This window comes from Nymphaea colorata, chromosome 4, assembly GCF_008831285.2.
Source record: "Nymphaea colorata isolate Beijing-Zhang1983 chromosome 4, ASM883128v2, whole genome shotgun sequence".
Taxonomy (NCBI): Eukaryota; Viridiplantae; Streptophyta; class Magnoliopsida; order Nymphaeales; family Nymphaeaceae; genus Nymphaea; species Nymphaea colorata.
In genome coordinates this window covers 14596644-14739896 of record NC_045141.1, presented here as the reverse complement: position 1 = coordinate 14739896, position 143253 = coordinate 14596644, and the positions used below count along the sequence as shown (strand labels likewise).

Genomic DNA, 143253 nt, shown 5'->3' with positions numbered 1-143253 from the left:
TTCTATTCTCAAAATGTTGATGATATGGGAGCCTTTCATGTTTGCTTATTATAAAAACACTGCTAAAGTCCAAAAAATGGTGAACTTAATATATGTTTTGCATCAACCTATTCTTAAGATCATTTCAGTAAGATTAGATTGCCAAAAAAAAAAAAAACACTTTGAACATCACATTTAAACAATCCAGTTTTTGTTTCTGACCTAATACCCAAATTTCTACCAAATAAAGCAAAAGATGAAAGTTTCGATCGATCGAGATCTTAATCGTTTGTTGCAAGACTTGAAGTTTTAATGTTGCTTACATGTCTCAATACCACTCTCTCTAACTGAACCAGTGAGATGTAGTAGATCAAAATGAGCCTGCATCTATATTTATTCATGGGTAACCCATGGATTGAATGAGAGAGACAGCGGCTCAACATGGTGTGGGCAATTGTCCGCATCAACCTGCAAAATTTTCTTTATTTATTAATTTTCATTTTTTATATACATATGGCGCCTCTTAAATTTCGAATTTTAAAATTGAAGTGCCCCTTAACCAAAAATTTCGGACTCCGGCACTGGAGAGAGGTTCTTCATAAATTGTTATTCCTAGTTTCTCTTTCCTAAACCTGTAATCATGTTAATTCTAGTTCCGAATTGTTAGATTTTTCCTTTACTTTAGATAACCGTCTTATTCTTCTTGTTAGGGTGTCAATGGCATGGAGTTAAGAGTGTTTCTCCTAATCACTGCAGCCTGTTACTAGTTATGAATCTCTTGTTGATGCCTTGCTAGTTCTCTTCATAGCATGAAATTCACTTTGTGACTTATTGGACCTAATGCTTCATCATGAAGATGGCACATTATACAGTTTTTCAATACACTATATTTAACAAACTTATGTACTACTGAACCGGCCAACATTGACAATTTATTGGCTTGATTTCTTAATCCAACATAGAAAATCTTAATCCATGGCCAATGAATCATGCACAAGTGATGTGAGAAAATGATGGTCAATGTTGTGATGCCGTTGGTTTAAGATGGGATATGAATCAGATGACCCACATTGTCTTCCAAGTGGCCTACTATTCAAATTTCTAGATTTTGAAAACCTCTTAGCCACAATCACGCCCATGAAAACTAATAGTATTCCTTTTCGGGTGACCAGGAGATTAACGGCCCACTGCCTGGAAAAGAGGTCTAAAGGCAGTTCATTTCCATTGTCTTCGGGGTCCTATGCACACCAGGGCATCGGGGCCAGCCCGATGCCCACAACCCAGGCCCCGGCCCAGTTTGGTTATAATAAACAAATTAAAAATATAAAATAATTTTTTAATATAAAATATATTTTAATAATATTATTATTATTTAAAAGTTATAAACCCGGATCGGGCCCGGGCCAAATGTTTCGGGCCTGGACTCCAACTCGTACCTTGCCAAGTACCAGGTACCCACCGGTTGTACGGCACGATGCCCAGGTCTAATCCTATGCTATGTTAGAACCTGAGTGAGGTACAACACACCTGTCAATTATAGCGTCCCAATCCCATCGTTTATAGTCCAGCAGAGTAGTACCCATGAAAATCAAACTAATGATGTGTCTTTTAGGTCGACCTACTATGCTATGTCCTTTAGGGCAATAAATAACATATATTTAATATATATGTTGATATAAATCATGCTTTGTTTTTCTATACATCCAATAATTTGAATAGAACTCAAAATCACTATTATCACTGAGCAAACATTTAGCCATTTCAAGAATGAGCAAAATATTCTTCATCAAACACTTTGAAGATAAGGAATCAAAGAATAGTCCCCAATTTAGGAGATTCACAAACCTTTGGCTACCAAAACAACCCGTCCACAAGAGTGTGGCCTGGGGTTGATCCTAATGTTGTGTTTAGATGAATAAATGAATTTGAGGTGTTCTAAGTGACAATACACAATAAGATTGCATTTGATAGCTTCGGATCTTAAATCTAATCATACATAAAAAGGTGTGTTTTTGGAGATCAAAGTCATGCTACATGTTAAAAGCCAAAGACTTAAGGTTGGAGGGGTGTGGTTCGGATCTTAATTCCATGAATCTGAGATCTTAAAAATCTCAGATTCGTGGTGATCTAGATCAGTAATAAAACAAACGCAATCTAAGAAAAGTACTCTACCCAAAAAGGAAAAAAAAAAAGCAGATTTTCTTTTCTACGGGTAAAAATACAACACATATCAAGATTACCCACTTTTAGTACCCATTATTTTTTATGCACTATAATGCTTGGTCATTTCCTATATCTGGCACGATGTGAAGTAATACAAAATAAAAAAAGAATACGTCCACATGAGCAAAGAAAACAAATTTCAATAGTATAAAACAAGGCCAAGTAAATTAAGTTATTTGAATGTCAAGCTGATTATTTCAATTGTTTGGATCCCTATTTATATTCGGATCAAGATCCAGTTCAGGACTTGGTATCTATACATAATTTTGATGCAACTATGTAATTGAATTGGATTTTGTTATGTTGGATTCAACCGATGCTATATTACACTCACGTTAATATTTAAAAACCAAAAAAATCAAAACTAAGTTATTGTCATCCAAATAGGTGAATTGAAAACTGAGGGTTGTCATTCAAACATTCAAAATGAAGCCTCCCATTCGCTTAAAACTAAGGTGGGCATCGGGCCTGCCCGGCCCGATCCGGTTAGGGCCGGCCCGGCCCGGCCCATTTGAAATTAAAAATTAATTTTTTAATTATAAAATATTTTTTAAAATATAAAATGTATTTAATAATACTAAATATATATTTTTAAAGCAAAAAAATTAAAAAAATAAATTTTTAATGTAAACGGGCCGGGCCCGGGCCGGGCCGCCGCGTTGCCCAGGCCTATTTAAAACAGGTTATAGAACCAGTTTTCCACAAAGGCTAGTTTTCTTGTCAATTAGCTCCATTAAACCTTCTATAGCCCTTGCGGAGCTGCTCAAGCCTGATATAATTATTAATTGAGCATGACTTATCGTCACAACGGGCGGAGCCAGAAAATTCAAATTAAGGGACACTAGTTATGAAATTGTAAATTTTTCAGGAATGAGGAAAATTTCCTCAAAATATCCATACAAAAATAAGTATTTGTTTATGGGGTTTGTGTGGGCAATTGCCTACACAGTGCACACACCTATCTCCATCCCTGTCCAACTCTAAACTTTTGATTCCTCTCTTTTCTTTCTTACATGTCACAGTTTTATTCACTACTTGGGGCAAAATTTGCCCATAAAACTTATAATCTTCAATTAATTTTCTCTTGGCATTGAATTTGAAGCTGATCCGTGATCACCTTGTGGTTTGTTCACTTAAGAAAGCAAGTATATATTTTTTGAGTTAATGGATGCTATAACATACGGCATCCTCTTCGAAATGGGAGCGGTGTGGGTGTTTGGGCGCAAACACCAACCCCCCGTGTTCCACCCATGAGGGCGGGACATTTTTCAACTTGGTTTTAAGGAAAAGTGTGTGTTCTGTCCTTTTTATTTTTGTCCTCCACGACCGGTTGTTTTTCTATTTGACATGGAGGGCTTTTATGTCATTTTAGACCCGAACACCCATTTTCATGAGAGGAGCTTGACTTTCTTTTGTTTTCATGCCCTTTATTTTTTGGATTGTTTGGCAACAGTGACAATATGTTATTGTTTCATGTATCTACGTCAATTATTTAGCATATTGTTTCGTGAATCTGCCCCAATGTTTAAGATATTTATTTTTTTTTATTGTTTGGCAACAATGACAATATATTATTGTTTCATGTATCTACCTCAATTATTTAGCATAATGTTCCGTGAATCTGCCTCAATGTTTAAGATAGTTATTTTTTGGATCGTTTGACAACAATGACAATATGTTATTGTTTCATGTATCTACCTCAATTATTTAGCATAATGTTTCGGGAATCTGCCCCAATGTTTAAGATAGATACGTCAGGAGCGGAGCCATTTTACTGTAACTCCAATCTTACTTTGTGTCGTCGTGAATGAAGTTGATGTCGGACTATAAGGATGCTTTTAATACTTTAAAGTTATATAACTAGTGCCCTTTAACCAAAAATTTGTATCTCTGCCCCTAGATTGTATCTTGCAGCTCAGTTGCACTATTATTCCATAGTCAAAGCAAACACATTGAATTGGATGTTCACTTTATCTGTGATAAATTCTCCTAGTGATGATCATCGGTTGCTTCTTATTCCAACGTCTGATGGGCACATCATGCACGTCTCGGTCTGTTTCAACCAACTCGGCTAAGTTCGATCCTAGCATCTGGGTCCAAACTAAAGCTTATAGAGTGCACCCAGTTCAACCATGGAATTCTACTAGCTCGATCCAACTAGTCTGTGGACGGTAGGTGTTGGGAGAAAGAGATATAGATCGAGAGAATCGGTTTTTCTTAGTTACATGATCTTTGTGCCTGCTCTCTTGAAACATTAGATGTTGTGGTAACTTCTTAAAATTAACATAGAATGTTAAACGTAATTTTCCCAAAAAATTGACGATAACAATATTCCAAAAAAATCTTTAGCTTATTGTTAATGGTAATTGATTTCCCAAAAGAAATTCCTTGATAACTTTCCAAAACAATAAATAAGTCTTTTTTTTTGTACAATGTATTTGTTGTAAAACAGTGTAGTTTGATAATTAAAGTAAGATCACAAAAAAAAAAAACAAGATAAGGGCTAACTAATTGAGCTTTTACTCGTCAAGCTTGGAGACTAATCGAGCAGGTCAGGTCTGATGGGCCGAACTCTATACTGGTCTCTAGGTTGGGTTCGGTCAGAGGTTACGAACATCAAGAATTGAAGAACTTAATTAAGATGAGTAATAAGGTAGTGTTTGATAGCCTCAGTCTCAAATTCAAGACTGTTGCAATATCCTTAGTTTAAAGTTAAATTGTCGCAAAAAACGTGTACAGATATTGTATTATATGGCGAGAAATTTTTTGAGTATGATACGGTAAACTTATATGTCTCGGGAATATCTCGGGAAAATCTTGGCGAATTTTTAAAAAAATTAAAACATTTAATAAGTCTTGAAATTTATAAAAAAATAAAATTAATGAAAAATACAAAAAATGAAAAAACGCGTATAATACCAGTATTGTACTCATATTATACCTGTATCTCGTATAATACACATATTATACTCGTTTTTTTCGTGTTTTTTATTTTTTGACTGTTTTTTATAAAAACACCTTTTTTTCACGTTTTATATGGCTGACTTGTTTTTCACGTTTTATACGCATTTTTTTCGAATAAAACGCGTTTTTTGTGACAATAGTTTGAACATAATGTGGATCTCAATAGTGTAGATCATAAATCCACATCACCGTGGGGCCGTCGCCAGTGGACCTCAAACCAACGGGTTTGAGTTATTAGTAATCTTAGATCATCATGAATCTCAAATCCACGGTGAAACAAACACACCCTAAACGATGTTGATATGCACTGTATAGATAGTTCCTCAATCGTTTAAACCTGCCCATGTTGCTGCTGCAATATATGTATGGAATATATGCCAACAGAAAAGGCTGCAGAGTATCAAGTGAGCAGCAGAGAAAGGTAAGAGAATATTGCCAAGGGGACCAATACTTTAATAAAATATTGATCTACTTGAACCTTTCCCTTTGGTGAATCTGAAGAAGAAAGTCACATTGGAAGATGTACTCGATCTCTCAGACTGCACAAGAGTTCTCGCAGCTGGCCTTCTCTACCAGTCATGTACTATGGCTGCTTAATCCACAATGGCCTTATTTCTTTTAGAACATCTGCAAATAGACATATAAATTGACCCTTTCTGTTCTTAAATCTTGGAGGAGCTAATTCCTTTCCCTTGAATTAATGGTGACCAGTGTTTGTTTCTCACTCTTAGAGAGAGTTTGGTTTCAGTTACACACTGTTCCAAGAACGTTGTGTTCTACAAGAAGTGTAACACCACCAAATGCTGGACAGAAAAATACGAAGGACGTAGCGTTCTCGTGTCCTTCGGAAACACAACAAAACTGCATTCGAGTCATTTGACAACAGTAACAAATTCATAAATATGACTCAAAATTAGGATACATTTATAAAACACTATTAGAACATAGTGTTTTTGAATCTGCCCAATATTTGAAGCTGGTTTATAGAATAATAACAATTTCTTACTGTTGCGAAACGCAAAACAATCAATTAGACTATGTTTGTTTACCTCAAATTCATGATTTTTACTGCTTAACATGAATTTGAATTCCACAACTGTGAAATCCACTGTTTGTTTAAACGTTCATTTGATAGAATATCTCGGATCTAGGAGTGAAAGACATCAAACCTTTCTTGGGGCAGATTAGTGTTTCATCCTACCACCAATCTTTTGTTCCTATAAGGTTAGGTACAGGACCGAGGGTGCCCCTTCTGTCATGTTTTAACTTGCACATCGGTAGCCTCCCTAGTTTTTTATCTTAAATCACATGGGATTGAAATAAAAATGGCTAAAATTGTTGAGAGTTTAAGCTGTGGGTGCATGTTGAAGAATTTATACAGTTTTATTTGAACTGCAAGCACTTGCTTCCATGAAAATGTGACGCAGGAGGACCTGAGATGCTAATAATACCACTGGTGAAGAATCTCCAGTGATGTGATTTCCTGATATGATATTTCTTTGAATGATATACACATATTCTGCTATACCAAAGTGTAAAATAAGAGTTACTCTTTCTTCCTCCGGTTATTTCTGCATTGAACAGTGGACCTCGTGATATTTACCTCAGCTCTCAATAATGATGCTGAAAATGCAGTTTTTTTTTTTTTTTACTCTCCCTCGCTGCTGCAGACAGTACCCAGCATCCACGAAGGCAATAATTGTTCTCCTTGCTTTTCCAGGTACTGCAACAGGGAGGTGGAAGGAAGAGCGCAGAGTGGGGATCCATTTTTCACATATATGGAAGGTTTTGGAGCTGCACGAACGTCACAGAGAGGCTTCCTTTGTTGCTGCAGCTTCTTTCGTTCCCCCCTCTCTTTCCATCTCTGCATTTCTTGCTCTTGGCACTTCTCTAATTTGCAGGAGGAACGGTTCATGCTTTTCCACAGCTTTCTTGAACTTGAGAGTGATGAAGGCTTCCGTTTTCTAACGGGCCTCCATGTCGTGCAAGCTCAAGAATGCTGTGGGAAAATGTGGAGCGGCTCTGGTTTTGTCGTGTGCTGTACAGAAGTAGCATGTTGAAGGTGAAGATATTGGTAGGCCTGAGATTGCCTGGGAGGCGACCCTCTCCCTTCATCTTTTCTCTTAATTTCCTTCTGTCATAGACAGTTGAACAAAGAACTGGTTTTGTTGCCACTGGAGAGAATTGAAAAGGTACAAGACCATCGAATGCTGTAAGTTGTGTTCTTCTTAAGATCTTCATCATAAAACATTTTAGTGAAGATGGAAATGAAAAGAGTTGATAACTGGTTGTCATCGTTTTCTTGCATTATATACATGTGATGTGTGTGTGAATTCTGCTACCCAACTTTATTGGCCATGGAATAAGATGATCTTTTAGACTCCAGCCATACAAATGGGTTAAAAATGTTTGAATTTGTCTGAAGAAAAGAAAATGTACATACATGCTTTATAAGAAAACAAAACCAACATTTTATTATCTTTGAAAATAAAGGGTCATGATCTCACACTCACTCATCTATTTAGATGGCTTTCTTTTTCACATATACATTTACATATTTCAGCCTCCTCTATGATGTAGATTTTCGTGTGTGTGCCTCTCTCTCTCTCTCTCTCTCTCTCTTCTAGCCTTTTTAAGTTTTCAACAACTTTTAGAGGGAGATGTTATAACTTATAATTTTTGATTTGTTGGGCAAACTGTGCAAAGTTCAAGATATGTGCTGACAGACCTATATGAGACGTATGGAAGATCAAGGAATGACATTTTAGCATAGTCACATATAACTTTTCAGAGTTTTTCTTGAGTATAATACAACAAACTTGAAAAAAAACGGAAAAAACCCGAGAAAAATAGGTTAAATTTTTTAAAAAAAATAAAAACTATAAATGAGAAAAAAATAAAATAAGTGAGAAACTAATAACACAAACATCAAAAGAACAAATAAAAAAATTAAAAAAAAACTGTTTGGCATTAAAAAACTAAAAAAAATGAAAAAGTGAAAAAAACGAGAAAAAATTGCGTTAAAAACGGGTTTAACATTTTTTTGAAAAAATGCTTTTTTTTAGTTTTAAACAGCCATTTAATTTATTGCATTTTCTGTGATATTAAATAGTAATTTATTAAAAAAATGTCGTCTATAGACTTTTTTTCTTTTTTTTTTATATTCATTTTTTTCTTTTTCAGTATGAACTAAGGGTGTTTTAATTACTATGTTGCAAATGGAGACCCAACAATGTACTAATTGGCATGCATTGCCGTTCCACAGAACTCAGAAAGAGCTCTAGACCATAAAGGCAAGGAAAAAGAGAGCTCTAGATTTTACGCGGGCTCTGGGTTCTCCTCCTGCTCACCGGAACCACTGGATGCGTCTTGCATGGTTGAAGAAATATTTCCTGGTCTTTGGAATGGTTGATGAATATTTCATTCATGGAAGACTTCTACGTATTTGTATGACGGCCCTAATTATAAGCTTTGTTTTTCTTTTAGTTGGTAGTTAATGACCATGGCTGAAGGGCCCTTCAATCCGTGGTTGGTACTTAGTGACCTCTCTCTCACGCGTTCTCGATGTCTTCTGCTCTCTCTGTGTGTCTCTCTCTCTCTTTCACGCTCTCTCAATGGCTACTTCCCAGCAGCCACTATGATTCTCTCATCCGCGCTGCGAGACAGTCCATCGGAACCGCCGTCGACAACCTGCTCACCGTTAGCTGCCGGAAGAAGCCGCCGAGGACCACCCGATTTTGCCCTAATTCTAGTGTGGCTCTGTCTCCCACTCTCTGAGTCGCTTTCATGACCCGATTTTGCCCTAATTTTCTGCTTTCTTTGTTGTCCGTTTCCATCATTTAGCTATTTGGTGGCCGATGATTTCCCATTCCGAGCTTCACTTTCAATTGTTGTTGGAAATTCACTTCTTTCAGTTTTCTCAGTTAGTAAGATGAAGTTGTTCCCTTTCTTTGTTTGCCTTGGTGGATAGTGGTAATTCGTTTGCGGTTTCATGGATTTGATGGTTTCAAGAGATCATCTCATTGGAAACTCCTAGTTCTGGGGCTATTTGGGACTCGGGGCTTGTCTTTTTTGTGATGGGGATGCCTCAAATGTGAAGATTAAAGAGCTCTGGTTTGAATTTACCACCTATCGCGGAACTGTTATTTTATTCAATAACAGCCCCAGTTGGCCCATGTCAATTGGAGACTCTCTCCTTTCTTCTTCGTTAAGAGGAGTCTCTCTTGGGGGGTGTTTTGTAGTGACGGACAGCCTGATGCATATATTGATAGCATGAGAGGTCAGGTCTCATAAACTAGTCGTCGGATCCCAATAAGGGATCCCAATAAGGATACCAAATCGGGGAAGTCACACTCGGTTTTTTACTTGGCAAGAGGAGACACCGGGCGAGGCCCCGGCAGCTGAGCACGTAAACCCTCTATAGCAATGGGGATTTTTTTGCCTCTTCTGAACAGCTGCTGAGCAACACTGTTCTGACGGCTGCTGAGCAACATTTGTTCCCCATCTCCCTCACTTTCTCTCGGTTGCTCTTCTGGATTGCCACCCCGACGATAGTTCTCTCTGTCTCTTTCTCTCCTTGTTATGCTATAACAGGTAGTTTATACTTTTTTTGTCTCATTTTGATAGGAAAACATTAGCTAAGCATGATGTCCTCTTATTGACGTTGCTTTTTGTTTGATTTTTAATTGTTTTACCCTTTCATTGACGTTGTTTTCTTCCTAGTTCTCTTTGTTCTGCTTATTAAGGCTGTTTCTTGCTTGATTTATAATTCTTTTTACCATTTATCGACATTGTTTGTCGTCTGGGCTTTTAATAAAGATTATAAACTTATAATGTTATATATGTTTGGCGACTTTTCTATAGTTCATAAATCATAACTTACTATGGTTATTTATTTTTATTATGTTTTATTGTTAATTATTATGTATATTGCTCTTTATTTTATCTATCCCTAATTTTTAGGAATTTTTTAAAATGTATGGTATTTTCTTATACTTTTTTTCTTTTTTTCAAGCTTGCCATTTAAGCTCCAAAACGATCTTTGTGTCTCTTCTTTCTACAGTAAAAATTGTTAGCTGTAAACTAATACACGTTTAACAAAATTATGTATTTCATCAAATCCTGAAATACTTCAAATTTCTCATTTGATCCTTCCAAAGTCACACGGACTCTTCAGTTTTTGTTAACGCACCAGCGTCGATGCAAGTTCAGTGCAATTCGGATTCGCATCCAGGCGCAGTGAACAGAAGCCAGGGTGCGAACCGCACCCGACCATTTTTGTCAACGCGTCATGAACTTTGTCCGTTGATTTTTTTTATTTTTTTTATTTTTTTTAAAAAGTATTTAGGGCACGATCATGCCCCTTCCCGCTTCCCGCTCCTTCCTCCGTCCACGCTCTCTCTCGCATTGAAGCACCCTTACAGTGACCGACGCCTGTGTTTTCGACGGTCGGCGGAAGGTTGTTCCTCCGGCGCGATTGCAACCAGACGGTTGGCAGGTGTGTTGTTCTTCCGGTGGGCGGCAGGTGTGTTGTTCCTCCGGCGGTAGAATTTTTTTTCCTGCAGCTTTCTCTGGTTCTTCAAATCCTATCTTACAGTCCCTTTCTTTGTTTTATTAGTCTATTATGCGCGTAGTTTTTACGTCTTTTCGTTTTCTTTTTGTTCGTTTTTTTCATTACATGTTAGTTTATAACGATGCATCTTAGTTTGGTCTCTGCCGTCTGAATAAGTGAATGTTCCATTGACTGTTTTTATTTGTTTTCTGTTTCTATTTTTTTGGTTTCTGGCGTCATGACTGAGCCAGACAGCCACTCAAGGCTTATGAGTGCTGCTAAGCCTGGAATAATGCTATTTTTCTGTTCTAAGTGTTATGTTTTAATTTTTTAACATTAAAATGATTAAATCAGTGACTTTTTTTGCTGCAGCCTGCACTGATTTTTACTGTTCTACAGTTTGACTTGTTTAGCATGTTCTGTTTAGCATTTCCTCTTTAACCACGTTGTGACTGTGTGTAATGGGAAATGGGTGGGCAGTGAGTAGAAGGGCTGAAGGGCTGGGGAGGAAGAAGGTTGGCGTTCACGGCATCCATTGTATCTAAGAAGTCTAACGTTCTTTGGCGTAGAATGTTGACATTTTTTTCTGAAGGGTTGACTATAATTTATATAGAATTTTTTAGGCCCATCAAACAACCAAAAAATGTATTTGGATAAATTTTCTATGCCCGTCAAACACTAGCTCATTTTGGAATGAAGGAAAAAGTCTCTTCCACCCTATTTCAGGAATTTTTTCCTGGATAAAATTCGTAAGAATTTTTTTCTATGACCATCAAATGCCCCGTTTAAAGAAATTGGTCTGATCAGGACAAACCTTTTTTTTTTAATTAGAGAATGCAGGGCAAAAAGGTTAAAATTTGACCTTAATTGGTACATTCAGTGCTGTACTTTTAAAGTAGAGTTCCACTATCTCTTTACTGTTACACGCTTATTAAGATAGCTTGATTGAATCAATATTGTTGTTCATTCTCTATCTCCAAGAGACTCAATTTGTGATTCCACTTTATATGTTATGTGTTCGAGTTATTGTTGGTTTCTCATTTCAATTTGTGTTCCATCATCATGCAATATTACACCCACATGAGATCATCTTTGATATTTCTTGTCTTCAGTGAGAATGTACACTAGAACCTAAAGGGTGTTTAGTTTTTCTAGTTGTGTGATCAACAGTTTGATCTCCGTGTAATGTGTACATTCTCGAATGGCATTAACCAATTTAGTGAATCATCGGTGCATTGTTTTTGCTTAAAATGAAATAGGTGGTTGCTCCATTGTGAATTGTGAATGGGTTCTTTTAGCTTGCTATTTTTTATAAGTAGTTGTGTGAATTTATTGGAAAAGGAGCTCATGCTTTTGATGGCTTATGTGTTTATTTGCAAACACAAGGTGATTGATCGAAGCCTGGAGCCCTTCGATTTTCTTCTTTGGATGTAGTTTGGCATGACAATAATATTTGTTACATGAAAATTTACTTATTATGGTGTAGTTACTTGATCTAGGTGAAGTTGAAAGCTTGCAATGGACCTTTCTCCTTTCAAGAAAGATGTCGATGAGCTTTTGGAAGAGTTCTCTGGGGTATGTTTTTTTTTTTACTTTGGTTTCCAATCACCCTTTTTCTTTTTGAAACAAAAATTATCTTCAACATTCATTAATTGCAGCAAAATGCTACTACTTTGGACGAACTGAAGAAGATCTGGCGGTCACACAAGTTTTCTTTTATTTATGAGGCCAAGCCTTTTGCTACTGATTCAGCGTTTCTTATGCAAGCTTTATATGCCCATGCAACTTGTATGCTGCTCTAACGTGAGATTCGACTAATGATTTTACTTATTGTCTTAGATCAAAATGATAAAAGTCTGTATGGCTTGACAACTTTTTCTATATTTTGACTTTGACAGCTCATATGGTATTTGGAGATTCTCTATCTCAAAGATTGGGGGCAATATATTGTCTCTACTGTCTTTATGAGACGCAGCCATTCAAACCGGCTTTCAAGATATATCTTTCACTAGGTATGACTTGTCTTCATTTATGGGATTGGGCTATATTACTGCATTACATTGATTACAATTTTTTTTTTTTATATATGCCTCTGAATTTCTTTCGTTCTGCAACAATGAGATGAAGCTAAAGCAAAAACGTAGTTTGTGCATTCCTTTGAGTTCCAAGAGCCTATTGGAGGGGGCAAGATAGATTAGTCTTGAGACTCCAACCATCTCCTACCTGATTCCAAACATTTCTCGCCGCTTCTGCAAGTCTTTCCTTTTTGTAGATCTGACTCAATCTACCTAACATTTCTGGGTTATCTTTCTATCAAATGCCTTATCTTGGTGCAATATCATAGGAAACATGAATCTGCCTGTCAATATGTGTCTCCAACTTAAAATTAACTGGAATATGAGGACTGCAAGTATGTGGACTTTGGATTTCAGAAAGTATTTTAAATAGGACTGTTTTATAAATTTCTAACTATGAGAACATGATCTACATGATTGATTTCAGAGGCTTATCTTTGGAATAACCCTATTATTGTTCATGGATAGGTTCTTTAAAGCTGAGAATTGATAATCAGTTATTTTAAGCTCAGAGTTGATGTTTGCACTTTGCATTAAAACTCAATCTAACACCTAGGTTATAGCAAGTGGACATTGACATATCTACATGTTGATATTGATGAAAGAAAGAAAAGAACAGAAATGCCTCATCCACATGCTGTCAGCATACTTGCAAGTAGGCATTTATATTACAGCAAGGACTATGAGGTAAGTATTACTTTTACCAGAGGAAACTTCTTCACCTTTATATCCTATTACACATATAATGGATGAGAAAAATGGGTTCTTGGAATGCTTAGGTCTTTTGCGTAACCAACTCATTTAGATATCAAGTTCTAAATGCTGTACTTATTAAACTTGGATCCTCTTATGAATCCTTTTTTTTTTTCTAATATTTATTGCCAACTATACATCTTGTGTAACTGTCATTATGCTCCATAATTAGTTTCTGGAGTTGATTTTGCTGGTTGTTTATCGTATTTCTCACTTCCATTTGACTTATTAGAAATTTAGAACTGTTTCTCATAATATTATCCGTAAGTATTTACTTAATGTGACACGAGCATTTTGATGGTTCTAATCACTAACCATCTCTTTTGATTTAATTTTGCAGGTGAGCTAAAGAAGCTTAGGGTGCTTGTCCAGGATGCAGAAAGAAATGGTGTTGCAGACGTGCCTGCTCTTGTCAGGAGGATGCTCTCAAAGAACATGTTCCTGTTTGGGTTTGTGGATAACAATGAAGATTCTATGTCAGAGAGGATTGCTGAACTTACGGAACTGCAAAATGTGCAAATGCGAGTCGCATATGACAAGTATCCTAGAACTCTATACATAGAATTCTTAATGAGATTGACTGTTGTATTTGTGCTTCAAAAGGCTAAAAGTTATGCTTCGTCTGATCAAGCAGATTGTTTTCAAAAACCCAGTTTAAGGAGTACGTGCACATGGATATGGTAAGTTCTTTCTTTCTTTCTTCTTTTGTTTTGTGTTATTTAATTCTCCATCTTAGAGTTTTTTTGTTTTTTCTGGCAAAGGCTGCAGCACTGGACCTAGAGGAACTGAAGAAAATCTCAAAACAATATGCTAGGGAAAAGGAGATAGCTATTGATGGTATCTCTCTCTCCCCCTCCACACACACACACACACACACATATATATATATATATATTTTTATATTATTCCTTTATGCTATATGAAGCTGCTGGGAAGACCCTGCCCGTTGAAGACATAAAGCATATAGGAGACGCCAATCTGGTAGGAGATGAAGTGGAGAAGATTGCAGGCTTCTGGGAGATGCAAAAACAGCAACTTTATCAAAAAACTGGCATAGAAGTGCCAACAAAAGATGCAGAAAACAATGAATTCGGCATGGAGTTGGAAAACCTTTTGGCAGACTGAACCTATCATGTAATTTGTTACATGTCTCTCTATTAAAGCAATGGTTACGTCTCTATTCACCTAATGCCATGCATGCGCACTTTATCTAAGCTTATAAAGACCTAGTTTGTGTGGGCCAATAAGCAATCCATCGATGTTTGAGGTCAAGCATGTGAATGGGGTTTCAGGTACTTCTCTTTCTAGAATGAGCAAATCAATCTTATACATTTTTATATTAACATGCTCATTGAGTTCGTGGCTGCGAACATACTTGATATTTACTTTCATACAAAACGAGAGAGCTGTTTCTCGTGCAGTTAAAAATTGAACTATTCTTCATTTGAAGAGGGTTGGGAAATTTCGAGTCGTGATCCTGAGATGTGCAGAAGCGACGACAGCTCATTATGTCGTGCACTATCTTTGCTAATGTTCGCAGAAGCCAAAGGACAGATAAATACCCGTATCAGTTAACTCTTGTGCATCCCGCTTTGCTTCTAAGGCAAATCCTTCTATGGTATGCCGTCTACTGCGAAGTAAAGTGGTCAGATCTTCCATGAGTGTCACGTAAGTTATCTGACCTTCACATGCTTAGCGTCCACAACATACCATGAAAGAAAAGGATCTTTGCTTCAACAGAATGACACTCTGTTTTACGAGGTTCGGCAGAGTGCCTACGTCCTCAATAAAGTTTGCTTCACTCAGTTTTCATTAGAAATCTCTCTCTCTCTTTTTCTCTCTGTACAATAATGATGGGTGGTCGTATTTAACAATTCATCACGGCCATTCCAAGAATTTTGGATACGACTTTCACATCTTTCTTGTTTTTCTTTATCTTGGTGATTTCCATAATATTTCCTTTCCTTAGTTCTTTCACCCGTTGAAGCTTGTGCAGTTTGCAATTCTTCCTTGCTGTTAATAGCTTCTTGCCTTTCAAGTGTCTTCCTCACCTTGGTCATTCCATCCGTTAAGGATTTGACAGCTTGCAAATCTTCCCTGTTGTTGATGGCTTCTTGCCTTACAAGAGTTTGATCCTTTCCTCCAAGTGTCGAGTTCTTTCCTTCAACATCTCCCCTCAAGTGCATGGGACTAATAGTCACATGCAACTTGCTTTTAAGATATGCGAACCGATGCTTGGGTAAAGGTTTTGTGAATATATCTGCAACCTGATCTTTGGATGATATATATTGAATTTTGAGTTGCTTCATTGCAAGTTTCTCTCGTACAAACAAAAGATCTATTTCCACGTGTTTGGTTCTGGTATGAAACACTGGATGAGAAGCTAAGCATGTTGCGCCCACATTATCACACCATATTGTTGGAATTGTTGTCGAGTGTATATTGAGTTCTTGTAGCAAATATTTCATCCATAGAAGCTCAGCTGTTGCATTTGCTAGGGCTCGGTACTCTGCTTCTGTGCTGGATCTGGATACTACATTTTGTTTTCTAGAGCTTCAGGAGACCAATGTTTGTCCAAGGAAGACAGCATATCCTCCGGTGGACCTTCGATCAATAGGGCAGCCGGCCCAGTCTGCATCAGTAAAAACAGTAAGAGATAATTGTGGTGAAGTGTTTATACATAGTCCCTCATGGATGGTGGCTTTCAAGTATCTTAAAATCCTTTTTACTGCAGCCCAATGGTTTCCCGTTGGAGAATGCATAAATTGACACACCCGATTAACAGCAAAGCTAATGTCAGGACGTGTCAAAGTTACATATTGTAATGCTCCAACTGTACTACGATAAAGAGTATCATCATAAAATTTTTCTCTAGAATTTTCGATGGTTGTTGTGGCCATTGGTGTAGAGACAGGTCGAACTCCTTCCATTTTGACCCTCATTAGGAGGTCCAAGATATATTTTTGTTGTGTAAGAGCGAGACCATTAGGTGTTTCTATAGCCTCTATCCCAAGAAAGTAATGCAACTTACCCAAATCCTTTACTACAAATTCCTGCCCGAGATGAGATATGAGCTTTGATACTTCTTCTTTGTTGTTTCTTGTCACAATGATATCATCTACATAAACTAGTACAAAGAGTTCAACTGTACCGTTAATGAGTATAAAAAGAGAAGTATCAGTCTTGGCAATTCTGAACCCAAGCTTCTGTAAATGTGAACTTAATCTGGAGTACCATGCCCTAGGGGCTTGTTTAAGTCCATATAAAGCTTTGTGCAATTTGCAAACATGGTCTGGTTTGTTAGGATCTTCAAATTCTGGAGGTTGATACATATAGACATCTTCTTCCAGATCTTCGTGAAGGAAGGCATTTTGTACATCAAGTTGCCGTATGGGCCACCTCCTGCTAACAGCAATAGTTAATACTGTCCTAATGGTTGTAGGTTTTACCACAGGACTAAAGGTTTCAAAATAGTCTAGACCTTCCTTTTGAGAGTATCCTTTAGCAACAAGACGTGCCTTATATCTTTCAATAGACCCATCTGCATTTCTTTTTATCTTGAAAATCCACTTGCATCCTATAATGCTTTTAGCTTGACTTGCTGGAACCAAAGACCAAGTTTTGTTTTTCTCGAGGGCATTAAATTCTGTTTGCATAGCTGTTCTCCATCTGTCATCTTGAACGGCTGCTCTTACATCACTTGGCTCTACTTCTGTTTGAACTAGCGAGAGTAAAGCAAGAGGTGGTGGATGCTTGCTTGATGAATATACTTTCGGTTTTAGACTGCCTGTTTGAGATCTGGTCATCATATGATGTGTGCGACCTAACGATTGTTCCTCGCATGAATATGAACCCTCTAGAGACTGAGTTTCTTGCGAAGGTTGAGCCTGTTCATTAATTTCAGCTTCACTTTCTATATCACCTGCAGTTGGTGTAGTATGGGTAATATTTTCAGAGTTGTCCACATTGATGTTTTGCATTTCTCCATATGAGCTCCTTTCTTTTGTTATGATAAATGATGGCACGTCAAGGATCTGCATGTTGGGGTGACTTTTGTCACCATTCCCAAGTCTATGCTGGATAATCTCCCCTTGAAGTTCAAGAAATGGGAACCTGTTTTCATCAAACTTCACGTCTAGAAATGAATATTTTTTGATCTCTCATTCTTAAGCACAAATACCCATGGTGATTGGGAGCATATCCAATAAATGTACATAACTCACTTTTGTAATCTAGTTTGTTTTGTCTATAAGAATCGAGGCAAGGGTAACAAGCACTGCCATAAACCTTGAGAAAATTGTAATCTGGCTTTTGCTTAAACAAAACTTCCATAGGCGACTTGTATCTTAAAACTTTGGATGGGAGCCGGTTTATGAGAAAAACAGCTGAGTGAAAAACTTGTGCCCAATATTTTTTCGGTATTCCAGCATGAGCCATCATGCTCAAGCTAGTTTCAACTATGTGGCGATGGCGGCGTTCAGACATACCGTTTTGTTGTGGGGTGTGTGGGCATGAAACTCTTTGCCCAATTCCATGTTTTTCCAGAAACCCTGAGAGGGCTTGAAATTCTCCACCCCAATCTGAGTGGAAAAATTTTATTTTTCGTTCAATAACATTTTCAATATGTGCCTTGAAAGTAGTAAAAATTTTTAACACATCTGATTTCTGCTTCATGCAGTATAACCAAATATATTTGGAGTACCCATCAATGAAAATGACATAATATCTAAAACCACTAGAGCTCAATACCGGGGCTGGTCCCCAAACATCGGAAAAGATAACTTCTAAGGGTTCAGTGTGAGAGCCGATTTTATTTTTGAACGGAAGCCTATGTGACTTGCCATTCTGACATGCTTCACACACAAAATGATCAAAATAAGAGTCATAAGGTATATTCATAGAATTTAAAACTGACTCAACAATTTTAAACGCAGGATGTCCTAGGCGTTGATGCCAGGTATGAGTCGCCTTCTTCTCAGCATTATTTGCTTGCTTATCCTGATGTTGCAAACTGATCTGGTACAGCCCTTTTTTACTTTGCCCGTGCTGGATGATCTCCCCTGTGCCCTGTTCCTTAATGTAACAAGCAGAAGGTGTGAATTCAAATATAACGTTATTGTCTTTAACAAATTTATGTACAGACAATAAGTTCTTTGTAATTCCAGGCACATGTAATATATCCTTCAAATAAAGATTATTGGAAACACAAGAGGAGCCAATATGTTGAATAGACAAACCTGATCCGTCGCCTATCTTTACTTCATCCTTCCCATGATATGGTGAATATAAAGAGAGATTGTTAATGTCATTTGTAATATGATGACTTGCTCCTGAGTCTGGATACCAAGTATCATCATCTGATGCAGTAGAGTTGCTTGAAGGTGCAGCAACATAGGCTTGGGGTCTCGTTCCCCTTTGATCCTTGGAGAGCAGATTAGTGTAGCGATAGCAGCTCTTGGCGGAGTGTCCAATCTTTTCACAAATTTGACACACAGGTTTACTTCTAGAGTGATTGTGTCCCTTTCTCCAATTCTTTTTGTATTTGCTTCTGTTATAAATCTGCTCATTGCAATGAACATTCTGTCCCTGAACTTTGTCACTGTTGTTCTTCATAACGACATTTGCATTGATATCCATAATATCATCATTTTCTTTGAATCGAGCTTCTTGAATCAAAAGTAAGCTATGTAATTCATTCAATGAGACAAGATTTGAACGTGTCTCTATAGATGTTCTAAATGCCATATACTCACATGGGAGACCCTTAAGAATCTGCATAACCATATCTTCATCAGAGATTGGTTTGGATGCAACAGCCAACTGATAAGCCAAGTTTTTGGCCCTTTGAAAGTATTCATCCACAGACTTTTCCCCTTTTCTAAGATCTTGAAATTGTGATCTTAGTTGCATAACCCGAGATCGGGAATGAGCAGCGTAAGATTCTCTTAACGCTTTCCATATTTCATGGGAGGACTTTAAACCAACAATCTGACTATGAATATTCTCTGTCAGAGATGATATTAGCCAACTGACCAATAACTGATCACGCCGTAGCCACTCTCGGTATTCAGGGTTAATCTCAGTTGACCCATTTTTGTGTTTCTCAGGGGCAGGTGTGTTACCGTCAACCATGCCCATTAAATCATAAGTGATTAAGATGGGAGTAAACTGTGACTCCCATAGGAGATAATTTTCTCCGGTTAACTTGATCGACAGAAAATGTTGGAGACTATTGGGTGATTGGAAAAGCGATTGAGAGGGATGCATACTAGTTTCTGATGGCTGAGATGTTGAAGACGTTCCTTGAAAGACCATAGTTTAGCACTGATCAGGATCTTCAAATTCTGGATTTTGGGAGAGGAGCCTGGAGCTCTGATACCATGAAAGAAAAGGATCTTTGCTTCAACAGAATGACACTCTGTTTTACGAGGTTCGGCAGAGTGCCTACGTCCTCGATAAAGTTTGCTTCACTCAGTTTTCATTAGAAATCTCTCTCTCTCTTTTTCTCTCTGTACAATAATGATGGGTGGTCGTATTTAACAATTCATCACGACCATTCCAAGAATTTTGGATACGACTTTCACATCTTTCTTGTTTTTCTTTATCTTGGTGATTTCCATAATATTTTCTTTCCTTAGTTCTTTCACCCGTTGAAGCTTGTGCAGTTTGCAATTCTTCCTTGCTGTTAATAGCTTCTTGCCTTTCAAGTGTCTTCCTCACCTTGGTCATTCCATCCGTTAAGGATTTGACAGCTTGCAAATCTTCCCTGCTGTTGATGGCTTCTTGCCTTACAAGAGTTTGATCCTTTCCTCCAAGTGTCGAGTTCTTTCCTTCAACAGCTATCCAGAAATGAGAAATTTCATCTAAATGAACCATCAGTCTTCACTTTTCCGAGAGGACGTGGTATCTGCACCTGAGAATAGCCCACTCCTTGCAAAGGATAATTTTTGTTTCATTATTTTAAATGAAACATTTATTTTGTAATCTGCATAGAGATGTAAATGATGTTAAAGCTGCAACCGCTTGTGCCTACCAAACTTCTTCCAACTTTGCAAGGATCCCAAAGCTTCTCCCTCCACCCTTATGTTAATTGCCTGAACGATTCCTCCTTTCATGATCATGGAAGGCTGTTAATTACATACCTTGGGTGAATTCAGGTTATTCTTTTACATCAATGTTTGAATATGACATAATGACGCAAACTAAACTAAAAAAAATACAGTCATTTATCACCCGAAACATAAACTTTCCGTACGTAAAAATTCTATACCTTCGTTACTTCTATGGAAGCAGAGAATGAATTTTTGTGCCAACTGAGTCTTCTCATCTTCTCTCTCATTCTTTTATGATCGTGTCTTCATGTGCACAAAAGCAAATAAGACGTTTTCATTGAAAATTTGTGCACAAAATATTCTTGGCGCAAGTCTTTTTCCCACTTTCAGTGTGAAGCTATAAAGCTGTGCAACTCAACAGTACATGCATTTGACATGTCAAATGAAGCAGTCTATATCCAGATGTCATCTTAGTCATAACAGCAGACGGCATCTGCTGCAACTTTTTCCGATTCCTAATCAATAATATTCCAAGCGATTTTTGGTTAGGAAAAGATGGGAAATATTGCAGGTGGAAAAAATTACCATTACTCCCATGGTTCTGTTATTTGCTTCTGGTGATTTGTCTAAAAGGATTAGATCCATTAAAATGAAGGTAGCTTCTCTCTTCCTTCTCTTTTGCTCTGTCCCTCTTCTTCAAATGAATGAAAATGTTTCTTATGAAAGTCCCTTCTCTTTCCATTGCTTCATTAGTTCCTATCTGTCACAACATCGTACATGAGTAATGCACAACCGAATGAACTAAATCCTTGTTTTATCTTACAGTTGCTATCATATAAAAACTAAGTAGTTCGTTGATACAGACAGGACCAATGCTAGATGACATGAGTTATTTTATCCAAGGATCTGACCACTCACAAGTTGGAAATTCAATCTATATTGAATCCTTTTAGTTGAATTTGGTACCCAAAATTCTTATCTTCTCAAAATTGGCAACAAGATAAATACTTTTAGGGGCGTACATGGGGCTAGATCTCAGTATACTCAACTCATATATTGTTCGGCTCAAGCTCGAATCCAGCTATACAAGGTCAGCTCGAGCTCAACTAGATAGACCAAGTCCGGCTCGAACTCAATTCGTTTAAGCTCATTTACCAACTTTCCATTTGACTTGATCTTTTTCCTTGGTTTTAAGTTTGGAAATTACAAAAAGAAAAAAGCTAACCTATATTAAACGATTTCACTTGAGTTTAATCCAGTCAAGTTCATGTAACTCAAACTCAACTCATTTATAAGCTCGAGCTCCACTCGATTTCAATTCAAGCTTAACCAAGTGAAGCTTAAGTTGACTAGACCCGTTGTACAGTCCTAATACTTATCTTTGAGATCCTCTCAAATCATGACCCAAATTTTGAATTTGAACGCATGTAGACATCAGATTTTAAACAAACTGGTCCTAGACTTGTTTTTAGCTGTGCCATCTTCGTATCCTGTTACAAAGAAGAGGGCTCAAATATGTCATTTTCTTATTCTTGTTTTGATATTAATTTTTTCCAGAACCACTAAAATTATATTTTGCCGTTAGAATTGGTTTTGGAAGCGAAATTGATGGTCAGCACTATGGGTTCAACTCGTTGTTCTTAATTTGAATATGACTGCTTGCGTAAGTACATCAAGAGGTAAGTTCCTTTCTGGTCTCCATACTAGTCTTAGATTTCAAATATTCATTTGGTAAGCCTTTAAGAATTTGAAAAACCAAATCTTATCAATCGATTGGTTTGGAGGCTCATGCTAACTAGTGAGCAATAGCCTTTGCTTTATTTATATAAGAGTTCATCTAGCCTGATTTTGAATTTGGGACTTCAATTTGAGACACCTTGCTGGAAGATTTGGCCTCCTGCCATTTTATTAAGGATGTCAATATATCTGATTTGGATCAGATATTCAATTGAACCATTGTAAAAATATCAGATATGGGAAAAATTAATATCCTATTAAGAAATCAGATAGGATTCAGATTAAAATAACAACATCCCATCAGATTTATTTTGAGCAAATATCATATATCTAATGCTCTTATATTTCGAAAATCAGCCAAATGTGGTCTAAAATTTGGATTCAGATATGAACATAAAAATTGGATTCAGAGCGGATTTGGATTGTGAAATGGGATTTTGGATTCATATTCGGATTCAGATTCGAATATGACTTTTGTTTGTTCGTATTTGAACCTAATAATAGCTGAAAAAAAGCGGACATGGTTAAGCACTTGACATCCTTACATTGAAATCTTACAAATCAACGAACTCATATATATATATATATATATATATATATGTATGTACGTACGTATGTATGTATGTATATGTATAGGTGGGGGAGAGAGAGAGAGCGAAGGATGTTAATGCTAACTAAGGAGTAGGAGTGGTGCTATATAGCAGAAACAATGAACAACGAGGACCTCCCAATGGCTTCAATGCCATAAAAGCAAATTTGAGAAAAGAACAAGGGTTGACAGGATTTAACGTGGTTCTGTCTACAAAGACCTATGTTCACGATAATAAAACTCCTTTTTTTTTTTTTTTGGTATGACATGAAGTGGTTGCTGCAGCACTGCTTATACATGGCTACAGGCCCTTCTCATTTCGAGAAACGGTTGATATTTCCTTTTGACAAGGATATGAACTTCTCTTTTGATACAAATGCGCATCTTCTCCTGACACCTTTCCTTGCTTGTTGATCTTCGTTTTGATCTGCTTCCGGCATCAATTTCACTTGCCTTGGCTGCCTGCTATCACGTTAGATTTATCACTTGTTGGATAAGCTTTTTCTTTGGTTAATAGGAAAATCTATCCTGTTTTTTTTTTTTTTCTTTTAGAGACGAGCATAAATTTTGCCCTGCTAGGCAAGGGTCCAAGAGTAAGAATTGGCCTTGCATGCTATAAGATAAGTCGTTGAGGCCTACTAGAGATAGTACGATTCTCTCCTACTAGAGATAGTACGATTCTCTCTCTCTCAATTATCTGATTTGCATATATTTTCATGTCTCTGCAAATGAACAGGGAAAGACAAATACTTAAAGTCTAGATCTTGGTGAACAAAGAGCATGGCTATGAATATCGCTCTTTGAAGTCTCCCAAAACACCAAAGAGATAGTGAAGTATATAGCATTGTTCCCTATAAACTTAAAGTCGAGAACAAATTTTTCAACTCAGCCAGTTCATGATAGTCTATTGCAAAACCATGTTGTTGCATCTAAACGCACTATTAGAGTTTCATGCAATTTTGTGTAGTTCTGGATAACAACCATTGATGAAGTTTTGCTTGTTCTTAGCTTTCAAAGCCATGGTCATGGCAGCTCCTTGGGACATGAGAACAGACCGTGGTCTACTGGATTAATGATTCAGGAAGAAGGGACTTGGGCTATCAATCTCCAATTTGTTTGAGCCCAATTCTTGCTTTTGAGTGTCAACCTTTCCAGTTTCCACCATGACAGTACAGAATGTTCACTATCAAACTAAAGCAGGTTGACAAAATTCTAGAGACTCTGAAGCAAGGAAGGATCAAGCAACACTCAGAACCATTGGTACGATACCATGTGAAAATCCTTGAGTGGTCATCTTTCCAGCTTTGTTGATGATCTCAGCGTGGAAACAAGTAGAGAATGAGGCAACATCAGGAAACTGTTTTCCTTTGCAGTTTCCATTTGCTTCAGTAACAGAGAGCTATCAGTTGGGTTAACCTTTAAAATGATGTGTTAACAACTTATCTCTTTCCTACTGCTGCAGTTGTGGTAATTTTTTGTAACTCGCTGTCAAATAGCAGAACAACCACCATGGTACATACGCCACAGAATAATGTTACTTAGAAGTAGCATGTGAAGGAGGCGTCCACATTCGCGTCAGAATTTACCACACCTGCTCACGTCTTTGGTGATGAAATGGACCTTCTTAGAGGAAATCTCGCTTGTTCTGTTTCTTTTCAAAAGAAAGAACAAAGAAAGGACCCTGAAAGGAAACCATTTTGTTCGGTAGTGAATGGTGAGGCAGTACGCTAGCGAAAGATCACATGCTAAGGGAATGCGAGTCGCAGAACATGCATGAATTTTGTCGGTTTTCTACATATCAGGATCTGAATTATCAGTAGAGCCATGTTCCAGTACAAGGAGAAACTATTATTTTTCCCCAAAAGAAGCGTCTCCAGTGAACTTCATGAATCAATTGCCATAGAAATTGCACAAACATAGATTTACGAAGGATTTGTCTGCTGATGAAACTGAAAGATACATGGGGGTAGTGCAGATGGGAACCAACTCAATAGTTGGTGACTTGAATCAGTTCATAACCATACTCGTCTTGAAGTGGTTTAATAATTAAGATAGCGATCTGACTTACATGAGCTGTCTTGATAAGGCCAGTGACAGAGGCGAAGAAGAAGATGCACAGCTCCTCATTTCCTCAAGCCATATGCCCTTTGGGAGCATCCATTGATTACCTCATATCTGCTCATCTCAAGATCCGTAGTTCTTGAGGTGCAATGAATCACACACTCCTTTTCTGTTCAATGAACTCATTGTGGCCATTGTAGTGCGAAAACATGAAATTGTGGTTTTTCAAGTTCTAGGAAAAACCTTCCTTACTGCCCATGTGTGGATATTCTTTGGTTATTATATTGCTCAATTAAGTTGTTTTTTGTACTTTGGCTTTTGTTTAAACAACTGGGTTTTATTTGCTGCTTAATTTTCTTTCTACAAGCTAAGTGAACTCATATAAAATCATGAGCTGGCCAAATGAGAACTGGATTTTCAAGAGCAAACCTGCTTAAATTCAAGTCCGTTCCTGCTCACCTTATTGTAATAAGAAAGCAATTTCAGCTAAGTCCTCCTATTTTGGTATAATTACAAATACAGGACTGATGCTTCTGATTTTCCTCATGCATGTTTCGCTTTAACAACTACTGAAAAGTGGGCTTCTGTTTAAACCGTTTTATACTTTCCAAGTTAAACAATTGTCTCCCGCATTTGAGAATTATCATGTAAAACTGAGGTCCCTCCCAAGAAAATAAACAAAAAGTTGAGACCCAAATTGTGATCCCTCGAATAAAAAGTTCTCCTTGGAGTAGTCAAATACTTCGTGAGGAGAATCTGAGCATGCCATACTCGTGACAAAGGAATGTTGCTCATCAACCAGGGAAGGAAAGAGGGAACCAGCAGTAAGCAAAGGGGGCAAGCGAGAGAGAGAGAGAGAGAGAGAGAAAGTAGACGTTTATGTGGAACATTTAAGTCATTTCAATCTAATGGAAGAACTGAACGGAACAGAAAGTTTGACACGAAACAAGACTGCTTGCACCAATTTAATACAAGAACAAATGTTGTACACAGAATCAGAAGTTCAAAATCAACCAAGACCACCACTGAGACATCCTTTCATGTCTCTCCCACACATCTCTCCACACATGAGTACTCCACCTGCAACATAAACATGATCATCACCATGATGAAGATCGAAGCCATCATCTGTGCATGCCGTAGTGAGCAGTGGATGCATGCATAGTTATCAGGCAGCCAAGAACTAATTAAATAAGGACAGTATGCTCACCTCAATTAAGCGGGGCAAGTGAAACCAGGAGGAGGGTTCTTGCCGCAGGTGACAAGAAGCTCCAGTGCAAGAGGAAGGACGAGATTGATGCTGAGCAGCTTAAGCTTAATGGTGGTGCAAAGGCAGACAGCAGCCTCTAGCTCCACGAGGCCACTGAGAATAGGGCAGCACTGGTTCGCCACTGGGTCACCCAGCCCAACGTGCACCAGACCGCCCAAGAGGTCAACACAAGCACCCAGCTTGAGTGCATCAATGGGGCACTTGGCCGGAGTAGATGGTGGGGTTGGAGTAGTTGGTGATGTTGGTGGGCAGGGAGTTGATGGCGGCTTCACAACTGGTGGAACTGTTATAGGAGGTATAGTCACAGGAGGAAGGTTGATTGGCGGTTTTAAGATGGGCGGGACGGTCACCGGAGGAACAGTCACCGGCGGGACGGTCACCGGAGGAACAGTCACTGGGGGAAGCCGCGGAACTGTCACTGGCGGAAGCCGCGGAACTGTCACTGGCGGAACGGTCACCGGCGGAACTGTCACAGGCGGAACGGTCACCGGCGGAACTGTCACTGGCGGAACGGTCACCGGTGGAACTGTCACTGGCGGGACTGTCACCGGCGGAACTGTGATGGGGGGCTTGATGACCACAGGGGGGAGATTGGGCTTTGTGATGGGTGGCTTAATGACCACAGGTGGAAGGATGGGCTTGGTAGGCTTCCTGTGATTTTTCCTGCAGGACCCACAAGCTAAGATTGGAGGGGATGTGGAGACGAAGACGATGAGAATGAGGAAGAGTGCATAGAGCTTGGAGGGATGAGAAGCCATCGATGGTGCTTCTTCCTCTCACTGAGAGAGTTTTTGGGTACAAAGGGACGAGTGAGGCCTATGTTTATATAGATAGAGAGATGAATGAGAGAAAGGGATAGAACCGCAACCATTCACGTGAACAGGAAAAATTCTGAGGTGAAATAGCCATTGATGGTAGTTGGCGTACATATGACAGGATGTGAAAACAAGGTGATGATTCTCTTGTACAGAAGTATATGAAATGTTAAATTCAGAGTAGATGTTTTACTTTTTTTTTTTCCTGTTTTCCATCACCCGTGAATTACCAGTCCATGCCTTTTCATTTGCTTGATCATTCTATCCATGACCCTTCATCTTCCTTTTCGCTCTAGAAACTGTAGTCGGGAATCGTCGAACATTTAATTTGGTGGCGTAGTTATAACTTCTCCTAGCATGTACTCTAATGAATTCTTTTCATAGCCTTTGCACGTAGGAAGAATGTAGGTAAATCTACCTGAAACTAGCATCGGAGCTTGGTCTCTCTCTCTCTCTCTCTCTCTCTCACACACACACACAATGTACACCTGCATAAACCATAAAATAATATCAATTGTGTGGCTAGACATTAATGATTGGATGGAAGTAAAGGTGTGGAGAGAAGCTTCTGCCCAAAAAAATATTCCTTTTGCCGAAGGCATCTCATTCATATATTTGACCAATCTGATAATAGTAAAAGTAGAACTTATATGTGTGGGAATTCAAATTTGCCGGATGATAGATGTTGATAGATAGTTAAAAAGGTAAAAATATCGCTAAAAATAATCACTAAAAGAGCATTAGCAGTATCAGTATTTAATCATCAAACGAATCAGGCATAGACATCTTTGAATCCTTAACACACACATATATATATATATATATAATCGTTGCATGGAAAGGGAAAAAGAGGGAGGACGATGAAATTAAAACTCACGGTGGGCCAAGAGCTCATTGTGTGTGTGTGTGTGTGTGTGTGAGAGAGAGAGAGAGAGAGAGAGAGAGAGAGAGAGAGATGAACCAGAAAAGGCATTTAAATCATGGAAGAAAGAAACAATATCTAAGATGCATGGGCGACGAATCCAAAAGAAAAAACAATCTCAATGCATGCACAGTTGGTTGAGTACAATCAGAATAGGGTGCAATAAATATGTCGTCCTCGACGTCGGTCACGGAGAAACTTTACAGGAAGGAGAAGGAAATGAATAAGCATGGGAGTGAAAATAGTAGCTAGCCATGAGATGGGAAAGGAGGTAGCTGGGAAGATGGGAATACACTGCTAGTCCGTGATGAGCGTCTGCAAAGGCACGGCTGTCTCCATTGTAGGTTAGCGAGGTCCGTGAGCCGTTCTGCTAAAGTGCTGATGTGATCGGTCGGCTGCTTGGTGCCACCACATTTCTTTCGTCTACGTTCTCTGTAGAGTGAAAATCCAGATTCCTTACCTTCGTTACCTAACATTCATGAGCTCATGCTTTTACAGGCGTACTGCCTCTCTCTCTCTCTCTCTCTCTCTCTCTCTCTCTCTCTTCTTTTGCTCGATCGCCACCTTTTCTGTTAACTTCTGATAACCTTTTTCCTCTATCCTTAGGTATATATAATCAGATTTTAAGCTGAGTACGCTTAGGCTGGCAACTTCTTTTGCAGTTTATTCATAATACGCTTGAGTTTGTGGGAAAGTAACCCACAAACTTACTTGAAAGCCAGAAGATAAAACAAACTAAAAGTGAAAATGAAATGGCCCAAAACCCCATCAAGTTTGGCATAAGAACGCCTTTTATATATATATATATATATATAATTGTCTACAGTTGCCTAGTCATCTAAGGGCTGTTCATGTGAAGTAAATAAATAGTTGCAGAAAAACAAGAAAAAAATGTGTAAACTAAAATTAGATGACAAAAATGTTCATCATCTTTTCTTTTCTTTTTTTCTCTCTTAATTATTCATCATGTTGAGTAGGACGGTACTGGTTAAATGGTTAGGTGATTTGAAAAACTAAAGTCACCATTCAATTATCACCTTTATCTCATTGTTTCTTTTTTCTTAACCATCCATCATGTTAAATCAATCGGCACTAATTAATTAGATGGTTGGAGAACTTTAAAAAAATAAAAGTTACTATTCAATTTTCTTATATAGAGAGAGAAAAAAAAAGAAGGACAAGAACCGATCCACTTAACCTTATAATGACACCCTTAATCTCAAGATCAACACTACTCCTCAATACCAGCAAAATAACACCCTCCAAGAATCGAATAAGTGGCTACAACACACTACCCATCACATCACTTGGTGAGAGAGAAAGAGAGAGAGTAAGGAATACAATTATTTGAAATCTGTCTGGCATGCAATGGTACGTGGAAATTCAGATTCAAACGTAACTAGATAGCCTTCATATTACTGCATAGCTCTTTCCATAGGGTTGATTCCTTTTCGTTTCAGAGGCAATCCAATTTTATGGGGTTTTCGTGGTTAGTGCAGAGGTTTCCTACGTGGTCCTTCTTTTGTTGGTATATAGTAAAATGAGGGATCAGATTTGTTCAATTTCCAGATTCACGATTATTGCCTCTTCATGAATGGAAAAAAAAAAAACCCTAAGCTCCTATCATTAGTCATTCTTAAAATGCATGATGGAAACTGTTAAGATTATTGTAATAGAAACCAACACAATTAAGACTACTTTTGACATGAAATAACAGAGAGAGGGAGAGATCCTTTATTATGCCATATTTGAGTGTAAATGATTCAATGTTGTCTCCTAATTGAATTTGCGAAAAAGGAACAGGTTTGATTAATTTAATTTTTCCCATACGCTATGAGGCTAAATATGTGACCTTCTAATTTGTAAAAACAATTTGAGGAAAATGGTTCATCCTCTATTAGATTATCATTTTCTTATAAAATAGACAAATGAAACTAGAAAATCTATCAATTAGAATAGAAAAATAAGCATCTAGTAATTGTAAGACATAATTTTTATGACACTTAACTAGTTAGCCTTTAGCTGCTTTATGATTAATCGAGCTTAGCTTTTCTTCCTGCTTTTTTTCTTTGGGTATTTGATAGAAGCCATTTATATTTTTGTATGACTAACAAAATGTGCTGTCATTTGAACCTTTCAAGGGTAGTCACTTCAACTACTTCGCAAACAAGCCAGTAAAGTGATATTTTTTCTGATTTTGAGCTTTTTTGTCACTCAAAGGCTCAGATGTTCCGTCCCCCCATCTTTCCCCAAAAGACAAATATACTTAGTGAAGTATTGACCGTATGTTAAAGATTTCAAAACCTCTAGTGAAAATCCAATGTTTGTTTACTCTGTGGGTCCTATGACTCCTATAAAAAAAGGAATTCAGATCAGCCCCAAATCCCAAGCTATCAAACACGTACTTACGAGTCCTTTGACAGTGGGAACAATAACATAATTTTACATGCATATGCTCCAAAAAATGTGGTAGATTCATATAACACTATTTCATAGATCTGCACCAATCTATTGGGCAGATGTATGGAAAAGTATATTCCTATTGTCAAACAACCATTTAGAAATTGTTTGGCAAATAAAACACTTTGTGAGTGTTTCTTGAATCCGCTCTTGAGACATATTCATAAACAGCTAATTGTAGTATTTCATGAATTTATTTCAATTTTTGGAATAGATTCATGGAACACTAAAACTAAGTGTCCGTGAATGTACTCCGACCTTTGGGGCATTTGTCAAACAACTCTCTTAATGTATTGGATCGGTAAAATTCAACACCTTGGCACTGAAACAAATTTACTAATGAGATACTTGTTTTTGCTTCAAATCCAAGCAATTAGCACAACTGAGGAGAACCTTGGCTGGTAGCTGACTGGTAATGGGTTCAAATTCCACTGTTCTCTTCCCTCTCACAAGACTGAACTCCACAGCACTTGCCAGAGAGAAAGTTCCATGAGGTTCAATGGATCTTCAATTCAGAATTTCAAGTTGTTGTAGATCACGTGAATCCCGAGCCCAAGAGAAGGTTCTTGAATTTGAAGGGGTCTGCGCTCTAGATATTTATGAGTTTGTATTAGTCCAAAGAAAATAAGAAACTGCTAGAGCTTCATCAGACTGTCTGGCCTTTGATTAGGTCGAGCTCTTGAGAATCTCAGAGAATATGAAAAGAACAGCCTATTTGTGATTTGTGTTCCAGTAACTAAGAAGAACTAATTTCGACATATATTGCTTATGATTCTGGGAAAGAGATGTATAAATTGATCGTGATGATGAATCTACTTACTGTTCACCTGGTCGATAATGAACACACTGTTCATCTGTCGACATAATATAAAGTATGTTATTGCTCCAATTTACTTGATATGAACACACTGTTCATCTGTTCGATCCCCTTTTGAACGTGCCGTGTTGGGGATGAAGGAAAATTGATCTCTTTTTCTCTTCTCTGTTTGGTCCTTATAAGAGGAGGTTTTAGCACCTTAAGAAATGTAAGATAACTGGTCGGGCACATAAAAGGCATGTCACATGTTCGATTCTTGTGGGTGTTATTCTCTTGGATTGTAAAAAATGGGTTGTAACCATAAAGTTGAAGGGTATACCATCCAAATACAGTTCATAACCCCAGGAGCAGGAGGAATTGAGGCGTCTTCGGACCTTATTTAAAGTGAGTTGTTAACCTAGTGCTCACCTGGAGATGGATGTTTTATTAACATTCTCTGTCGTGTTGTATAGGGGTACTTTTTAACTTTTCAAGCTCCAGATTCTGTTGTTTGGTCCCAAACGTATATGCTTGTCATCTTCGGACAGTCTCGCTATCAGAGAAAGCGATGCAGATCTAAAATGGATTTGTCAGATCAAAAGCTACCAACATCTTAAAATTATTTAAGGATGTCGAAAATGTAGGAGAATGGAACCAGATTATTCTCATTCATCTCAAACTTTCTAAAGTAATAGACCATCATCTACTTAAATATTATATTATCAACATGAGTTAAAAAAATAGAAATGTGGATAATTACCTAAGCAAATTGTTCTCTAAAGGGTAAGCACCTGAACTTCAAGTAACAGATAAAAATAACGCCTCAATCTAATAAAAGTTGGCTTCTTTGATATGATTTGATCCATTACCCAATTAAAATCTACATATCTACAGATAACAATCTAGAAGGTAAATTATTAAATCGACATGGATCTGACAAGATCCGGTACTGATGCAAAAACACATTTACGTACGCGCTGCATCAGGTGCTTAATTGATTCGCGTGAGTTCTTATTTTCTGTAGGATAGTCACAATACGATATATTTAATAGTAAGAATGCCCACATAAACAGAACATGAAAATAAATACTTTGATGCCTGCGAAGCTTGATGCTTCATTAACTTCTTTGTCTAAAATATGGATGTGAAAGTTTCGCCTCTGAGTTGAATCTAATCTTTGCCGAACTTGATTTCATCGGATCCTATCTAGTTGAGTTTGGATTCAGTCCTGAGAGTCTGAGACCAACCACCCCCAAACCCCCACCCCACCCCATTGTAACAGTACTATATTAAGATTTGGCAAAAAAGTAATCAGATCAGATCTTTATCAGATAACGGTTGAATATCGACCAGACTTGGAACCATGTATTCAGTTACAAAAATGCATAGCGAATCCAATTACTATTAAGATCTGCATTCCTTTACTAGATCCAACTAAACAGATTTAAAATAAAACGACAATCAAACATGTCATATCCACATAAATCCCTCATTTACATTCATATGTGCCGTAATTCTACTTTGAATACAGAGATTTAAACAAGCCAGACTCAAATCAACTAATAATATATATAGGAAATCAGAATCCAGGTGAAGCAAGCACAGCCAATGAAAAGAGACAGCAAAACCATTTACACCCTTTGGCCGGAAGTGGGATGTCTGCATCTAGCATTCAGACAGATGGCACACACAGAAGAGAAACTGCCAGGAAGAAAAGCAACAGTGGACAGCCATGACAGTAAGAGGCAACGGCTGTGAGCTGTGAATTGTTTGCAATATACAAAAAGTTAGTTTGGAAGGTCTCATCATGCTAGGTGTCCTGTTTAGATCATCATGGCTGGCTGTGGGACAAGCAGAAACTGATGGGAGGCCCCTGGATAGCAACAGAAGGCAAGACAAGATCTCATAAAAAACGGAATCTGGAAATGCTGGATTTTAGTAGGATAACAGGACCTGCAAATGAGCCGAAGGAACAACGGCTGCCAAATTCAAGATTTTCTCTTTTTTTAATACAAACTATTCAGAGCTTCAACTCTTAAAGAAGTTATGGTAAAGAGGCCGGGTTTGCGCCAGTCCATTGTCATGTGGAACACATTGTTCTAGACTGAGTAATGAATCTTCAACTCTAACTCTCTAAGCTTTGAGCAAGTTCCAGCTGATTTGTTTAAAGATTTGAACTTCCTAACTTTTTGTTTGGAAAACAGACGTTTCAGTTACGTGAGCAATTATGAGATGTGTGTTAAATTTAATGCTTATTATCTAAGAAGTTTATAGGAGTTTCGGCTAGCCAGAAGGAGCATCTACTGTCCATAATCAGCTTCCCACAGCTTAGTTTATGAGATGTATTGAGCAATTTACAGCCTCGAGCAGCTTGAGACACAGATCTACCAGTGAGATTTTGTTCTCCAATTTGGTGATCGATTCAATGTCTTTTAAGCAAGCATTGATTTTTCTTACAATACCTATCAGACATCCATGAGAAAGAAAAGTTATAGTGACCAAGATAGGATGCGTGCTTCCTGATTGCCAAAAGACACTTCCTGCAAATCAAGAAGTACGCAAAAGATAAGGTAAACTACCAAAAACTAAGCCCAAATTGATTCGAACTAAGTTCGAGCTCAGAGTTTGAAATTCTAAAAACATAAACAATTACAGATGGGTGAAGTAAAAGAACTATTTTACACATTGACTGCGTGAAAGCGTCGTTGATTGCCCACAGATGATAAGTTCTCTGCTACTCAAATCCACTAATGGAAGGGGTACTCTCTCTCTCTCTCTCTCGCTCTCTCTCTCTCTGTCGGTGCATTGCTGCATTTTTATACTCACAAAGAGGGGTTCTATAGTGGGGACTACCCAGATATCGCATTCTTTACAACTGTCAACATGGTGCAGATTCTGTAACACTATCTTTCCACCTGCCATTTTGAGATATCGATGCCCTTGTGCCGAAAGTTTTTCAAGATTTTCTTGAGAGTATTGTGGTGCATGAAGTTGGATATTAGTTTGAGGCCTTGCTCTAACCTTATTGCCCTTAAGGGGAGAAAGGTCACCTTCCATCCACCGACACACCACAATTTACAAGATGTCAAAACGGGGGACCTGAAGAGAAGTTGCTTGCTGCAATAATGCATGGCGTACGTCATTGAGAAATTGAAGCCACGGCTCGCTCTCTGCAGCAGCGCAGCAACAGACCTATAATAAGCACAAGTAGCAGAAAAGATGAGCTCAATGATAGACCAATTGCACCACAGGACGCTGTGAGATGAGGTGCTTGTACAACCTGACACTAGCTTTAGAGCAGGTACCAATATGACATCAGGTCCATCAATGCCTCTCGAACCGATTGGCCTGTTTGGTTGGACTGCAGCGTTTACTGTGGGGGGAAACTGAAGGAAATAGAGCACCAACATCCCTCTCATGGCCGTAAGAAGTGAATAACAAGAACAGGACTACTTCGGTTGCATCAAAACCCTTTTTCTTATTTGCCAAGAATCGCTGCCATTGACTAAGCATTTACAGGCCTCCACAGTAACGCTACAACAAATGAGAAGTCAAGCATCTAAATGGGATCATAGCAGCTTCTTGGCAAGTGATCTTCGTGAAAAGGGTGTGCTGTTATGAGCTAAGATCAAAAGTTGGTCCAGATAGGTCCATGATAGGATTGAGAGGTAACGTGCTACCATTGAAAGGAAGCGCCAAAAGGAACCTTCTCACTGAAACAGTAGAAGACCTGAAGTGTTTGAATCACCTACACACCAAGGATAATTCGACAAAGTCCCTTGATGAAAGCTTGTTTAACCATAAAGGACACGAGGAATTAATCCACAAATGTTGAAAATAATTGTCACTAAGATAGAATATTTTATATCCTTCTAGATAAAGAGAGATTATTTTGGTTTTGATACGTGAGATTATTTTGGTTCTGATACATCAATAGAAGCATCAAATTTTTAAGCCTTTGAAATTGAAACTACACATTCAAGGCCTTTTTAAGTTCATGGAAGACGTTTCACAATTGATGTGCGTAGATCTTGTAATCAATATGGCTAGCACACGTCACCTCTTCATTCAGATTCTCATGCACAAATGTACCATTCTTATTGCTATAGTCTCGCACAAGAGAGGTATGGATAGAAGGCGGGAGCAGCCCTGCTAAGGGAAGACACGAGCACTGTAGTGGCTTGCAGAAGGAAGCCGGCAATGATTGGGGACACATCGAGTTCGATCTTCTTGAATGGTGTTTAGAAAGCACACCAATAGAAACTGCCAGCGTTGTCATCATGTCCAATAATGTTGGATGGAAACGAAGACTCAAAAGATCCATAGAAAGAAGGCATGGAGATGCTTTGTACGGAAGAGCTTATAATAAATGGATATCCCCCATGACCATATCTGCTATGAAAATCCCAGTGCAAGTGGCAAGACTGTTCCTTGACTATAAAGAGACAGACAGCAGATACAGCTGGTTGATCTTTTGGCTAAGGTTTCGGTTGTCACTGTTTTTGTCTTTGGGTTTCGGTTGTTACTGCTTTGTTCTTTTGTTCAGTAGTGGCAGGGTTGATGTTGTTGATGGTTTAACTGTATAGATCCTGTGCATCCCCTCTATTTTTCGGAGTGCATATTATTTCCTTTGCAATAAAGTAGGGAGCCTACCTCCCACGCAACTTTCCATTGGAAGTGCGCAAACACAAGTTGCTTGAGAATGCACCAAAAGTAGACGTCTATGGCGTTTTTAATTTTATTCACCGAAAGAAGTATAATTGTGAAATTGTTTGGCTCATCCTTTTCGAAAAAGATCAGGCACTTAGCCTATCAAGGAAAAAAAAGATCAATGCATTCATCTAGTCCACTAGAAGTGGAAAACCAAATCAAAGGGATGAAGTGGAAGAATTTCATGGCCATATTTCTCTTCTGATTAAAAAAAATCTATCTTGTCATCCAATGAAACTTTTCTACTTTATTTTATGTACTTACTTCATTCACGTCATACAAAATCTCTCTCTCTCTCTCTCTCTCTCTTCTCACATCGATGTATGCATAAGTTTACAGCCTTTCACGTAGATAGCAAAAGTTCACTAATGTGGGAAGAGAACGGTACTGTTCCAGTCACAAACTGCCAAAAGGCTTTTCACTCCTTATGACAAGCCTTAAAGGTGAATATGAACAACTAACCTTTTATAAAATCAAAAATAATATAATCACACTCATGTGGTCATAGACCTAACATACCTAATCTGCCAAATCTCCAAATCATTCCCTCTCTCATATTCTCGCACATACTGTGGTATCTGTTTGATGTCTATGCGTTTACCAACAAAATATGCCGACCTGAGGCTGAGTTCAGCTGCAGATCCTTCTGCGCTTTCTGGAAGAAAATCCTTTGCCAGCATATATTAACAGAGGAAATAACATTTTGGAAAAAAGAAAAGCAGATGTTTACATGGAAGAGAGTTCACCTTCATCTTCCAAATACTTCAAAAAGTGCAAATATCCATTTGCAACTGTGTCTAGCGCATCAATAGTGAAGTTATACCGTTTCTCCAAGGACAGATACAGAACCTGAAAAAACCATGAAGTTAGTAATTTGTCAGTAGTCCAAATGAACACTGATAAAGGTTCGTTCCACTCGCCTTCTCTGAACCTCTTGACATCAAACATTCTAAAGTATCAAATAGAGAATCTGTAAGCTCATCACAATAAATGACATCAGCTGCTAAAAGCAGAGAAGCCTGCTCTGCCATATGGATCTCTGAAGAACTCCATGCATACCTGCAGCTGTGCACCAACTCAGTGAGTTGATCCACATCAGATAGCAAACTTGCCGGCAACTAAACAAGAACGCCATTTCTGGTGATAAAAATAAGGAACAAGAAAGTAACATTATTGCCAATGGCTGATTCAGTGTGTCGTGCACAATAAACCAAAAGCTACCTCATCTCAGATGACTCAACAATTGGTGGCCATGACTTCTTCCAGTCGAGCTCACGAACAAGAACATTGTCACATTTAAACAATTCTCTATTCAACTGCACATTGGTTGCACAATTATCAAGTATTTCAGCATCACGGTCTGCAAAAAACAATTCATTGAAATAAAATGTGCCACATAAGCATATAACCAGGATTTACAAGTGCATCTTGTAACTCTGACATGGATGAGACTCGAAAATTTGGCAAAACAAACAAATTATCTTGGATGGCTACTATAAAGACTCAAAGAAGAAGTCAATGTATCAAAAATAAATCATACTATTGGTTTATGACAGAACAGATACCTGTTAAGAAGACAATCTTGGCAAATCGAGCAAGTACAATCCCCACCAACCCTGCTTAAATTATAAGACAACATACAGGTAAGTAAACATATTAATTTTAAATTGTTTAAGTAACAACTTAGCATTTATTTGTACAGCTAATTCAGTGTGTTACATGTACCTGTTCCAGAACCAAGTTCTAACGCAACTTCATTTGAGAAATCTGATGATGTTAAAAACTGGTGTAAGATGAAATCAACCAATAGAAATGCTGCTTTCCAGACCTGAATGAGAGAAAAGATGATGACCACGTAATCATCAATAAGCCCTCTGAGAGACTAGAAAAAGATTAAAAAGGGCTATAAATATACAAATGCCTTCCAGCAACCATATCTGACCTGCAGTCCCACACTCGGTATTGAAGATGTAATTCTATGTTGGATTAATAATGGACAGGATGTTGGTTGATCTGCCAAAAAAGAATTTCACATCTTCAAAAATCTAGAATATTATGTTTATCAATGTAGACCCAACTCATAAGGAGCCCATCAACTGTAGAAACTATAATGTGCAGTCCATGCTGATTTATGTGGAAGCCTATCTTAGACACCACAGATTCCTCTTTGAAACAATCTGCAATTTATATCAGCTCTATTCACCATCCAGTTTTCCTTGCAACAAGTGCTGTCATCACCTTAATTTCACAGTTGCCACTTTTTCCACCAAATAAAGCATCAGCAACCTTACCTATTGCCACAATGTCATAATAACAATGTTGGAGTGTGTAGCCTAATTTTTTTTATGCATCACGTAAATTTCTGAGGATCCAATTTCTCCATGCAAGGGGCACAGCACCGCCCTGTCTGGGGTTTATGGGTGGAGCAGGGGTTTAGGGGTGGACCAGGGGCATATATACACATATTTTTTCAGGATTATCCAATATAAAAAGGAAAACCATAAATATTTTTGTAACTTGTTCATTAAGGGGAAGAAGGGAAAAACAGAATCTGATGCTTCCTCGACCCTGTGAGTCCCTATGTCTTTTGTATTCTCTTCTTGTTTATTGTGTCTTCAACCCAAAATCAGTGTAACATCCAGGGATTTGTTTTTCTAACAAATTATGAACAGGTCTAGTCCTTCCTCCAGCTTCTATCAGTGATTCCCAGCCCATTTTTTGCATAAATGATTCTCCTGGAGAAACAGCTGAACTTTATCCCAACAGAGAAATGGGAACAAGCAGCTGCAGAGGATGAAACTTTTTTCATTTATACGGCAAGGTTTATGCTCTGGAAGTCTCATGTTTAACAAGCACGATCATTCGGTATATGTTTGGGCACGCATGGCTGCCTTATGTTTACCTAACACCACCTGTTCCAACAGTGCCTCATTTCTAAGTGTGCAGGTACTGCTGCAGTTATGCTTCCTGCCTGCACAATCATCATCATGAACAGTTACAAAAGCTGCAGCTCTCAAGAACTACATGGCCAGTTCCCTCTCTCAGTCAGGGGCATACACAAGACAAGTTCAAGCCTAGCTCAACAATGATCAAGCTCGGCTCAGCTATGATCAAATATGGTTCAAACTCTACCTGTTTGATAAACAAGTCAAGTTACTCAACTCATTGTGCAGCATTCCTCTTGGTCAAGGAAGAAAAGAGCAGCAACAGAGTGGTTGTGCCCCACAGCACTTGCCCATGGTTTGGATCAGACTTCTCACTCCAAATTCAATGCATCTCTGTTATTTTTGTAATGGTTTAGCCTAAAACAGACCTGAGTACCTGGTTGACATATCCCAACCCATCCCTTAATCTGCTTCAGTTCTTATTCTACAAAGGCTGTAAACCAGGACACTAAGTTGTGTAGCACATGAGATATATGACCTTGAAGATTTCTCAACTTTTTCAAGTTATGACCATCTTCATCTCACTACTTCCTGCACTTAGGCTATGGCGAACCACCACCATTAAGGAACACATGTTCTTTCTACTAACACACTTGGGGTGTTACAGTCCAACTCTTTAAAGAACACACGAAATTACATGTTAGACCCAAAATTGGAGTATTGAACTTGGCTCCAACTACCAACTTTAACTGCTTAGCCAAAATTGGCCAAGTGTTTGATTTGAACCGCCTAGTCGGTTTAGGTTCAGAACCTAAAAAAGCTAGAAAATAGGACATTAAGTTGTAATCAGCATAAGAAATCTTCAATTTAAGTCCCTAAATATTTCTCAAAATCTTCAACCTAAGACTATTTGGAATCCTACTTCACACACTTCAGGTGCAAAAAGGTGAAGATATGATAATAATCAATTTTTACTGCCAATTACTTTTACTCTAAGAGGATGTTTCCTTGCAAATTTTCAGGAATGAATGACCTTCTCTAGCTACTACCTAGAAACTAAAAAAGAATTTGATCCAGCAGGTCACATTGATGCAAACTTCTATCCAGATCAATTCTTGTAGAGGTCATTGTTTTTGCTCAATTATGCATGTACATACACCAAATCTCTTTCTTGAGGAAAATAATCAACTAAAAGAATTACAGGGTGAATACTCACCTCGATTCTTACGACGAGGAACATCAAGATCGCCTTCTTTGTCCTCAATGATTGATGCGCACAAGCTTCCCAAACTATCACCTGCTTCGAAATAAATGAGGCGAAGAAAGCATTAAAATGGCAGGCTTAGGTCAAAAGCTCCAGTAAGCATCACCAAGGTAAGGAATCAAAAAAATAAAAACCACAACAAAGAATTGTTGACCAATCTGATAAATCCATTTCTTCTGGATCCCAGAGTTGTTCATGATTGCTCGGAGATCGGATGAACAGAAATGTGATCCACACCTGTGGCATTTAAATGAGGGGAATAGAGCCTGAAGCGAGAGATATATGGAGCCATGTGGCTAGGAGGGCAGCCCAAGTGGATCTCACTCATGACCTCATCATTGGAATCATTGCTGGATGTTGTGTGGATGTCAGGGTCTTCCTCCTCCATCGAGAATTAGTTGGTGGTCTTCAAGGGGAAAAAGAAAGTCCTGCAATAGAAATTGAACCCTGAGGCTTCCAGGAATGCAATAAGCATGAAAAAAATCTACATCACTAAATACTACTTATAATCAAGTAATCAACTATCATTATTTGAGCAAATGCAGACATAAGAGAAAGTATGTCAGAGAATAATTATATATGATGATGATATTTGAAGGATTCTCAGGTAACACAAACTATATGATTGCAATGTTATTATTCCTAGATCTCCTAGGATCCAACAATTGCATATTACAGTTGCAACACTTTCTCAAGTTTAAATGAGAAAGCAGAATTTTGTCGTTACTACCCTAACTTGAGAATGCCCTCTATCAGAAACTTCTGATCCATCAGACTCCAAGTTTTCTGTGGTTCTTCGTTACAAGCAATAAAAAAGCATGGCAGAAAGGCAACAATCTAACTCCTGTTTCTTCAATACCTTTTGAAAGTAAACACCTTTTAACTTGTGATAACTAATCACAAGCTAATTGAAAATGGTACTAGAGTGAGGTCTGCAGCATGTAAATGAGTTTAAGGTTGTTTTTATCCCTGGAGTTCACATGCAAGTTAGTAGGTTGGTATCCACTTAGTTGAGTTGAAGTTTATTAGAACTTAATCTAGGAGAATATTGGTTATGTTTCATTTATTTTCAAAATAAATAATTTTTCTGACTTTTCAATCTTACTTTCATTTTAAGACATAATTGAGAAATCTTGACATGGTTTGACTCGTTTGAGTATAGCACTGGAAGTGCCTTTGTTGGTTTGTTAGTCTTCGAGGCCAAGAAAATGGTGTTAAAAGTTTGGTTGATGGTTAGATGAGATACAAATATTTTTCTATGATGGACAGTTGTTTCCATTGAAATCCTTCTAGTACAGTGTCATTTTAATCAGTAGCTGTCTGCTGGCTGTATTATTGTAATTCAATTTGGATTTTCTCTTACTGCCCTTGACTGAAAGTTTGGGAGTGGAAAAACAGAGTTAGCATTGATTCTTATGAAGTATAATTGGACTGACTGCATATATTGGGTTGAATTTGTGAAGAATATGATAGATGGTATGTTGATGGTATGTTCTGTGGAGAATATTTAAATGGGTCGAACAAGAAGATTAGGAAAATTATGAACAGAAGGTTATGCGAAGGCAGAAAAGAGGTAGAACATTAAATATATGGATCTTGAGATCTCTGGAGCAGAATATAGCTAGAATGGTCAAATTTATCAACTTTGAGGAAACAAGAGAAGCATAGATGCATACCAACAAATTTATGGGTGTTGTTCCTACTTCCTACTATAGCTGATATTTAGGTTTTTGTTGTATTCACTGCTAATTTTTTATTTGTTGAAAACATACTGTTAGCCGCTTAATTCCTCTCTTGAGTTACTAACAAGCATGCTATTATCCGAGAAACTAAATACCTCATATATTATTAAAGATGTCTTTCCTACTCCCTGACGTTTCTCATTTCCATTCCCGTTCCTGTCTGTCATTGATGCATAAGCAGCAAGCGACAAGAAAATGTGCAAGTTTTACGTTAAACGTTTCAAATTTAATATGTAAATCCATTGAGGAAACCAGAACGTCATGCCCCTGCATAACAATACCAAGAAAAAGGGACACACCGACTATATTTGGTGATCAAGCAAAATATTCAGAATAAACAAAATAAAGGACGATGTATCAAGTATGTTCACATGGATTGAAACCTGAAACAGTCAAGAGAAACGAAGAAAAAAGGGAAGGCAACAGCCATTGGCCTCTCAGGGGCTCAGACAGCGGCATCTCTATACAATCACGTTTACAACTGCCCTTTACAACTGCCTTAAAGAACAAAAATTTCAATCCCAATCTCAGAAACCAAAAACTCAGATATTCACGAAGTTGCCAGGATCCCCAACTCTGGTTTGTGTTTTGCTCCGAACCACGTGTACCCAAACTTCGATGCAGAAATTGTGAAAGCAATATCACCAGTCAACTATGCATTATCAGCAACAACAAGTGCTTGTTGGACAAACAATATGCACCTCAACAAAGACCACAATTAAGAAACCTCAAACGAATGCCGCAGATGGATTGAAAACAGAAAGCAGCAGAGGAAAATGAACAGAGCACGAACAAGGGGTGTGTGTGAGAGAGAGAGGAGAAGGAGAAGGACTGGACGTGAAAGCAGTTTGGACACCAGAAGCGTAGATTTTGTAGGTGAAACCTCTTCAAATTCTCAGCTGGCGATATATACCAACCGAAGTGAAATGACTTCAGCCCCTTATGATCTGGACGACATCACCCAAGTAAATCGTTTCAAGGCGGTCAATCCTTTGCTCCGACAAGCACTAGGAATGGTGCAGTTGGTGTCTTCTGATATCTTCAATGGCGTCCTGCGTTCGGTGTTCCTGTCCAAATCACCCGCCCTTTCGTATCACATTTTCAGAAACAACGAGCCTCAAACTACGGGAAAATATTTCTTAAGCGGCTTTATGCAATTTTTTCTATATTAAGGGTCAAGTTTTTCTTATACTCTTCTTAATAAAGGGATTCTTTATATATAGCAGGCATTTGCTCCAGATGCATAAAATGAAGAGTAAAACTTAACAAGCATTCGATTTCGCTACTCTTGTTAAGGCTTATTGAATATAAGTTACTGCATTTTATTTAAGATTCCTGTACAAAATGATTAATTTCAAATTAAAAGACAGGAGAGGGGAAGTTTTCCTCTTAACAAGTTGATAAAAGAATGAGATTGTTTTTCGTGAGTTAGAGTATTAAACCTTGTTTATTTAAGTTTAATTGGTTGAGTATTGGACAAGTTGTTCATTTCAATGTCGTTTAGCAACACAAACACATTATAAGCGTTAAATGAAGCTACTTCAAAGATTAAGGTAGATTTTATGAAACACGTTTATAAGTTTGGATCATATTTACAAGAGCAAATTCATGAAGCACTCACATAATATTTATATTTCATGTAGTTTGGTAATCGACCCCCAAGTTTTTCAAATATTTTGAACGGGTAATTTTTATATTTGTTTTCATTTTCAATTTGGAGAACCATGTTTTGTAAAATTATTTGAAACGATTTCAAATCTCCTATTTGAACTTCATATGGAATACTTAAACTTTTATTTTCGAACATACAAAAAAAAAATGAAAATCATCAATAAAAGTGATGTAACAACAACTACCAACATGTTTCCGGGGCAAGTCCCCAAATCAAAATGCACTAATTCTAATTGTGGTCGTCTTAGTAAAGCGAAATATCACATTTGTTCATCATTAATACAAATAGACTTTGCATGCCACTTCTTGAATAAAGTTTTGTGAATAATATTAATTCTGAGTACATAAAGATACTGTGGCCGCCCACGGCTTCATCCTTGATTTGTGCCAATATTAGTTATCCCAAACTGTTTTTTTATCTTTTTATTTTTATTTGTTGCAAATGTACTTGTTTTTTTATGTTTGTGTTGTTTTTTTTTATGTTTGTGTTGTTAGTTTCTGGCTTATTTTATTTTTTTATTGTTTTTAGTGTTTAATTTATTAAAATTTTACCATATATATTTCTTCTCATTTATTTCAAGTTCATCGTATAATATTCGAGAAAAACATCACCGTTTAAAACACTATAAAATTTTCTGTGACCAGCTTGGAGAAAAAACCTCAATATTTAGGTGGTAGTGAGAAGATTACACTTCATTGTTTGAGAAAAAAAAAATGTCTCAATCCCCTTCCCTCCCCCCTCCCCACACCACAATTTTCATTTTTCTCCTTTTTGAGGTTCAATGTTATATCAATCCAATAAAGTACCATGCTCCACAACAAGTCACATTCGACATCACAATCATATCTTTGTATTATATTTGCACAAGACAATAAATTAGCAAGGATATTGGATAAATATAAGGCATGAGTATATGGTTTTTTAAAGAAAACACATATAGCCTTGGGGTTTTACTCTATAGTATTAGCAACAAAATCTCTCCATATGAATAATATTGGCCTTTTATCAGACGATATATATCGGTTCTCTTACCTGCCATAACACAAAGGGGCTTGATATATATAACATCCTTCACTTATTAGCTATACGACCGAGATGAAATTAAAACTTAGTAAAATGATTTTACCATAAAGGGCAGAATATCAAAAGACACAATTGAGTTTCATATTTTTCATTTATCAAATTCTAAAATGTAATTTGTGTGGTTTGAACATCAGAAGATGCTGTCTGTGTAAAATTCTTAGTGTTATCAAACATTAAAACCAGGTTTTCAAACCAAGAATTGGTTTTTACAAAACCAGGTTTTAGCAAAATCCATTTTTTTAAGGGGTTCATCCAAAAGCTACCCAAACGAACACCAACTTGTGGCAACTCCCAATACAACACGTTATAAATACAAACAAAATGGGTATATTTTTACATATTATACTTATATTGTGATAACTAATATATAACAATATTTATATTTATATTATATGCATAAATACAAACTGACGCATTTTATGTTTATTGGCATGTCATCTAGCATGAGTGTCATAAGTTATAATTATATGAAACATGCCAGTGAAGCGCTAATAATGGCAACATACTTTTTATAAGAAATGGTTTCTTTTTTTGGGATTTTCAGAAATAAAATATACGATTTAGTATAACAACTCGATTCACTACTGAGCTCGAGCTTTTGGTTTGACAGATTTCAACCCGTCTCTTAGTAATTTCAGCTCCAATCTAAAAAAAGGTTAGAAACCAAGACAATCATTTTGAAGATCTCTCACAATATTCAATACGAACTAAATTTTTGAGGCGTTATTAATGAACAAAAAATGTATTTTATAATATTTTTTTCATAAGACATGGAGAGGAGATTGCACAATTTAAAACTATATTTATTGATTTTAATTATGCTTTTTGTTGTCATCAATGTTATTAAGTTCGAGGATTTGTGTAACTTTGGCGCCTTATCCAGGACACGGGTGCGGACAGGGACGCAGCTCAGGTACGGTCAACGCACTGAGCCCGTGTCCATCTTCGCTTGGACTCGAGAAGACGCGTCTTCATGCTGTAGGTTTTTTTAAACATACAAATGCGTCCGCCTCCTTCGAACCGTAGTCGCTTTCCTTCGGCGTCCTCTCTCTTCTCCCTCCGGCGTGTCCCTCTCTCGGTCTCCCGTCTCGGCCGTGAGTTCGTAGAGGCCTCTGGCGACTCTACCGGCAAGTGTGCGATTTTTCCTTTTACATCTCCCTTGCTCTTTCTCCGTCTGCCTCTCTCCTTTTCTTTTATTGTTATTGAAGTATTGATATACTGCAGGTAGCCGAGGGCCCGAGATAACTTTTAGTGTGATGGGAAGCAAAAGGGAGAGTCATTCAATCTCAGTTGAAGCAATGGAAGGAAAGAAAAACGCGTCTGAAGGCAAGAAACGTTTGAAGAAACAGAGAAGGGAAGATGCAGAAGTGCTCGGAAGAGACAACGAGGGGAAGGAAGGTGGTGATGGTATTGCTGTCGCTCAGAAATCGGATATGGAGAAGAAGAAGAAAAGAAAACAGATGGATAAGGAGCGACATCGTATTAAGTCCGCTGAGACCAAGGAATTGGTGCCTAAGAAGGTAACTGGTCCATCCGATCAGGTGCCTGCCTTGCAACCGTCGTCAAAGAGTGTGCAGGGATTCCATATCGATATTTTCAGGGATCTTTCTTCGGTGGAAGTGTCGGCTAGAGAATCTGCAGTGGAAGCATTGGTCAAGGAATTGCAGAAAGTACAGGAGGCTTATGAAAAATCAGGTGGGACGGTGTATGAGGGCAATTCCCAGCTGGAAGCAGAAAAGGACGAAGGTCTGAAAAGCTGTGCGCCGTCTTTGAGATATGCTCTTCGACGACTTATTCGTGGAGTTTCATCTTCAAGGGAGGTAGATTTCGGTTTCTCGGAGTAGCTTCAGTGTTCTATTAAATTCTTACAACTTTATCGGTTGTTACTTATATTTCTCAGAACCGTATGCTTCGTGGCGTTCTGTTTTCTTAAGTGTAGAACTAGTTATTCAAAACAGGGAGCGTAGGGATAAAGTTGGTTTTTGCTTTCTTAGTGTAGAATTAGTCATTTGAAACAGGTAGCTTAGGGATGAATTTGGTGGCTTTGCTTTTTGCGTGTTACATGCGACAGAAGCATGCAAATACGTGTTTTACTTGCTCTTTTCATCTTCTTTTTGGTTAAGCTGATGTTCGATCATCTTTACGTCGTGTATGAAAAATACTCAGCTTTTGAAACTTGCAACTGGTTGGATTTTTAGAGAAAATACTGTTACTGTTGGATATGTCATCTATTTATTGTTAATATGTTTTTGAAATGCTATTATTTTGCAATGAATCATAGTTCGGTGGTCTTACCCATTAAAGACTCGTGCTTCCATTTTCATTAGTTATATTAATGTGTATAGCAATGAAATAAGGCTGACTAAGTTATTCACAAGTTGGAGATTCTGTGAATTGAAGCTGCCACAACAAAAGAATCTGTAAAGGTTATCTTGCCTAGCAAGATAATCAATCTCATCAACCACCTGTTGGCATCATGATTTTTGTGACAATTGTTTTCTGGATATTTAGTGAATGGCTAGCTTTTATATGGAGCTATTAGTAATGACTAGCTTTTATATGGAGCTGTTGGTCTTCAGATGCCATTTGCTGAATTATCTGAAAATATCTACGAAATGGAAATTGACATGCTCATGAGTTGATTTCTTAACCCTTTGTTGTCAGTAATGACATTCGTGAAACTTTCTGAATGTCAAGGCTTTTACTAGTTCCTGATTTCCCTAATATGGGCCTCACTGACAAGTATCAAATGGGGTTGAGCTAAACTATGTCATTTTGGAACACATGGAAACCTTTACTTTCCAACATTGTCCTTTTGGGCAGCAAATGTGCTTCACTTTTGCATAAATGAAAAAACATCATGTCACTTGTTCAGCATACCTGAGCCTGATGTGATGGGCCAATGGTAACGGTGGGCCCTTAATTGTAACGGTGGGCCCTTAATCCTTATTCAAGAGTTCTCAACAAAGTGGGATCCTTCTCAGGGAGATTACAATCGGAAATATGAAGTTTGTTCTCGAGATTACTGCAAATAGGTCCACAGATGTTTTTTTTTTTGCTTCAATGTCTCTTCCTTCAAGATGTTAGGGGTTTGGTTTAGCTTTTCGTGGATCTAGGTTACATCCTTTGATTAGTGTAATAAAGTAAGAATAGAGGTGATTGGTTCTACCAGCACAATAATGTCTAGTGGTTCTTGTTCAGTGTGCTAGGCAAGGATTTGCACTAGGTTTGACAGCTGTTTTGGGAACTATTCAATGCATCAACACTGATTCGATACTGGAGCTGATAGACAATCTATTGGAGGTATCTTCTTCAATGAAGGGACAGGTAATTGATGGTTTCATATTTCATATGTTGCTAATGTATAGATCATCCTCTCCTTAATGAATGTTGTCTCTGTGTGTGAACAAATGTGTGGATAAATATTTATATTCTGTAAATATTGTTTTCTGTTGCAAAATCTAATATGGTATGGAGAAATTTTTAATCTTATGCATTCTTAATTAAGGTGATTTTTTTCTTTGATTATTTCTTTCCATAAACAATTGGTATGTGGCTACTACGTGCTCATCTTTCTGGTTCTATGATTTTGGCTGCTAAAGATGATGTTCATTAGGGAGTGCCATGCCAAGTTTACTTACGTAGTTTGTCACATTTCGTCACAATTCCTTGATTATATTATGTCATGGAAAAGTTCTTTCCCATTCTGAAAACTGAAAAATTTTCTATGCATGAATCAAACTATCCTCCAGAGGTGTTGTCTGGTGCTGCTCAAAATCACTGGGAACATTAGTCCTACATGGGAAGCTCTGGATAAATTATTTCCTGAAACATGAATGCAACATTTCTGAGAGCACTATTTAAAGATGAGGAACCAGTTACCAGAATGCACTTCTCACGAAGTAGTGGTTTGTTTCTTGTTCACATTAAAAAGGAAATGTATTTCCAATTGTATTGATGCCTTAGGCTGCAAGCTTTGGAAAAGGTTCTAGCTCTACCAAACAGATATCTGCACTGGAAAAAAACTACATAAACAACTGCTGAGTAAGCCATAACTGCAGTGAAATTCTAAATTCCAGTATTCCCCACTCTCACTTTCCATTTCCTCTTTCATTTTGCTTAGTGTACTAGCCCCTTAATTCCAAAGATCGATCTTATCAATTGACGTATGTGATCAAAGGCACTAGGTGGGCCTAGGTGGTGGACCTTCAAAAAGGACTAGATGGTGCCTAGGTAGGGTGTAAGTGCTTCAAAAACAATAAAAGAAAAAAGAAAGAGGACTAAGAAGAAGCAACAAAATAAGGAGAAAATTTAATGACTTTTTTGTTCTCGTGGACATCTAGGTGGCATTATGTAATTGAAATGGTGGCCTCCTAGGGCCTAGGAGCATTTAACCACTAAGTTAATGATTGCATCTTCTCTTCTTTATATGTTGTTCATGCTATAAGTATATTGCATGAATGTGCTGCTCTACATGATTTTTTTTTTTCTGTCTTAATTTCTGATGCTAAAGATCTTTGTATAGTGTTTGTGCTGGAATATATCTTCTGTTGCACATAAATATCTTTTCTTTGTGTTAGTGCAGGAAGCTAGAGATTGTCTTTTGGGACGTTTATTTGCTTATGGAGCCCTTGCTAGATCAGGTCGGGTGGCTCATGACTGGAGTTTGAATAACAAAACATCTACAATAAAAGAGTTTATCAGGGTTGTTATTTCACTTGCTGATAAGAAAAGTTACTTACGTGAACCAGCTGTTTCAATTATTCTGGAGTTGGCAGATACGGTGGGTATCACAGCTCAACTTAACATATGTGGTTGGATTTTATTTGATTGATTAATATACTTTTCATCGAAATATTGGACTGGAGCAAGTTTTTGACTATGAATCTTAGTCTCTTTATATTTCCTTTAAGTTGAATGTTTTTCTATGGTTGATCAACTTACATATACTTGTCTCCGTCCCATGTAGTGTTCTTTTCTACGTAGTTAGAAGTGCAGCAAGTGCTAGATGGGGGATCTAAGCAGTACACCTGAGTAACATGGAGTCACCAAAACAGTGACCTCACCTGGGCCAACACAACTTGGATGCCAGTTGGATGTAACAACCCCCATTTTATTTTCCATTGAACTATTAATAGAATGACAGCCTGTTGTTAGTTCTGTTGTTTGTGAAATAATCCTTTCTACTATATATATATATATATATATATATATATATATATATATAATCATTGGCACTTATATTGCATCCTTTTCAAAAAGGACCCACTAAGTTAGAAAGTCCTGGTTAAATGTTGAAATCTAAGTTGTCAAAATTGGAAGGTAGATAAAGTCATAAAGGTAATAAAAATATAAATCATAAACATAAGCCACATAGTTCACCCACTGTAACATTGCATGCTATAAGCTGAAATCTTTCGAGTATCTAATGATACTTATATATATGCTATGCATGTATTTGCCTGTTTGTGTGTGTGAACTAAGTAAATATAAATGACTATGTGTAGTAATTATTGTTGTCCGATCAACTTAATCGATTGTCCAAAGACAAGTTATTAATTGTCATCCATGTTCTCAGAAATTTAACTTTAGACATGGAACCTTGTGAATTATCAATGAAGTTGATTAGACAACCATCCGCCACTTTTTTTGGTGTTTCTGTGTCTGTGCATGTAAATGCGGAGTTTTAGTTGATGTTTTTCTGTTATTGATGCTGTTTGCCTATGGAGTCTGAAATGTTGTGGATGAAGGATCTGATTGACATGATCTCTTTTTGCTAAACCTACAGTTTTAACTATTGACTGTGTTATATGCCAGTGATGTGTTTGACATGATCATAATATCACTTATCTCTTTTCTTAGATTGCTTTAAACTTAATGATGTTTTGTGTTCTTATGATGTCTTATATACTACAACTGCACTTGTACCTGCACCTGCACCTAAACTCTGCACCGTAATCACAAATATCATTTATGGGTTTTTAAACAGGGAGTTTTTTCTTGGGTATAATATGGGAAAGTTGTTTTTCTTAAGAAAAACTCAGCAAGATTTTAAAAAATTAAGAAGAAAACTCCTAAAAATAAAATAAAAATGCAAAAATAAAAATGCCGTAATAGAAAATGTGAAAAGATGGGTTTTTCATAGTTTTAGATGGGTGACCATTTTTGAAGTACAAAATGGATTTTTTTTTTTTAAAAAAGTGTCTTCTGTGACTGTGCTTTGCGCCGATGTGGCATAGGACAAAGTATGCCAATCATTCAGTTATGACTTTTTATTTTTGTCTTGACTTTTACGAGTTTATCTTACTCCTGCTTTCTTTCTAGTTTCATTGCTTATAACTTCAGGAGGCGTTGACTTGAGCTAGGTTGAATTCTTCACTAGATCATGTTTTGATAAATTGGCTCTGTTAAGTACCTTGTTGGTGCTTTGTTGGCTATTTATATGTGAGACCTCCTGTTCTTCCTTTATTTTAATTCTTTTTATTCCGAAATTAATGGGCTGGCTGAAATAGTCTTCTATTTGCTCCTTAAAAAGTTCTGTTATTTATTCATGTTTCATTTGCTTCAAGGTTCTTTGGGTTGGTCAATAACAATGTAGAAGTTAGGCACTTGACTAATTGTTCAAAGTTCACACTTCCATGTGTTGTGGTTGAAGCTGAAGTTCTTAGTCTTGCAGTTACCTGTAGATGCTGTTACAGCCCATGTTCTAGAAGCTCCAGTACTGGCAGATTGGTTTGATAAAGCAATCAGTAATGAAAATCCAGATGCACTATATCTGGCCTTAAAGTTAAGAGAGAAAGCATCTGTGGATAACAAGATATTTTGCAAATTGTTGCCTTCACCCTTCACTCCTAGTAACTTGTTTACTCCAGATTGCTTATCTTCTCTAGTTCCATGCTTAAAGGTAATTCCTTCATTGTGTACTCCTTTTTCATAATTTTTCTTATACCAGAAAATGTGTGGTAGCATCAATTATTCTGATTTTTCATGAGGTTTAGGCTAAGTCCGTTTCTCTCTCCTCTGGTTTTGTGTGGCCATCGTGGGCTTTAAGACTGAGAAATTCTCCTTTTTCCCTATGTACTTTGAGTCTCAGTCTATTCAATTACGTGTGCAGTTTCTTGTTCAGTCTGTCTGCTCTGAGCGTTGCACTTCAAAGAAAATTGGGAAGAAAGTACCATGTATCTTTTGATAGTAAAAAACTTTTCTACCCTTTCTTTAACTGCTTTACTTTTTTCCTCTTTATAGGTGTATAATGTTATGAGGTCACAAGGCATTTCCTGTTATGGTGTTTCAGCATTTTTCTTGAATTGCAGGAAACAACCTTTTGTCAGCCTCGAATGCATAGTGTATGGCCTGTATTGGTGAACATCCTTTTCTCGGATGTTTCTTTACAGAAAGATGGGGCAGCATGTAGTGATTCCACTCAGGCACTTAAGAAATGTAGAAAACTTAGTTCCACAGAGAAAAACCTTTCCAAGCGTCTCGATTATTTCTGTAGCCTTGTCATTGATGGATCTCTTTTAATGTCATCTCATGATCGTAAGCATCTGGCATTTGACATTTTGCTCCTGCTGCTCCCAAGATTGCCAGCTTCATGTAGCAAGGCTATCCTGTCCTACAAGCTAATTCAATGTTTGATGGATATATTATCCACCAAAGACTCCTGGCTTTATAAGGCAGCCCAATATTTTCTGCAGGAGCTGTCTAAGTGGGCTGAAAGAGATGTGGATCGCCTTGTTGCTGTCATCATAGCTTTACAGCAACATAGCTTTGGGAGATTCGATTGCATCACACATACTCACATGGTTAAGGACTTGGTTTCTAAGATTAACTCTGCTTCAGGTTGTATGTTGTTTGTCCAAAGCTTGATGAGCTTATTTATTGATGAAAATGGGTTACCGGATAAAGGATCAGCACAGGCTACTATTGAGTCTTCTGAAATGATTACTTTGGACGATAGCAGCTACACCGATTCTTCAGGCAATCCAGATATTCTGAGAAGTTGGATTGTGGACAGCCTTCCTCGTGTTTTCAAATACTTGACGCTGGAACTGGAAGAAAAACTGCACATACAAAGGGAGATCTTGAAATTTTTAACTGTTCAAGGACTCTTTACTGCTTCTTTGGGCAGAGAGGTGACATCCTTTGAGTTGCAAGAGAAGCTAAAATGGCCAAAGACAGATAGCTCTGGCAACGTACGCAAGATTTGTTTTCAGCAACTACAACTTATACTGGCAGATGCAGAAAAAAGCATGGGGACAAAGAGTGAGTCCGATATGTTCAGGACAGATGATTTGGGTTCTTACTTTATGCATTTTCTGGACACTTTGTGCAACATTCCTTCGGTTTCACTCTTTCGGTCATTGAGCAAAGAGGATGAAGAGGCATTCAAGAAATTGCAGTCGATGGAAAGCAGACTCTTAAAGATGGTATTATATTCAGACCTTCTGCACTACTCTGCCTGGCCCTCAATAGTTGTATAGGGTATTCAACTTTAGATTGTGTTGCAAGCCATCTTCCTATCCATTGTACATTGTAAAAACACATTTTCTGATGCACTGGGGAAGAGGACTGCTCTTCTAACCCACAATCAATGTCTAAATTAAACTAGGAAAATAGAAAGGAACACAAAATGGAACAGAAATAACTGTAACAAGGGAAAGCTTAAAGAAGATTTAGGTTTCATTAAACTCCAGACCAATTACAAATGAGATTCTAAACATCTTAACATGTACTAAAAGTGGATCCATGGATCTGGATGCAAACAAAAAATCCAAAAACTAAAATGTGGATATGGAGGCATCATTCATGCGTCATTCCCCCCAGGTTGGAAAAGAGTCATCCTCTACGATGCGGGTAAGGACTAGTCTTGATTCAAGATAATGGTGTTGGGCCTGGGTTTATGTTTAAAAATAGATTTTTAGGTTTGAAAGTTTGAGGAACTTGAATTTAAGTGGTAAAAAGAAAAAAGCTGGAATAATCTGGAATCGGATCTAAAACCAAAGAAGGAACGCTCGCATGGGCTGTTTAAAATGTTTCTGACCACCTGGATCCGGGTCATTTTCGGTCACTTTTAACATTTTCAAAATGGAAAATCACATAAATGTTTCTAAATTTTCTGTACAATTTATTGTTTGTCTTATTTAGCTTGCACTTCTTAGGCTTATTTTCGCTATTCATTTTTTTGTAAATTTGTACAAGTTATTTTCTGTATTATTCAGTATGCAGTCTATGTCATGCACATTGTTTTGTGTATGTATGCATCTTTGTCTGGGAGTTCCCCTTGTGCTAATAGTGAAAATAATTTGGTAATCATTGGGAAGTAACTGTAAAGAATGTAGGGATTGCTGGATTATCAGTTATGAACACCTTTTCTTTTTTTCAAAATTTTTAATTTGCAAATTCTGATGTATAAACTTAGGGGGTGGTTGGATGACACTCCCTTAAAACCTGGTTATGATGAAACGAGCTTTGTGCAAACCTTGTTTTCTTAACCAGGTTTAAAAACCTGCTTTGCCTGTTTTGGATGACAACAACCAAACCAGATTTTTAGTTTTTAAACTTGGTTTTTGTTTGGATGACAAAAACAAGGTTATTCATGAAGCTTCTAAATTCAATTTCAGCTGAGCATTGAGGACAGTTAAACTACAATAGATAAAAAAAATCATTTATAATTTAGCAAAAAAAAAAAAACTTATTTTCCAAAAATACTGACTTCATTCGGGTGAATATGGAAGTGTTAAAAATAGACTGCTCAACATGTTGGCGTTTGGTCCTTGTGGCTATTAGTTTTGGCTGTGGTGAAGATCCTTTAGAAAAAAACCAATTTTTCTTCACTTGCTGCTGCCATTCTGTTCCACCACCGATGCTCTGTATATGGCCACCGTAAAAATTGATTGCTTCACTTGGCGCTGCCATTCAGTTCACCACCGACACTCGACAGACACTCGTGGTGGACTAGAGTTCCGCTACTGACGTCTCCTGCGTACAATGTTTGTCACCCACAATTGATGCATTCTTGCTACCACCTGTGAACGATGTTTGTCACCCACATTGATGCGTTCTTCCTACCGTGGTGGAGTTCAGTTCTGCCATGAAGGCTCTCGCATACATGATTTATTCTTTTAACAAATTTTCTCCCTTGATGTTTTCTGTCACCCCCAAAATGTCGTTTTGGGGTGAAAAATCAAGATAGAGAAGGGGGGGGGGGCGCAAGTTTTTCATAACTTAGTTATTACATTGTTTTGGGCCAAACCAGGTTTTCAATAAATCCAGTCTGCTGTCGTCCAAACACTCCCACAATGAGGTTTGGATGTCCAAACCTCGTTTTGCCACTCAAAACGCCATTTCGAAGTGGCATCCAAATGTGGCCTTTAAGTTTTTTTTTGCTTTTATCTTTTCTACCGAGTTGTACCCCGTACCTATAGTTTTTTTTTTTTCCCGAAGTGTTCTGTTTTACCTTTAGTACCTGCTGGCAATGTGACATAGATTGCAAGTTGTAATAAGTATTTGATGGACATGTACTGTCAAGAAAAGCTTGTAGAATGTGCTTGTAAATATCTTTTTATTGTGGATGATGTGCCATGAATGAAACATTTTCTGGTAAGTACGTGTGAGCAGAAAGTTTATTGTTTTTCTGCAATTTACTTACTTTTTATTGAAATTATACAGGAGGAACGGGAGATTGATGGTAGTAAGGTATATACAATGCGTTTCTTGCTAATCCAGTTGCTTTTGCAAGTTCTCCTAAAGCCAGGGGAATTCAGTGAGACTGCTTCTGAGCTTGTAATATGTTGCAAGAAAGCTTTTGTCACTCTTACTGATCTTGATTCAAATGACGAAGAAGATGATGATGATACTGGGAGCCCTGCCTTCATGGATGTTCTTGTAGATACTTTGCTCTCATTGCTGCCCCAGTCATCTGCTCCTTTGGTCTTCTCCATTGAGCAGGTACTTTTTGGTTATGTAATTGTCCCAGTGGTCTTGAGCATGATAGGAGGATGATTTGATGACGTGTTATCCATGCTAATGGGGAAAATGTGGCCTGATTTCAGTAGTCCATATTATGACCATTTTAGGCAAATATGATGCATTTAGACAGCTAGCTGCATGAGAGGAGAGGAACATTTGTTGCATAGTGTTGGCTATATCAACTTCTATGACTTTCTAATAAATTCTTGATTGCTCATTTGGTCTTTTGTCATGCCTTTTTGCTAGCGCATCATTACCATTCCGTGGGATGCAGTTGGATTTTTCTTATTCTATATCTACATATCCGGACACAAATAAGTCATTTGCATTTCTTGCTGACTTTACTGAATTTGACCCAAGTGTAACATGTTTTCTTCTTGTCTGGATAACTGAAATCATTGAACGGCTGTAATTATTTGGAATTTGGTGGGAACTAGCTTTTAAGTCTTTGTTCTTTTGAATGATGCAGGTTTTCAAGTTCTTTTGTGACCAGATTACAGAATCTGGGCTCGTCAGTATGCTGCGTGTAGTAAAAAAAGATCTGAAGCCTTCTCGTCACCGGTCTGTAACTGATGAAGAGGAAATTGATGATGATGATGAAGATGATTTCCTTGGGATTGAAGAATCTGAAGATGTGGATCAAGCAGGGGATTCAGATGGTGATCAAAGCGAGAGCAGTTCCGAAGATGAAGATGCAGGAGAGTCAGCTGACCAAGAAGTCGCTGCCAATGTAATTGGGGCACCTTTGGGATCTGATGATTCTGATGGTGGAATGGATGATGAGGAAATGTTCAGGATGGATTCATATCTTGCACAGATTTTCAAGGACCGGAAAAATGCTGCTGGTAGTGATACTGCCCAGTCTCAGCTCGTGCTTTTCAAGCTGCGGGTTCTCTCACTTTTGGAGATTTTCCTACATAAGAATGCAGGCAAGCTTGAAAGTCTAGTCCCTTGATTATGACACCTTTTTTACTTTGGTTTTGAACCTGCTAGCATTTCTGTATTTTAGCGGATGACTTATTGATGATATTTGACTAACATTGTTACTTCTCAGGCAATCCGCTCGTCCTGGTGGCATATCCTTACTTGGTAAAGACATTTGTTAACGCATATGCTACAGAGGGTAGTGAGCAGCTCGGGCAGAGAATTGCAGGAATTCTACAAAAGAAACTGTTCAAAAGCAAGGATTATCCAAAAGGTGATGGTGTTCAGTCATCCCTTCTGGAAACCCAGCTGGAGAAGAGTCTAAGATTGTCATCCAGATCCCGGCAGAAAGTAGTTTCTATACTTGCTCAGAATTCATCGTTCTGGATATTGAAAATTCTTCATGGAAATTTCTCTCGGAAGGAGTTACCTAGAGTACCAGATATGCTGCAGTCCTTGTTGGACGACTACTTCAATAACAAGAAGTCTCGTTTGAAGTCTGGTTTTATAAAAGAGATCTTCAGGCGCTACCCGTGGACTGGACACAGGCTTTTTAGCTTTCTGCTGGAGAAATGCACAAGCACCAAATCAGAATATCGGATGACTGAAGCACTTGCACTCATCGAAAGCATACTGAAGACTTGGGTTTCCGGAAAGACGCATGTAGATGAGGATGCCCCTGGTGGGTTGCAGTTTCTCAGGGAAAACCTGTTGCCTTTGTGTAGTTTAATGCAGCAGCTGTTGAGTAAGCCCATGTCGAAGGGTTCAAGGAGGTCAGACGTGCGCCGGTTTTTCATATCAGCATTGCAAGCGATTGCTCGTTCCAAGCTTGGCGAAGCATTTTGCAAGGCATTGAGACCTGATGCGTATGCAGCGTGCGAGTCATACTTGGGGGACAAATTTCGTCCATTGCTGAAGTTTGATGATGGAGTTTCAGAAAAGAATGTCCATAGAGAAGAGAAAAAGAGCTGCTGAAGTGGAAGAGATGGAGGTTTTCCGTCCGGTCTTGATTAACTGTAAAATAGGCAATTTTGGGTGCAATTTATTTAATTTATTTGATGACTCTACTTTCTTTCTGGTCATGTAGCTTACGAATTTTGCTTACGTTAATGGCAGAGACTGGTAGAATTTAGCAATTGATTTTATAGGTTAAGCCTCTTTGCCTATGAAGAAGGTCAAGCCCCTTCTCCATTGTATTAGTTTTGACATAAATGATAGCAAACTATCAACCAACCAGCAGCTTCCAAGAGAATGTACGCCATCACATGAAGGCAGCAGATCTTTCACTGGAAAACAGCTCCCTTGTTTTGTTTTGTTTTGTTTTTTGCTGTGGTTTTAACTATTTTAGCTTAAAAGACAGTTTTATTCAGCAGGAGTATTTCTAATTTCATTCTGTTCCTTAGAAAATAGCAGATGCTCCCAAGCAACTCCTTGTTTCCTCAGCATATATTACTTACTTTTGGTGCTTCGCCTCCACGTTTCAATGACGTTTATATATATATATATATATATATATATATATATATATATATATATAGTTGATGAAAGAAAACAATAAAAAAAAGATATGAACTAATAATAATACTAGATGGTGAAAATATCAATCACTTTTTTCTCCTTCTTTTTCTCTTAATCATCTATCATGTTCGATCAAACAGTCCTGGTTGGTTAGATGGTTGAGCGATTCTGCTGTTCAAATTTTCAACATGATTATATATATTCGTAAAGATATAAATTTTGAAAATCCATTAAAGACACCACAAACCGTTGCCAAAAGCAATATGAATTGCTGCTGTATCAAAATCATCGGTCATGCTCTTATTGCGATTATTTTTTAGTGATAGATTTTAATTTTTAACCATCGGATAACATTTGGCATCCAACACTGAACTCTATATTGAACTCTTACACAAGCTTAATTCTAACCGAAATCAAATGACTAAAAATTAAAAATTTGTCATCATCTTATTCCTAAAAGCATCGTAGAATTGGTGGTGCCATTAAAATGAAGTTCCCTTCGATGGCACCTCACATGTTATATTTGTGCTTGACATTCGTACGCTTGGCAAAAGCAACTTTGGCAAACAATAAGAACGTGAATTCCAATGGGTGCAATAGAAAGGAATATTTTCCGATAGGCGAAAATAAGCATAATTATAAGGACAAACCAAACAATATGCTAGTGGTTAGTGGTTACTCAACGTTAAATTAAACGAGAAAGTGAAATCTATTTGTTTTGGTGTCAGTTGAAGTTTGATGGTCTTGTATTTTGATTCTCAAGTTAAAATTCAACAACCAAAATTGTACCTCAAACTCGGATTGGAATAAAAATTATAGTTATAGTTTTCCTTTGTGTTTGGAAATTTGGTTTTGAAATTAAAAAAACGTGTTTGATAAAACGTGAATGAAAGTTTTAGAATTGGCAAATTAAAACTATCATGACATGTGCCTTATAGAGAGATGAAAAAAATTCTAAAATTCTGCAATCACAATTCTATTTCTTAAGGTAGACTCATAATTTTGGAATATTGGTTAAAAAATGATATAATAATTTTGGAATCAAAATCCTGATAATGTAATTCTTATTTAAAAAAAATGAAAATTTTAATTATAGATTTCTATTTTCCGGGCCTTATCAAACACCCCTTAATTGTAAATGGAAGAGATAGACCAACAGCTGCCTGCTCTCTATCCAAATCCCACACAAGATTATATGCTATCTACCGTACGAAAGCCAAATATTATTTTGATATCATTATTACAGCTATAGTAAGATTTTCGAAAATCTCCTGATAGTTGTGAAAAAATCAAATAAAATGAAAACCGAAAAAAATCATGAGATTTTGAAAATCTTGCCAAAATAAAAATTTCACTATTTTATCACAAATTTTGCGATTTTTTTTGAGATTTTGAGATTTTTATTTTTTAAATTTAAAGGTATGTTTTTTTACTAAAAAAACTAACAAAATTTTCCCAAAATTTATAAAAAAAATAACTTTTTCGAAAACTACTAAAGAAAAAATCATTTTTTCAAAAATAATATTTGTGTTGAGGGCTAACATATCCCGCCGAAATAAATCTCATTTGACATCTCGATGCACAGATTTGCCACAATAATAAATAGAATGAATGGCCAGCCGTGGAAAGGGCCCCAACCTGCTGCCATTAGATGGCTCTTCAACCCAATCTGGTGGGTTCCAGTACAGAGAACAAAGTCAAAGCGCTTTCATCCCCAACCCTTGATGGCCTGTTCCTCAAGCAGCGATATGCAACGTTTGGTTCGGATATGTATTGCTTCCTCGGTAAGATCGCTCCGGCACTAGATAGAGTAGTTTACAACCCTAGACAATCTACTTTTTAATCCATGAAAACTACCATATTCACCTTGAAAGAAGAGGAAGAATCAGCCCAGCGCCCACCTTTCACGGTTTCGAGGTACGCAAGCACACACTCACACTCTCCTTTTTCTATCTTCTACCTTCAATCTGCTGCTGTTCGTTCTTCAGTGGCTTCACTAGAGCTCGTCCTTCTGTTGCTGATTCTCCATTTCTTCGTAGTTCTCTTCCTCCTCTTCTCTCTTGTTGCTTCCTTCTTCTTCGTCCTCCTGCCGCTTGGTGTTGCTTCTTTTCGTGTGCTTTTGCTGCTGGGGCTACTCCTTTTTTCGTCTTCTTCTTTTTATCGTCGTTCTCGGGTTTTTCCATTTTCATTCGACATTTTTTTTGCTGCTTTCTTCTTCTTCTTCTCGACCCTTCTCCCTTTCCTCGCGTTCTTTTGAATGTGTGTGTTTCAATATGGCTGTGCTTGCGTTATTTGTTGCGTTTTACGAGTTGAATTTGAATTCATGTCTCAGGCATGCTGAGGTCGACCTGTATTTTTGCTAGATTGGGTTGTTCGTCGTTGGGTGGTTGCTCTAGTTTTCATGCCTTTCAACATGTCATTTATGTATTTATTGTAGTATCTTGGTATGCCCTTAAACTATCTTTTAGTCCGTACAACTGCCTTGTTCAAATTTGTACCGCTGCTGTATAAATGAATAAAATACTCTATTCCTGTCCTGTTATCTGCATAAAATGCTGTATACCTGACTACCCATTATTGTTGTAATTTTTATTTTTTTTCTCGTTGACGTACCTACTACTTTTTTTTAACTGTTCTTTTATTTGCTAATCCTCAGGAATTAACTGATTCAAATGGGAGTTATGATTCACTGAAGTCAATGCTCACAATGTGAAACCCGAATGTGGAGCATCTTTTGAATGATGGCATATATACGTTCCATTCTTAGGGAGAAATTTCTGCTTCATGATTTCTCTTTCGAAAGCTTGAAATGAAAGTGGACTCTACGAATAAAGACACAGCAATTGGCTTTTTGAAGATGCTATCAACTTGCTGTGAGTAGCATACAGCTATGAAACATGCGAGCTTGGACACAGACATGTTTTCTTGCAAATCTTCATTATGGCGATATCTTCATAATTTCATGATTAATTCACTTTTTTTTTTGTTTCATTTGTTTGATGGTGATGTCATCACAATAATTTGAAAATATCACTGGTAGTTATGACAATCCTTTGAATACATAAAGGGATAATATGCAAGTCAATTCATGTCCTACTTTAATAAACTTTGACCTTCTTGCTACAGCCCTAAAAATGTCAGTATCATGTAATAGGAGACAAATGGCACGATTAACATGATTCATGATGATTTTGTACTCCAATACATGTTAACTTTGTACTGAAAAACGCAGAGCTTTCACAGAGCAGTTTTTAATGGATCCTGTTCCACTTCACGATTATGTTATTGCTCAGCAACGTTCTGTGGGGGACTCATCAAATAAAAGAAAAGCTGCATGCTTGGGACACATGAGTGATTCTTATTATGAAAAATTATCTCAGAGTGAGGAAAGGAATCAGGAACTTGCTGCCCAAAGAGGTACTGATAATGATATAATTAATGGAACACTCCTTGGAGAAAATCTGCAGGGGCATGCTGCAGGGAGGATGTCAAATCACAATTTCCTATTGCCCCAAGGTGAGAATGCCTCTCCTGGATTTGGTATTCATAAATTCACGGTCTTAAATACTCATATTCCTGGCCCTCCACGTAAAATCTTGCTCCTCCTGTGGAGCCATTTTCTTTCTTCAACTGATCCATGAAGGGTTCTTTCTCAGATGTACAACAAGAACCATGTGGTCTATCTCATGAAAGTCAAGGCAAAACGCCCCTGTCATATCCTGGTGTAAAAGATATTCATGTGGGAAGTGCTACATCTTTTTCTAGTTATAGTCGTGGAATGGTTTCTGGTCGAAAGGATTGTGTTCCTGCAAGCACGTCGTCTCTCATGGATGCAGGCAGCATTATTCCTCCTCACTATTTCACACCTATGAAGACTTCAGAAATGATATCACGTCCAGGGTTGCAGCCTTCATCGGTAAGTCCTTTGCTTGATAAGGACTTGTACCATTTGAGCTACAAAAACATGAATTCAGCTGTCAATGTTAGCCAGAATGCTCAAGGATTGGGTATAGAATTGGATAATCTGGACCATCCAAACATAAGAGACAAAGCATCTTCTGTCAGCTTCAACAATAATAATGAAGGTCTAGGTGCTACCAGTGCCAACAAACTTTCAGATGCTCACGCTGAGGTTTCTCAATCATCTGTATTTGCTAATGGTAGTTCTGGTAACTTTCAGCCACATTTCAAAAAAACCTGTCGTCAAGCTGCTATTGGTCGCTGCATAAGTTCAAAGTCCACACAAACTATAATGGATGCCCAGCATGTTTTGGGACTAGTTGGCAACGCAGTTTCTGCCATTAATTGTGGCTGCTTGATGGAAATAGATTCAAATAACAGTAATGCCTCATCTGAGGGTTCTGAGCTGAGAAGTTTAAACCAACAGACTGGCCAAAATGATTCAGAAACTGAAAATATGAAGCACGCTTCGTCCAGGAAATACCAGGGTCCAAATTCTCATGATAGTGAAGAGCGTAAGGGCCAAAAAGACCTTCCTTGCTCTTCATTGGCTGGGATAGTTAATCTTCACGACAAGAATGCAGTACCATCATCTCAGGAGGCACTTTGGAATGGTTTCTTACAACTAAATGCATCTTTAACCGTTGCAACAGTCGCTTACTTCAAGAGGTCCTTTATTTTATTTGTTAACCTCTTCATTTTCATGTATGGATTAATTATTCACACTTCATTTTCTTTTGAAATATTGCAATATTCAGCAGTTCTGTGTTTGACAAAGTTTATGTATTTATGTATAAACATACATAAAGCATTAGAAATGTTTATTTTACAGTAAAATTCTTGTTCCATTAGTGATAAATGCCTGTTGAAGAGTATCCTTTTCTTTTTTATAGTGGAAATTTTTTTTTCACAAAATATTATCTTTAATAAGTTAATGTCAAGAAATTTGGACATAGAGGCTATGAAAGTCCGAAGAGATGAATTTTATTGCATTTACCCCACGATTTGTGATGGTTATTGATCAAAACTGAAAACCAGTATCTTTGGATCTTTATTATTATATAAAATATTGGTTGGTCAAGTATTTTATGTTGTAATTCATCTTTGTAAACTGTTAGATGTATTGAAAGATTCTGCATGTAAAGTTTTAGTGGGTAATGGGTATCCAGTATACATTTTAATTGAAGTGAACTTGATGGGTACACTAGTCACACCTGTATAGTCGTTGATGCAAGAATAGATTGAAGAGTTATGGGATTTTTTGGGTTCATAAAGAAACCACTTAGAAAATCTTGTCAGGAACAGTTTCCTCATCTGGCATCTGGAGATGAATGCAACAGAATAAATTTTAGTTGCTGTTACAACTTGATTAGAAGTTTTCTCAGTCTAGCCATCACCTATTGTGGTTTTAGTCTTGGAGGTAGGACCTGAACCTGGCTAGTCTTCTGTGTTCACATCTGTAATGAAAAAGGAAAAGAATCAACACATATTTTTTTGAGTTTTATTAACATATTTCTTTGTTGTTCCTTTCTTATTTACAATTAAGGTGTGCTTCTTTTTAAACTAAAAATATGATGCATTTGCGGTTAAAAATAAAAAATGGTTCTCATTGCCGGAAGGTAATCTAAGCAACACTATGCACTGTTGCCAAATACTCAGGGTACTATATGGGCAACTATTATTAGACTTGTCCTTTTTACTGAATTTGAGCTAGGAGAATAAAACAGTAAGATCCTTGTGAAAAAACAATTTTTAATGCTGGTCTATTTGTCAGGCTTCAAATGATATTCTGTGTGAGCTTGGGGTCATCTAACATATCTCACATGGTCGTGGATCATGTCATTTTTTTATTATATTAAGACATCTTTAGTTATAAATCATGAAAATAAATGTTACGTATTTATACGAGTGGTGGAAAGTAAATTTTGAGATATTGAGCTTGACAACTGGTCCTGCTTAGTTTCATGTTCGATTATTGTACAGAAACAAACTATCAACACAATCTATTCTATGAATGTGATGCCTATAGTTGTGTACTTTACCACCCAAGAATGTCAAGCCCTTGTGTAAGTAATGGGCTTAGCTGCAATGTCCATAAGGCTACATTAGCATCAGGCTTGTCTATCTTTGGTGAAATATTTTTATTTTCTTCATCATTCTAATCCTTAACGTGACAATTTTCCAAAGTGCTATTTAGCAGCATGATAGTGCCGTAATAATTTGAGACATTTTTTAAGTGCCTACAATCATAATTATCTGTTTGGAGGGTTTTCAGTATCGATATCACCAGTATTGCAGATCCTTAGTGCTGTTTCCAGGTGTGCAGAGCCAGAAGTATCTGGTTAGATTGTGTTGGATTATGCTGCTTTGTTACTACCCAAAATAGACGAATTACTGTTGCCAGTTTGCAACATGACAAAAGAGATGGAATCTTCAACTAACATTTGCAGCATATCACTCTAAGACAATAAGTTTTCAATAGAAAGTTTGGCACATGGAAATTTTTCATTACTTCTATTTTTGTTTACCATCCTTCTGTATCTGCACTTCATTAATGTTCCTTATCAATTGATGCTTGTTGCCAGTTTTAATCTTGTACCTGCAAGCATCTTAGATGGGAAAATTATCATCATCGGCATTGGCCTGATCATTTTAATGTGGCATGGCCTTGTTGATTTCACGTGATGATAGCCTATATGTAATTTTCGGTTTACTTTTTAGTTATTGAAAACTTTGATTCACCCATTTTCTTGTAGATCAAAAGTTGCAGTGACATTTGCAAAAAATCAATATTCTAGAAAGTACACCACCACATTGACATAGTGATTGTTCACCTGGAAACAACTGTATAAAAAACCTAAGAAGCTTGACAGAAATTGTTCACTTGCTAAATGATCGTTAACCTAATTTGTATAAATTCTTGGAAAATAGTAATTTGGAAGCATCCGTGCACTGACCATTTCTGGACCTGACCTGAGCCCACACTTGGGCAAAATCCTTACCCCACTTATATTATCAATTATGCTTCAGTTTGACACCCAAAAGGCCAACGAACCAAAACTAAAAGGCATCATGGTAGTTTGGCCCAAGCATTTGTGGACACCATGATAGTTTTTGTGGACACCATGATAGTTGCCAAACTCGCCGGTCTGACTCGGGAATTGCCCGAGTCAGCTCAGATCATTTGCAAATCCAGCCACAAGTCAAGGTTTGGCTGACTTGCCCCAACTTGTCCCTGACACGCCCGATTCTGCTGCAGTAAACATACATTATGGTTATTTGAATACTCGACCGAGTTGACAAGTCAATTCGCTCCGAGCACGGGTTTGCCAACTATGGACACCTTTCATCATTAATCTGGTAGATGGGATATCCTCCTTATGGAATATGTGTGCAATGACCAACCAGAATTCACCAAAGTAGCTAGCCTGTGGATCCTAACCTGCCTGACAGTTTTGATTTCAGCACTGAAAAAAGAAGCCATAAGAGAGGACAAAAGGTATTAACTACGTCCAGATATTTACAGATACAATGTTGTACAAGTTTCTTAAATATATGATCATTCCCAACTCCCAAGTCATTCCTGCATACATGATGTTACAAACTACACCTTTAAGGAGAGGGAGTCCTCGGACCCTAGGCCTTAGGGTTGAAATTGTGTAATAACCCAAGTTGACCCAAGTTCCCATTCTAACAGACCTTAACTTGCCTTCTAGCAAAAAGGCTGTTGAGTAATCTAATTAAGCTTACTTTAATATGACATCATTTTTATACAAATTTCTACTTAACAAATTGTTCCCAAATCATTTCCACATATGAAAAGCTACAACACATGCTTGAATTTTGAAAACCAAGTTCAAGAGTCAGACATGGTTTTGGTATTGTTTCCTCTAGAATTAGCTACCACAATTCTACCTGAAGCCAAGAAGATGAATGATATTCTGGTCATGAAAGAGAAGACGTGTCTTAAGTTTGTTGACCCCAATCAATGAATATAGTTAATTTTTATAGTTCGTTCAATTTTTTGTCTGTTTCTTGTCAAGTAGATAAGAAATGCACATTGAGAAACAAAGTTTGATGGATAATCAGATATGAGGATATCAGTAGTTCTGTATCTTCTATTAATCATTTTTCTTGTTATTCAAGACATGCAAAAATGTTAAAGAGAGTGATACCTCCTCTAGCTAAGTAACAAAAGCAAACCTTTAGAAAGGGGGTACCTTTTTAAACAACAAGCAACTTTGATCTGTTTGAAAGGCTAATAAAAAAAATTGAGGTCTATTTCATTTGTAAAATTGTTAAGCTTCTACAAAGAGTTAGTGTCCCATTTCTTTTTTGGATACAGTAGTTCAAATACGAGCAATCGACTTATTGATCTCACTAAATGGCCTATTTAATTGATGTATTAAGAACTTTCAATCATGAATTTTTTTACTTCTATAATTTCTACAGATCTTTGCTAAGAATTTATTCCACGGCACTTGTGTTGTGAAGCTAGTTGGGTATTAGATGTTGTAAAAAAATAGAAGTATGAAAATACGTTTAAATTCAATCCGAGTCAATGATGATGTTCATACAGTAAGTTTTTAGTAATTCTTGTGGGAAAGGAGTCATACATGTAATTAGTGGACATGCCAATAACTTGTCGAGCTCACAATTTTTTTTCGTGAAATATTGGAATACCCATGAAAAGGGACTGTTAAAACAATATCCTTTTGTCATAAGCGATTATCATCCCTCCATTTAAGACCTGCTAATTATATCGTGTCACACAACTTAAAGGAAGAGGTATTGCTTCAAGATATATACTAATTCCGATTGACATTGTTTTTGAGAACATTTAATCTTTTAGCTGAATCATGTGATCTCGCTGCAACCGCAAAAAAGGTTCAGGAGTCAGAAAGTGAGTGAGTTTTATCACAGGCCATAGAGGATTTAGAGTCTTCCATTTTTAACATTGATTACTTGATAACCTGACACTCTTCTGCTTAGACTTAATTATATCCTTAGTTCTGAATTTGATAGCCGAAGGGTAAGCAAGAAACTTTCTTGTGTTAGGCCTGCCAAATCTGTTATTGTGTTAAGATACAAATAGAGGCATCTGTGTTCATTTGGTCTCATTTGTGCATGACAGTAAAGGCTTAAGCTTTCTATGCCCAATGGCTTATTTAAGGTGGCTCTAGTTTTGAACTTGCCTTTTTATTTGAGACTAGAATACACGTAAAAGACTAAGCCTATTCTTAAAAAGCATATCATGTTGAATCAGTTGCATCTTGCCATCTTGAAAGTAAACCTATTGGGTCACAAATAGTTCCAAACTTCCATAAATTGGCGATTCGGCTGTTGGTAATTGACGATTGTGCAGAAGTTACTGGTAATATAGTTTGTTCATAAGCTATATTTTGTCAAGCTAATGTTGGATCAACACATAATTGTAGTTAAACGAGTGATCAAAATAATCATGCCCAACAAATAATTACGCACCTACTGAAACTAAACTTTCACATATTGTTTAGAATCTTTAGGTCCATTAAATATATAACAAATAAAGAATTTGAAACCACATTTCTGACTTAAAATTTAGGCAAATTCATGGAATGTCAGTGCATTAGATAATAAACCCAAGAAAATCTGCAGCATATTACTTATCCAGCTGAACAAGCAGAAATGCATTTTTGAAGTTCAAATACTGGTATATGAAGTAAAATGGGTACAGCTTTGTATAGTAATATAAGATATGCACAGATAACTCTGAGCAACTTGAAGGGGCATTTTGTTGAACCTTTATAAGATTATCCATGATCTTTCATCTTGTCTTCCTGCAGGGAATATTTGTACTTCTTCTTTGACACTAGACATCTGGTGGAAACTGTTATTGTTGAACATGATTGAGCTGTGAAAGAAATGGTCTTTTCAATGAACGAAAAATATTGCAGGAAAATGTCCTTGAGTACAAAACCTTACCATTTATAAATTATTTAAAGACAAAATTGCTTGAATAAGGCACTTCTCGGTAACTGATTATTGCTCACTGTGTGGTTCTAGGCTTGTTTATGGTATTAGGATGGGTGTAGGTAGATATTCTCGACTGCCGTTTTTTCTTCAGATCCTTAAGCCATAAGAGGTTGACCCTGCAATCAACCTGTACCTGTAAGACAAAAAATGTTTGTCGTCATGACCTATATCAAGATATTCCAATGATGTTAAAGAAGGCATCGTTCATAGTCATAGTTTTTTGTGTTAGTTTGAAGACAAGGTTGGCATTATGGAGTTTGTTCAACTGGTTGCTTTCATCTGTGCATGATCCAACTTGGACATCACTTTGAAAGATTTCTTATATTGTGTTGCTTCAAGTGGCTGTTCTGCTAATTTACGTTCTCCTTGTTTTACTTCATCTCATGTGATCAAGTAATGCCTTGTGTATAATACAAACCTTTTCAATAATGTAAAAGTAATTTAACAGTTTAGGACATTTCTCTGTCTTGCATAACAGGCTGGGGTAGGAAACCAATTGCATGGGTTGTTTATTTGAAGTCAATTTGTGCAATGGTTTTATAATCACCAAGACTGGCTGATATTTTTGTCTAAATACCTAATGGCACTCATGGAGTCAAATGTGGATAAAGATCTGGACATAACATGAAAAAATGTGAATTATACAGAAGAATACAAGCTGAGCTTGATCTGGAAAGGGGAAAGGAAAAATAACAGCGATCAATCTGAGATGTCGATTTTAACTTTACATTGATCTCTGTAGATGTTGAGATTGGTTGTGTCCATTAAAATTTTGTGAAGCTAAGAATCAGGTACTGAATAATATCAGGTGTTGGCTTAATGAACTTTATCATGAAACACCCCAACTGGTAAGAAAAGGACAATAAACTATATGATCAAGCACCTGACATCTGGTTTACTAACTCAACATGAATATACATAATGCTCAATTTTTCATTACCAGGGCAACTTACCAAATTTTCTTTTTGTGTTTAGATGAACAAGGCTCCATTGCAGCAGGACTTGCCTGTCTTATTAAGCAGAACTACTAAGAACTAATTGACCATTAGTTCATATTTTAAACAACTGTAAGACTGTCAACATAACCAGACTGAAGTTGAAGAAGGTTTAACTTTATATTCATAAGCAGCTCTGACATGTGCCAACTATTCCAATGCATGGCCTTAAGATGGTTTAGTGGATGACAGGAAGAACTGAATAATAGCTATTGTTCTACCTGGCTGCATTGGAAAAATAAGGTGAAAATTTGACTATTGAGTTCTAATTGCAGTTGTTTGATGAACAAAATGGTAACAACTAATTTGCAAATTTGATCTGTTTTATCATGAAGGGATCTGTTGTTCCTGCTCCTGCTTCACATTGAACTGTCTCACATCTCATAAACACAATGCAACGTTGAAATATCACAATAAAAAACTCTCAACATCTCCCAAATAGGCCCTGTGAATGCAAGACGATAAAAGATTCTATCCCACCACTTGTCATCAATAATCAATTTTTTGATTACTTGTGCTTTGTGATCATCATCAGTACGATAGAAATTCCAATCATCATCAGTCACTGTATTGATCAATGCACTTTTAACCATTTTCATCATTTTGTCTACAACAATTAAAGATGCAAAACGTGCAATTCTTAACAACTTTAGATCAGGATGCTTTTATAAATGAAAAGTACATGTTGCTGATTTACTATGAAATTTTAAAGTTCCTCACATCCTTTTTCAAGTCTGCAATCGATGAACATAATTCATAAACATGAGGATCTTGCTCTTTAGTTGGTGGATTTCATATATTCTTAAGAGCCAAATTTAGATTGGACTGTACAAGATGTCCAAAAGATATGAGGATTATCATGTTCTACACCAATACCAGCTGCTCTACATATAGCTGCATCGTCTGTAATAATTATTTGGACAACCTTATCTTTCCCCACCTCTTCAATTATTTCCACGAAAAATCCTTTCAAACAGTCAACACTTTTTTATTCGCCAGATGCATCTATCACTTTTAAGAAGATTGTCCATTTGTTGAAGTTGCAATAAAATTAATAAGAGAACACCTTTGTATATCTATCTAGCCATCAGAGAGAATAGAAACTCCATATTTCTCTCAAGCAAACTTTTGATACTCTTAACATGAAGCCTTTCAAAACTAAGGGGAACATGCCCAGGCAAGTTGCAGTTTGCAATAGATTTAACTAATCCCTTCAATATTGACTCCTAACTACATTAAATGGTATGCAGTTAGCATAGAAAAATGTTGCCACTTTTAGATCTGATTCTTGTCATCCTTGTAAACCGAATGACTCCTTAATTGATTTTTGAGTAGCATCAGCCTTTCTTTTTTTTGGATCATCCTTAACATCATCATGTAAAACTGTAGGAATGTCAATAAAACCAAATGCCATCATTTTCTTCTTCTCATAGAGTTCTTCCTTCAACTGATCCAAACACTTGTTATATGTCTACATACTTGAATTCCTTGCCCTTTGATTTTTAACAGATGCACTTTCACTCTTGTATATGATCCATTAAACTCTTTCCCGCAAAAAGAATAAGCAAAGATGACATTTCCACCATCTCCAGGAGCTTTCCCTTTCTTTTCTACTTATGACCAAAATGGTTGGTCTTCATGTGCAGTAGATATAGCTGATCCACAACCTGAACTTGTAGTAGTTTGAGAGATTCTTTTTCTTTGTTTGTCATATTACATTAAAGATAATAAAAAGATGCAACACAGGAAAAATACAATGAACAGAAAATTCAAGAATAAAAAAGAATAAAACAATAAGTGGTCAGCTGGTACAAAAAACTAGAAAACTGATCAGGCGATCACTCTTCAAAGAACTTTTAAATGCTTAAATTAAGTTCAGAATTGCAAGATTAATATTAACAATTGCTAAACATCAAAAAGAAAAAAACACAATTAGGCTTGTGCCTATGCTTGGCTGGTCGGCAGCATCAGCTGTTCTACTAAACTGATCACAAACTCAAAGTCTCACAATCCGTCAATTCTTATAACTAGATGTCAATGAAGAGAGTTGAAAGAAATACAAGATAACTGGCAGCCAACATAGTCGATAGATCAAAACAACCATGATGAAATGAGACCAAACAAAACTGGCAGCCAATAGACTAAACACACATAGATCAAACAAAAGGTGAAAACACATATGGGTCCACAGATTTACAGTTCAATCTTCAAACAAAAATACCCCTAAATCAGAAAAATGAAAAACTCCAAATCAAGAAAATGAAACCCAAATTTGTAATAGCGAAAAGAAAAAAAAAACATTTACCTGGCGGCCGTTGACTGTGGGCGTGCACCGCCGGACGTGGTTGTACATCACCAGATGTTGACGCTGCTGCTAGTCATCGCAGGGAGGAGGAAGATTGAAGAGGGAAAATGGTCAGGTCAAGCTTTGATGAAGAGCTCGATGAGTTTTGTGCAGATAAAAGATTTTTACGATTTAGTTCAGGAATGACCCAAACCCGATCCAAACTGTACCCAACTACTGGCGCACCAGAGTGGGTATGTGGGGGCAATCCCATGTAGCCATGTCACATAGCTCGTCAATAGTCCTTGTTGAGTCATCCTGGTTCATGGTTTGCCAAATACCTTCCCCTCAATCGAACATTCCGAAGAAAAAAATGCTTTCTCTACTTTGAAGGAAGGATAGGCTAGCTGAAGGCTAAGGGCAGCCTTGAGCACTGCATGGGCTGAAAATTGGCTGAAAATAGGCCCTGACAAGTTGGAGAAATGCAAAGGATTTTCACTCAATTCCTGGTTTTCTGTTTTCTTAGACAACTTCCTCAAAATGCAAGAAGTGGTATAAAGTTTCTTTGTCTTCCATAAATATGTTTGTGCGAGTACAAGCACATTATATTTTTATTTTTTAAATTTGTGAAACTATACATGTGTGACTTTTTACTTTTTTTTGATCTTTTTTTGTAATTTATTTTTTGTCTAAAGGGCATTATAATAACAAGGTAGTTTCTGATGGCTAGATTTCCCAACAACCACCTGGCTTGCCCCTTCTGTATGTGATTGGCACTTCACATTGTATCCTCTTTTATTAATTCTTGTTGATCTATATCCCTCTTTAGTTTGCTCTGCAAGTGCTTCAAGACTCAATCTTACAATCTCAGTATGTTTGATTGTTTGTGTCATCGCCAAAGTTGCAACCACATGTATAAGGAGCCCTTTGAATGACCGGATAAGCCTGGATCAAACCTGGTTTAACCTAGTTTACAAAAATGGGCTTCATTGAAGACCTGCCTTCTAGGCAGCTGGGAAGGGAGGTTGGGGGGGGTGGGGCTCTGTAAATTGCTAAATGACAGTACATGTATATAATTTACTTATCATTTATTACAATGTTTTGTTTGGTAGCATTACTAGCGAACAAGAGCATGGTTTACAATTTCTTATAGCAATATTTTCTTTGAAAAAATATCACCACCTTTAAATCTTTCCAGATGAAAAATGATTAACAATCTACCTATATCATGGTAAACTTCTTACTTGTCATAGCATGTCTAAAGGGTTGCATGGTAGGATTAATTACAAGATTGAAGATTATGGGGGATCTTTCCTTGTGCATTGATACAATCATACGAAGGATGAAATTTATGTAGTTTAAACCATGGATCTCCTATAAAACAACCAAATTTCAATTATATAATTGTTGGACTTTGTTCCATCTAAAATAGTGCTTTAAAAAATCAATGAATAACATAAAGTGAGACGGAATCTGGTCAAAATCGAATTTTACTTCATGTTATAACTCCAATGAAATTTTTACTAACTTTTTTGTATAACTAAACCAGGAATAATCACTATTATCGGTACTCAATGGTAGAACAAATCATTGATGCTGATGCATTTTATATCAAAACAAGTTTGAAAGAATTTATTGGAACACCGCGTGTGTGTGGAAAAACTTGAAATAGTCTTATATTGAAAATCTTAAGAATTTTTTAGGTTTATGTCCCTATGTGCTCGTACTATTGGAATTCCAGGTTCATGGCCTTTTTGAGTGAGTAGGTTTGGATCTGCCACATCAAGTACTTTGGTTAGTTTTCAGTCGTTACAACTGGTATCAAACCTAAGTTCAACATTTAGACCTGATCCCAACATGCAATAGGTAGCTATTGAAGATCACTCAAACCTGGATCCAACATGCAATTATGTGTTTTTCTTAGGCCTCATGTATGTGACAGGAATTGGGGATGGTCATATATTGAGAATTTAAGCTACCTTAAGGAGCTTATATAATGGCATCTCATAGTACCAATCATTTTGGTTTGTAGCCCTTTTGGGCAGGAATTGTAGCTGGTTATGGAGTAAGTCGAGAACCTCCATACTGGGCGGTTGGGTTAGGTTTGAGTTGACACCTTATGGTGCAAGTTGAGACCAATCTCATATGAGGTCAATAAAACAGCCAATATACATGCATATAATGATCACAAGCAACAAATAAATCACACCATGCATAAGCCAAAAGTCATGAGATGTTCATCATAATGTCGCATGGTGAAAAAATGTGAATGCATCTATATGCATGAAGTGATCATTGAATCATCCCACCATCTTTTATTATTTTGCTATGCATGATGAAAGGACTTTAGAACAATCCAACATTGAAGATTTTGAGAAATTTTCCAGGGTTTATATCTTATGCTAATAGTATCTTGGTTCCTCAGTTCATTGCCTTTCTTATGATAATAATGTTAAGTTTGTGCGTATGGGGATCGGGTCTGTTCAGACCCGATCCACTTCTTTTATATCCACACGCCTAAGAATACTAGGCGGTGGCATTCTTGTAATATTTTATATATTTTTGTACAAATCTGTTGTAACCTAATTAGGTTAATGTTATGTTTTTAATAGAGATTAAGGATCGGAGGGTTGCATTGGCTGACTGCATCTCTTCCTCCATCGTCTTGCTTTCTATCCTCTCTTCTCAATCTATCTTATTTTCAGTCGGAGAGACATGATTTAGTGAAGATTCTTACATGGTATCAGAGACAGGTTGCAGCATCCTCCGGTGAGTGTTTTCAATCTGATGTGATTTGTCCTAATCTGCCCTAAATCCCCTTTTTCTGGCGTGATTAGCCCTAAATTCAGTTTCTCCCCTAAATCTTCCTTTCTGACGTGATTTGCCCTAATTTCTACCGCTCCCCTAAATTCTGCCCCAAGTCGTCTGCCCTAATCATCCCTTTTTCATTATCCCTCTTCGTATTTCTTGCCCCTTTTTTCAGCCATGGATCAGCCGGCTCCTTCCCTTTTATCTTCCAGCTTTCTCTCCCAACTTATCTTTCAAAAACTGAATCATAGTAACTATTTGACTTGGAAACGTCAAATTGTCCCATTTATTAGAAGTCATAGACTCTATGGACATATCGATGGCACTACTCCAGCACCTCCAAAGTACATTTACCGTGAAGTGAAGAAGACCGTTGTGGGAGATCAAGCTACTGGGACTCCGGCTGGGAGTGAGATTAGATTTGAATATGAAACTCTCCCTGAAAACAATCCTGAGTATGAAGTTTGGCTGGCTCATGACCAGTCCCTTGTTGCCTACATTACTTCTACTTTGTCAGAGGAGGTATTAGGAGGCATTGATGATGATTTAACAGCCCTGGAGTTGTGGTCTACCCTTGCCATGACGTATTCTCAAGTATCGGAAGCACGTTTTTTGCAATTAAGAAGGCAATTTCAGGACATCAAGCGTGGGACACGTACAGTCTTGAAATATTTGAATGAAATAAAAAGTGTAAGTGATCAGCTTGCTGCCATTGGACATCCCATCAGCAACAAGGACAAGGTGCAACAAGCTTTAAGTGGACTGGGAACAAATTTTGACATATTTTGTACAGCCTTGGAAGTTCTTCCTGTCCTCCCATCTTTTGAAGATCTGAAGGCCAAGTTTTTTCAGCATGAAGCTAGTCGTGTTCAGCGACAGAGTTTGATTCCTTCCAACAGCCACAATGTACTGATCACAGGAACACATGCACTGCAAGGGAATCACACCCGTCCTTGGACTTCTCAGGCAGGAATGGGAAGAGGTATTCTCCCAACACCGCAGGGCATGAATACTATGCCTAGAAGGGTTCCGACTTGCTTCTATTGCAACAAGAGGGGACATGTAAAATCAGAATGTTGGCACAATCCTCAGAACAAAAATAATAAGATCAGGCGTGAGAACAAGGCAGCAGTAGGGCCAGCTTCATCATCATCTGGCTCAAATCCGACATCAAATGTTTCAGCAGACGTGCAACAGCTTCTAATAACTTTATCTAAACTCCACTTGAAACAAAATGAGCAAGGAGAGTGGTATGTGGACTCTGGAGCAGCAGCCCATGTTACTGGTGACACAGGTAATCTCTCTAGTGTTTTCCCTTATTTAGATCAAGGCTCAGTTGTCATGGGAGATGGTTCCCATCACACAATATCGCACATTGGAAATGCACAAATATCTATGGGCTCTTCTTCCATTCCATTAAAGAATGTCCTTGTTGTTCCTAGTGTCAAGAAAAATATTATCTAGTGTCCAAACTTATTGATGACACTCATTCCTCTGTTGAATTCACACCATATTCTGTTTATGTCAATGATGCTCGAAACAAGAAGACATTCGCTGAGGGCACTCGCAAAGAAGATATGTATGTCCTTGAAGAAGCTCCAAAGCTGTCAAAACCTCACTCTTCAGATTCATGTTTTTCAAGTCATAGTGAAGTCAATGTTGCTGAGTATAATAAGCCGTCCATTTGGCATGGTCGGTTAGCTCATTGTAGTCAGTCTTTTGTTCGAAGTCTTGTTGCAGACGGACTCTTAGATAAGTCTAGTCTGAGTTCAGTTAGTGAGTCCAGCATGTGCTCGAGTTGTCATATCTGTAAGAGCCATGCCCTTCCTTTTCAATCAATCAATAAAAGAGTTTCAAAGGTTTTTGACACCATATATTCCGATGTTTGGGGGCCTGCTCCAATTCCTTCTTCTTCTGGGAGTAGATACTATGTCATTTTTATTGATTCATATTTCCGATATACTTGGATCCATTTCATGAAACACAAATCAGAAGTTTTCCGCTTGTTCACTCAATTTCATGCCTTGGTTCGGAATAAATACTCCAGTAATATTGTGCATTTTCAATGTGATGGTGGTGGTGAATTTATTTCTAATAAATTTACTGAGTACTTACTAGATCATGAGATCACTAGACAAATCTCATGCCCGCATACACCTCAGCAAAACGGAATTGCTGAAAGGAAACATATGCATATTGTTGAAAGCGTGCTCAGCATGATGCATGACACAGACTTACCTATGACATTGTGGACTGAGGCTTTTCATACGGCTGTTCATGTTATAAACCGACTACCATTGGCTTTGCTTGGTGGAAAGTCACCATTTTTTCTATTACATCAGGAACAACCATGTTATGAGGAATTGCGTGTTTTTGGATGTGTGTGCTATGTGCATATTGATGTTTCTTTAAGAAACAAATTTCAAGATCGTGTTGTTTTGTGCAGATTCATAGGGTATGCAGAAAACTACAAATGTTATAGGTGTTACAATCCTAAAACAGGGCGTGTACATGTTTCACGGCATGTTGTTTTTGATGAAAGCAAGTTACAGGATCCAAAGGCTACTTCTGTGACACTCAATGACAAAAATGAGGTGTATGATACTTGGTTACATGCTGAAATCTTAAGACAAGGGGCGAAAATGTTCCTGAGCGAAAGGAGCAAGCTGTAAATGAGCCCGAGACACTTGTAAGTAGTTCCTTAGACAACACTACTTCCTTGGATAGCCTGCCTTCATCTTCTCAGCCCAATGATCCACCTATAGATAATCGGTTCTGAGGCTTGATATACTCTAGACGATCAGTCCCTACTGCAGCTCCACGCCAATCACAGCGCGTACGACATCCTATTGACAGATGGGTGAGCTATAACAATTTTTCTTTGGATTTTCAGTTGTTTATGACAGAAGTCAGCAAAAAGGTGGAATCAAAATGTTATCAACATGCGAGTAAGGAAAAATGTTGGGTTGAAGCTATGAATGAGGAAATGACAGCCTTGCATGAGTGTCAGACATGGCAGATTGTCCCTCATCCAGATGATAAGAATGTTGTGGGCTCCAAATGGGTTTACAAACTGAAATATAAGCCAGATGGTAGCATTGATTGATACAAAGCTCGCCTTGTGGCGCGAGGCTTCACTCAGCAATACGGGGAAGATTATGATGAGACATTCAGTTCGGTCATCAAGATGAGAACAATACGTGTAATTATTTCTCTTGCAGTCTCATATGGATGGCCTATTTATCAGTTAGATGTCAAAAATGTCTTCCTTCATGGGATTCTAAAGGAAGAGGTATATATGTAGCAACCTCCCGGTTATAGTACCCATGATCCTCAAAAATGGGTTTGTAAATTACACAAGTCTCTATATGGGTTGAAGCAAGCTTCTAGGTCATGGTTCGATCGGTTTTCTCATCATATACAACAAGTTGGTTTTCTCCGAAGCTCTCTCGATCACTCTCTATTTATCTACCATACCGGAGAAGCTACCACTTGGTTACTTATATATGTTGATGACATTGTTATAAGTGGGAATTCTTCTTCACATATTTCTTATGTTAAAGATATGTTGAAGCAAGAATTCAAGATGAAGGATCTCGGCGAATTATGGTACTTCTTGGGTGTTGAACTTGACAGGACGAATGATAGATTGACTCTTACGCAACACAAATATACGCTTGATGTTTTGGACAAGGCAGATATGATTAATTGCAAACCCATAACTACTCCTAGTGTTCTGAACACTAAATTGACTGTCTCTGATGGAACTGCTGCATATTCCAATCCTACATTCTATCGCAGCATTGTTGGTATGTTACAATATCTCACTTTTACTCGCCCAGACATAGTATATGCTGTAAATCAGATCTCTCAGTTTATGCATGCACCCACAGAAGGACATATGGATGCTGCTAAGCGGATCTTACGGTACCTCAAAGCTACTCTTGGAGATGGACTAGTCTACACAAAATGTCCAAATGCTTCACTTGGACATAGCATATATACCTATACTGATGCAGACTGGGCAGGGGATCCCGATGACCGACGATCAGTTTCAGGTTTCTGTCTTTTTCTTGATTCTAATCTCATTTGTTGGAGTAGTAATAAACAGCGTGCGGTTGCGCGATCTAGCACTGAGGCAAAGTATAGAGCAATGGCTGTAGGGACAACTGAAGCGTCATGGTTACGACATTTGCTTGGAGAGCTCAATCTTCCTGTTGTTCGGTCTTCATTACTTTGTGACAATCAAAGTGCGATAAAAATTGCCTTCAACCCCATCTTGCATAATCGTACCAAGCACATAGAGATTGATCAACACTTCATCCGTCAGAAGGTTGAAGAAGCCGAGATCTTGCTTGCTTATATATCCACCAGTGAACGTATAGCTGATCTCTTTACCAAAGGACTCATAGGGCAGCACTTTTGGGAATTGAAGAACAAGTTGTGCATGATCAAATCTCATGCACAACTTGAGGGGGGCTGTTAAGTTTGTGCGTATGGGGATCGGGTTTGTTCAGACCCGATCCACTTCTTTTATATCCACACGCCTAAGAATACTAGGCGGTGGCATTCTTGTAATATTTTATAAATTTTGTACAAATCTGTTGTAACCTAATTAGGTTAATGTTATGTTTTTAATAGAGATTAAGGATCGCAGGGCTGCATTGGCCGACTGCATCTCTTCCTCCATCGTCTTGCTTTCTATCTTCTGTTCTCAATCTATCTTATTTTCAGCCGGAGAGACATGATTTAGTGAAGATTCTTACAAATAAAACAGACTGCAAGGTGCCTGAGTTCCACTAATTCTTGGGTTAGTTTGGAATCTTTGGATTGGGTTGTTACAGTTGGGATCAGTGTCAAAATCTATAAATGGACTTGAATCCAATACAAGGATCTATAGCATGGCTAAAAGGAGTTTAGTTGGTACATTATGATATCTCAGCCAAAATGTATTTTTTTCCCTCGAAATTTCTCTTCTAAGCCTTTCTGTTAAGGCTCATGTTGTCCAGGGAAAAGAACAAAATCCTCTAGTCCAGAAGAAGTGGGTTTCACAGATAAGGCATGTGCTTGTGGCTTGTGTGCCTCAAGGACAATGGGAATAGTATCAGACAGTGAGAAGGGATGGGCTGCTGAACAAGGTTAAGTTTTTGTGGTGCTTAGGATGGTATTCTGTCACAGGGGTAGTTGATTGTGCTGGGCAACAGGGTTGAACAAAGGTTAGATGAAGGCAGTGATTATGTGTGGATAGAAGAACCAATTGACTGTTAGCCCAACTGCACACCAATGTTTTTTGAGATGTGACCGAACTTTTTTTCATTTTCCCCAACAAAATATCTTGAAGTCGTATTTTTGGCATTCAAACTCTTTGGGAAAGAAGAGTATGCAGTCTGATCAATATCTTATCATCTTAAGTGTCAACCTTGCTAAATGTTGATTACTCGGTGACTACCTTAAACTTGCTGCTGGACTTTCGAATTTCTAAATTTCTTGTAAATTGGGAAAAAAATAGACAATAGCGTTCAAAGTTCTGATCAACGATGCCTGTTACCTCACTTTTCTGGATCCTGGATTTTCAAGAGGATCCTTCAGTTATCCAGGTGGTAGTCTACTGCATGCAAGCTTCAAGTCATGATTATTGGAAGATTTTGGAACCTCCAAAACTACAATCTTAAGTTCATTTATTAACTGTTATGAGTCTTATGACTGTACCACATATCAAACATAGCAGGGTAAGGGCTGCTACCATTTTTAGCCTTCAAACTAGGCATTTTATCCCACCTGTGTATATGTTTTAAATTTTCCAGTTTGTTCTTGGTTGGAAATACCATGCTCTTTTTGTCTTCAACGTTTCTCATTTCATTTTGCTTGACTTTTGGTGCTTCATCAGCATTCCTTCTTGGTACAGTTCTTTTTTAGCTTAACAGGCAAGAAATGTTTTTTTTTATTTTTTATCATAATATTATGTTGGCTTTGGGATGTAAATGTGCGGTATAGAGGGTTATATGTACCTCATTTCTAGGATTTCTTAAATATATAAACAGATTACGCTTTGAAAATGCAACTTATATCAATCGAATTCTTGTGCAGTGGTGAGCAGAACTCAAAGATCAATTGGCCTGAACATATAGAGGTCAAAGGAAGAGTAAGGCTGGAGGCCTTTGAGAAGTTCATTCAAGATCTTCCTCGTTCTCGCCACCGTGCACTGATGGTACACCTGCATGTTTGTAACCATCTTTCTATTGACCAGTCGCAATTGTTATGCCAAACATATTTCCAATATGCAAATGCTATGTCGACATCAAATAGATACCAAGCTTTTGCTTTTGAATCCTTAACTACAAGATGCTGATCACAATGAAAGATGGTAGCTACTGAACTTTTTAAAAGCCGACTTGCTTAGAAAATTGATGGCATCAGTTGGGTTCTGGAAGGTGGTCGAAGTAACTTGATGATTATTCTTAAATTTTCCTGCTTCCAGTGATCTCTATGTTTTATAACATTCATGAGATCTGGAACATGACAGAGAATTATGAAGAAGCAAGAGCCTTCATGACATTAGAGATGGATAGCCCTTTAGAGTTTATGATATTCAGATTTTTCCAAATGAGTAACTAAATGTTTCTTGAAATAATCATAAAGCACAAGCTTATTAAGATCTGAGTGAAATGTTCACACATCCTCACTAAACATGTCAGTGCTCTGTACTTGTTTTGCAGATCAAACATTTGTAATCTGGGATGGTTGATCATAATGTAGGTTAAGTTAGCATGTGGGAGAAATGTAGAGATTAAGATGTCAATCGTTACCTATGTTTTCTTTCTTTTTTTATTCAAATGTTAACGTTATTTATGCTTTGTAAACATGTCATATCTCTTTATTCATGCCGATAAAGATTTGTGCCCTGGGATGGTTGAGCATAATATATTGGTCAAGCTAGTTTGGCTGTGGGAGGGATTAAGATGTCAATCCTTGCATAAGCCTTTTCTTTTTCTTGTTGAAGCAAGCAGCTCAAACATACCATTTCCTTTTCTTCATCAGGTGGTATCATTTTGTGGGAGTGTTAGTTCCTCAAAGGCTGGGTTAGTGGGCATGGAGGAGGTGAGGAAACGAGGAATCTGTCAGGTTAACTTCTGGTCTTCCCTTTCTTATCCTCCAGTAAATTATGTTTCAGGTGGCCAAGAGCTATGAAGAAAGCAAGAGGATAGGGTTTGCAGAGGTCTGTCCAGGTATTGATCTTTACATCTGTCCACGCTCTGAAACCATAATTACAATACTTGCAAAATATGGTTTCTACAAAGGCATGGCTACAGCACGAGGCAACCATTTGCTTATTGGCTGCATTGTGTGGCGAAGAAACCCTAATTCCAGGCAAAAATCATTTGAAAAGAGGAAACAGAGTTCTCCAGAAAAAAAATTGGATTCTACAAGCAGCTTGCAAGGTGCAGATGCAAGAGCACCTTTACCATCATGTACTGTGCAAAAAAGTGATCCTAAACTGCTTATATCAGCTCCACCTGCCAAGCATGTGTATGCACCAGTAAAGAATGTTAGTCAGGGACCGGTAGCTAATTCAGCAGGTGGTTATATGGTACCCCTTGCTGCCACTCGTGAAGAAAGTGAATCAACGTGTGGCAATGGACTTCCAGAAGTTGGCATTTCTTTGTGCAGTTTAACTTCAAAGTCAACAGGCTTATCCTTTACAGGGCCAGATTCAAGCTATTTGCTGGACATTGGCAGGCAGTTTTTGACAAATAATAATTCAAATTTTCAGGCCATGGCGAAGAAACCAGCTACAGAGTCTAAAGAAGTGATGAGTGCTGGCCATAAATTACCTGGAAAGCAATCAAATCAGCAGACATCAAATTTATCTGATGATGATGATCTTCCAGAGTTTGACTTTAGCAAAACATGCGGCCTTGCAAGATGCACTAGCAGTATGCCTCCTACAGTTGATAGTGAGGGCCAAATTGCTGGTGTTCATTCATCTGACAGCCTAGGAGCAAGGAAATGTGATGGATCTGCAACCACCGCACTGCTTGACATAATCCCAAGGCCCACGTTGGTTCCACAAGGTTCTGAGTTTCCCAGGCTTCCCAAGCCTATAGTGACCGATACTCATGGAACTTCTATTTTAAATATGATTCGGAAATCTGACTGTGAACCACCATGTCTGCCTGTTCCTCAGGCGAAGAGCCCAGGCGGGCAGCTGAATGGAGCCAGATCTGTAGGTACGACTGTGGCTACATCTGTGCCAACACCATTGTCTGCTTCCTATCTTAGAAAGTTGTGGGATGATGATGATGCTATGCCTGAATGGCGCCCACCATATCTGGAAGTGAAGGAACCAGTAGAATCGAGGGCTCCACCTGCAAGTGGACCTTTGCTTCCATTGCAGGAACCTCAATCAACAGTTGCAAATATAGTTCCCCAGCCTCCCATTCACAAGGTACCATCCGGATTAGCAAATCCATTTCGGCCCTCAGCACCAACCAATCCGTTGCTACATTCACGTGTCCCTTGCTATGGTCGTCTGCCCACTGGTGTAACTCCGGTAAAGAGAAATACAGGCATGCATGCTGACCCAGGGAACATCGGCTCAAATTATAATTCAAAGTCTGCTTCAGCCAAGGTTTTCAGGCCAAGCTCCAACTCCAGATTTGAGTCAAAACCTCCTGTCAATAGAAGGGGATGGAAGCACTAGAATCCTAGATGTTACCATAAGCTATCCTTCCATGTATATGTTAGTTGGAGAATGTAGATCCGCCCACTAGATTCTCAGCGAATGTGAGCATGCTTAAAATGTAAAGAATGCTTCTCTTTGTACAGAAACTCCTTACTGTAGATTGATCTCTTCATATGCTAAGTTTTGATAACTCCTTACTCATAAGTTTATTTTTACGAGCTTGGTTCTCTCCCTCGATTTTGATTCCCGAGAATCTCTATAAAAATATATAATGGAAGAGAACTTAGATCCTGTAAGTTGCTGTTACAAAGGAGAAATAAATGCCTGCTCTACGGCTCCTCTACTAATTGGATCATGCTTAATGACAGGCGATGAATATTATCTCCAAAAAAAGGTCATGTCCAAGCAGGAGGAACGGAAACCTAACGCCTGCTGTTCTACATGGCTCGGGTGAATAACCAAATCAGACTCATCCTTTCTGGAGAAGTATCGAGAAGCTAGAAGAAGAGGATGAACTTTAGAGGTTTTGGAAGCCCTGCAGTTTGATAAGAATTGTGATTTCCATTTGGCATCTAAACAGTTCTGATTCAGATTAATTGAATCCTTTTCAATTGACAGAAAAACTCATCTCATTTAGGATGTTTGAGAAAGTATTATAATCAGTTGAGTTATTGAAATCTGTTTTGAAATCCAAGAAGAAGCGATGCATGAGAATTTTTGGGAATTCAGTACAGCCAAAGAGAACTGAAATTCTAACCACTTTTTTTTTTTTAAATTCAATCCATCACATAGGCTTCCATGCTAAACTGCACACACCAAAATCCATCCAAATGTAATGTATTATAAAAATATAGGTTCCAAGCAAAGTTGGCTCCATGGTTTCAGCATAAGTGCTCCTGCCCACAGAATTATTGGCTTCAATACAATGATCAAGTATTGGTTCTTTGGATTAGCTTGGATTCTGAGGCAGATCAAATGCGTACTTTATTTGATAGGATTGGGGCTCTGGCAGTTCACCTGATTGTTCCCCAATGGGCTGTTTGGAAACAATAACATTATATTCCTGTCTCATGCATCTAACCCAAAAATTGGTTACATTCATTGGAGAATTTAACCAAATTTTGGATTAGCTTGGGTTTTGTGGCAGATCAGATGTGTATTTTATTTGATAGGACTGGGGCTCTGGCAGTTCAGTGATCGTTTCCCAACGGGCCATTTGGAAACAGTAAGAGTATGTTATTGTTGCCAAACAGCCTCTGGCATTGATGCTTCTGCAAATGGCCCAGCTTTGACCTGCCTGATAATGCCCCAGATTGCTAGGGAATGAACCAGAGTTCATGTTCTCTATTGGTTCAGGCCTTGCAGAATGGCATAACAAGCCCATGTTAATGTTGGTATCTTATGCCCAATACAACTTTGAAAAATATGATCATTTTTTGCAATGTTTGATTTTATTTGGGTTTAATGGGACATCTCCCTCTGGGAAGAAATGTCAGAATCATACTCCTTTTTTAGTTTCTTCCCTCTTCTGCAAAATAGTCCCTGCCTTGTGGTCTTGTGAAACTGTCAAGAAAGATCCTGTGACCCTGTCCTTGTAAGGAATCATTCGATAGGCATGTTTCTTTAACATACAAATTTCATCTAATTGACGGCTTTACCGTTGCAAAGGCACCGTCTTGAAAATATGGACGAGTCAAACGAGCAATAAAATGACATAGCCTCAAAAAATTATTTTGGAAAAAATGCTAAGTGGTAAGCAAGCATGAGGATTACTAAAATCATATGGACGTAGGTTTCACGAAAAAATGCAAAAGACCGCGAGCAGAAGAGATTCGTTGACATGTGAACGTCAGCCATAGCAAATCTACGTTTAGCATTTGCTCTTTACATGTGCTTCAATAGCCAAATACAAAGGTCAATTATCATCTGGTGTTTGACCTTTTCTTGACACATTTTAGTTATTTTTGTCATCCATGAATCATAGATAACAGAAAGAGAAAAGAGCTTACACATCAAACAGATATTATTGTTGCGTCGAGATCGAGAGAGAGAGAGAGAGAGAGAGAGATTGTCATCTAATAACATTACTATTCTCTCCATCCAGAGGTTGGGAGGAAAATAGTACTTATAAAAGAGAATTGAGAGAGAGAGAGAGAGAGAGAGAGAGAGAGAGAGAGAGAGATCATCTAATAACATTACCATTGTCCCCAAGCAGACGTTGGGAGGAAACTGAACAGTACATCTTAAAAGAAAACTCTGAGAGAGAGAGAGAGTATCGTCTAATAGCATTACCATTCTCCCAAATCACAGGTTGGGAGGAAAAAGAACAGTTCACCATAAGAGGATTGAGAGAGCGAGAGAGATATAGATTCAGTAATGAAGATGGCACCGAGAAAACTTCATCATCTTGCGGCGAATTGGAGAAACGAGAGGTCTTTTTCGTCGGGTTAAGCGGTGTTCAAGGAATGGTATTACATATGTTTATTAATATTTCAAATGCGAAAAGCTCATCCTTTTTATGTGGACACCTTAATCTAAACGCCCCGACCATTAATGAGAAGAATGCTCGGGTGTTTGACTTCATCAAATATCCTTAGTTTTTGCCAGTATCCTTTGTTCATTCTCGCAGATGCCCGATCCTCATCGTCTGTAATCCTTTGTTCGTTACCACGAATGCCCTCTCATGCTCCGATGATCGATCATGACTTTAAATGAACGATGCTCTGGCAAATTAATATCTGTTGGACTTTGAGTTTTAGATCCACGCGTAATCCGTGGGTTAGACCAAGATCAATTCCCATGCATGCATGTGTCAGTTCTTGCATGCATGTGTCAGTTCTTGCATGCATGGTGAAAAGAGATGGGACATGGGAATGTGAAAACGATTAAGAAAGAGAAAAATAAGGTTTTAATCTCTAAATTAATCTTGGCAACGTTCTGGTTGAGGGTGGTAGCATGAATTGGGACGATATTTGTGGTTAATTTTAGCACTGATTTTTTTACCGTTGAGCGGTCATAAGCATAATTGACCTTAGGGAAACAATCGAGGCAAGTATATGCAATTTTTCCAACAGTGTCAGCCCATGAATTTGAAATTCTGACTTTGTTATTTGGGAGATACCGGTCGAAGCCCCTCTTCTTTTTTCCCTTGGGTCGTCCATTTGTGCTTTGAGAGCTGGGTGCAGACGAAGCAGCCCTAGACTTTGAAATTCTTTGTTATTTGAAAAAGATCTATTTATATGAAGAAGATCATTGACTTTAATGATGTTTTGATATTTCCATTTCTTGCTGCGCAATTTACAAATATATGGGCTGTCAGAATATGCAAAGCTATGGAGCGTGAGATGGCAGGAGAACCATCATACGAATTGTCCCATCAAGTAGATCAGCTGGCTTCTCTCTTATATATATATATATATATATATATATATATATATATATATATATATATATATATATATGTGTGTGAAGATTGTCAAAACGTGTAAGAAGCAATGTGGTAGAAATCAGGGACTTATGTAACACCAAACTGAGCCCCTCCATTGGGCTTTTTTTTTTTTAAATTTCTCAGCAAAGACCATGTAAGTGCCCGAAAGATCTGAAGAAGTGAATAAAAAACCTAAAAAAAAGTGTTGCCTAAACAATTTGAAGAGGTCAGCAGACTCCATAATTTTCTTTTGCTCTAGCTCTCAGGTCAATGCAATAGACTTTAGCATCATATCCCTCTTTTTTACACCTTATTTAATTCTCGTCGAATGCATTTGGAGCCTATACTAATGAGGTGAAGTGTCTCTCCTTTCTTTTCTATTTGGACAGAATACATCATTCCTACTGTTGGACTAAAGTAAACCAGACACCTTTGAAATAGAGTTATTTCTACACGGCCAATTAAGTATTAATCATCAAGATATATTTCCACCAGCTGTGTCTTTATGTCGGTTTCTTTGAACATGCTCAAATATATATTTTACCGACACTATCTTCACCAGCGATCAACGCAAACGTAGGAAAAACCATTACCAACACATGGCCATGTTTTACCGACATTTTCTCTCCATCGGTAATGCGTTAATTTTTTTCTAGTGCATGGAAGCTGGTGTGGGCAATTGCCCACATCAATCGACGTAAATTTTCTTATTTCTACACTGGTACCTCACAGTCATTTTCTTATTTATATATTAACTGCCATGTAAAAGTTTTTGTGATGCATTAATCTTGCCCCTTAGTCAGAAATTTCTGGCTCCACCACTGAGTAGCCTAGGGGCTGGTTCAGCTAGTGCCAAACAGACCATCTGGTCATGCCAATCAACCAGTTGAGATTGTGGAATGAAATAAGTTAAAAGCAGTAAGCTCACAGATAAAGGCAGTAGACTTAGTTGTGGGAGGTCAGCAGCGTTGTTAAGCCACCGAGGTTCACCACCAAGCCATGATCAGCCATTGCTAAGGAGCTGTAGGTGTTTGTCGAGCACGTCGATGGGAAGTCAAGGACCACTAATTTAGTGTATTGTTGCAGTAGAGTCCTAACTTGCACTGCCAAGCCATAGAAAGCAACCAGTGAGAGAGCTTAATTAGGCCAATGTTGAGCAAGGGTGCATGCCGACACATGAACGCCCAGCTGGTAGAACATGTAAACTACAACCTCATTGAGTGCAAGCCAACCTGCACCTAGCTAGGCACAATATCGATCTAGATTCAATGAATTGGGGCAACTTAGGGAAGGGTCTAGAGAACATAAGGCAGTTTGCTTGATGCAACTAGAGTTTCTTATGTGCTAGCCTAGGGTTTCATCAACCAGCCAGGTCGAGCCCATGGTCAACAGTTCAAGCCTACAGCCCATGCCCAACACTGTGTGTTTGGCGAGTTTCTACCCTTTGTTGACGAATATATAGAAAGATCAATTCAACTATTTGTGATCAACTTTTACAGATGAATTCAACTGGGTTTCTCTTACTTCCTCTCATCTCTTTTCCTTCTCCAATGTTTTTATGTTTCTTTTCTATTCCATTGATGGGTTCAAGGGATTCCTAGATGCATGAGCGTAAAGTAACCATAGAATTTTAGCTATGGAGTGCATGACACTTACGTGTAAGCCTTAAAAGGCTCGCGTCCGCTCCTGGCCAATCCAATCATGTAGTGATGCCTGGCAAAATCTAAGAGAGCAATCATAGCAAGTCTGTAGGTGCTCAATGGTCAACTATGATATTGGCCAACATTGGCAGTACTGATGGAGATGTATGGCATTGCCCATATCAACCCATCAAAAGTTTCATTGGCAAAATTAAACATAGTATTGGAATGACTTCAAATTATATGGGGCACCCACATCAGACTTGGGTTGGTGACTCAAGTGCCCCTCAGCCAAAAAATTTTAGCTCTGTCAGTTGGAAGATTTGATCCTTACATTTATGAACTGAATGTAACCGTGATTCACTCATGAGGCAGGTGTCACCCTTATTAGGTGACAACTTGACCACATGCTAATCCGTGCTGATTAATGTTGGTCGATGAAACAATGTTAGGATATTAGGCTAGCCCTTTGTTCTTGGTCTCGTGTGCAACCAGACAACACAATGGTTAGGAGTGATTTTGCTACTATATGGTGTGCATGGTAGTTGAGGAAATGGAGATTTTGCTCCGGCTAATAGTCGTGCTTTAATCTGACATCGTGATCAATTTGTATATTCCCAACTGAGAGGAGGTAGCAAAAATTTCCACCAACTTGCAGCCTCTTTGACGCATGTATCAGAGAAATCTAGCCCAATTTCCAAGGTGTTCTAGGTGCGGCGTACGTGATCGATGCATTTGATGTTTACATGTGTTTGATGGATGTTATACTTGTTTTCTTTATTTGGTTCATTTCTTTTATTTGGTTCATTTCTTCACGTGTCACTGTACTTTGTAAGAGTTTTGCATGTAATACTTTGGGAGCTTGATGGTTGGGCAAGTTGTACACCGGGTTCTTGAGTTCTTTTCTTCTTCTTGTGAGTGATCTAAACACCTCCGAAAGAGAGATTGGGGGAGGGGGTTGTCTCCTCGTTCTCCGACTACGTGTTCTGTTTCTCCTATGTGGATTTGTGTAGTGGAGCAAAGTGACAGAAGGGGTAGAGAGAGAGAGTGAGAGGTGTTTCCTCATAGTATTTCCAAAGAAGGATGCTGGGAGGCAGGCTCCCCACCATTTATTAAGAAAGAAGGTTTCCTCATAGTATTTGGAAGGCGGAGTTGGTGAAGATAAGTGACAAAACATGTTCCATAAGTTTGGCAACATTAATAATTTTTTACTCTTCCATGAATGTGCTTAAGACAAAATTTCCAAATCCTTTGTTATTGTGTTTAATGAACAGCAATAAATTATTCCCGATGTCAAACGACCTCATATGTGAGATTCTCAGTGTGTTCTGATGTAACATGTTTGCATCTCCCATGTGCAAAACTTCAAAGCGCCTTGAGCCAGAACAAGGTTTTGAACATGGCCGGCAACCTGCAGCATGAAATTTGCTGTGGTAGCATCAACATTTTCTGAACGGAGATGATGTAAAGTGAATCTCAATAGTGTCTAGAAGAGGGACTTCGAACGCCTTGTCGCGGCCACTTGTATGCCCACCAACTAAATCCTACTGGAGGCAGAACCAGACATGGCACGTACAGTGTGCAATAATAATAACCCATTGGATGTCTGCTGCCTCATCCCTTCTCCTTCTAAACTCTCTGGGCCCAATCATCTCTCCCCAAGAGATATCATTCTTTGACATCATGTGCATGACACAAAGATAATATTATGACACACATCTCAGTCAAAGTCTGCCATGAAAGGAGAGTGGGAGAGCTCTAGTTCTTCAGTTTCCCCACAAAAACCACTCGTCTGTTCCTAATTGCAAACTAGCGCCAAAATTCAGGACGTGTCCCTCTCACCTTCTCACCACCCAAACGCAAACCCAAGGCCCAACTCCAGCCAAAAGGCAAACCCAAAACTTACACTCCACTCTCTCTCTGTCTCTCTCTCTCTCACCTCCCTTCCTCCCCACCTTTCCCCCTGCACAGTACGAGAAGCCTCTGACCAGGTCGGTGCGCAATGCTTGTTTCTCTCTGCCCATAATCGATCAATCTCTATACTCTAGAGACAGGACATGTTTCCTCGTCCGGGCATCGTTCAATGTGCGTACATCTCGTCATATTTCAACGTCCCAACGACGAATGAATAGCCGAACAGGTGAAAATCTAAAAATTTGGGCATGTGGGCATCGATCAGAAGGAAAAGGGAGGTTCATGGACACCAAGATGGAGGAAGTACTCAAGTTCGAATTGAAAGAGATTTTGGAAGGGATGACTTCGTCTTCTGGTGGAAGTTCTGAGCAGTCGGTATCCGGACGGCCGGAGAAATCCGTGGCCAGGGGCGGAGAGAATGCGGAGGAGCCGAGGGAGGGTGGGCAAGAGTCGGTGGTCGTGGAGAAACGGGGTGACTTCGCAGCCGGGTGCCGATGGACCATCGGTCAGTTTACCAAGACGAAGGCGAGGACGCTGTGGAGTCGGTACTTCGAGGTGGGGGGCTATGATTGCCGATTGCTTGTCTATCCCAAAGGTGATTCTCAGGCCCTTCCTGGTTATTTCTCCATATATCTTCAGATTACTGATCCCCGGGGGTCTTCTTCGTCGAAATGGGATTGCTTTGCTAGCTATAGGCTGTGTATTGTTAATCAGAACGACGACTCGAAGTCAATCCAGAGGGATTCTTGGCATAGATTTTCGAGCAAGAAGAAATCTCATGGTTGGTGCGATTTCACTCCCTCCTCCACAATATTGGACGCCAAGTCGGGCCTTCTGTCGAATGATTCCATGGTTATTACTGCCGATATCTTGGTGCTGCATGAGTCTGTGTCATTCTCGCGGGACATTGATTTCCAAGCGGTGGCTGCCCCTGTTCCTGACGTCCTTAGCGGAAAATTCACTTGGAAGGTGCAGAACTTTTCTCTGTTTAAGGAGATGATCAAGACCCAGAAAATTATGAGCCCGGTTTTCCCGGCTGGAGAGTGCAATCTGCGGATTAGCGTCTATCAATCATCAGTGAACGGGGTTGAGTATCTTTCAATGTGCTTGGAGAGTAAAGATACCGAGAAATCAGCTGTGCAGGAGAAGAGTTGTTGGTGCCTCTTTAGGATGTCTGTTTTGAACCAGAGAGCTGGTTCGAACCATATGCACCGGGATTCTTATGGTCGCTTTGCAGCGGATAACAAGAGTGGAGATAATACTAGCCTGGGTTGGAATGATTATATGAAAATGTCTGATTTTCTCTCTCAAGATATGGGTTATCTTGTAGATGATACTGCAACATTTTGTGCATCATTCCATGTCATCAAAGAAACAAACAGCTTCTCGAAGAATGCAGGGCAGCTCATTGGTCGGGGCAATGCACGAAAATCTGATGGGCATCTGGGGAAGTTCACGTGGAGAATAGAAAACTTCACAAGATTGAAGGATCTTTTGAAGAAGAGGAAAATCACGGGACTATGTGTGAAGAGCAAGAGGTTTCAAATTGGCAATCGAGACTGTCGACTGATTGTCTATCCTAGAGGTAATAGTTTTCTCTTCGCCACATATGCCTGACAATTGCAAACTTGAGCTCTTCCCAGAAGTTGAAATCTTTAGAATTTATTCAAATTGTGTTTATTGTTGGCGTCATGCATTTTTACTGTCTGCCCTAAATTGAAATCTTTAGAATTTATTCAAATTGTGTTCATTGTTAGCGTCATGCATTTTTACTGTCCGCCCTAAAAATGTTTTAAGTTGATATTTACCAATTCATGTTATTTCCTCTTTGTCCATATTGATCTCTGTATCTACTGCTGTGATGAAATTTTTGTTCCACAAAAGTGGATGAGTATTACTTCTAAGGATTAATATCTAAAGTTAACATCCTTCTTAGTTCTTTGCCAGTGCTTTCTAAAACTGCTTTACTCCAAATTTTATTTATAGTGAGTTAAATGGGAATCTACATATTAGAACGAATTCTTATTTTTTTGACATTTAATGTCATATGTGTGGTCAGTCTGCTTACATGTGCCTTTCTTTAGAGAAAGTTTATAATTTGTCTACGGTTGCTTGACACCAGGCCAGTCTCAGCCACCATGTCACCTTTCAGTTTTTCTTGAAGTAACAGATTCTCGTAATACCTCCAATGAGTGGAGTTGCTTCGTGAGTCACCGTTTATCAGTTGTCAATCAGAAAATAGAAGATAAATCTGTCACCAAGGAGTCTCAAAATAGATACTCTAAAGCAGCGAAAGACTGGGGTTGGCGTGAATTTGTCACGCTCACTAGTCTCTTTGATCAGGATGCAGGATTTCTTGTGCAGGACACTGTTGTATTCTCTGCTGAGGTTCTTATATTGAAGGAAACTTCCATGATGCAAGAGTTCCCTGATCAGGAAAATGAAATCAATAGTGGAGGCTCTTTGATAGATGCAGTTAAACGTCGAGCAGCCTTTACATGGAAAGTGGAGAACTTCTTGTCTTTCAAGGAGATCATGGAGACCAGGAAAATCTTCAGCAAATTTTTCCAAGCTGGTGGATGTGAGCTGAGGATAGGTTGGTGTTGGTTGTTTTGGTTATTCTTTCTGTTACTTTAATAGACGAAGCTATCTAATTCTCTATTCTGATAATCTCAGCATATCTGGTACATCTTGAAACATTTTTGTGTGGCCACAGTTTTTGTAGGTTCGTTATTCACAAACTTTTGATGGTTTTGCAGGTGTTTATGAATCTTTTGATACAATATGCATATACTTGGAAAGTGATCAATCAGGAGGGAATGATTTTGATAAGAACTTTTGGGTCAGATATCGGATGGCCGTGGTTAATCAAAAGAAACCATCAAATACAGTATGGAAAGAGTCCTCCATCTGCACTAAGACATGGAATAATTCCGTGCTCCAATTCATGAAGGTGTCTGATATGTTGGAGGCTGATGCTGGATTTCTTGTACGTGACACTGTTGTTTTTATCTGCGAAATTTTGGATTGTTGCCCTTGGTTTGAATTTGCAGATTTGGAGGTATGACAACAAATTTACCTATTTATTCTTCTCCCTGCCATTTATTATAACTGGAAGTTCCCTACTTTCTTTCTGGATGGAATTTAATGTGGTTGACCACTACTGAAACATGATTGCGCTGAACAGATATTAGTATTGGTAAAACCAGTTCTATGCTCAATTGTCTGGTGTTGCTCATGTCAGGTTTTGGCTTCTGATGATGATCAAGATGCATTATCAACTGACCCTGATGAACTTATTGACTCTGAAGACAGTGAGGGAATTAGTGGAGATGAAGAAGATATTTTCAAAAATCTCCTTGCAAGAGCTGGCGTCCACCTCAGTTATGGAGAGAATCCTTCACAACCTCAAGTGACATTGAGAGAGAAGCTTCTCATGGATGCAGGTGCCATAGCTGGTTTTCTGACTGGCCTACGCGTTTATCTCGACGATCCAATGAAAGTAAAACGCTTACTTCTTCCTACCAAGCTATCAGGTAATGCTGTCAGCAAGAAAGATGCTGGCAAAAGTGATGCAGGTTCACCTAGCCTTATGAATTTGTTAATGGGGGTTAAGGTCCTGCAGCAAGCAATTATTGACTTGCTTCTAGATATAATGGTTGAGTGCTGTCAGCCTTCAGAAGCAAATAAAGCTGATGAGGCTTCTGATGAAAGATCGAAATATGCAAGTGGTAGCATCTCAGCATGTTCTCTGGAGCCAGTTATAGTAAATGAGGTGATAGAATTGACTCATTTTCCTGTTCAGCAACGTTTGGATACTGTGCAGAATGAAGTCTGCAATGCACAAGCTGTGCAGAGCTCTGATATGAAGAGTATAGATTCACTTGGAACGTTTTCTAGCCATTCTAGCTCACCCCCAGAAACATCTGCGTCAGATGCTTTGGCTGATGATATGTCAAATAAAAATGTAAAGGTAAAGGCAAAGGATTTCTCGTGCTTCTATGAAATTCTTAGATATATAGTTTACATAACATGCTAACTTGTTGTAGTATATGAATTCAGAGAAAGTGGCCAGAGCAATCTGAGGAGCTTTTGGGATTGATAGTTAATTCACTGAGAGCCCTGGATGGTGCTGTTCCTCATGGCTGTCCAGAGCCTAGGCGAAGACCACAGTCTGCTCAAAAAATTGCTGTTATTCTTGATAGGGCACCAAAACACCTTAAGCCAGATTTAGTTGCCCTTGTACCCAAGTTGGTCGACTATTCGGAACATCCACTTGCTGCTTATGCCCTGCTGGATCGTATCCAGAAACCCGATGCTGAACCCTCGTTACGGCTGCCTGTAAGATATTTGTGCTTCCATTATCAAAGATATCCTCTTCATTGGAAGCTGCTTCTTGTTGTTTAGTTGCAAAATTACTCCAGATGGAAAACCTGATCTCACTTTTTTTTTTTGGTTTTTCAGGTTTTAAGTGCCCTTAGCCAGCTGGAGTTTGGTGCTGAGGTATGGGAAAAAGTATTATGCCAAGCCCTTCAACTTTTGCCAGATTCAAATGATGAGCCACTTGCAGCAGCTATTAGTTTTGTATTTAGAGCTGCCTCTCAATGCCAACATCTGCCTCAAGCAGTATGTACATTTATGAGCATTTCCTGGTTTTACTCTTCCGATTTTTCCTGCTAATATGTCTGATTCTATTTTTTTCAATGTAGGTTAGAGCAATTCGTTGTAGATTGAAAAGTTTGGGTGTCAAGGTGTCAGACTGTGTATTGGATGTTATAAGAAAGGCTGCTATTGCTTGGCCAGATGCTGCTAAGACTATGCTGAGGGATATTGATTCCAACCCATTTCTGGTCAGTAATTGCATGACAGAGTCACAGCAAATTTTTGCATGTGATCAACAAGGAATTACTGTTAGTCAGTTGTCCATTCCAGAGGATCAGGTAGCTGTTGCATGCCATCAAATGTCTGACATTTTTATCTTATTTGAAATGCTTTCTATACCTAGCCTTGCTATGGAAGCATCACATGTTTTTGAGAGGGCTGTTGCGCAAGGGGCAATAGGGGAGCAAGCAATGGTTTTAGTCTTGGAAAGGAGGCATTCACAGAGGCTAATAGCAACTTCCCAAATGGTTTTAAGTTCTCAGAACAAGGATATTTTGGTGACTAAACCGAACCAGCCATTATCTGAAGAGGATGATGATTTTGTCCCAGTTCTTAGTCTAGCTGAAGCTTTGGCATCCTCTAGAAATTCCCGAGTGCAAGAATTTGTGAGAATGCTATATGCCATCATGTTCAAAATATATGATGATGAGGTCAGTCGTGGACGAATGCTAAAAGGACTTGTTGAGCGTGTAACCAGTACGACAGACAGTTGTCATGATCTTGATTTAGATCTGGAAATCCTTTTGTTTCTTGTACATGAAGAAGGAATTGTAAGACCTGTTCTAAGCATGATGCGTGAGGTTGCTGAACTTGCAAATGTTGATCGTGCGGCACTATGGCATCAACTATGTGCAAATGAAGAAGAAAAGATGCGCACCTGTGAAGAGAAACAAGCTGAAATTTCTGGGCTTGTGAGAGAAAAGAATATTTTATGTCAAAAGTTAAGTGAATCAGAGTCATTAAGCCACCATCTTAAGGTATTGTATTTGTGTTTTCAGTGTGACTGGATACTTTTCTGTCCTAAATCCTTGCTAATTCTTTTATAACCTCACATAAAACTCTTCTTAACCATTGTAAAACTCTTCTTAACCATTGTAGTCTGAAATGAGAGCTGAAATTGATCGCTTTGCTCGGGAAAGAAAGGAAATGACAGAACAAATTCGAGAAGCAGAAAACCAAATTGAGTGGGTCCGATCAGAACGAGATGATGAAGTTGCAAAAATCTCTGCTGAAAAAAAGGTCCTTCAAGACCGTCTACATGATGCAGAGATGCAACTTGCACAACTAAAGTCCCGTAAACGTGATGAGTTAAAGGTAATTTTATCTCTTGCTAGTCCTATATAACGTGGTTACTGGTTTAAGCTTTTGGGTTTATATCTAACTTAGATTTTTGCTTGTCTAAACTTGGTCTGATGTTGTAAAAAGCATATTGTAGCTTCTATTGGTCGGGCCAGTAGATAAGCCATGTATCATAAACGTATCGTAAAATTATTCTTTTGATCAATAAAAAGGATTGAAAAATCAGAAAAAATAGAGAAAAAAATTTTAAAAATAAGGAAACTGTGTTCTGTATAAAAACACAATCACACGTAATGGACATTTACTATTCATTATTAATAAGCAATAATAAGTTAATAACACGTCAAGAAATAAGCTTAAGGTTTAAGCTTTAAACTTTAAAGTTTAAAATTTGGTCTATAGACTCTATGCCTGACTTTTCCCTTCTTTATTACCTGTGTTGTACTTTTCTCAAATCAGACAAATTATGGTTTGCCATGCAAGAACCAGGTGAACAACAGTGGTTTCCTGGATATTTTACAATGATAGGTTTGAGATAGGCTGGTGTATTTGTTTGAGATTTCAATTTCTTTTTTTTTTTTTTCCTTTTCGGTTTTTGCAATGAAGTACATGAGTTATATTAATCATTTCATAGTGATAGAATAGCTGCATAGCCTCATTTGGTTCAGGTATTTGAATGTGCAAGTCTGCCCCATAATGCTGCCATTTTAGAAATGAGAAGCTTCATATAAACTCTAAAAGTCCTGTGGTTGTTGTCATTCTTAATTAATCAAGAGCTGACAAAATTACAAGTCCGTACATCAGATTGGTGAAGCTTACAAACTGTATTCTATTTGTAATGGAGCCATCTTGAAGCATGAGGAGCAATGCAGCACCTAATTTACAGCAGACTGAAGATTCTTCCTCTTAAATTTTGTGGGTAGATCTCAAATACTTATGAGTCTGATACTATTTTAAGAAAAAATTCCAAGTGAAAGCACAAACTTGGGCTACATAAAACTTCCACAAAGAACACAAGGACTTCTGTGGTCTGGGTGGCAACGCCCATTTGGCCTTCATAAGAAACATAAGAATTGAGCAAGAATAAACATTTTAGCTTGACTTTTATAATATTATTTCTTTACAAACACAATTTTCCATATGTGCAACAATATCATGGCACTTAACTGTTGTAGAAACTTTACATTTTTCAACATGTTTTAGCGGTCAATGACAGCTTGAATTATCCATAATTAGATTCAGAAAAAAGGGTTTTCCAGTCTTCAAAATGTAATGCAGACAATGGATTGCTGGATGGATTACCACATTAGCATGAAAGACAAATGCCATCTTTACTATGCAATATGCATATATGTTGCATTACTATTTGATCATTCTTTATTTATTATGATATTTTTTCTTTTAAATTCCTGGTCAACTAGATCTCTGGAAGAACAAAGCTTCTTCCCCCTTACGATGCTTGCAAAGAACTTTAGGTGTACGAGACCAAAGTTATCTTTGTCATGAAAAAGATAATTTAGGTTCAACCTATCATTTTCTTTAACTTTATATGCTTAATTTAAATATAACACCTTACCTTCACATAAATATGTACAGATCTTGTCCCAATTTTATTCTCTTGATTATTTAATGTAAACACCACAAATCCTTAAACATTAATCTGAAATGGCTTGGGAGGTTACACATTCTTTTAAAATTAAGTTTTATCATCATAGAATCATTGTTGCTAATATCTTTAGCATTAAAACTTGAATAAGGTGTTGAAAGATTATCTATATTCTGATTAAAGACGTGGTTATTCTTCAGGTATTTTCTCTGTTTACACTATTGTGGTTTCAGCTTCGAAAAAAACTCCTCATTATTTTTCAGAAGTTTCTTCTCTTTAGCCTGACTGATCCCATGATGCCTCTGTTTTCTGGAAGTGTGTTTTGCAAAGCCATGAGTGGGAATTGCTTATCTCAAAGCCCCACCTCAGAAGGAGGTAGTGATGGAATCCATCCATGCATCAGATAACTACCCAAATGCCTCAATGCATTGCAAGTTCCTTTTGACAATGCATTTTTGTATTTTTGCCACTCATTAGCCAGTGTATAATCGGTGAGATTGGGTCTGAATGGATCTAATCAATGGACTTGAGTTGATGGGTCAAGCATACACTTGTCAGTGGATCACATTGTGTTAGTCATCATTTTGAACATCATCTGGTCAAGGGGATGAACTTGTGCTAATCAAAGAATTGGGGAGTTACTACCAATGGCTGAACCAGTGAGTTTTAGTTACTTGGCAGTTGATGAACCTTGCCTGGGTTTGGCTTTGATAAAAGGGCATGATTATTTTTAACTCCAGATGCTACTACCTTTTGGTAGCCAAAACCAGCTCTTCTTAAAAGCCAAAAAAGTTGCCAACAGTTTTCTGTTTGACAATTCCAAAGCTGTGTTTCTCAAAAGAATGGAATGATACCTATGTCACCTAGGTGTGGAGTGCGGGTGCCGGTGCCGGTGCAGCACATCCCAAAAAATTTAGGTGCAGTGGTGCGGCAAGAATATTTATTTGTTATTCTTAATTTATTATTATTATAATATATATATATATATATATATATATATATATATATATATATATATATATATATATATATATATATATATAGACACACACACTTATAAGAATTAAGAAATTTAGAGTATACACCAATGTTATAAGAAGCGTACACTTCATGGAAAAAAAACACGACTCAAGGCGTTTTTTTAAAAAAAACGCCTTGAGGCAACGCAGTGAGGCGCACGCATCCCTGAAGCGTTCGCCTCACTTGGTAGAAGCGTACGCCTCAACCTGTGGCACGTTCCATGCTTGAGGCGTACGCCTCAAGCACAAAGTCAGTTTATTAGTTTTTTTTTTAATTAAAAAAAGTTTAAAATTAAATAAAAATGATCAAGGGGCTTCACACGTAGCCCTAATTTAAGGTTTGCATTCCTAAATCCCCTATCATCAATCTCAAATCATCTGTAAAATTCAACCATCCCTGCACCTGTGAAATTGTTAGAGGGTGGAGGCTTGGAGCTGCGGCTGGTGGAGCCATCTCCAACGTCAAAAATCCATCAACTATTTTCTCTGCCCTTTCAAGGTAAGGTGTCTGATACTGCTCGGCTGTTCATGCCTTCTTTCTTTCGTGGCCGAGAGAGAAAGAGAGAGGGGAAGGCAGAGGGGAGTTTCGACTGTTCATGCCTTCTTTCTTTCGTGGCCGAGAGAGAGAAAGGGGGAGGCCGAAGGGAGTTTCGGGGCCGCCCTCTTCAACCTATTTTGTTCACGCATTGCAGTCATATCCATTTGTCATCATTTGCCATCATTTGAAGTTGGACGTGTTCATGGATGGTGGTCCTCATGCCCAATGTTGCCATGTGTTGCAAGTGGCGTTGAGCAGCAAAAGACTACAACACTATTATAAGTGGTGTTGGGTGGTCTGATCCATTGTATCTTATCCTAAATCAGATTTGCTCTGCTTAACTGCATAGGTTGATCGTGTTGGTGAGTCGGGACCATCCAAATTTCTGTCTTACAGATAAAGATTAAAATATTGAACCGAAAGTAGACAATCTACCCACACCGTTGCCATCATCTTGTGCATCTAATGCATCTTTAACTTATTATATTTTCATTCAAATTTTTTACATGTCTTAGTTTATGCTGTTTTTTATAAATATGTTGTTGCTTGTCAATAAGTTGTTACTTGTTAATAATTCAAATTTGTCATATAGTGTTAATATTTGTTACATTATGTGTTTGTTGTTAATATTTGTTACACTATGTGCTAATTATATGACATTGCATTTATTTGAATTTACAAATTATTGTTGTTTGCATGTAATGTTTTTTAATTATTTGCTTAGTATTGTAGTCATTTTTTTCAGTTTTTTTGTTATTTTTATAAATATTATATAATTCACAAATTTGTTCGTGAAGCTTACGCTTCAATTAACGCCTCGTCTCGCCTCGCTTTATCGCCTCTTACAACATTGGTATACACTATAGTCTATACACTCTACACTGCACACTTTATGGATAAATTATATATGAATATTATATATTACATACTTATAAGTTATAATGTATTGTGTATATGAATGTAACATATTAAGCATTAACATGCTTACAAAGTACAAACATTAAACAAGTAAACAAAAAACAACAAAACCATGACAGAACACAGAAATGGAAAAAAAATGTTAAACCCTCCTTTTAATGTTCAAATTTTTTAAAATAAAAAATATCAAAAAGGACAAAAATAGGCTTGACGAGGTTTGACCGCACCCGACTCGAGTCAAATGCGAGTCGGGTGCATGTCCAAAATGAACAAAAATGAACCGGTGCGGTCAGCCGCACCCGACTCTTGTTGACCCGAGTCGGGTGCGAATCCGAGCCGCACCAGCACCCGAGTCGTGTCGACATGGGTGCGGCAGTCAAATTGTAGCGTCCAGGTGACTTAGAAGTTAGAACTGTACATGTCTCAACAAAAGGCTTGCAATCCAATATTTTATGTTCTGTAAAATGTTGCCAGTCCATGTCATGTTCTTTTCAACTTGTTATTTAAGGCTGTATAATTTTGAAGAATTTCTTCATACTGCCGTTGAGTGTTTCAAACAGGGACAGGAAATGTTGCATCTTTTTTACAAAATTGGTTGATCTCATACATGGTTGCTTTATTTGGAGACTTGGACTTAGCTTTTTTTTTTTCCTGCTAAATACTGATTTCAATTGTGGGACCTCATTGTTGATACTTTTGAGAAGGCATATTTGATTGAAAATTTTTTGGAATTTAATTTTCTTCATCATCAAGTAAGCATTAATATTTGACTGCAGAAGGTGGGGTGGCATTGGCTTCTTTTTGGAACATCATGGTGACCCTCGTTCATGCATTTTTGTAACCCATGTTCATGCATTTTCTGGAGACTAAATTTTTGTGTGATGTTGAGCTGACTGTTTGGTCTTAGCCAGCATGGAGCGTATTTGTTTCCAGAATATGCTTCGTGAAACTTGATGACTGAATGGATGGTTTCTCTATATTTCTAGCTAGATCTGTATCTTTTAGAAACTAAAATTAAATATTGTACCCTCCAATCGAGGTATGCTTCTGTGTTGCTTTTCATTTTCTAACTGTTTGGGCTTGAATAATTGAACCTGTTTTCAGTTGCATTTTTTATTTTGCGTGATTTATTGTTTGTCATTACTAAACTTGGCTTAATACACACTTCAGAGAGTAGTGAAGGAAAAAAATGCACTTGCTGAACGGCTGAAGAATGCAGAAGCTGCACGGAAAAGGTTTGATGAGGAGTTAAAGCGCTTCGCTACAGAAACAGTCACCCGTGAAGAAGTAAGACAGTCACTTGAGGATGAAGTCCAGAGGTTGACAAAAACTGTTGGACAAACTGAGGGCGAGAAGAGAGAGAAGGAAGAGCAAATTGCCAGATGTGAAGCCTACATTGATGGGATGGAATCAAAATTGAACACATGCCAGGTTACTCTCCTTCTGTATCTGTGTATGTGTGTAGGTGTGGGAACGTGTCATACCTCGGTTCTTTAGTGCAAAGAGAAATATTGACCAAACAATAGTACTCCGTTGAAATGTAATTGATGGACTATATTATTTCATGTATACATAATAATTAATATGACTATTTAGTACAGTTTTTTACATGCTCTTAGTTTACCATATAGTCTATGGAAGTTCTTAATAGTTGAATATATTTGTTAAATCAAGGTATAGAAAATCTTGATGTCCTATTTTGACTCCACCGAGGCTATTCTAGGGGTTCTCATTTTTATCGGTGACCATGCTTATACATATTGCCTATGCATCACAGCCTATTAGGGACTGTGGGTGGCACGTTGTAATAGAAGCTGGTGATTTAATAGCCAAACTTAACTGGTAACAGAAGCTGATTCTTAGGTTAATAAAAGGCCATTTATCAGCACTTAGTATGTCCCAAACAATGAGTTTATGCATAAAGCTGTGTACAACACCATATCCTACACCTTAATTTTTTAGGCTAATTGTTACAGTTCCAAACACGATGATTTTACTGAATTGGAATTTTCCTGTTATCATTATGAAGTTGTATTTCTACTATCTGTTCTGAATTTGTCATACATGTATTTACGCACATTATCATCAAATGTTCAGAAACTAAATTCATGGAAGGAACAAAAGAAATTTCCTTTTATTATCTAAGAATTGTTTGCTTGCACCATCAATATATCTTTTTCTCAGATCACACTGCAGTTGATCCTCTTTTATCAAATGGATGACTTGCATTCTTGAAGGTCGTTGGAAGCCAAATTTTGTTCGTTTCTAGTCAGTTATGTTTGTGCTTGGTGTATAATGAGTTAGATCAAAAAATTCCTATCAAACAAATCAAAGTTGTCTCCTAAGAGCATGAATACATGTGCTCTTATCAACTTCTGAGCATTATTTATTCTTCTTTGTTTTTTGCTGACAGTGTTTGAGAAGGCACAACTAACAACTTGTCATGAATTTGGGGTTTGGTGTAGCTAACATTTATGTTGAGCCAACTGATGGTTTAGGATATCAGCTGACTTGTAGTTTAGATGTTAGACACTCTTTGATGTCTTATCCTTTTTGTTTTCATTTCTCATGCTCTCTTTGGAATAGAATGGATCGGATTTTTCTGATGTTACTGGTAGAAGTTGAGATCTTTATGTCCGTACTTGTTGCCTTATCCATTTCAAGGTTAATCAGACCATCATATTATTGCAATATTTAGTTCTACATTGAAATTTGGTTGCGATATCATGATGGCAGTACATGACACTGGATATACTTGTGCTTCTGGTCAGACAAAATTTTTTATGAATTTTTTAATTGTGGGGAATGTTTAATGCATTTATGGTAGTTCATTGTTCTCCATTTTCTTCTTTTGATGTACTGATTGTCTTTTTGCTGCTGCAGCAATATATCCATACTCTTGAAGCATCATTGCAGGAAGAAATGTCTCGCCATGCTCCTCTATATGGTGTGGGCTTGGAAGCTCTTTCAATGCAAGAGTTGGAGACCTTGTCACGTATACATGAAGAAGGACTCCGGCTAATACATGCACTCCAACAGCGTATAGGAAGCAGCAGTCCTCTTATAACAAGCCATCCTGTCCCTTCTCCATTAGGTCTATATGGAACTGCTCCTCCAATGGCTGTTGGATTGCCGCCTTCCATTCTACCCAGTGGAGCTGCAATCCACAGCAATGGTCATGTAAATGGTGTAGGCAGCCCTTGGTTTCCCTCCACGTGAACAGCATTACTCTATGTTCTCCATGTGAGTAGTGAGTTCTACTCATATGTCTGGGCTCTGTTTCACCATAATCGATTATTCATATAATTAATTTTGTGTTATTAGATTGCTGGAATCTGGTTGTAACTACTGGTCTCAGCTTTGAGTACCATACAGTTTTGCGCTGTCCAAATAAATAACGAAATGAAATATATAAATATAAATTATTTGAAAGGAAGGAAATCCTGTCTTCCTTGTCCATTGAACTGAGACTTCGTGCATCTGTACATTATTCAAACTTTAAACAGATTCCTTTATGTTGTGAGATGGGACTGAGGTTCAGAAGTTTCTGAGGTTCAGATAATTTTTAAAATCCAGTCCTGTGAATGGCGTTGTTTTGCTTAGATGAGGCTCATAAAAAGCAATTAATATCTGTCATTTGTGCTACAAGGGGAGAGGAGTGATCTGTTAAATAAGTTTACAATTTCCTTTTGCCCTGGAATGGCAATGGAAAAATCCTCACTGAGTCTTCATGGACTCAGTTGAAAAAGCCAAGTCCTCATCATGCTTCTGGATCCTTTTGAACAGATTTCTAATATTTAGTCATCCTGCAACATCTAACATCTAGTAGATTTCAATCTTTATGTATATATTGAAGCGATGGGAAACCAAAAATTAAACAAAGCTTAGTTTTGAGAATTGGGACTGAAAGAGTGTACCAAGTTACAAAATAAGCCAAATTAAATATGAACTGGGGATTTTACCTAGAAAGCAACGTTTCCAAGGCTTACTGAAATATCACTTAAATTAGGGAACACTAGGGTTTAAAGATGACCAAGATCAAGTAATTCCAGATCCTAGTTAGAAAGCAATGTTCCAAACAAACGTATCTAACTGCATGACTTGAGGAACTATGGGTCCTAGCAAAGATATGATTTTGGTACTTGATCAGACGCCCCATGGATATACTCACATGTACTTTTTATTAATTCAATCAAGATTTCATTCTCTTTTGATACGCAATTTAGCAGTATGGACTGCAGTTGGAAAACTTTTTCCGGGAAAATACTAAAACCCATCCCAAATTATTCGTAAACAATTTTTTATTTTATTTTATTTTTTTAGCCTAAAAGAAGAAAAGTTATAGGAAAAGTATAGTTTGTAAAAATCAAAACTTCATTGAATACCAGTCATTTTTTTGCAATTAAAAACTTACTTGTTTGAAAGATCATTTGATAATTAATTAATTAATTATTTTTCTCACATCATATGAAAACATTGAACATATCATATAAGAAACACTTTCTTAGGAAAAGATTCTCTTGGAAAAACAGATTCTTTTCTTTCTCACTGGAATCGTGCCCTAAGTTGGTAACCCAAAAGAAATGAAGTTTCTCGCTCGTCTCCAAAGTCCAAACTAGACCGCCGGAGAGAGTACCACGGCTTCCCGGTTCCAGCCCTTCTCCGTCGGCCGGTTGAACGGCTCCTGAGTGCATTGCCACAGCCTAGGACATCTCTTATCTCTGGTGAGCCCCCATTTTCCGGTGCGAGAGTGCCTGTTTCGGCTGCCTCTTCTCGCAGCTCCATATAGCAAGTCAGACACTCGCTGGCGGGAAGCAGTGGAAAGTGGAAAGGTCGTGGCATCTCCCGCCACGGTCGCGGATCAGGTGAATATCTCTTTCTGTTCGGCCGGACATCAAAAACCTTCGAGGGAAGCATCTGAAGGAGCTGCTCCGAATTGGGAGGAGGTGATGGCTTCGAAAGGAGACGTTCGGGTCCCTCCACTTCCATCCGGCGAGCAGACCGTTTGGGTAGACGTCTCTGCTCTGCTTCAAGAGGCTTGTAGCGGTGAGTCTGGTCCTCAGGAGCTCCTGGTTCTCGTTTCAGATTTGGTTGGATCACGCGGCTCGAGTTGCGCTTCTGTTCCGCTCCTTAAGTCTTTATCGTTGTGGATTCGTGACCAAGGAGAAGTTCTTTCATTTCTTCGTTTTTGTGTTTTCATGCTTATGGATACACTCTTCGAAGTAAATTGCGACGCACGTTCCCAACTAATCCAACTATGTGGACCATGAGTGAGCACATTGTTTCCTTGATCATCTGAATTTGGACAGAAAATCTTTCCTTGTTTTCTTCCCAAGTAGTTTTTCCCTTTCTGTTCTTTTTTCGCTGGTTTGAATTGTCTCAATGGTGAAATCCGTTAGGTTCTTATTTCGGTAGAAAGACAAGGAATTTGTGTTCCTTCCGATCGTCGACAGAATAAGGAATAAATATGAGAGAATACTTTTTTTTTTAGTTTGATAATATGTGGAAGCTCATCCGTTTCACTGTTCGATAATTTATTGTTCGTTTCTTCTCTCGTTTGGTTTTTGCATGTTTTTGTGTTTGTTGCCATGGTTGTTCAATTAGACTATTTAATTTTTTTGGCAGATATTCAGGGCGGCGAACTCATTCACGGGGAGAATTTTAGCCTTTTTGCAGCTATGTCTGCTTTGGAGGTATTAATAAAGCGTGGATCCGTAGGTTCCGTACAGTTTTACAATTCTTTTGGGAGACAATTGATTAAGTTGTTATTATTATTATTTGGTAGATTGTTCTTTTGCCGATAGCCATCTGTTATTGTGTTTTGGTTGCTTTTCTTAGTCCTGCTTATTGATTTTCTTCTTTTTCTTGTTTGACTATTTTTTGGACCTTAGTTATTACTCCTTTCTTAAGTTGTACTATTATGTTACAGTTAGATTAAATGTTGCCAACGGTTATGCTTTCTTATGTTCTTGTTCATCTCATCTTTCATTGTTTGCTCTGGATGGGCCTGGTGTATTGCAGAGGATACCTGTTTCAGTTTACATGATGTTAGCAAAACATTCTTGTAAGAGTAGGAAAAGTAGTGGCTATGTCATGATTGTCATCTCTATTGTCTCCTGTTCCTTAATAGTTTGTTACCCTTTCCTAACAGACAATCATGAAATTCCTTACAGTGTCAACTGAGCTAGAAAATCATTCAATGGCTGTAGAACATTTTGGTACAGAAAAATGTCAAATGATCAGCTTAGGATCAAAGTCATGTACAGAACATTCAGATTGTCGTTGAGACGAAACATGGGGACTTCATCTTATACGGTTTATCTAACTCTGCAGCTGATGTCAGTAGACTCAGTATGCTTCACAGTTTGTAGATTGTGCACTCAGCAGTTAGAGAAAGAGAAATTCCTGTTATAGTGATGGTTGGATGTGCTTAGAACATCAATAGTAAATTCAGTTTAACTATTGAAACATGTCTAATTTAAGGCACATAGAAGTAGTTATCCTTGTTTGGAGTATCAGCATTTCAACTTTGTGCATGGTTTTGTGATCCATGCTAATATGCTTTGTCTCATCCAGGATGATTCCGTTTTAAATGGTTAGATCTGGTCATACAAAAAGAATTTCCTTTGTCAGAGGCCCAAGAAGATACCTGTGAAGAGAGAAAATAGGAACTAAATAAGTATGGGTGTTGGCACGCTAGATGGACCTTGAAGAAGATCCTGCCCCTGTGTAAGAGTGCTTGTTCTATGCATTATGGTGGGCTCCTTGTCCTTCTTGGACACGATGTGAAGATACACCAAATGATTCGGGAAATCTAATAGAACTAAATGGTAGCAATGATGCAGTTTCCAACAAAGGACTATGTAAGCTTTAGAAATCAGATCCATATCAACTTAAATGGAAACCCATGAGGGAAGCAACTATAGTGTGTGTGTGTGAGAGAGATAGAAAGGTAGAAAGCATTCTATAACAGGGAAACTCAGCTTTGAAACGGAATTATACTCACAAGGAAGGTAATCAATATATAGCGTGAAAGGGAGAGAGAGTCTATTTTTTATGATTTTTTAAAAATAAAAAATAGTTTTACAGTATGTATACGCTGCATTATGATACTTTGTGACACGATGTATCTATTGACCAGATCAAAATGGCTTGCGATACACTTTTTACAACAATGCCACCCACTTTAAAGTAAAAGCCTACATACCGTCTAAAATTTAAATAGTTTTCTTAGTAATTTTCTTCAGCTAACCATGCTGATAGTACCACTGTATAGCTACTGCCCAATAAGGACATCAGTAGATTATCTGCATTCTGACTATGTTTCTGTTTCATTAGCTCAGTTTCCCTGTTATAGAATGTTTTGTACCTCCAATTGTATAACAGGAAAAAGCCCTGAATTTGACTAAGTTGTCTCTATGATAAGATGATATCACACACAACAGGAGGTGATAATAAAGAATAAATTAGAGGGTTATAACATCTAAAAAGTGAGCACAGAGCACCCAAAATTTCTCCATACTAGCTCATGATATCTCACTCTGTTTTGGCAGACTTTACCACCTTAAGCATGCTAGTGTTCTGCATTTTTCATCTTCATGTTTGTGGATGAAATAGCAAAAAAATTCCAAACTTCTAGCTCATAGTTTCTTTAGTAGTGCCTGAAGGATTTGAGGTTTTTCTATTCTTGGATAGAGGCATGGAGTTATGGGTGTATGTCATAGCCAACAGAGTTTTAATTGGTTTGTGCTTAATGATGTGCAAAAGCCTACTAAGGTTAAGGCTCGGTATCAAGGCCCAGTTCTGACTTTGATCCTACTCGATTTTGGTACAAAATGTCATTGAACCTAGCTTGAACTTGAGAATATGACCTGACTCAGGCTAACTAGCTTTAAGCCTTTAACTATATATGAATCTTAACACACAAGTTCTGCTTAAACCTGAATAAGACAAAAAAACAAGCCATGTAAATATCAGATTCTGCATCATCATGAAACTGTATGACATACTTAAAGCAGATCTGTTTCTAGTTTTTATGCAGTATTTTGCGTCATATTCCAAAAAATTGTTATTACTTTTAAATTAAAAGTAAAACTATAATATGTTATATGTGTATGAGATTTTAGCGCAATTTTTCAAATAAATCCAATTAAATTTAGCAAAGTTCTAGTCTTGCAAAAAAAACCAATCAGTCTCTCTCTCTCCCTCTCTTCCATGTCATGCATGCATGAAAGATGAGCTTTTATGTTGCCCAGAATGGTGTATGCCTACTTCAGTGGCAGAGCCAGAAATTTTGGTAAGACTAACATATTATTTTCGTAGGGGCACTACTGTGTCAATACATGAACTTATATATGGGTTTTTAAAAAGTAAGGGTGGGCATGTGCCCCTTACCTTGTATGTCGCTTGGCCACTAGTCTACATGACATGAGAAAACGTGATGTAAAAGAGGCAACATGGAAGGTGATGATTATTCATGCATGACATGGAAGAGAGAGAGAGAGAGAGAGAGAGAGAGAGAGAGAGAGAGAGAGGAATCTGTTGAATGCATTGAGGTGAAATAAGGTAGGAATAGAGCCCCCACCTGTTCCCCCCATTCATCACCATTAGAATCACCACTATAATAGGTTGTCATTGATGATCATGGTGTCGGTGGTGGCCTCGTTAGAGGGTGAAGCTTCACAGTGATCACTTATGCGAAAAATGAAAACAGGGAGAATCAGGTGGCCTGGTTGTACAACCAATATTTGTAACATTGTTAAACCCTTTTGAAAATTTGAAAGCCGACCAACTTGAACGACTTTTCCTTTTCTTTGTTTTTGGTGCCTTCATTTTTTGTCTGCTCAATAGCCGTTCTATTTTTCCTTAACTCCTCCGTCATTCATCTTTTACATCGATTAGCATGCAGGACAGCCATTCATAAGTATTCTTCATTTTTTCTTTCCTATGTCCATCTTTTACCTCAATAGGAATGTGCAATTACCATTGAGAGTTGCCCTCTTGCTGCAGCTCAAGCTGCAATATTGCAAGTCATTATGGAGGGTCATTGGAGACTACAACCCTAATTCACATAGATGTGGGTGCACATACAAAAGGTAAAACCAGTGTTGTGTGATGTAGCATATCATATATTACATTACCTTGCATGACATGACTATGGAGGAAAGCAATACTCACGCCCTTGAAAGTGGTTTCAGGGGTGTAACTATACCGTATTTGGGCATAACAAACTGTATCTATGTGCAACTTATGTTAAATCCCCTATATTGTAAGTTACTACAGGATCTTGTGTGTTATACCCTGCAAACATAAAAAAATTCAGAAGTTTTTTTCTTTTTTTTTTTTTGAAATTTAAAGTTACACAAATTTCTTAAGATTGAATATTATGGTCAATGTAAAAAGTCATTCTTTCAAGTCATTCTTTCACATCTAAAGTAAAAAATTCTAAGGGTGATTTCATGCAATAAAAATGAGCTTTTTCTTGTAAGATGCTAAGTTTTATTTCAAAACAAAAGATAGATATTCAAATTTTTAGACTTTTAATGCTTAAAAACTCCAAGGAGTATGCCATAGGTAATGGAAACTTATTTATTCTGATAAACATGTAAGTACTGGGAATTACATAAGTGCACACTGTTGATTTTTTTTTCCAATTGAATGCATGCAAGTTGTAGGTAACATGTATTCATCAATTATTTTTTATGTTTGTACAATTTATGTTATTAATATTGAGTTTTTTTCATAATTTTCAATTATTATGTTGTATTTTTCTTATTTTTTTATGAGTTTGTAATAACACAAGATATGAACTTGCAATTCTTTTTGGACCTGGACAACATGGGTTATGTTGACTATTTTACAACATTAGGTAAAACACCACAATTTCAACAAATGTGGGTATGGGTTTTTGACTGGGCATGCATGCACTAAATGTACGTGTTGAAGTTATACATGTATAGTCATGAAATTAAACGTATGATTTGATCAAGTCATGAAGCTATATATATATATATATATATAAGCAGCACCCAAAATGGTGCCTCCATGTATAATAGATATAGAGCTTCAAAATTTTGAAGATTTGAGAGGATTAATTTTCAAAATTTTGAATTTCCTCTAAATTAGTTACATTGGATTTAGATTTGACCCAGGGTACCCCACCTACGTTCTAGTAGCCATGTTCTATACCTTGCCATCTGACACCCATGCCCAAGTACCTGTCAGTCTGACTGGTACTTGGACACAAGTGGCATATATTATCCATGTTAGCCGTAACCTTCTCCTTGTTTTTGTTTTTTCTTTTTTTGTGCACGCCCTCTTCATTTTCTAAACAAGCTTCTTGCCTCTAAGAGAAGACCCATCCTACCTGCCTCTGTAAGGAATTTATAAATGGGTGAAGCAGGTTGGGTGTTTTAACTGATACTGATTTTTACCCATGCCTGGTCTATGTATTCTAGGCCTGACTTGGCTTGAGTCAAGCTTGGGTCCCCTAGTTTAGCACCACTCATCCAGGAAACCCGGCCCATGTGCAGCCTTAGTCATGCTGGAGTGGAGCGGCCTTCGAAGAAGTTGAGCCGTAGTTGCTTGCAACTCTGCTGCTTAATCCTTACTGGTGCTTTGTAAGAGGATGTTCTATATCCAGCATCTGGTGTTTGTTTAGTTTATGTGTAAGCAACATGATTGACATTTCCCTACCTTCCTTTAGTCTTGTCTGATTTAGTTTTTTCATTTCATGTTCCTTCCAATTTTGTTTGATTCTAGATCTCTGCATTGTTCTTGCCTATGAATTGCTGAAACAATTTATTTTGAAATGCATATGAGCCATATCTATTGAATCTAGATGAATATATGATGTGTTTTCTTATCTCAACCTCTTTGTTTCTCTCAATGCTACACCTGTTGCTTCTGTTTTCATAGTTGTGTTCAAGTGTTCATTTTCCAAGCAATATTACAACAAAAGCATTTGCTAGATCCTGCTATATGTTTGTTTGCTTAAATTCTTGGATGTGAATTTTTTGTAATTTTTTAAAAAGGTATTACCTTCTCAGTTATTTCGGACTTGTACTATGCTCTGAACATGGGTTTGTGATTTCTCTGGAATTGATTGAGCATCTCTTTTGACTATATGTTCAATTGTTCTTTAAGCAAGTGTAACTGTCAATGGCCTCTTGCAGATTATGGATCCAAAGATGGATTCTGGTATGGAAACATGTGGCTATCGTTCCATTGAAGAAGCTATTGATTGCGGTGCTGCACCCATTCCTTTCAGTTCTGACAGAACAGTTGATATTCAGTGTATGATTGATGTCATGGATCATCTTTTAGCTTGTGAGGTATAGGATGTCTCTTGATATTGTGATGACCAATGACATCTCTCATGATTTGATGCTGATGAATATATGTTATTCTTATAGGCTTCTTGGCACAAGGGTCATTCTCTGGCACAGACGGTCTTCTCTTGCATATATCTTTTGAGATTCCAAAGGACATCTTCAAATGCTTTATTACATTCTTATTGCAGAATGGTGCGCACAACCTGCCATGCCATCCTTTCAGTTGTCTCTGATGCCCGTACTCATGAGGTACATATCTTAAGCAGGTTTTCATTGAATATGTTGAAAATATGACATTTGTTGCATTCTATGTCACATAGGTACGGGTGCGGGTACGGACCATTTTCAAAAAATTTGGGTGCGGGGGTACGGCCGTACACACATGCAGACATATATATATATATACATATATATATATATATATATATATATATATATGTGTGTGTGTGTGTGTGTGTGTGTCAAAAAATTTCAAAATGAATAACATATTCACAAAACACAGTATGGAAGTAATTAACATACAAATATATCAGCTTTCTTGATTCTCCGTCGCATCATCAAGATTAGAAGGAGCAACAAGTCACACTTTTAAGATATATTGACATCGCTATGGTTATGGCTCACACTATTATCGAAGAGTCAAGTTATAGAGAAGGAATGAATTTTGGGAACATTGTATGGAAGATTTTAAATGAAAAGTTGTGAGGAACTATGTACAACACTGTCACACGGGTACTCCTCTTAAGGAGGAGTACCCGTATGGTACGGGTACGGTAAGGGTACGGGTACGGCCCTGGTGTGGTCAACGCAGTACCGGGTACGGTCAACGTACCCGGGATCATTTTTGTCCATTTTCGGACTTGGTCAACTTTGACCAAGTCCAAAGTTGTCCAGTTTTTTAGTTGAAAATTAAAAATCCCCCTCTCTTTTCTTGCTTCTTTTTTCACTCTAAACCTTTGTTGTACCTATGTCACATGGGTATAGGTGCAGCTATAGGTACGGGTGCAGACAAAATTCAAAATCACGGGTACACGGGCACGGCTGGCCGTACATAATATATATATATACACACACACACACACATACACATATGAAAAAATACGTTCATTAAGGTTACAATCCAATACAATGCATATGATTATATTGTATTAAATATATAAATTCTATGTTGCATATTGAACATATAATTACAGCATTGTCACAGAAAATGTGTATTAACAGAAAAAACACGTTATAAGTCAGTCGTATAAAACGGCAATTAGACGCGTCTTTTTTAAAAAAATGCCAAAAAACAAAAAACGTGTACCAAAAGGCGTATTATATGTGTTTTTCGTAATTTTTATTAATTTTTACTTTTTTTTATAATTTTCAGGATTTATTAAATGTTTTAAATGTTTTAAAAATTTGCCAAGATATTCCCGAGGTATAGCCAAGAGTGACCGGTTCCGCTCGGGCTTCCCACCCGGGAACCCCTCGATGCCGCGTTCATGAGAGAATGCTGACACTGCACACGGACTCTACCGCCTTGCACGGTTGGCTTTTGTTGAAGGCTTTCTTTTTTAGGGCGGTCAGAGGAAGGGCTCTAGTAGGTTGTTAAGGAACTTCTTGCACATGGGGAAGGAAAGCAGGCATGCAAATGATGTGCTAATGTCAAGACATTGTTATAGGGAGGAAGGATCAATTTCAAGCGCAACGCACGCTGCTGGTGTGCTTCGTATTATACCTGAGAAATCCCTAGCCATATAATACCCGTACACGATATATGTAACAATGAACTACAGACACAGAAATATATAACAGCATGTATGCAGTTGCAGTCACGAAAGTGGAAAAGAGAACATGGCAGTTGTAATGTGTTGTAGAATGGAAGGACTTAAATCATTGGCCAGTGAAAAGTGGGAAAAGAAGCAAGGAAAAAAATGACATAAAAGATGGAGATGAAGATGATGCAGGGGCAACGCACAGGAAAGGAGAAGTTGGCTAAGAAAAGAAAGTCAAAGAGGAGTCGGTCAGTGAAAAAAGGTACCAAAAAATGGATGAAAGAGGAGTCGGTCAGCGCTCACCATGTCCAGAAAAGGTCGGGTATGACCCTGGGTACGTTGACCATACCCGACACCACCAGGCATGTGTACGTGCAGTGTCGGAGGCGTGTCCGTACAGACACCCATGTCTTGCCCCAGGCAAGTCGATACCAACACTTCAGGTGCACAGGTGCACCCGTGTATCAGAGACACCACAGTGGATTTGAACACAGAAAAAAATTATGAGAAAGAACATGGTGATCAAATAAACATTCATCAAAGAGAACAATAAAGTTTGTCAAACCAATTGATAGTTAATAAAGCCTTATCAAAGAAACTTTCAACATTAATCCTACAGATGGATTTTTAACAGAGAAACCAAAATCCTGTCTGCCAGTAGTCAACCTCAAACCAGGAGCAAATTAGGCAGCAATCAGGTGAAGAGGCAATCAAGGATCTAGCTTCATCCCAACTAGTGACATATCAATGCAAGTTGTGTTAATATTGAAAGTTTCTTTCACAAGATTTTGTTGTCTATGCAATTGTTTGACAAGCTATATCGTTCTCTATGGAAGATGTTTGTTTAATTGCCATGTTTCTTAATGAGTGGGTTTTGTTCTTTTTCCTTAGATGTTAATGTATTTGCTATACTTTCATATTTTGCTTACAACCTTACATATTTGATGGTTCTGTTCATGGTTTTATGATTTTGTCCTGTATAAGAATGTGCTTGTATTGATTTTTTTTTTGTTGCTTTATATTGATGACTGAGAAGCATTTTTAACATTCTAAGAGACAAAAAAGGATTGCTACATGCTTAAAGGGTTGCAATCTAGGCCTCGTTTTCTACTGTCCAATAGTGTGGTGAAACAAAGGAACTAAGAAAGCTAGGATTGTTGGTTGATCCTAGTCATCAGGCAATACTAGCAACTTTCAAAGTGCACCAATGTTTTAAAATCCGGTGACTTGGGGCTCGTCGTGTCCATGATCAACTCATGAGTCATGACTCAATGAGTCAACTTGATGACTCGGGCCAGGTTTTTTTAATTATTGTTAAACATGGATTTTCATTGTTCACTACGGAATTGCTGATACACTAAAAAACCAATTGCTTTTGAATTATTAAGGCTACAGGTTCTGTCTTACCTTCCACTAGGTCAAAAATCAGAATCAAATGAAAGTTCTAGCCTAAACATGGCAAAAACACACAGTTGCTTATTCTATGTGTTGAATTCTGGTCTCAAAATCTTTTGGAATGAGTTTAGTACCCTGTTCACACCTGTCTCTCATCATGTACAGAGGCCATCAGTAGAGGGAGAAAGCGATGCCGAAATGTGGTCTGATAAATTATATTCAGAAAAAAAACAGTATTTAGAGGCCATTAATGCAGAGAGAGAGTAGAAATTTGTTTTGGAAAATGTGGAAAAGGACGAACAGTGAAATCAGTAAAAAAAGAAAAAACCTTAGATGTCATTGGATTCTAGTGAGTTGTTGATGAAGTTGCCAGAATCACTGCTTTTGCCAGAAACTGTCTGAAGGATGAGGCTAGGGTTTCACAAGAGAAAGTTAGACCTAAGTCCAAAGCCCTAATGCTCACAGAGTAAAAGAGAAATCTGGTCATCAACTCATCAGGTTTCTCTTATGTTTCACTCAATTTACCAACCGACCTCGCCAATGCATCTTTTTACCTGCTTGCCATTTACCAAATTTCATGCACATGACTTGGCAAATTTGCTGTGGCCTGTGACTTGATACAGGTCACCCAAGTCACGACTAAAACTTGCCCGAGTTTGTTTGACCTGCAACTTGGCTGAGTCAAATGAGTTTTGAGTGGGCTGAGCTTAATCCATAACCGAGTCCTCTTACTGGGTTGACCCAATAAGGGGTTGGTCTCATGATTCTCATCCAAGTCAACAAGTTGACTTGGAAAGTTTCTAAACACTGATGTGCTTCATAGAAGCTAGTGAAAGAGGACATTTCCAGTGTATTGGCTTGTTGGTGTGTGTTTGCCTCATTGTGCTTGTGTGTATTTTAGTCATTGTTCTCTTGTATTTCTCTTACTATCTGAAAATACTGCTTCTTTTTTATTTCTTTGGGTTGTGGGAGTTTTTGCTGTATGGTATCAAATTATGCTTCTGTATAGCAGGTATCTGTTTATTGTTCCATGATTCATTAGCTTTTGTTGGATTGTTAGTGCCATTGTCTTAGACTCTTAGTGGCAGTATTTCACCAGAAGCATTTCCCTTTAGAATTGTGCTAGTTGCAGTTGTTTCCTGGCATGACTCTGATGCCATAAAAGCCAGGTGTAGTTTATCAAAAGAAGAAAATGCTTCAGCTAATTGCTTGTGAAAATAAGGTTTCTGAATTGTAAGCATTTATCATTTGTTTAAAAAAGGACTCCATGTGTGCAATTGTTTAATGATCAGTTGGATCTCCAAAAAGCAAGAACACTAGATTTAACTGAGCCCTTCCTATGTATCATAAGCTTTTTCTTTTTCTTTTTTCCCTTTATTTTGAAGACTCATGTTGTGATACTTTTGTCACTTGGTTTGTTGAACAGCTTTAGCAAATGTAGGAGTCCACTCAAATTTCTTTAAGATTCGGAAGCAAGGATGGCCTTTCATGTCTTATATTATTTGTTGTAATGATTTAGGCAATCATCAAGGTTGAGACCCTGCTTTTGTCTGTTGTGTTTTAGGAAGAGGATCTTTTTATAATGGCGTTTGGCCTTTCTTTGAAAGAGGAAGGTGATGAGAAGTGCTTATCAATGTTGAGTGCAGTGGAAGAAACTGTTTGTCGTCAGTTGCGTGCTTGTAAAGCTTTGTTGTCTAAAAAGAAGGCAATTGAAGGTAGCTTATATTTCTACTTTTTATCCTTTTTATGAGAAGGTTTCACTTATCACTAATTTTATTTCAGCACAATGTGCTTTCTTTGGTTGAGAGGTACCTTTATATGTTTTTGTGCAACTTATTTGCTGATAAAATTTCATGCTTTACAATTTGCATAATCTGGTTCATTTCAGGCTTTATGTGCCCTCTGATGGATGTACCATTTATGAGCTCCTTCTTTTTAAACTATATTTCTTCGAGTACTTTATCTTATCAACAGCCCTTTAAATTAAAAATGGCTGTGTTCTCATGGCCATCTATCTCAACCATTTGGGTGGGCAAATGGCCTTTGACATGCTGCCAATCCCTTTTCTTAACATGCAAGCTTCCTGCTTTGAGGTGGAATTACAAGTGAGACATACAGTGGAAATTGCGAGTGAATGAAACCAAGGCTGAGTTTTGTTTTCTTGTGTATGGTTTCAATTTATGCTTGTATTTTTCTTTTCATGACGTGAATCTTTTTTATATAGCTTTCCTTATTAAAATGGTTGATCATTTACCAAGAAGGTAGTTTGGTCAAGAGAAAATTTTGATATTGGTAGGTTGTTGCAATGAAGGACTTCTTCTTTTTACTATTTCTGGTTAATGTTCTCATTATCTTATCAATTAAGGCTTTAGTTCTTCTGCTAACACGTTAAGGCATATGAATGCTATTGCTGGCCAATGTTTTCGTGACCTTGTAAGCTTGTGATCTTGTCACTTAAGGGCCTTAGATCTAAAGCATCCACTTTGAGGCAACTTGCCTGTTAGGGTTATGTCAATAAAAAGTAGTTAAAACTTTTCCAGAACCTATGTGATTCTAATTGATGAACTTCTTTTGCACATGCCCTTTGAGTTATCAGACAGGCTGTGAAACCTGTTGTATATTTATGCATATCTTAGCTAGTTATTGTGTTTGCATATTTTTTCTTTCTCTTATCCTGTCCTGCTTTGGAGCTTTGTGCATGACATATCTGTCTTGGTATTTCTATGATAATTTTCAATCATAGTCTTATTTTAAGTCATTTGTGGATGCAGATGTTGAGCCTTTGCAGGCAAATCCTGACTTAGAAGAAGGATATTGCAGAGCGGTTTTATGTCGCTTACGCTTCCGTAAGGTCTTCCCTTCTGTTCCTATTTTGTTCTATTGATATGCATGTCTGCTGCAATAAACTTTGATTTCCATTGATTAAAGTTCAGTCATTTCATGAGTAACCATGTTTTTCTAGCTCTATTTTGTGATATAATGCTGATGTACAGGTTTTGTGTGACTTTGCAATTTTATCTGTTACAGTACCACCGAGTAACTTAGGTTCAGGTAACTGCATGCTTCTGTGCTTAAATGGACAAGTTAGATCCACATAACCAAAACCACTAGCTCCTGTTCTGGGTCTGATTTGCATCCTTATTCCATATAATAAGAATCACTAATTTTAACAAATAAAAATATAAAAATCACAATGTAATGGCAATTTTTATTTTTAAAACTAAGAAGAACATGGTTTGTTTAAAAAATATTTGTGATTTTTTAATATCAAAAACCCATGGTTATTAAGGAAGTGCTTGAGAAGTGCTAAAGAAACTGCATAAAAGTTGCAAGAAACACAAGAAAAAGCAGAAGGGAAGTGCAGGGGGAAAGAAGGCGGGAACTCAATGGTATCATAGAGGAGACACGGTAAAGTTGTGGCTCATCTTCCTATGCAAGATTGGTAATCTTGGTTTAAGTTCCTCATAAACGATGCTTTACTCCTTGCATTGGTTATAGGTCCTATCTTTGTCTATGTTGACTTTAAGCCTATGAATACTTGGGAACAGGTATAATGCAGTCTGTCTATGTCTAAAATGGGTTCTAGCGCATTGGGGTTTATGTGAACGTGTCAACAAAATGAAGCACTTTTTGAGAGAAATGAAACATGATATTATTACTATTTGTGGGGTTTGGGGTTTCGAGGGTTAGTTGTGGCACTTCCAATTTATGCTTCATGAGGAAAGCAACCAAAATAAATCGTGACAACTGCATCATGCAAAAATAGGGGAATGATGTCTATAGATGTCAGCAACTGCGTGATGTATGCAGAAATCTGTAGGAACTGTGTGAAATGAAACTAATATTTCTAGCAACTGGATTGTATTGCTGCTCGCATGTGATCAAAATGGATGTGGATTCTTATAACAAGTTGGTAGCAAGTTTTAATAGGCATAAAAATGGAAGAACAATAGTAGTTTTGTTAAAGAATAGTGACATGACGTCTAATGTTATTGGTGTCTAATACAAGCTTCAACAGCATGTTGCAGATTCTAGTTCTATAATTGTCATCCTTGTCCATTGCAAATGTGTCTGCCTTTATACCTTGACAGTCGACACTTGTTTTAACTATCATTTTGGGCACTGCATATACAGAAACTTGCATTGATGTCTGTGCAAACTGTATGTAAGTGTATGTTTATTAAAAATGGCAGAGAAATCTCAATAACATGATCATACCCATTATATTGAGACTTGGTGATCGTTATTCTTGTGCATTGAAAATATTCTTACCCAAATTTTAGATTGTATCTTTTGGATGGAAACATGGCTTCTAAGTGTAAATTGTTGTCTGAAGATGTAGAGGAAAGTATCTTGTAGTCTTGAGCTTGCTGTGCTCGGCTGATGAAACTTATACCTGAAGGTTCAGTATGAAGTTACTGAATTAGTGATTTTTGTGCTTAGGAGCCTAGAGTTCCATTCTTGTGCATCTTTTCAAAAGTACAGACTGGACTTTATAGGGATATAATGGATCAAATGCCTGAATTTTCTGGCTTTTAAATTACTGTCTTAGAATAGAAAAATCATGATTAAGAGTCGATTCAGTGGGTGTAGCAATCACATTTCTAAGGTTAGTCTTGTGGACCACTTACAGGTGTATCTTGCACCTAGAGCATGATGCATTTTAGGTAGCCAGTTTTTGCCTAAAGTAATGTGCTGGAATTTGTTTCCATGGGAGTTTATTGTGCAAGTTACGTTTTATTTTTTGTTTGAGGCTTATTACAAATTGCATTCTGTAGCACAAAAACCAAGTATGATCTATGCTTGCGTCATATATTGCACTTCCTTTTTTTTGTTTGAAACAACAAATTTATTGACTTATCATCTAGCCTGATGGTCACGTGTATTACTGGCAGCACCTTCATCATGTTCTTACGTGTTTGAGGAAACCTCAAGGAAGGGGTCTGGAACTTGCAAGGAAACACATAGCTTCTTGCTTGTTAGAGCTTGCAGCTATGCGTGAATCGTCAGGGTTCCTTGTCTGTAACGCATATGTGACATCTCAAGTGAATATTGAAGACAGAACTACAGCATCTGGTTGTCCTCCTGCTGGATTTGATGCTAACTTAAATGCTAGATTATCCGCTCCGACACCTCCACGTGCAATAAAAATCCTTAGCTGGACAAAGGTGAACACTTTGAAGAAATTAAAAATGTAATATTGTTATTATTTCAGTACTCTAAGGTGCTTTTCATGTTTCACCAGACACTTGAATATTTCGAGAAATTGCTGCAAGATCTGGATGTCATATGTGCATTATCTTTAGATCTCCATGTAGAAGAACTTCTTGAGTTCATTGTTAAATTCCAAAAATCTCAACCTGATTTGGTTGCAAGAGCTCATCTGCAGGTTAGTTTATTTCTTCATGCTAATCTTCTCATTTGTTGGTATTTACGTTTACTCTTAGTTACTGAATCAAGTATTGCAGCTTGTTTGCTTTTAGTGAAGGTTTCTAGTTCTCTCTGTTTGGTTATTATAAAACAGGTTCTACTGATTCATGATGGGAAGCTGTATGGGCGAGATCCTTTCCATGAAGTGATCTCTCAGGCTACGGCACTGCCTCATATTATGAAGAACACAGAGTTACAGAAGCATGAACTGATACAACGTTTGGGACAGGTTCAGTGATTTGTTATCATCTCCACCAGTGCCTTCTTTGATTAAGCACTAACTTTCATATTTTCCTTTAAGTCTGTCATCTTATAACTCACTTTTTGTCCTTGATTACGTAGTTACTGATCAGTTTGCTAAAGATTCTTTGCACAAATACTGCATGGCAAAGGCGTAAGCTTGGAAAGATCTTGCAAGACTGGAGTATCATTGCAGGGCAGGTTTGTTTTGGGAGCTGAAAAGCTCTTCTCAGTTCTCACATTGATTTTAATTTTGTCTAATGTTTTTACAACCTTCCTTTTCTTTCTCTTGCTATGTTTATATCCTCATGATTATTAAGGTTGAAAGGTTAAATTTGAAGAATCTAATTTTCCGGGAAAATATTACCTGACTTTCTGCATTTAGGTTCAGAAGACTTTCCAGATGGATGTATAGTTTGGGGCTTATTTCTTGTTGTTTCACAAACTCTTAGATGCATCAGGTTAAAAATCTCTACATGCAAGGGAGGAACAACAGACGTAAATGTGCAAAAAATATACAACAATTGCCAAGAAAAAAAAGAAGAGAAAAAAGAAAGAGAAATTTACTCTTTGATTTTAGTGATCTCTTCTTTGTGTTAAGATGTGCCTGTGTCCATCGCATTGGGCATTGACAATTCTTGACACACTGGACATTTCCTTTTTCTTCTTCTTGCTAGGGCTAGAACTGTCAGACCAATGAAGACTTGATGTTGCTTTCCGAATGTCTTAAAATGTTAGATAATGTCCATCAGATTTTCCATGTCTAGGCACATAAAGCCTTTTTCTTTGGTTTGGCACCTGAATAAGCTCACCCATTATTGTGACGTTGTTGATATCAGGTACCAATGAAAGTAAATAAACCCTCTCCCTCTCTCCATACATACATGTATGCATGTCGTGAGATGTTTTTCATTTTGTTTGTACATGTTGCACATGCCTGTGTGTGTATCTATGTGTATGTACATGTGTGCACATGCATGTCAGCAAAAAATTATCATTGCTGACAAAATGCAGCACTGCTATCATATGTGAGTGTATAAGCAACACCTAAACTCACAAAAATTGTTCTATTTTGTATTGTTCAGTCTACACAAACTTTGTCATTGTTGATACTTGATAAGTATGGAGTTATGTTGTCCCATATGAGTGGCTTGTGTGATTGGGTCATCCTTATCCATCCAAAATATTGACTGTAAGGTGTTGGCGTACTAAAACCTGTATGTGAGTAAGCCATACCCAAACGAAGGTTCTAGTTTGAACCTGACATATTCCACTCATTAGGCTGATGGCGCAGCTTGCACCCCTTTGTCTGAGTCTAAACAGACTGGATTGTATATCACATTTAAGAACCCCTAGCCTGGGGTTACCTTGTTTTTTCTTAAGTCATAATCCTGCTTCCTTTTTCCCTCTCTCCCTCTAGAAGTGAAGTGTTAAATATAGGTGACAAGGTGCCAAACTTAAAACAGTAGAATAACCCTAGTCGGGTTTTTGGTTCTTGGCACTGAACAGATTCTTTGTAAATTCTGTTCCATAATGAGTTAATTTGGCTGCATTATACGTTATAAGTTATAACATATTATGAAGCTAACTTACGAACAGATCCCAGTTTTTGGTGTTTTTATTGGAAAATATGTATGATCTTCTCATTGTCATCTTCTGTTGGCTATGAAATAATGGACTTTCAGTAATGTCATATCAAGAGTGGACTGTCGGATGATACAAGCGATCAGTCCTTCAACGTTACTGAACGTCTGTATGACCAACACTCTAGGACTTGGTTGCACCTATAGTTAAATGCAAATAACACTTGTTTTCAAATGAACATAGAAGATTTCATCACTTGTAAATAATGCAGCTTCAGTTGCACCATTTAGATTTGTCCTTCTAGACTTTATTTGCATGCAGACTAATCAAGGTATCTGTTGGTAACTCTCACCAGCATAACTTGGATTAGGCAACAAAAGGACAAACTCGAATTGGCTTTCTTTGTTATAGCTAGGTCATTCTTCCTGCAGGCTGCAGTAAGAGAAGACCTTTATTCATCATATCATTGTTTGGACAAGAAGAAACAAGGCTTAGCCCATTGCTTGAGCATGTGTTGTTCAGGTGATTTTGGTCCATTCCCCAGTCATGTCTGTAAGATAAGTATAACCTATTTATTAGTAAGACGAACAAAGAAAGAACTTGACAAGCAACAATGAATGCTTAAACAGAGCATTTAGCACAACTCCATTTGAGAGGACAAAAAGTGCCGCAAGGCACTGTCAAGAAGGAAAAAGTTGCACAGAGGCACTAAAATTTGATATGCTTATTCTTAGCAAAGTGTGCAAGAAGAACCTAAAATGAGGGCAAGAACCTCCTGTCTACAAGAAAATGAGGAGAGCGAAGGTAGTCCCCAATCTCTTGATATCTAGCTGTTAGGAACTGTCTAGATAGGTTTGAATCTCAACTCCGAATCATAATACAGCTGTAGTAAATTTAGATATGGGAGTGCAAAAAGTTTACAGTTAACCACTGAGCTCCCATTGAACATGAAAGGCCATATATGAAACACAGGAAGCTAAGACCCAATTTGTACCTTTAACAATTTGGCAGGACTTTTCCATCTAACATGCACATTAACGAATTCCTCAGTTAGAAAGATGACAAAATTAGAGATTAAATAGAAGATGAACAGAAAGCATCTTAATAATTTAAGATTTTGTTTTGAAACAATTTAGTTTGCTGACTTTTCTCTAGTGCGGAAAAACATGAGTATAAGCTTCATTTGTTTAGTGCTGTGATCCTATGAAGGTATCATCAAATTGAATTCCTCTCTGTAAATATCAAAATAATTTCTCCGTTCTTTAAAAGAAGACTTTTTAGTGTACTTTACAGTTTAAAACCTTTGTTTCCATTTTCTTGTTTCTTTTTAAAATTTTACTGGCTATTGTAAATCTTTATCAATGTTCTTGTAAGAAAGTAGAAAAACCTCATTTCTTTATAATTTTTCTAGTATTTCTTATATATTTAAATTGTTTGAGTTTGTGCAATTTACAACATTTTTCAATAAATATTTAACTTAAAAATTAAATAAAACATCGCCTCTGGTGCAAATCCTGTGGTCCATTTGTTGCTAATCCTATCTCTGATTGAGGATTTTTTTCTTTTCTTTTTCCTGCCTTGTTCCCCAACTTTCTACTGATTTATATTATTTTGAGATGCTTTGTTATACATTACATCGTTTACATTTTTTGTTGTCATTTTCAGCTGGATTTAAGTAGTTCAAAAGAATCTGGAGATTCCTTCAGTGTTTCCATTGATGAGGTACAGTATCCTGTTCTATGGGTTTCAGTGTTTCAATTTTTCTGTTGCATTTTAGTGCTTTCTAACTAGTTAGCAGCTTGTGCAGAATTCGTGGGCGAATACATCAGCAAATCTACTTATTTGGACAGAAGAACAGATTTACTGGATTGCTGCTCGTTACCTCATGCTTGGTTTTGAGCTGGAACTCTATGGCCCTGGTGAATACTGCATGGTCTACTGGTCAGTATCTGATGTTGGTTGAAAATGACTTTGGTTCATGCTATGTGACTTTGTTTTCAGCAATAATGTAGTTCACATCTAACTTGGACAGGTATCTTTACATTATATTTGTCAAACTGATGGAGAAAGCTCAACTCAGAATATCTCAAAACTCTGATGCATGTGAGTGCTTTGTTCTATTTTACATCTTTTACAATGCAAATCCCCTGATGAACTCATCTGCTTTATGCATGTGTAGCCTCCTGCTACTTGTGTATCTATTGCTACCATATGGAGGATGTGCCTGTAACATACTCAAAGTATGTAGAGTACCCCTGGTCTTCTCGTGTTTGTTCTCATCACCTATGTTTTCTTTTCCCAAGGTGAATCTTATGTTAATCTCTGGAGGCTATGCCTTGTGTGAAAACACAAACACTGATGTCTTGACTTCCAACCAAAAAGATTTTTAGACTTAGATAAATTATATATCATTTTTGTAAACAATATATTAAAACCTTTGTTTGGTAGATGCAGGCATATGGAACGATAAAATATCATATTTCTGGGCCAGTAAATGAATTCCTAAAATTTCAGAACTTAAAAATTTACAAATTGAGATAAAATAACATAAGATCAGCATAAACTTTCTTGGACACACGAGGATAGCACTATAAATCCATGAGTCCAATGATTGATAACTCAGTTTATAAAAGTAGGCAAAAGCATGTATATAATTGGTTTTCTTTCCTTGCTCTTGTAGCTGAGGATCAGTATGATTTCCATCTTGGACCTTCCTTACTGCAAATTTTGTTCTCTATTTCTCTGTACTTGTGAGCTTGTTTAAGATCCTTTCTTTCTATCCACAAATAAAATCAACTAGCCAGAAGAAAAGGGAAGAAAAGAAGGGAAAACTCCAAGGACATGGCAAGAGATGCTCGACTTTCACCAAAGATGTTGTTGCTTCAGTGCTACATTTACCTTTCTGAAGGGCTTGCAATGGTAAATTGAATGGCCCTGTCAAATTCAAATAAGCATAATTGTTTTACCATTTGTGAATTGACTGGTCCATTTTTTTCCTTTAGATGAGTGCAGCTTTGGCTAATGAACGCCAGTTGGTGAAAAAGTGGTCTGCTTTCAGTACCGAGCAGGAGGCATGTGCAGTTTTTTGTTTGATTGTTACCCCTTCCATCTGTTGTGTTTTTTATGTGAGAAGAAATTTATACCCAGTGAGAAGTTTTTCTCAGAAATTTTTCTGCCCATTCAGAGATTCTTCCAGCACTTTGATCTCCTTCTAAAAGCACGTGTGCCTGATGGTGTTTCGTACCCCCTTTTCAAGGACTCAACAGCCCATGTGAATTTTTCTGTAAGTGATTGTGATGAATAGTTAGTGTCGGAATACTTTTAGAAATTCATATTTCACTAGGTCGCTGCTTACTGACATTGTGTAAATCAGGCTATAGTGAGATACAATTATTTCCGGGACATCCAGAGGATTTCAAAGGAGCTCAGAGGTACCTTTTCTGGGGACCCTGAGAGGCTATCGGAGCTTCGCCAGATAGAACAGGTTGCTGAGCACAATAGGATTGCGTTAAATGTAATTCATCAGGTTGGTGCCTGTGACCCCTCGCTCGAGATATCATTTGTCTTCGGCCACCATACCTGCTTTGCAGTTGCAATGGTGAAGAGAGCTTAGCATGTTGTCAAGACCCTCCAGTTATGGTGCTTATGCGTCAAATCCATGCCATCATGATTATTTCAATTGTAGAGCTATTAATTCCATTTTCCTCGGGGACAGACTATAGAGTTTCATATAGCAGAGCTCGACATATAACATTCTCTGAATAAACAAATGATGGTCATCCAATATCTAAAATGCCATCCCTACATGCCAAGAGATGTTCCCATTGTATATCATGCAGGTCCTGCTACTGCCCCACCTTGTTGATCGGGCACAGCATATTTCTTCGTGCCCTACAATTTTGTAGCCAATATCCAATGTAAAAACTTTATTCAGCTGTCAACTTTCATTTCTTGCCCCTTTTTCATGGAGGTAATTGTTGTAAAATGTGTTGAGTTGTTCTCTAGATTAATAAAATATTGTTAATAAATTTCCATATGCTCATAAACGTAGCCTCTTTGAGTTGAAGACTTCGCATTGATTTCACTCATGTTTTGCATAAGTTGGAATAAACTTCTCACGTCAGACAAGATACTTTGTATGGTCAAGGCACTTCTGTTATGACAGGTTCGCTTGTGTAGCTGAACCTGTGTGGAGATGGACGAGTTTTTTCTTCCCTCTGGTTCTTGGCATCTGCTGGGGCATGCCCTTTTAATCCTTGTTTTTCTAAATTTATTTTGGAGAAAGGAGCTTGTGGATCTTGTACTTTCCTGTTATTGTCCATCATTATTTAGGAAGCTATGAGATTTATGCTCATATTCTAGTAGTTCAAGTGTTTTATTGCAGTACTTGACATGGTTGCTAGATGGTCACAGGTTCCCTTTTATGGGCATCACCCTTTTTTTATGCACAAGCTGGGTATACCTATTAGGGTTGGGAGGGAACTCGAGGCTTTTTTGGCTGCTATTCTCAATAGAGTTGAGGACTGGATTTCCTTCCAGCTTTTTATAAAATTTTAAAGGAGTATTTGCAGAGTTGTAACGATATCAAGTGCAAGTTTGTATGCGTTGAAAATTTATTTTGCATATGATGTACTGAAAGTCACATAAAAAACCTAGGAATCAACTTAAAAAGCATGTACTCTCTCTCTCTCTCTTATGTGTGTTTCTTCATTTTCTTTTAATTTTCTCTACTTCAAAGCTGGTGAATCTTAAAAAGGTAAATAGACTTTGAAAGTCTAATTGTATTTGGGACTGGTTTTATATCAGAGGTTCTACAAATTTTACGCTCTCCATATTTTCAATGGACAATGCATATATTTTTAACAAGGATTTCACAACTTCGAAAGTTCCTTTGGATGGACAAGGTTAAAGATGTGTAGATTCTTTTTAGTGGCAGTCATGGGTTGCCCAAAGTGGGACCTCCCCATGAGAAAATTGCTCTTCCAAAGGTGAAAAAGGTCTAAAGCTCTACGTAAGGTAAGCTGCTCAACGAGTTAAGTCACTTCCTTCTTGACTTGTGCTGAGCTCAACTTGAGCTCGTTAATTTATTGAACAAGTTGGGTTTGAGTCAAGGGTCTAACTAAACAATTTAGCTCGAAAGCTTGGTTTCGCAAAGCTCCTTTAGGTTGATTAAATGAGCATATACAAATGTGCCTTAATATCACAACACAAAAAACTATTTATGCAGTAGTTGGTTTTACTTTCAAATGCCAGTGAGAGATGTTTCGACTTCTTTTGTCGAACTTGGCCTCGATCCAAGCTCAAGCCAGGCGTTCTAAGACTCATACCGAGATCGAACGGGCTCAGCTTGGTTCAAAATCTTGTGTACGCCCTTCCCCGTAGTGTGGTATGTATCCTACTATATATTTGTTCTAAAATCCACAATAAATAATGCACACACGTTAGAAGGTTTTAGAACGATCTTTAAATAGTATGTCAGAACTGTTTCTGCTTATAAATTCATTCCTGACATCAAAAATCATGATTCCATGTTGTTTCCGTTTCTTGGTGATGCTTGTTCCATTGGGTTCCAGATTGGATTTTCAAGGAATCGAATTCGGATCAGATATATCTTTAATTATATCTTTTTTTATATATTTACATATTCAGATTCGAATTCATATAAAAAAAATCGTATCTGAAATCCGATTTTACAATCCGAATCCGGTCAGAATTTAATTTTTATATTTATATCGAATCCGAATTTTCAACCAGATTTTGCCAATTTGCAAAAGTTAATAGCATTAGATACATGATATTTGTCTAAAAATGAATCTGATTCGAATCTGTACCCAAATCCGATCAGATGTTTATGTATATCCGAATCCGAATCTGAATCCGATCAGATGACATGTATTAAATCTGAATCCGATCTGATTTCTTAATTGGATATTATTTTTTTTTTCCATATCTGATTTTTTTGGATTAGTTCAGTTGGATATCCAATTCAAATCGGATATATTGACATCCGTAGTTCCAGAAAAAAAAACATGAGTTTCAGTTGGAGATCCTGGCTTTGGATTCCATTGGTCAAATGCAAGACCAACATGCTGAAATTTTTGATATGTTCCATCTATGCATAGATGTCTCCCGAATAAACTTTTTCCAATTGAGATGCTTTCAAGTCGTCTTTGCCAGCCGTTAGTATGCATAGTTGGGATGCTACAACCTTTTGTTGAAGACATTCACTAAACAAACCACTAGGGGTTCTTCATGGGAAATTGTCCATACAGACCAATAAAAAGTGCTTATTTTATATATTAATATTTCAAGATATCTTTCTCGTTTACATACTGCAGTTCTTTAAAAATTTTAAATTTCCAGACAGACTTCCATCAACTAAACACATTAAAAATGAGATTTTGGACTTTGTTGTGCATGATAGTGAAAGGGAGTAGTCTGTGGGGTCTTTTTCTATGCTCCTATGGTCCATGGTTCTCACAATGTTTCCACTGAGACTGCCACTATATGAGAAGCAATCCTACAAGTCTAGTGCCTCATGGATTCAGTCAGCTGTTATCCCACATCTACTCAAATCAAGAATTGGATTAGTTGTTTTCGTTTTAATGTGATTTTTACTTCATTTTTGAGGATATGAAAATCCAGTTTCATGTTATAATAGATTTTTATAGATATCAAAACCTGATTGCATGCTAATACCCCGGTGTTTTAGCAAGTGTCAACATCCGAGTTCGACCCGAAGTTGGCCTGATTCCATCCCTAGACTCCAGTGGTATTAGTTGTTTTTGTTTTAATGTGATTTTTACTTCATTTTTGAGGATATGAAAATCCAGTTTCATGTTATAATAGATTTTTATAGATATCAAAACCTGATTGCATGCTAATACCCCGGTGTTTTAGCAAGCGTCAACATCCGAGTTCGACCCGAAGTTGGCCTGATTCCATCCCTAGACTCCAGTGGTAATCATCCATGATTGTGTTGTTGTTCGGGATTTTCAAGTGAGCGTGAGGCTATAATCCCACCACCTGAGTGAAGGTCGAAGCCTCCCCCACCTCCTTAGGTAGAGCTTTCAAATTTGCAGCCTCAAACTTCACTTGGTCTGCAGGCGCATAAAATGCTCCAGCTAGAAGCCATGGCAGGTTACCACAATGGCAACTTCTTTGATATGTAATTGGTATTCAAAAATTTTAAAAATATGTTCAACATTTTTAAGGGAATAACAAGAACGTAATTAAGTTTACATAAGGGGCGGCGAAGCAGAAAATTTTCTGGCTAAGGGGCACTATTTATAAAATTTTAATATTTTAAAGAGCAGCAGTATGTAAATGAACAAAAAAAAAAATTGCCCTCAGGTGTCAATATAAAAATAAGTACTTTTCGTGAACCCGTGTGGGCAAATGACCACATATTGCCCACACCTGCTTTACATGTGATGTAAAAAAACATGTGGTTAAATGAAATAAATATAAAGTTAAGTGTTTTCTTGCCAAATCTTAAAGCTGTTTTTGAGAGATGGGATGCATGAGCTTTGGGTGTACCTAACCAGTTGAATTGCCTAAAAAATTGAGTAGTTTTAGAACTAAGCTCTTGGTGGGTCGACCTAAATCCTCCAAGTTGAATGAAGTTTCAGAACTGAACTATGCCTTTTAGCAGAAGGCAAAATTAATGGACAGTTTTTGAACGGATTTTAAGTCGATGACCGATGCAATAGGGCAGGCACACAGGCGTTACTAGCCAAATTTATCGTGATTGATCGTTGAGAAAAAGAAAACAAAGAGAAGAAGGTGTGAACTATTACTAGATAACGAAATTGTCTATCATCATTTTTTCCTTGTTTGTCACTCAACTATCTCTCATCCATCAAAATAGATCGGACAACATTCATGAGTGAGCTGAGTGAGTGACGAGTCATTATTCAACTTATATATATATATATATATATATATATCCACACACACTAATTTGAAAATGAAATAAAAGGATGGGGAATCAATAGCTCCTACATTTCAAATAAACCATCAGTTTTGGAGGTCCACTATTATACGTTACAGGCAAAAGTGAGCCATCTTTCTTTTGTTCTGAGTTTTTCCAGTGCACAAGGCAAAGGGCGGGGAAAAGCTTGTAACATTTTTCATCACAAAATTAAAACCTTTGATGTTATAGCGGATTTAGCTACAATTTCCGATACTTCCCCATTTTATAAAGTTTTAAATTATAGCGGATTTAGCTACAATTTAAAGGATGAAATTTCTCCCTCTTCCAATCTGATGCCCTGTTTGATGGGCGAAAAGAATTACCGTGGTAAATTTAACCCTGTTTGATGCACATGAAGAATTTAACATGGTAAATTTAACACTGTTTGATGCACATGAAGAATTTAACATGGTAAATGTTGTTTTTTTTTGTGTCTTCTCCTCTCCAAATCTGACTTGGGAAGAAATTGGAAGATGATCTTCCAAAACAACAAAATGTTTAGGGTGCACCATTCTTTAAAACAAAAATATAGAAATACATGTTATTGAGAAAATTGAAATAAGGTGGCTGCTGGACTAAAAATTTTAGAACCATCCGTTAAATCGCCATAAATTGTTTATAAAAGCACCATAAACTGTCACATCATTATAAACTATTGTCAATGCTCTTATTTTTAATAACTTTTAAAAATTGTTTTAATTTTTTTAGCTATCCAACCACATCTGACCGTTTCTATTTTTCAATCTACATATTATGGTTGCTATCCTTTAGAATGTAATTTCCACCAAAAGTTGGAAGGTGCAGACATGGAGGACTGTTTTTCAAGGCTTACATGCTGCCTTATGAAGCCGAGCTCGGCCCAGGCCTGGTAAGGAGCCGGACTTGGACATATTATGGTTGCTATCCTTTGGAATGTAATTTCCACCAAAAGTTGGAAGGTGCAGACATAGAGGACTGTTTTTCAAGGCTTACATGCTGCCTTATGAAGCTGAGCTTGGCCCAGGCCTGGTAAGGAGCTGGACTCGGGCTGGCCGGACACCCGAAACTCGGGCTCAGGCCCAACCGACCGTGAAAACCCAAGCCCGGGCACGGCCCGATTAAACTAAGAAATATATTTTTAATATAAAATAATATATAAATATAATTAATTCTATAAAATATTATATATATATATAAATTAATAAAATAAGTATTAAAAAAATTATCGAGCCCGAGTTGGGCTGGGTACCCGCCAGCGGCCTGGGCCCGTACCCAACCATATTTGTATAGAGAAGAGTAACACCTACAAGAATCGCACTGATGATAGAGCTTCACCAGTCCACCAGCGCGACCAGCTACGCAACACTCCTTAGGCGAGCTAAAATAAGTCAAAAACATCTAAAAAAGATGATAACAATAAGAAATTTAACCTTAAAATATTTATAAAAAAATCTAAAAATTGAAAGTGGAGCTCTTTATGAGGCCATAAATGGTTTTCCACCTGTCCAATTAAAATAGGCCAATTCAAGCGGAATTTAATAACACTGATGATTATTGACCCCATTAGAGGATCCTCTTTCATTCTCTGATTGGGAGATTTCATAAATGTTTCTCCACATCATGCTTATCTGTAGAAGGATTAATAAGAAACGTACTCATGTTAATCTGAATTATATTTTATTTAGCCACATGTATATTATCACACAGAGAGAATGAGTGCTCAAATGAAAAGAGTTAAAACCTGAGTCTGCTTTTGTGATTCTACTGAAAGCAAGACACCTTTTTAGAAACTTTGTTTACAATATTATTGCTACAATTCAAGTGAGATCTATCTATTGGAATTGACTTTCCAGTTAGCAATTTTAAGTGATATTCTCCTCTTATTTGTCTCCTTTTGGCTTTGTTGTTCTCCAAGCTGCCCATATCTTCAAAACCAACAATGGGATCATAAAAGAGGTGCTTAATTAATTAGAGAATCTAATTACTTACTGACTGATTGATCATATTGTGGGTTTTATTCACAAGGACACTACAATCCAATGAACGGCGTTTGAATCCCAAAGTTTTTATTTATTTTTTTAATAAAGAAAACATTTCTTTACATTAATATTACAAACCCACTTTCAGAAATAATTTAAAATTATTAAGATTTTATAAATAAAAGTAATTCATGGTTGTTAAAGTCTGTGGACCAAAGGAGCTGGACTTGCATGGCTGGTGAATGAGTTTGGTTGATGCTACAAGTCATGTGGGTCCTGTAAGGGAGAGGTGGGTCCTAAGATGGGCTCGTGTCATGCACCATGCGGGCTCTATTCTTGGTCCGCCGCCCCCTCTATTATTGTCAAGTTGTCAATTATGGGCAACCCCATTATAAATCGTGCATGTTAACAAAAAGACAGATGGTCCTTTTTGGGATCTCAAGATCTTGTTCTTCATAATCCATTTTTAATCATCAACAACTTGAGAATCCAAGGAAAAGTTTTCATGGTAAGATTTGGTTGTTTCTTGCTCAAAATCTCAGTCATCTTTCTACTTTTACTATGGAGGAATCATTCTTCATTCTCAATTTTACATATGTCTTGGTAATATGCCGCTCAATGGTTAAAATTTAAAAATTTGTGGCTAAAAAACAATGACTGTTGTTTATAGAGTGCCTACTGTTTACCGTCCTTCTAGTAATGAATTTTTAAATTTTAACTATTAATCAACTAGCATTGATCTCTCTCTCTCCCTCTCTCTCTCTCTCTCTCTATATATATATATATATATATATATATATATATATATATGCACACTCAAACTTTCGGTAAAAGATCACATTATTTTCAAACTCGAGCAATAAAATAGTTGTTCTTTGAATCTACCAGAAAGAGAGGGCCCTTCCCACACCTTTCATAATTTCTTAGGATTTGGTCCTCTACCTTATGCTTTCATGTAATTGCATATTGATGCCCATTCAATAAATTTTTTTATGCGATTCAAATCGCTACCATGCAAAATAGGGCGATTCAAATCGAATCCATATACATTGAATTTGACCAATTAGTATCGATTTCATAATTTTTTTTACCTTTTTTTTTGTAATTCTTCTTGTCTTTCATTTTATTAATTAAAAAATATGAAATAGCTTACAGAAGGCATGCTCACTGACGAATTGGATTCATGGATTCATTTACGTATGATCCAACCCGTCCCCTTGCTTTCGTTTTCGGCCATAATGGTGGATCTGAATGGGGTTCGGGTTAGAACCGAATGGAATACGCTCCAATACTTTCGAATCAAACCATGGATCCGGGTCCTGGCCCCACACCCCGTGGATCCCAGGGGCTCCTTGTCAACCCCGTCCCACTGGCGCCCGCCGACTTGCTGAGCTGTCACGCATTATGCCGAGAGAGCGTCGGTGCGCCAGCTAAGCAGTGGGGACCACCGGCTTGATTGGTGGGCTCGTGGACCCCGCCACCAACGGGAGTTTGGTTTGAGAGGCGAGTGTGGGGCCCGCTGGCTTATTGACCAAAAGACCCTGCCGTCGGTGGATCTCCATCTGCGCGCGATCGCCCCGACCCGAACCTTGTTCTTACTTACATCCTGTCTTAGCCTATACCCCGCCCGTTCAACGTCAAACTTGTTCGCATTCCACACGTTTATTTTAAGTATTTAAAAAATGAATTTTATTTGTCTTTTTTCGATTTTAACATTTAATCGGTTGATTCAACTTAATTGTTTCAAAAAATTAGAAAATATAAAACAATTCAACACCCAATTAAAAATTTGTATGGGATTTGAATTTAAGAAATGACATCTGACAGGGTTGGGACTCAGATTTGATTTCAAATAAGTACTTGATTATATTTGAATTCAAATACAAATATAGTTTCAAATAATTTGTATTTGATATCCAATAATCAGGTATGTTGGAAGTCAAATCTTAGCATACTATAGTATCATTCAGGCTATGTTGTGTATCTGGATTCATTGAAAAAACCACATCGGATTTAGATCACATTTATATGTAGTAAATTCTAGTACTTTCGATAAGTTCGATGTGGTAAAGGGTTATCCGATTCAAATCCAATCCATTAACATCTCCAATCAACTAATTTGCATCAACTAATTTGCATAAGTATTAGCTCTCACTTCAAGGAAGCATGAAAGATCAAGGGGTTCTTAGCTGCTTAAAAAGAACCATAACATTTTTCAAAAACTTTATTGGTATTCTAGAGAAATGGTGGAGCCATGTTGTGGCTGGAGTGGGCAATTGCCCACACCATACCATTAAATTTACATTATCTATATATAAAAAGCACATTATTTTTTTAATTTTTTAAGTATGGGTGCCATTTCAATTTTGAAATTTACACTTAGAGTGCCCTTAGCAAGAAATTTCTGACTTCGCAGCTGTTCAAGTGGAGAAAAATTTGAGACAATTGGTTGCTTTTTTAAAAGAAGTCTTGCCAGCATCCGATTCCATTTGCACAAGAAGCTTTCAATCTAATAGGCAGAGCTACTTTTATCTTGGTAGATCTAGATTTTTTGCTTATAGCTTCTCTATGACTCTAACCAAACGTTGAGATCCGAACTCTAGATTTGATTGGTCATGCATCTTGTAGGTTGGATCAAGCCCTCCTCTCATGTTTCTATTACCGCCAAAAGCGAATGCTTTTGATATTGAACTCTTGACCTCCTTCAACTCGCCTCTGGTGATAGGTTCGGTAAACATCAAAGTTCGGTTCAGTCAAGTCAACCCAGAACGCGGATCGAACCAGATGGTGTCAACAAAGTCAAGGCTCAAGACGACATCCGGTCCAGCTTGACCGGCGTCTCAATTTGGACCTCGACGGAAGATCCAAAACCGCTCTTTTAGATCAAATAAATTGGATCCGGAGTCGACGGAGAGGGCATGCGCGTCAGTAATGAAAAAGTCCCTAGCCTGCTAGTAATTCACAACGCATGGCCAGATCATTTCCGTTTCAATTCCCACGAGGCTACGTGTCGCCTCGCGACTGGAGGAAGTCCGTGGGACCCACCGCACCGTTGAATCTGGAGACAGGGGATCTCAAAATTCTCCAGAAATTGATTTTCTGGAAAATGGCAAAATCGTAGCAATCCAGACGGCTTGAATCAAACTGAAATTTTTATTTTTTTAAGTAATAGTAAAGAGAAAAAATAAAAAAATGAAAATGTGAAAAGAAAAGGAAAGATCCATGCATCTCTCCGTTGAAAAAGGTGATGGTCGAGCAATTCACGGTTTTAGACACAATTTTCTTTAAAAGGGAAGTTGAATGGTATTTTAAAAATTTGTACAAGAACCAAATATTTTTTTGAGATTTTTTTCTTGGGACAAATTAAAAATTGTTAAAGTTATAAGCATAAATTATCAATTTGTTTCAGTCTCATGATAAAACACTAATTCAATTGTTTCATTCCAATTAACATTCTAAAAAACTAATTGTCTTGGCAAACATTTCCAGAGATAAAAAATCGAAGGCATACTAAAAGACTTTCTTGTCATATAAAGCGTAAGAAACGGAAGTGCATCTAACGATTAGGAAATTGGTTTCGTATGGAAAGATTGACAAAAGTTGGGTACTAAACAGAATTTATGTAAAATAGTGGACTGTAGTAGACATTTCTCGTAGAATTTTAAATGATTGGTGGGGGCCAGCAAGCTAACGAGCCAACCCCACTGCTCCAATCTCTCTCATACACAGTGACGCAATCGACGGGCAGTCACTAGAAAGGAAGACGAGGAGGAGGAGGAGGAGCAGGTAGCCGTAGGCGCTGTCAGAAGCTGAAGGCCGCCGCGCCGTGGACCACCTCCGCCACCACTCTACCCGCGGTGCTCCGGCCAGGAACCGGAGCTTTTCCGGCCAGTCGGACGACCGACCTGACGGTTTCGGGAGGAGGGACCGACGACCGGACAGGCAGGGAGAGAGAGAAGGATGTCGGGGGGCGGGACGCAGCAGAGTCTGAGGAAGGCCCTCGGTGCTCTCAAGGACTCCACCACCGTCGGCTTGGCCAAGGTCAACAGCGATTTCAAGGTGTCAGGCTCTCTCTCTCTCTCTCACTCACTCTGTGTGTGTGTGTGTGTGCGCGCGCGCGGATTTATGGATTTAATCTGTTGCGGTTTTGGTAATCTTGAAGGATCTGGACGTTGCAATTGTTAAGGCGACGAATCACGTGGAGCGGCCGGCGAAGGAGAAGCACATTCAGGGTTAGGAGCTTCTTCTCTCATCTCTCTGGCTTTTCTTTTTCAAAGTTGAGCGTTGATTGTGCTAAAGTGAAGCCTGCTTCTTGTTTTCGTGAACGTCATTGTGATTATGTTCCCCTTGTCCTTTGTCGGCAGCTATTTTCTCGGCGATCTCTGCTTCGAGGCCGAGGGCGGATGTGGCTTACTGTATTCATGCTCTTGCGCGCCGACTTTCGAAGACGCATAATTGGGCGGTAAGTCGATGGTTACTTTTGATCTTTGCGTTGATCCTGTTGAATTGTACCGTGTTTCCCTCAGCACGGCGTTTTTTGCTCGTGAAGAAATTAATGTTGGCCTTCGGTGTTTTCTCCATTGTGCTTTCTGGCCACCTTCTGATTGTTCTGATGAGTATATCGAACCATGGACTGAGATCTAAAAAGCTAAGATCTATCTATCTAACTAAACAGTCGATGGCCACTGCTCAAGACAATTGAATATTTCTATTCTGTATTTTGTTCAGACAACACGATTTGCTCCTAATTTCTAATTTGCTGATTGAACTGTGTTATGCACAATCAAATTGTATAGGATGTACTGATTGGATCTATTTGGAGTAAACGCCCTGGTTTTCCAAAACTAAGTGATCCAGCGGCAAGCAAACAAAACATAGATGAAAGTGAATTTCTATATTTAGAGTAACCGGATGGTCATGCTGTTGAAACAAAGCTCAGTAGGAATCCACCGCAACAGAATCTAGAAAAATGATTTTCCATCTGAAATTCATTTCATCTGTGTATCTGTTGCTGATTGAATTATAAAGTTGAGGATTCAGTTGGTATATACATAACTGAATTCGTAGTGTTTGCCGACTGCGTTCTTCTCTTACCAGGCCCCTACTGATGAAAAAGGAATGGTCTGTGATTCCATCCTTGTAATTGATATGGAGGTGCCCATTCTTGGATGGTCTCCATGTTGAAATAGGGAGAAATTCAGGCGCCTAGTAATAAGTGGCAGATGATTATTTTTCTGCTGATTGATAAATGTGCTTGATGTTGGTTAACCTTTTATTCATTGAATACCAAGTCGCATGGGTTTGAATGCGGTTGCAGGTGTACCATTTTTACAAAAACTTGGGTGCAGGTGACAAAAGGGTGTATATGTATATACAAATATATGTAGTTTACATCGACAAAGTTAAAAACATGCATTCAAACTAGAACAAGAAATATAATAAACATTGACCATTGACAGCTGAACTTGGTGTGAGCCTGAACTAGGTACGCCCATCTCAGGTACGACAGTGTATTGGCAGCACCCATGTGACATAAATTTAGTACATTTGATGGATAGGGAAGCTTGAGTGGAAAAGATTGCTGACTGTAATGCTGGTTTAAACATATTGAAAAAAGTTTACAGCATTTTCTGTGGCAGCTTTGGTGCTTCTTAGTTCAGGGTGGATGTTAATTTCCTTAAAATTTGTATTTAAAATCTCAAGTTGCGGGCTGATTAATTAGTTGCTTTTATATCAGAAGCTTTCATAACAAAACCAAAATCATAGTTGCAGCAGTCGCTTCTAGATGTAAAGGCAGCTTGAATATTGGCCCTAAATTTGAATTCGTGATCGCTATTTATTGTCTGAATTTGCTACTAGTTTGGTGCCATCAATGTCACTGAAATTAATTGTTTTGTACCTCAGGTTGCATTGAAGACCCTTATTGTTATCCATCGTGCTTTGAGAGAAGTAGATCCCACTTTTCGTGAAGAACTTATAAACTACAGCAGAAACAGGGGCCATATGCTCAATTTGTCCCATTTTAAGGATGACTCAAGTCCAAATGGTAATCTCATTTTGATGCTATTTGATAATAAAACTTCAAGTTTAAGGCATGTTCTGATCTTACTTTTCATAATCTTATGTTTAGCATGGGACTACTCTGCATGGGTAAGGGTTTATGCATTGTTTCTGGAAGAGAAATTGGAATGCTTTCGTGTTCTCAAGTATGACATCGAGACAGACGGACCAGTAAGCATTTTATTGAGCTCTAGCTTTCCATCATCTTCATGTGTTCGAGTTCTGAACCTGTTTTGGCACATCTTAAGCTCACAGACCTATCCGGAAGGCTGCAGTACCCGTGTCGACATGCCGGACATGGATACAGTGACATGGCTGGACAAGCCAGTCTTGATTTTTGCAGGTTTTTTTGTGGAATTTTGCGGGTTTTTTGTGGAATTTTGTATACTTATTTGGGGGATCGATTCATCCTTCCCAAACGCATAAAATGAAAAAAAATTAAAAACTAAACATTGATAGGTAGAAGGCATATTTAATGTCCGAATGTTTGTTGTGGTGAAATTTATGATTCGACTGCTTAAATAAAAAACTGAAGCTTTATTCCCCATTATATCTGCTTATTTTTTTTATTTATTTTGATTCTTGCTTGATAAAGCCTTGCTACATTAAAGGGCACAACCGTATATGAATGCACTATAATTTTATTGGCAGAGAACAAGGGACCTGGACACAGGTGATTTACTTGATCAGTTGCCTGCAATGCAACAGCTTCTACACCGGCTTCTTGCTTGCCAGGTAACAATTTTACGCACTTATAATTTCTTCACCGGGCTTTTGAGGCCTATTCTAGTCATTACACATAATTGTTGCTTTCACTAAAAGTATATTTTTCACTAAAAGTATATTTGTGTTGTTGTGTCTTCAGCCTCAAGGAGCTGCTGTATATAATTTTGTCATCCAGTTAGCACTTTCAATGGTAATAATTGCTGAACCATCGGGTCCAGGGGCACCCCAATGCTGTTTTGTTGTTTCATTATGTTACTTCTTGAAGTCATGCTTTTAAGTTTTATTTGTGAATTTTCATATATTAGTCCGTGAGAAGGAGAAATTGAATTTGTACCAAAGGGCCACAGTGATAGATCTCATCCTTGTAGCACAAGTTAGTTTTCTCATTCTCTGTCTTTTTTTTTTTGGTATTATGGTATAGGTTGCTCGAGAAACTATAAAGATTTATAATGCTATAAGCGATGGCACAATCAATCTGATTGATAAGGTAAATTCAGCGTCTTTTGTGACATTTATTGTGATAAGTGAGAATCTTAAATGATGCCTTGATATCTCACACCATTGCAGTTCTTTGAGATGCAACGTCATGATGCTGTCAGAGCTCTTGATATCTACCGAAGATCTGGACAGCAGGTACTGTCGGAAGCATTATTCTACTGTGTTCCTATGTTCTTATTTATTTGCGGTTTCACGAACCTGTCTCATTGTTTATTGTAGGCTGAGAATTTGTCAAAGTTTTATGAAGTATGCAAGGGCCTTGATGTTGGGCGTGGAGAAAAGTTTGTCAAGATTGAACAGGTGCCTTATGCTGTTACCTATTCCTTTTCTTTTTAATTCTCAAAATGTTCTGTGTAAATACTATTGTTGGGTTTCTATTTGTTCAAAATGAGTAATAATTGGCATTTTATTTCCTGGCTACTTGATGCAGCCACCTGCATCATTCCTTACAGCAATGGAGGATTACGTGAAAGAAGCTCCACGTGCTTCATCAGTCAAGAGAGATACGGTATAGGCATAATTTTGTTCGTATATAATATCTGCAACTAGAGGTTTGTGATAGAGGACCATGATGCTGCATGAAGGATATTGATAGGTTTTAGGTAAAAGTTGTTGGGTAAAGTACTAAACGTACTAAAGAGGGATAGTATATTTCAGAAACTTCATCCATGAAATTTCCTCACTACGGATCCCTAATCTGTTTCTTTTGGAAGTAAAGCAGGGTTTTCTTTATTCTCAAATTTGTTGATGATGTGAAATGTATTTTTTCCTCCTTTATAAAACAAAAAATTCTGTATTGCCTGTCATTATTTTAGTCACTTTCTTCGTTATGATTTGTTTTTCCTCTTTTCTCTTTCATTTTTTCATTTTATCTTCACCTTGCTTTCACAAAGCTAAGTGATACGATAATATGGAAACAAAGGTGATTACTTATGCCTATTGATTCGTTGAAGTGCATTATGCCATTCCAGATTCGTGTTGAAAATATTTAGGAGTATTTGTGATTGTCTCTAATTTTCCAGACAAACCTTCTTGTGGGCTTCATGAAATAATTCTCATCATAATGCCATTTCTGTTTTCTTTTTTTTTTTTGGAGTCAGGCAAGTGATGGGAAGGATGCTTCTAAAGTTGTTCTTGCTCTAGAGTATAAGAAGCTGCCAGAGGTACAGGATGTCCAGCAGGAGAAACCGGAATCACCTGTTCCATCCTCACAACCAGTAGAGGAGCCAGTAAAAATGGAGACTCCTAAATCTGAGCCAGTTGACTTATTAGTAATTCTCCTACTCAACGCTCAGTTGTGGTTCTTGTTATTTTTGCTTATTCTTATGCCAACGTGCCTTGTCGGATTCAATTGTTCGTAGGGGTTGCAAGATCCCAGTCCCAATGCATCAGTCCTTGATGAGAAGAATGCTCTAGCACTGGCGATTGTTCCTTCTGGTTAGTTTTTAATTGAGAAAATAAATTTAAGATGGTTTTGATCAAATAATTTAAATTCTCTTATTATCTATGAGCAGATCCAAAACCAGCTGGCCTTGATCCGGCAACCACGACCACTGGTTGGGAGTTGGCGCTTGTGACTACTCCAAGTTCCAATGATGGTGTTCTGGTAGACAGCAAACTGGTACTAAACTTTCCTTTACGTTTATAATATTTGTGCCATTTTTTTGGTCAAAGGCTTAACCGGATTTTAAGCCGATCATCTGAAAGAAGTCATAGAAAAAGGAGACCACTTTTTATCTTTTTAGTAATATCGGGTTTATAATGTTTTGGGTCAAAGCCGCAGTTGTGTTTGCCTGATTTCGTAAATTTATCTCATAGGTCCACTCTGAATTTTAAGTTCTTGTAATATATTTCATGCCTACGAAATGCAAAGTAATGGAAGGTGAAAGCAACAAGGTATTCATTTCAATAGGGTCTCTTCTTCCGAGTGTGCAACGGAAGTTTTTCTACCACCCAGATGAGAGATGGAGCTTGCCTCTTCCCTGCATCAATGTCTGGTGCAAGCCCAATGGTTGTCATCTAATAAGTATTTTTACTTAATTTAATATAAAGGCATCGCGTCTATGATAATTGAATTGACGACACATTCTTTTCTTGCCCTCAATCCACCTGACCAGCTATAGCTATGCAATGTCCCTTATAACCAATAAGTTCTCCTAGGCAGCATAAAGTAAAATGGAAAATGTAAATTTTTCTATTTATTGAATGTCATAGAAAGTAAGGTGCTTTTGTGGAAGCGCCTAGCAGAAGCCTTAGTATGGGAAACTGTGGACCTCCATAATTAACTATTTTCGGACCTTCTAAGGGAGATGTGTTTCTAAGTGCATGCAAATTTGTCGCTTCTGGTATGTCCAAAACTGTACGTGGCTGAACCTTGAAGGAAAACCTCTGCTAGGTATAATACTTGTTGACCCTTATTCATCTATTATTTGCTGTGTAATATTACAAGCCCTTTTGGTCTGCTAAACCATGATAACGAGTATTCTATAGTGAATGCTAATTTTATACAAACATATAAACCAGATAAAAATTTAATTAAAAAATGTATGTTCTTTGTACCATAATACCTTAAATTGAAAAAGGATTAATAGTTGTTAAACTTAGATATGCCGATGACATGCTTTTCTTCTTTCGAGTAATCGCTAATACTTCTCACTTGCTTTTGCTTCCTGCTCTATATTCACCTGAAAAAGGCATTCTGCACTTTCATACTCTATCTAGCAGCTTTATTAAAATTACCTTCAAATTTCTCAGACATAATCAGTTTTACGGTTTGTAAACTTATGCTCTTTTCTGTAACTGACTACTAAATCCTGCCACTAGTTGTGTATTTTGGCAAGGCTTGGAAAACCGTTCTCAACAAACTGCCAATTGACAGAATCCATAAAAGGAAAATTGAATAGCACATAGAGAATCAACTTGAGCTCATTAGATGGTGTTAGCTTAAAGTCGACGTACAATAATGTAGAACCACAGTTGTTGCACTTGCACATAGGGACATGAAACAACGCGAGATCCGACAAGGCCAGTGAGTCTGAACAAACTGGCTCGTCAAACAGTATCTGCTTAAATTGTTGCCCAGTTCTAACCCGTTCCAGAGTGATCTTGACAATACCCTTTACTCGTGAACAGGCTGGAGGATTGGACAAGCTTACACTGGACAGCTTATATGATGATGCCATCTCCAAGAGGGCAAACCAGAACGGCAGCTACCATCCATGGCAGGAGGCTTCCAACCCCTTTGAGATGCAGCGTACTGTTCATGATCCATTTTATGCATCAAATGCAATTGCTCCGCCTCATGCTGTTCAGATGGCAGCTTTACAGCAGCAGCAAGCTTTCATGTTTCAGCAGCAGCAGCAGATGATGCTCGGTCAACAGCAACAGCCGCTCAACCCGTTTGGTAATCCATATGGTGGCATTGGAGTTCATTCTTATGGACCAGGCATGCCTGTTCCAGCTTACGGTTCACATGGTACTCTGATTTAAGCAACTCATGGGAGATTGGGGAGAGATATGTCGGGTTAGCAACAGATTTCAATTTTTTACATTCAAATTATATGGTATTTAGGAGGAAGAAGAGGATGAAGAGAGAGGGAGGTGTACGATATCACTATCAGTTGTAAGAATATCTGTGCCGAGTGAAACTTATTGAAGTCGAGTAAGCCTGGTGTCGGGGGCTCTGCAATTTCCAATTGCATTCATCCCCATCTGTAATATTGGTATGCACTATCTATTCTTATTCTTTCGATTGGATAAGTTATATGCTATGGGCATTGGATCTCTCTCTCTCTCTCTCTTTCTTTCTCTCTCATTGTTTGCACGTGCTATTTTGGTTATCCGAAATTAATAGCTGAAATGCATCACAGTTAAGCTTAAAAATCATGTTTTTTTGGTTAAAAAACATAAATAAAAGGGAGTGGTAAGTTTAAAAAAATGTTGAACACAAATAGATTGTGAAATGGAATCATATACGTTTTTAGTGATCTTATCTGCGGCAATTTGGACCTTCGATGACAAGTTTCCGTTTCCTTTTTATGAAAATACTTTAATTTGCATGTCGATTGACTGACTGTATGGGTGGGTAGTATAAGCACCCAACGACCTTGAAGAGCTCACATTTGGGTGTCTTTTGTAGCTCACAAGTTTTGTCAAATAATGTTTTGTATGGGAGAGGATTGAGTAACTATCTTGCGCTAAAACAGAGTCAAATTTTCAAAGGCAAAATTGCTTGAAAATGGAGGTCTACAAGAAACATTAAGGCTCAAAGATACTCTTTTGTTGAGGCGTCCGAAGACAGCATTGCTGCCTCTCCAATATCCATATAATTTGGAAAAAAAATAGCTACTCCTTGTTTCTTCAGGAAGTGTTTGAAATTGGGTCTCAACCAAAGAACCAAAGTTTCGCAATATTTCAATTAAAAAAACAATGTATACCTGAATAAGTTTGCTTATGCTTTTTGAAGATATACATTAATTAGTAGATACTATGGATGTTGAAGCATCTATAT

The 143253-nt window shown here is 37.8% G+C and overlaps 8 protein-coding genes across 33 annotated transcripts; 6 read left to right on the top strand and 2 right to left on the bottom strand.

The window, feature by feature from the left end:
- The first annotated feature begins 6810 nt into the window (after nt 1-6810).
- On the top strand, nt 6811-14734 carry LOC116253080 (uncharacterized). Of its 9 annotated transcripts, none has more exons than XM_050077534.1 (9): nt 6811-7358; nt 8432-8917; nt 12217-12292; nt 12376-12505; nt 12616-12729; nt 13886-14084; nt 14180-14225; nt 14307-14382; nt 14471-14734. In XM_050077534.1, the coding sequence occupies exons 3-9, from the start codon at nt 12236-12238 to the stop codon at nt 14668-14670; spliced, it is 822 nt and encodes a 273-aa protein (XP_049933491.1). In that variant the 5' UTR covers nt 6811-7358; nt 8432-8917; nt 12217-12235; the 3' UTR covers nt 14671-14734. The 9 variants fall into 9 exon arrangements, with proteins under 9 accessions (XP_049933491.1, XP_031483687.1, XP_031483691.1 ...); XM_031627827.2 differs by having other exon boundaries at nt 12204-12292; XM_031627831.2 differs by lacking the exon at nt 8432-8917.
- An 11126-nt stretch (nt 14735-25860) lies between these two features.
- On the bottom strand, nt 25861-27062 carry LOC116252315 (36.4 kDa proline-rich protein). The gene is made up of 2 exons (XM_031626486.2): nt 26195-27062; nt 25861-26064 (listed from the first exon to the last, which is right to left on the bottom strand). Exon 1 carries the CDS (start codon nt 27010-27012, stop codon nt 26200-26202), a length of 813 nt encoding a protein of 270 aa, XP_031482346.1. The 5' UTR covers nt 27013-27062; the 3' UTR covers nt 25861-26064; nt 26195-26199.
- A 9217-nt stretch (nt 27063-36279) lies between these two features.
- On the bottom strand, nt 36280-42994 carry LOC116252151 (protein-lysine N-methyltransferase EFM6). Of its 9 annotated transcripts, none has more exons than XM_031626240.2 (10): nt 42550-42994; nt 40344-40534; nt 40059-40139; nt 37900-37970; nt 37683-37785; nt 37523-37573; nt 37179-37317; nt 36878-37022; nt 36704-36806; nt 36280-36612 (listed from the first exon to the last, which is right to left on the bottom strand). In XM_031626240.2, exons 2-10 carry the CDS (start codon nt 40492-40494, stop codon nt 36452-36454), a joined length of 1005 nt encoding a protein of 334 aa, XP_031482100.1. In that variant the 5' UTR covers nt 40495-40534; nt 42550-42994; the 3' UTR covers nt 36280-36451. The 9 variants fall into 9 exon arrangements, with proteins under 9 accessions (XP_031482100.1, XP_049933234.1, XP_031482099.1 ...); XM_050077277.1 differs by having other exon boundaries at nt 42576-42994; XM_031626239.2 differs by having other exon boundaries at nt 42642-42994.
- A 2616-nt stretch (nt 42995-45610) lies between these two features.
- Nucleotides 45611-57731, top strand: LOC116252150 (rDNA transcriptional regulator pol5-like). Of its 3 annotated transcripts, none has more exons than XM_031626237.2 (9): nt 45611-45730; nt 45828-46423; nt 47805-47930; nt 49189-49386; nt 51280-51507; nt 51917-53032; nt 55275-55553; nt 56044-56503; nt 56629-57731. In XM_031626237.2, exons 2-9 carry the CDS (start codon nt 45860-45862, stop codon nt 57471-57473), a joined length of 3816 nt encoding a protein of 1271 aa, XP_031482097.1. In that variant the 5' UTR covers nt 45611-45730; nt 45828-45859; the 3' UTR covers nt 57474-57731. The 3 variants fall into 3 exon arrangements, with proteins under 3 accessions (XP_031482097.1, XP_049933233.1, XP_031482098.1); XM_050077276.1 differs by having other exon boundaries at nt 45621-45734; nt 45832-46423; XM_031626238.2 differs by having other exon boundaries at nt 45621-45736.
- Nucleotides 57732-59658: 1927 nt separating this feature from the next.
- On the top strand, nt 59659-82951 carry LOC116252194 (uncharacterized). Of its 6 annotated transcripts, XM_031626306.2 has the most exons (7): nt 59659-59933; nt 60673-60889; nt 61249-61532; nt 61673-62645; nt 80166-80298; nt 81117-81176; nt 81250-82951. In XM_031626306.2, the coding sequence occupies exons 3-7, from the start codon at nt 61271-61273 to the stop codon at nt 82777-82779; spliced, it is 2958 nt and encodes a 985-aa protein (XP_031482166.1). In that variant the 5' UTR covers nt 59659-59933; nt 60673-60889; nt 61249-61270; the 3' UTR covers nt 82780-82951. The 6 variants fall into 6 exon arrangements, with proteins under 6 accessions (XP_031482166.1, XP_031482167.1, XP_049933239.1 ...); XM_031626307.2 differs by having other exon boundaries at nt 60673-61532; XM_050077282.1 differs by having other exon boundaries at nt 59660-59933; nt 60673-61532; nt 80166-80286.
- Nucleotides 82952-89467: 6516 nt separating this feature from the next.
- Nucleotides 89468-103225, top strand: LOC116252481 (uncharacterized). The gene is made up of 10 exons (XM_031626772.2): nt 89468-91327; nt 91865-92338; nt 92502-92803; nt 92987-93715; nt 93805-94083; nt 94207-94368; nt 94452-95381; nt 95503-95718; nt 100955-101215; nt 102668-103225. The coding sequence occupies exons 1-10, from the start codon at nt 89953-89955 to the stop codon at nt 103001-103003; spliced, it is 5064 nt and encodes a 1687-aa protein (XP_031482632.1). The 5' UTR covers nt 89468-89952; the 3' UTR covers nt 103004-103225.
- Nucleotides 103226-104345: 1120 nt separating this feature from the next.
- On the top strand, nt 104346-125572 carry LOC116252912 (uncharacterized). 3 transcript variants are annotated; one of them, XM_050077506.1, is made up of 17 exons: nt 104346-104830; nt 105410-105477; nt 110959-111117; nt 111199-111366; nt 115837-115987; nt 117044-117123; nt 119168-119440; nt 119518-119661; nt 119797-119931; nt 120045-120143; nt 123192-123248; nt 123325-123467; nt 123559-123629; nt 124327-124445; nt 124529-124597; nt 124711-124809; nt 124900-125572. In XM_050077506.1, exons 1-17 carry the CDS (start codon nt 104734-104736, stop codon nt 125137-125139), a joined length of 2172 nt encoding a protein of 723 aa, XP_049933463.1. In that variant the 5' UTR covers nt 104346-104733; the 3' UTR covers nt 125140-125572. The 3 variants fall into 3 exon arrangements, with proteins under 3 accessions (XP_049933463.1, XP_031483391.1, XP_049933464.1); XM_031627531.2 differs by having other exon boundaries at nt 104347-104830; nt 123334-123467; XM_050077507.1 differs by lacking the exon at nt 104346-104830 and adding an exon at nt 108794-108879.
- A 9616-nt stretch (nt 125573-135188) lies between these two features.
- LOC116252918 (putative clathrin assembly protein At5g35200) lies at nt 135189-142526 on the top strand. Its single transcript, XM_031627539.2, has 15 exons — nt 135189-135518; nt 135622-135691; nt 135824-135921; nt 137364-137505; nt 137590-137690; nt 138171-138254; nt 138385-138435; nt 138667-138732; nt 138813-138878; nt 138963-139043; nt 139174-139251; nt 139844-140014; nt 140105-140180; nt 140258-140364; nt 141876-142526. Exons 1-15 carry the CDS (start codon nt 135420-135422, stop codon nt 142230-142232), a joined length of 1647 nt encoding a protein of 548 aa, XP_031483399.1. The 5' UTR covers nt 135189-135419; the 3' UTR covers nt 142233-142526.
- The last annotated feature ends 727 nt before the right edge of the window (nt 142527-143253 follow it).

Bases quoted from the DNA above. Each gene is read 5' to 3' on its own strand.
- LOC116253080 (XM_031627831.2), top strand. From the start codon at position 12,236: ATGGACCTTTCTCCTTTCAAGAAAGATGTCGATGAGCTTTTGGAAGAG. The intron at 12,730-13,885 runs GTATGACTTGTC...TTAATTTTGCAG, and splicing joins CAAGATATATCTTTCACTAG to GTGAGCTAAAGAAGCTTAGG. The intron at 14,383-14,470 runs GTATCTCTCTCT...TGCTATATGAAG, and splicing joins AAAGGAGATAGCTATTGATG to CTGCTGGGAAGACCCTGCCC.
- LOC116252315 (XM_031626486.2), bottom strand. From the start codon at position 27,012: ATGGCTTCTCATCCCTCCAAGCTCTATGCACTCTTCCTCATTCTCATC.
- LOC116252151 (XM_031626240.2), bottom strand. From the start codon at position 40,494: ATGGAGGAGGAAGACCCTGACATCCACACAACATCCAGCAATGATTCC. The intron at 37,318-37,522 runs GTATCTGTTCTG...TGTTTTTTGCAG, and splicing joins CAAGATTGTCTTCTTAACAG to ACCGTGATGCTGAAATACTT. The intron at 36,807-36,877 runs GCGAGTGGAACG...TGGTTTTTTCAG, and splicing joins TGTCAAGAGGTTCAGAGAAG to GTTCTGTATCTGTCCTTGGA.
- LOC116252150 (XM_031626237.2), top strand. From the start codon at position 45,860: ATGGGAAGCAAAAGGGAGAGTCATTCAATCTCAGTTGAAGCAATGGAA. The intron at 47,931-49,188 runs GTAATTGATGGT...GTGTTAGTGCAG, and splicing joins CTTCTTCAATGAAGGGACAG to GAAGCTAGAGATTGTCTTTT. The intron at 56,504-56,628 runs GCAAGCTTGAAA...GTTACTTCTCAG, and splicing joins TTTCCTACATAAGAATGCAG to GCAATCCGCTCGTCCTGGTG.
- LOC116252194 (XM_031626306.2), top strand. From the start codon at position 61,271: ATGGATCCTGTTCCACTTCACGATTATGTTATTGCTCAGCAACGTTCT. The intron at 80,299-81,116 runs GTTTGTAACCAT...TTTCTTCATCAG, and splicing joins CACTGATGGTACACCTGCAT to GTGGTATCATTTTGTGGGAG. The intron at 81,177-81,249 runs GTGAGGAAACGA...ATTATGTTTCAG, and splicing joins GGTTAGTGGGCATGGAGGAG to GTGGCCAAGAGCTATGAAGA.
- LOC116252481 (XM_031626772.2), top strand. From the start codon at position 89,953: ATGAATAGCCGAACAGGTGAAAATCTAAAAATTTGGGCATGTGGGCAT. The intron at 92,804-92,986 runs GTATGACAACAA...TGCTCATGTCAG, and splicing joins TTGAATTTGCAGATTTGGAG to GTTTTGGCTTCTGATGATGA. The intron at 95,382-95,502 runs GTATTGTATTTG...TAACCATTGTAG, and splicing joins CATTAAGCCACCATCTTAAG to TCTGAAATGAGAGCTGAAAT.
- LOC116252912 (XM_050077506.1), top strand. From the start codon at position 104,734: ATGGCTTCGAAAGGAGACGTTCGGGTCCCTCCACTTCCATCCGGCGAG. The intron at 119,932-120,044 runs GTTCAGTGATTT...TTGATTACGTAG, and splicing joins TGATACAACGTTTGGGACAG to TTACTGATCAGTTTGCTAAA. The intron at 123,468-123,558 runs GTCAGTATCTGA...TAACTTGGACAG, and splicing joins GAATACTGCATGGTCTACTG to GTATCTTTACATTATATTTG.
- LOC116252918 (XM_031627539.2), top strand. From the start codon at position 135,420: ATGTCGGGGGGCGGGACGCAGCAGAGTCTGAGGAAGGCCCTCGGTGCT. The intron at 138,733-138,812 runs GTAAATTCAGCG...ACACCATTGCAG, and splicing joins CAATCAATCTGATTGATAAG to TTCTTTGAGATGCAACGTCA. The intron at 139,044-139,173 runs GTGCCTTATGCT...TACTTGATGCAG, and splicing joins AGTTTGTCAAGATTGAACAG to CCACCTGCATCATTCCTTAC.